Here is a 144,179-nt window from a genome sequence, read left to right on the forward strand (position 1 = left end):
CGTTGATGTCGCGGTAATGACAGCGGGCGAGCTGCAGGACAACGACGTACCGTTTCTGGGATAATATTAGCTAGTCGTTGTCGAAATTGTGTTAACTCGCCCACCATACATCTTCTAAGGTATAGAATATGTAGCATTTGCGTTCGCTAACAGTGAAGCTAACGTTTGCACAGATGCCCGGCTACTAGTTGAGGTGGACCTTGTCTGTAATAACATAGTTGCTGCCAATCAGTCCCTAAATAGCCTCAGTGCTGCTTTGTTTTGTCGCGGGCACTACCTGCCATACCTGGACCAGTACTATTGCGTAATGGCGCCGATTCGTTAAAGCAATACGCGATTGCCTTTTGCAGACAACGCAAATTTCAATGAATTAACACTTTTTTTGGGGGTGGTGATGTTTCTGCCAAATATATATATATATGATTATTTTAGGTTTTTGTTTAGCGAACATTTATTTCAAAACAAAGAATAAGCTACCAACTAATAACAAAACGACAACCAAAAACAACTCACACTTACATTTCTAGCTCTCTACAACAACAAAGGGAAAACAGCCCTTCAGAGTGACTTCTCATTTCCTCTCTTCTTTAATACACCTTCCCCACACTTCCTTAATGAACTGATATAGATTTATACTGGCTTTAACATCCTCATCAAAACCATATTTACTCAAACCTACCTTTTACTGATTTCTTCCACTGTATTGATGTGAATTACGAATGGGCCAAAAGTAGGCTTTCACTTAGCAGATATGCATTTTGCAGGGTTGCCATATTCTATAGTACATTAATTAATTACCTATATATACTTGTTAGTATATTTTTTTTAGAATAATTTAATATCCTAAACCTAATGTCTTTTGTGTGTGTGTCTCTGTGTGTGTCTGTGTTCAAGTACTCCAGGTCAAGTCAATTCCGTGTTATGCAGCCGACTTTTACATGTCAATGTGGAACTCTGACCCTGCCCTCTTTCATACGTTATATAAATATTTTTACAAAGATATTTTATGTGACTACAAGGCGAAGTAGGTGTGTTCCAGCTGGACCTTAAACAACAGAGTTCTTCAAATTGATTACCGTATTTTCCGGCCTATAAGGCGGACCGGCCTATAAGGCGCACCTTCAATGAATGGCCCATTTTAAAACTTTATCCTTATATAAGGCGCACCGGACTATAAGGCGCACCATTAATGCATCATGTCAGATTTTTAATCCAAATCAAATCATTCTCCATTTTATCTTTTTTATTTCAACTTCAGACGGAAACAAATTACTTTATAATCATAAAATAATGATCCATAGTCTTTTTGAGTCATGATTCATAGTCTTCAGCGGGCCACTTATGATTGATTTCATGACACAATGCTTTGGGCCAGTTTAAATTTAGGAATTTGGTCCATATATAAGGCGCACCGGGCTATAAGGCGCACTGTTGGTTTTTGAGAAAAATTTAGGTTTTTAGGTGCGCCTTATAGGGCGGAAAATACGGTAGTTGTCCTCTGTTTCCGTCATCCTTTGATTATTTCAGTTCGGGGGAAAAAAATACATATGTGTGTATATGTATATATATGTTGTACTTGGCGCTGTATTTGATAACCCTAATGAATTAATTATACAGGTTTATGAATACTGCGCCAATCCAACCTGCTGTTTCTAAAGCCCCTAACCCACTGAGGGGCGAACATTTGCGAGTGTTTTTGAAGGTAGTGAATGTTGCGTTCTCAGCAGAGATCGTTCAAGGTCGGAGATGTTCGTCAGATGTTCGTCCATATGCCTTCGTTGTCACGAGGATTTTGAACTTATTTACTTGCAACAAGAAGAATCACTGAAATTGTTGGCAAACATTTTGTAAACATTTGCGACCTTGAACAAACCCAGACAGTGAAAGTGTGTGCTTATTTTAGACTGAAACGCACGGCAAGCCCCACGTTTTGAAATTGTTGTATCACGGACTTGGCTCCTCACCTAAGACGTCCAGTACGAAGCCTCGTAGAACCCGAAACAAGCTAAAGCATAAATGTCAGGGTACCTTACTAACATGACATTAGCCCTGTGAAGGGCCTCTGTCATATTTGTGCCTTATTTGTTGCAAACATGACAAGTACCTGTACAGTTTATGCCCACGAGTTACAACCATGATTACATCCTACAGCATGCTTATAAATTTTGCTCACCGTAGGCACTGTGCTCACCTGGCACTGTGACATACAATACTTCAAATGGCTTTATAGTTTAGGCTTTGGGTGAAATTCCTTTCCTCTCAAAGTGGTTTCATTTTAGATTGAACTCGCCTAAAACCTTGAGTAGTACAAATAATATTTGACTTACTGGTCCAAGTTCATAAACACACAGCCTTGAACCTACACTTATAATTGTGTCACATGCTATAAACACACTCGCTAGTCAAGTGAAGTTGCGCAAAGGATAGTAATGCTTTTTTTAATTTGATGTGCATATTTTTGATACAACAAACACCAAGTTTACAGTTTAAACATATAGGATTGTTTGAAATTGCCCCAATGAAAATGTTTCTAGATAAGTAAATGTGACCTGTCATGGCAAAATAATTCACTATGATGCAAATTGACCAAATTAGATTTTGGCATTGTAAAAAAGAAAAAAATAGGAAGATGCTAGCTTTCCTATGATATACATATTTCAACTCCAAGATATCACAATTAGTTTTGTCATGTAGTCATATGAGATTTGTAAAATTAGGATAAAATGGAGTTGGAAAAAGTCACCTTGAAACTGTGTAATTTATTTCAAACAACAGGAATTATGTAGTGTGGTTTAGAGTGTGAATGGTTGTTTGTTTATGTGTGCCCTGCGATTGGCTGGCAACCAGATCAGGGTGTACCCCGTCTACTGCTAACCCTCATGAGAATAAGCGGTACGGATGGATAGATATTACAACACCAGGAGTATGCAGGATCCATAAAGTCTGAAGACCCCCTGCCCCACTTTTTATGCGCGCTAACCCAGGATGACTTGCTTGCACGGTTGCGGCGGCATCCATATTACGGCACCGCGTCACGACCTGCCATATCCTTCCAGCAACGCGAGTATTAGCCAATAGTGTGGATTCAATCTCGAAGCTGCAGGTCCATTTGAATTCCTGATCGGAAGCTGTTGCAATAACTCTACCAAGTCTTTATTATTTTGAAAATATATAGACTTAACGTTTTATCCACATCTTACATTGCTCAAGATGTTTTAATAAGCCAGATATTCATTTATTTAAAAATGTAGACACATTGTTGCCGTTTTCTAACCACGGAATGTTTTTTTGTCTTCCCCAAATGGCTTACCTTAAGTAGAATCACATTATTACATAATCTCACATTACATTGTGGCCAGTGACAGAATCTAGGTTAGTTCTTGCACATGCTAGTGTTGCAAATAGCGGCATAAAACAGGATGGGTTAGCTTACGTGCCTATTCTTAGGCGCCAGTTGCCGGGACCGTAGATATGGAACAGATAATTTTTGTGTTTTGCTCTTTCCATTATCACTCATTGATTTATTTTGCCATTTTGAGGCGGATTGGGTTGTTAAAAACATCAAACCTTCAGCTATGGAGCTCTTCAACACTGCAGTTTAGGCTCTATGTATTGATGGCCACTTGCTTGAATCGTACATGTTAGTTTTAGGTTGAAATAAATCTAATCTCCATGATCCCTTGCCGTACACTGGCTAGCGGCAGATCCAAAGGTGGTTTTCCAATCGTCTATCGATTTTCTGAACTGGTTATTCTTTGGGTCCAATATTAAATCCATCCACTTTTGTCATCCTATTTGCAAGTTTGCACAAAGCTGAGCTTGTGTCCCCGCTCCTTCCGGCGGCATCCAACAAATGATCAAACTCCCTTTGATAGCTGTCGTAAGTGCGTGACAGGCTAGGAGTGAAATAATTAAAAAAAAAAGTCTAGCTGGGCTTTGTTGACTGCATCCAATCATTGCCACATCGTCTGAAGTGACAGAACATTCAGAAAGAATGTAAACATACAACATGTATGTTGTCACTGTCCACTTTTGTCATCCTGCCATCCATTAGTAGGAAGCGTGATTTCTTAGCAGGAAGCAGGTTTTCGCTTCAACTGCCATTTCCCCTTCAAGCTGGTCGGTCTGCAGAGGTGTCAAGTAGCAAAGTAAAAATACTTCATTACCTTAAGTGGAGTTGTTATTTTTCAGCCTAGTTTTTACTCCTACTCCTTACACTTTCATGCAAAAATCTTTCCTCTCTACATACCAAAAAGGTGCTCATTACATTTTTATTTTGGACTGTTCTTCAACTAGATTTCATCATTGATCAAAACGCCTTTCCCGGATAAATTGCGCAAGGATAGATCAAGTGACTTTGATTGTGGTCGGATGAGAATTATAAACAACATTCCAACATGCTATTTTGTCTGTATGGGATGGAGTTTTGGTGACGTCACACCATCTCATTGGAGTCCGTAAGTTATAAATTGATTATTAGTATGCCATGACCAATCAAATGAATGAACAAATTACGACTCATTTGTGCACGGATGGATGGATAGATTTTTTTTATCTATAGTATAGGTGTCTGGTAAAAAAATGATTTGAACTATACTGCTTTGTACTTGAATTCCAATGCAGATGATTTTACTTCTTGACGGACCATTCTGCTATTTTGTTTGTGTTAGGAATTGAATGACTTCGCACGTGATCCCCCAGCCCAGTGTTCTGCTGGTCCAGTAGGAGATGACAGTAAGTTTATCACCATACTACCAAAACTCATGTCCACAATAGTTGATTTTGATACATTCTATTATGAACGGGGTTTCCTTAAAAAGTATTGACTGAATAGTTTTTCCCAAGTTTTTAAATTATAACCGCGTCTATCAAATTTAAGACTCGCAGCATACTGTATTTGATTGTATTTCAACTATACAGTATGGTTGACTATGCACTATCGTTATGTGGGCTCTACCAGATTGGTCTGTTCATTTCCAAGCAGAATGACTGCATTATTCACAAGTTCAGTTCAAAACATGCCTAACTTGTCGCAGAATGACGTTAAGTGGTACAATAAAGTAAATTGATCCACATCACCTGCAACCAAAGACAAACCTTAAACCTGTACGTGCCAAATTCATTGCTATGAATATACACTGCGTATACATGTATAAACCCGCACAAGCCCAGAAACAAACGATGTCATCCATTTTTAAAATAAAGTAACTTTAAAGTAACAATAGTGCTGCATTGACGAGTGGATAATGTGTTGAAAAATGTAACAGAATGCTAAAATAGTGAAGTTAGCCTGAGATTTTTACTACAATGTTTGCAGTTAAGCGTTGGCAGAGAGTCCTTTGACAGGGTTTTTATTATTATTTTTTTTATTTATTATAAATTATACATTTTATGTACTTGAGCCACCAAAATCAGAACAGCTGCCTGTCAAGTCAAATTGCAGCAGAATGGGATTCAAACTTTATCCTTGGTATCGACATTGGCACAAGATTTGTATTGCCAGACTACAGATAATATTTTTTTTATATAATAATAATAATGTGCTAGCCTTTGGCAGTTTATTTATTTTTTATTATAAATACATTTATCAAAGACGCAATGACTGCCATCATCTCCCCAGTGCCTTTACCTGACATGCAGCTCCACATCATCATTGACTGGAAATTTGCATGTTTTCTTCGGGCAGTTGTCTTCCTAAATCTCATTGGAACAGGAACAAACTCAAGTTCCAGCATCATCCCCTTGCCCAATGCAGATTCACCATTCTTCACAGAATATGACTTTCTCACGATTGCTTTTCTTTAGGGCTTATTTCTTTTCTTCTTTTTTTTCTGTTTAGGTTTTAATGATGGCTTTTGTTTAACTTTTTTCTTTATGCAAATCTTACTTCCTTAAGGCGGTTTCTTACAGTTTAATCACAGACATTGACATTGATTCTTTTTTCTCGTCAGGCGTTGTATTAGAAATTTTTTTTTCGAGGTTGGGCTATTGCAGCCAAGCAGATTTGAGCTGAGCCCATTTGTTCATTGGGAAAAGGGGCAATAGTTCACAAACTGACAGCCTTTGGGAGAGGCTGAGCGGAAGCTAAGCGCTACGACAGCATACCAATGAGTCCATGCCTAATCAGTATAATTCAGCTGTTGACACACTGGGTTGAAATTGTGCTCCCTAAGAATGTTCAAAATATATATACTGTTTAAAATAAAAGTTCCGTAATATGTTTGTATAGTTATTTGTTGTTTATTGTTGTATAAGTTATTTGTTGTTTCTCTCAAGTCATTAATTAATTTATTGGGTTTTTTCCCATTTGGTGTAACTAAATAAAATTGTACTTACCCTCACCAACACTACAATCACATAAGATAGAATACGAAAACTAAAGTAAAATAAAAAAAATCATCAATTTTACTTTGACACGACCCGTAATATTTAGTGCTGTTTCCAAAATGTTGGTATTCTCTTGTGGCGTTACAAGTAGCTCACTGGTAGACTTCCATTGCCATGTTAAAATATTACATGTACAAATGTTAGAGGAACATGCAAATTCAAATATTCATAAATTAGCACCATAATAAATCAATACATTTCCCAAAGCAATACTTTTGATGTACGTTTGTGTCAAAATTAAATACATAAATAGCAAAATAATTCCCCAACTACTGTGCCCTCCTAATCAATTCCTGTGTTTCAGGTTTTCATTGGCAAGCCACAATAATGGGGCCTGTAAGTATTCACCTCAGAGCTTTCTTCCAACTTGACAACTCCATTCGCTTCTTGTCATCATTATAGCTTGTTTGAGTTTGTTTCACGCCAAACCTTTGTGTCCTGCATTAGAATGACAGTCCTTATCAAGGCGGGGTTTTCTTCTTGACCATACACTTCCCCACAGACTACCCCTTCAAACCACCAAAGGTACGCAAGAGAGAAACGCACAGCAGCAAATTATCGACCTGTTCATTGCATAACATAAGTCAAGAATTTCTTTAGCTTGTCTGTGTCGCTATTAACCCGCTTAGGTGTGTCTTCTTTAGGTTGCATTTACCACAAGAATCTACCATCCAAATATCAACAGCAACGGCAGCATTTGTCTTGACATCCTGCGATCACAGTGGTCTCCGGCTCTCACCATCTCCAAAGGTAGGCGGTTTCATGTTGACCTTCAGACTCTTAAAGAAACACGTCCAAGATTTTTATGAACCAAGCAAAGCAGTCTTACTTAGGAATCAGCGTTATGAGGATGTTGGGTGTCAGTCATCGCCTTTCATATCAATTTCTATGATTTATCAGCTAATTTCTACCCAAATCATTTTGGCCTGTGTCAAGTAATAATTTCTTAGCTAAATGTCTTAGCTAAGTGTTTCGGATTTTCAAAATGACAAAAGAGGAGTGATATCAAACACATCATGCAAATGGACGGGCACTAGATGTCTCGTGATAAGTTTGTGCTGTATTTCCCAGCATTGAGATAACACGTACTACATAAACTGCAATTCTGTTTTGACAGTTTGAATCTCAGAATGCCTCATGGCTGTCGTAAAATCAGCCGAGCCACAAAACATGGATTTAAAAGCAACCTTAAAAGCTCGTGTATTCGATGAATTTACAAAGACTAAAAGGGCATTCTCAATATAGTTATAGTTGTAACACAGTGTCTTTTCATCTTTTTTATTTATTATTGTTTTTTTTAAACACTTGTTAATGTATTTATTTTTTTCAACTTTTGTTTTTTTCCCTTAGCTTTCATCAACTATAATAACAGTGTATAGACTTTTCATCAAAGGGAGGATATTTGTTGGGCAACATTTGGGTAATCTGCGGCCAATGATGCCAGTTATGATTAATGCAAGGCTTTCTGTCATCAGTATCGGAGTATTATGCATGGGTGTGATTATGAAACAAAATTGTTACACTTTGTTTTGACGTTTATCAGTCCCTAGGCAGTACAGAGGGGTTATAATTTATTTGCTTAAAAGGCATACTTTCATTACAATGTTATTTAGTGTCTCATGTAACTTAGTTACATAAGACAATCCTCGCTGCTCACCATGGATCGATGGGCATCTCGGGCGCAAGCGTATAGATACTTGTAGTGAAAGGAGTACAGAGAGAAGTCACTGAACTTTGTTTATTGTAGGGGTGAAATGAGTCATAAACAAATAAAACCCTCGAGGCGTGTTTTTCTGCCTCTTCCCCCTCCCTCCCTACATTTGTGTATATATACCGTCAAGAAGAAGTGAAGTCGGCAGCAGCAACGAAATTGCTCATGTTATCCATGACGAGACATGCGTTCAACTTGGCCAATCTCAAAATAAACTCTTTCCAGCCACAGTAGTGCCCTTCGACGCTTTTATTTTGAAGCCGTTTGCAGAAGCAATTTGCAGCATAACGACTAGCTTGACTTGTTTTTACAGGCACTGTAGTTGCAACGTTTCACACACTGTTGCCACCAATGTCAACAAGACAATGTCGTCCTGAAATAACGCTAAATTGCTAATCAAAAGCCCTAAAAAGACTTCATTAGCCTGACACTGTATTGTACGTCGCCTTTTGCCGGCCTCTAGCAGCTAGTAGCAATCAGCCCATATCCACTTTTTTCCCGGAGCTCTATCATGGGGGAACGAATGTGCGAGGAACTTCCGGTAAACTGCTCCCCTTGGTTGCAATGAGTTTCACTTTCGCTTCATTTTCTTTTAATGACAACTTATTCAAATCAAGCATATTTCTTATCACATTCTACCGTTTTTGTTATTCGTTTCAAGTTATCCCCTGAGCAAATTAAATTTGTATTATCAACAAAAATTACAAATTTTAAGATATTTGAGGGAGTACAAATATCATTTCGATCAATTTTAAATAACTTCAACACCCCACGTTACGCTTCTCAGATGTGATTCAGTATTATTTATTTTTGACAGATTGAAACCTATTATTTGAATAACTTTTTATCAATTTAAATCCAGCATCTCTTATACCACATTGTTGACATTTCTGCAGGAGTGATGAGTAATCAATGATCAAATGCTTTGCGTAACTCAATCAATACGTCCACACCATACTGCTTTTTATCTGCTGGCATAGCTGCATTTTCAAGAAATTCCATTTCTGCTAGAGATGATGGCTCGTTTCTAAAGCCATACTGGTGGTCATTTCGGAGACTATATTTTTCATCAAAAGCATTAAGTTCTTCTACAAAGGTTTTTCAAGTATTATAGAAAATTTAGACTAAAAAGAAAAAGATACCTGGTGTTTATAGGATCATTAAAACCATAACATGACATGATGATAATGTGGGTACACAGGTACAGAAAATATGACCTTTTAAGTTGGATTTTTTGTCCCTGTCTGTGGTGACGTCCCATCTAATTGCCTCACAAATATGATTTTAAAGAATCAAAGTTGCCTTTACAATATGTGAAGTGACATGATTTCATTTGACTTCTAATTCAAGTGCTGTTTTATGAACTTTTAACATGTCCTTCACAGTTCTCCTGTCCATCTGCTCTCTTCTGTGTGACCCAAACCCGGATGACCCCTTAGTACCAGAGATTGCCCGTATCTACAAGACGGACAGGGAAAAGTAGGTTTTCTCAGCATTTTGGTTTCGTTGAGTGTGAAGTATGCAAGGAAATCATATGCACGGCATAACTTCAAAATAAAAAGCATTGATGTCCATGTGTTATTTAGTAAACTAGCGAAGGTTTATTTTGCAGTTAGCCTCCTCAACTTTTTGTCGTCGTGCATAGCCTAATTGAATGACAACAAATTCTAATGATTTGTCAATGTGTCTGTTTCAGGTACAACAAAATAGCCCGGGAATGGACACAAAAGTATGCAATGTAGTGTTGGTGGAGCAAAATCATTGCCAACCAGTTCTATGACAAAAGTTTGGGAAGCTTGAGATTTAAAGAGAAAACAAACAAAAAAAAAACACATACAAACAAAAGAAATGTTTAAAATAAGATCTCGCTGGTTTCCGTTGGAGTGCTTTCATTGAGCCACGCCTCCCCATCACCAGAGTACCTCTGCCCCTCCCATATGTGTTGTCCCCCCCCCCCCCCCCCATGTCTTCATCTCTTTCTGTCTTGCCTCCCCAACCACTTGACATGCCCTCCTGACCATGAACTAACATCAACCTTGCAATGGTAATAAGCGCCTCTTTTTCAGTGACCCACGCTTTTATTGCTCACATCTGTACTGCCTTTTTAGTTTCCTTGCAGGTTTGGTTCCTCTTTTTCTGCCCATCCCAGATAGTCAGTTACTTGAGGCATTCCTTTGAGCATCTAAACATTTGAAGGGACCTGTTTATTTTTCACATCTTTGGGGGGTGGAGGGACACTCAAAATTGGGGGAATTTTCACACTCGCCATCCTTTGTTTCCTTTTTTTTCCTTTTTTGATTCTCATCTGTCAAGAAAGCAGACTGACTGAGTCCAAGGACACTCTTTATTAAATACATGACACAACACCCATGTTGATATTATATACACGGACAACTGTACCGGGTATTTAATATTTTTCTTTTTTCTAGTTCAACCTGTGTTTGTACCCCCGCCCGATAACTCTTTAGGTTGCTTATTTTCTTTTTGTTGTTTGGTTTTTGTTAAATTTAGAGGCTAACATCCTAAATGGCTCTGGGACTGGCTTGGGCTCTGAGTGCAAGGAGAACCCACTCTTCTTGCACAAAACCTCTGTATATTGAATTACCTGAGAGGCTCGTTGAGCTTTGTGTGTTGATTAAACTGTGTAATAAAAACCTGTGACTTCTGTGTTGACTCATTTTAACATTATTTTTATGAGGACATGGCAGATTGTTCTGTCGCCCCCAAACGTTGCCTCGTGGAATTACAGGGTCGGGAATTGTTTCATGAAGATGGATTATATATAAGAATATCCACTAAAATACCGGAAGAGCTTGCCTGGGCCTACCATTATTTCTGACGGGGCTATAGCCCCAAATCCAAGCCATGCCTGATTATGGAATTTTATTAACATCTTGCGCTTCACTCATTAGTAGCAGAAGTGCATAGCTCAAATAAATGACGATTCGACAAGTATCTTGATACATGGGGTGTGATAGGGGTACATTTTAGTACATGTTAACTATTCAGTATAGTGGGATTGCGATTTGATAAGTGTGGCTGTGGCTCAGTTCGAGAGTGTATGATGCAATGAGTTTGGTGGTGTAAGATGGCAATGATGACAATGTGTAAAATGTTTCATAACTGTCAAAGTAGCGTTTATTCCAAAGAGATTTGGCAGATATGGACAAGTGTATTTGTGGCTCTTGTCAGGTTTATTAAAATGGTATAACTTATTTTTCAATCAAAACCCAATTTACGTTTCAAATCGCTTTCGTTCCGTCCATAACTCACACACCAATGAGTAAAAGATTACACGGTAGAGAAAAAAACGTTACAAAACACATTAGATGTAAATTTGAAGGAATGTTTTGTTCTATATCTTCATAATTCAAACGTTGATTTTCATCAAAGATCTGATTCGTCAAGCCAGTTACCCTCCTTGCTTGTAAACGTTCATAAAAGAGGCATATGCTCGTGCACAATACTGCACAATATTTAACATAGTTAGGATATAGGATATCTGGACTAAGCAAGGAGATGCTGAGAATAGCCAGGTGCAAATCGCTCCATCAAAGTAACTTTATATCTGATGATCGGGGTACTGATGCGCTTTGAAAAAGAGACAAAGCGAAAGCGGAAGTGGTGTCGAGGTATGATTTTGAAGCCTTTCATACACTCTCTGTGACGTCATCTGTGTTGTGGGGTGACGTAGACAAGACGAGACCAACGCTAGCAGAAAGAGGACAGAGTCCACTAATCGCTCAGCCGCGATTCAATTGACCTTGCCGCTGACGCCAAATAACGCAGCGTCAAGAAAACATGGCCACCGCACACTTGTCAGCCAGCTCGGGAATGAGGTTGTCCAAAGGTAAAGTGATCGACTATAATGCGTATCATGCTACGACTGGCTTCGTTGTAACTTGAAAATAATAATAATAAACAATCCATCATGTCGGCCACCTGACGCTTGGTCATTTTAAGTGTCTATTTGGTTTATTTGCAGAACACAACCGGAAGTAAAATCGGCCCATAAAATGATTGACAACTGCTTCGTGAAAAGCACTGCAAACACAAATGTTTTTATACTTGGCTAACAGCTATTTCGCCTCGGTTAAATGGCCAAAGAGCCATATATCCAAGCAGTGGGTATTTTGAAGGTGATCCAACTTTCTCTCCATGTCTTGGCCTTTGTGCCTCTCGAGTGAAAATGCTGATCACGGGACCTGTTAAGCCTGTCAGGCGGCGCGGTCCCGTTACCCTGCAGGCGTTTTACCACTCACTGACTCGTAAAAAAGCCTCTCCGCAAATTCCTCTTAAAATGTCTACAGACACGATACCTTTGTGGCAATGTCGACATTCCCATTTGTCAGTGTGAAAAGTTTTGCGTATTTGTCTCAAAATGATGCCTTTGTCATAGGAGAAATTAGCCCATTTAGGATCCATGGCCTGAAGTTTAACAAGTGTTTCTACCTGTGTTACACAGATGCAATAATGATAGGGGTGCACAAAAAGTGTCTCCAACCTCTGGTTGTCTTTTTTACATTCCATGTACTTTAAAAGGTAAATCAGCCCCCTAATTTTCTGCAAATTATGTTCTGTGAAGCAACACTATTCGAAACACAGTTTTCTGACTCATGTTTTGTTGGTGTAATATGAATTAAACAAGCAAAATCCACCTGTTATTATCCGTCTCAGGGGGCAGCTGTTTTGCCACTTTATGCTGACTTTAAATGAGATCACCGTTGCCAGGTCTCAGGCCACAAGAAATCACGGCTCATCGGTGTTCTAAAGCTGAACAGTGATTGGCTCTGATGTCATTTTCAGCCGACTGCAAGTTACAAAATGGCCGCCCCGGAGATGGATAAAACCGGGTGAATTTCGCTGCTTACCTCATATCTCACAAACACAATATTAATCAGAATGCCATATTTAGACTAGGGGGCATACAGAACGTATTTCTGTAAAGAAGAGTTTCAGGTTGACTTCCACTATAACCATGACCTTCCGATTTCAACGGTTCCAAATCCTTACAGCTGTACTATGGTTTTGTTTGCGTCCCTGTAAGACATCTGCATTCACAAAGCCCCAAATTGTATTGCATCATTTGTGTCGAGTGTGAATCCAGCACTAGCGCACACGTTAAAGCCTAAAACCAACTAATCAGCATGTTTGCCTGTTACTTTGTGTCCCTGCAGAGCATTTCCTGGTCGCGGTGCCTGTGGCAGTTGTCGCAGCCGTAGGAGGCTTCCTGGTGAGCCGTTACCTGAGTGGGCGGAGTTGCAAGAAGGGCCCGGTGAACATATGTATCAACAAAGACAGTCCCAAAGTGGTGCACAGCTTTGACATGGAGGACATTGGCACCAAAGCTGTGTACTGCCGCTGTTGGAGGTCAAAGAAGGTCAGCTTGCAAGCTATTCTTTTAGTCAACGCCAAAGAGTCTCTCTTGGCGACAAATGTGTGTTGAGCACCACTGTTCTACTCGTGTTGTTGCTGTCTGTTTGGAGATAGACTCTCTTTGGATTTAAGAACAAGGTTCCTACATGCTTTAAACACATTTAAATTGATCAAAACATGCTTTTTTAAGGATAACTCGGCACTTGCTCTCTCCCTGTTTTCCAAATGAGAGGAAAGATGTGTTTGCATGAGGCAGTTTATCCGTCCGTCACTCACAAGCAAAATTTTCTGTTTAGTGGACTCCCCTGTAACTACCACACAAGTGTTAAAATGAGTTAACCACTTAATATTGTGAACTGAAAGCAAAATTGCATCGATTCAGGCTATGGAGCCGACGTATGAGCTGGTTTTCCTCTTCTCTTGCAGTTCCCTTACTGTGACGGCGCCCACAGCAAGCATAACGAGGAAACCGGTGACAATGTGGGCCCTCTCATCATCAAGAAGAGGGACGTTTGAGTCAAGCAAGCCCAACTGTGGCGCTTTCTCCTTCATGTCTCCCTGTTTGTCTATGTGGCGTAATGGCGTCGCAAGGACAACTCACTTGTATTATGTCGTCGCAACAAATCACGCAGGCCTCATTAGACTCTACTACCGCAATAACTAAAGTGAAAGTATTACGATGAAATGAAACATTTACAGAGAGATGATGAATGGTCAGAGCTGATGTGCTAGAGTTAAAGCTTTGGAAGGGTTTGTGTCTAAACTCCCTTTGTCCTCATATAAGGGAACTCATGGCCTTAAATACTGTTCCAAGACACACTACAAAGATGAATGTTGCTCGTTTTAAGCCAAGAGCTCGATGTTGGTCTTGAAATCATCCTGTTTGTTTCTAATAAACGTCAATCAGTGCTGCTTCTGTATCATGAATAAAGTTTTTTTGTTTTTGCGGGACCTGGATACGCACACCTCATTCTTTTTTTTTTTTAACTTAGGAAGCCCGTACTATCAAAGTACCGAAGGTATATTTATTCATGAAACCACTGCATCAAACACTGACCCAAGCCACCCTGGTGTGTGTGTGCGCGCGCGCTAGATGAAAAGGGTGGCGAGCTGCATTCTGCAGTGTCCACCCCCAGCACCAGTGGCCATTTTAAGACGCGTCAGTCAGTATGTGTGGTCACCACTAGAAGACGCTGTGTTTACACGAGCAGTCGTGTCCAGAGCGTGTTCACGAGTGTTGGTGGGGGCCCCTGCTGCTATAGTGACACGCGCGCACGCACACACGCACGGGCGCGTGACCAGGCTTATGTGGCTGCGTGCCAGATGCAAGCAGGACTCTCGCAAGAGGTGGAGTGGACTCTGCGTCTCGTGAGGAGTCACCTGCGAAAGCGGTTCTCGTCTGACCATGTTTCTCTGTCATAGGGCAATCTGACCGGCAGCATACATTGCCTCAATATTAAGTTTTGAACTGTTTGTAATTTGGTTGGGTTGGCATTGCACGAGGGAAAGCATGCATCAGGAGTAAGAGTTCAAATAAAACAGCAAATAAGTCACCTTATTCAACTTGATATAACACAAAACTCTTGCGAGCATCTTTGCGGACACTATCACTCGGTTTAATCTATCTCTGAATACATGTCAGTAATTACAATAATACAATGATCCTAAATACACGGATAATTTTTAAAGCAGTTTAATCTATCTCTGAATACATATCAATAATTACAATAATATAATGATCCAAAATAGTCATTTGGTATACAGCAGTCACATAAAGTTTTACTAAAAGACCACAATTTTAAGAAATAAGAAATTAAAAATGGAACCATACTAATGAGTGTGCGCGTGTGTTTGCGTGTGTATATCTCGTCTTTATATGTTTCAATCTTAACAACAACAATGACAGTATATATAGATAGGCAGCATAGCAATGTCATTTGTTTTTGTCATCCAGTGTTTTCCAACCATTAATCATCCAAAGCACACGTTTTACACTAGCAAAATATCACCGCACACGGGCAAACAAAAAATTCACTTATGTTTTGTCAATTGTACCTTCTGCCATGTAACACAAGAGCAATTAACTTCTTCCAGTCGCTATACATGGCTGACATTGACGGATACAATAAAGATAACAATGCATACATTATATTAACTAAAGGTTATAGCTGGAATTGATAGAACATTTTCACAGGTCAACATGATACTTGTAAAATGCAAGTGATGCATAAGTTACATGAACACGTTTTTTTCCAAAACAACATAACACTTATCTAAGTATTTGATTTTTTAAATAGAGGTCATATGGATAATAGAAGTTTAATGACACCTTGCGGGCTTGTGGATGTTTCATGTTAGCTTTTTTTCCCACGTGTGTGAGTTTTCAATTGCTGACGTCCGTCCGCTAGTGTTGTAACATTTCTGTGCATTTCCGTGGCACGTCGTGACCACGACGACCACCACGCTTCGGTGGTGTCGGTCGGGCTGCCGCCACCGAGAGTCCACTTCGCATTTTGAGCGACGCCCCCAAATTCCGTGCCGAGTGTTTGCAGACCCTCCGGGACGGAGAGGTGGAGGAGGAATCGGCAGCTCGGCCGTCTATGTACGCTACAACCAGCACAAACGCCATTAGTTCATGACTTCATCGAAGCCTTTTTTGACAGCGGTGTTCGAACGAGCGTTTTAGGAGGTAAGACGAGATGTTTCCACGCCACTTCCTGGTTGCTTGGTGCTGCTTTGTGCTGTCGCCTTCCGTGCGTGTCGCAGCGACCACTCGGACTGTGGTCAGCGCGCCGTGGCGTCGGCCGAGCGTCGTCTTCTTAGGTAACCTCAACTCGGTCGAAAACAGCGACAAGCCTCGCCAATCTACGCGTAAAACAGCCCACCGTGCTCTCGGATGACCGCTACATGTATCCATCGCTGGATTAAAGCGTATTTGCCCATAAACGTGTCCACGGAATATAGTCTGCTTGTTTTTTTTTTCCTCCTCTATCCGCTGCCACCGCATCGTTGCGCACCTCGCCGCTGCTCGCCGTCGATAGTAGACAAAAGACAGCCTTGTCTTTGGACGCTTCTGTGTTTCGTGTTGCCCCGGAAAGCCACATAAGCATGGCTGGCACTTATAAGAGCAGTCGTCAAAATGTATTTGAAAAGCGCGCTCCACATTTGACCTGCGCATATGCGCATATCTTTGCATATTGTTGTCGCTCTGTTATTGATTGCATTGATATACCGTGAAATTCTTAAAGGGATACTAACCCCCTGTATGCGGAAATCAGCAGCAACACATGCGCTCATGCTCATAGGGGCCGGTTAGCTTCCCTTTGGGAGCTTTATTTTCAAACAATCGACATTATGATGATGATGTTGTTGTTGTTGTTGTTATGCATTTGTCACATTCTAAGAGAGGCTTGAGCTATGTTAGCCTGCTGTGTTTACTCTGCGTTTTTCTCCCCCCAACATTTCTATTCTTAACCCTCCTCCCTTCGCTCTGTTCATGTGTTGCTCCCCAGGACTCCACGGCTGCTGCAGAGAATGGGAATAGGGACACAGGCCAAGGCTTGCCATTTTGGCTGAAGGAACAGGACAGTTGTCAAGCCCGCGCGCCGGCGTCAGTCCCTCTCTCCCTCACCTCAGCTCTCCTCTCCTCCCCCCCTCCGGCGCACACACAAGGACACAAACCGCCGCCCACATTCACGGCTATGTCCACAGCAGTAGACATTGCTGGCCCTTCCTCGCCAGATCAAGCCAACAGCAGCGCTAAAATCCCCAACGAGCCTCTGAGACCCAGCCTCAAGCGCTCCAGCCACCCCTACGGCCTGTCCCATTACATCGCCAGCCCTTCCCAAGGCATGGACGTCAAAGGCCTGATGCAAGCCTCGCCGGCCCAGCAGCAGGCGGCCCCGCCCGGCCCCACCAAACCTCGCCGGGCCCCCTCCTGGCCCGATATGTGGGAGTCGCCCAGCGGGCTTCACCTGGCCCACGCCGCAGAGTTGCTGATGCGCGCGGGGCTGCTGGCGTTGACCCCTACCGCCGCCGAACAGGCCGGCTCGGGCGGGCAGAGCAGCCAGCCCGCTAAAAGGGAGGCGACGGAGGTGAAGGGAGGCAAGGGGGACGGCGAGGGAGGAGCATCCGGGCCCGATGAGGAGGAAGAGGACTCGCCCGGGTGCAGGACAGACATCCAGCCCTACCTGGGTGCCTGGTTCCCTTTCAGCCCCACTCTCTTGCCTCTCGCTGGCTTCCAGATGGGGGGCGGCCACTGGAGGAGCACGGCGATGGGGGCCGAGGGCATAGAGGGCCTAGTGGCCGAGGGCCACTCTCCCGGTTCTCTGGGCGGAGGCAGCGGCAGCAGGAGGAAGAGGAAGCGCTGCGGAGAGTGCGTTCCGTGTCGGCGTCAGACGAACTGCGAACAGTGCAGCAGCTGCCGCAATCGTAAGAGGGGACACCAGATCTGTAAATACAGGAAGTGCGAGGAGCTGAAGAGGAAGCCGGGAGGTCCCGGGTTTGAGGGCAGAGTGTCCGCGTTTGACCTCAGAGGCTCCGACTTTTCTTTGGGCCTGGCGCAGGAGAGAAGCGCCGGCGCCTTGGACGGATAGTAATGTTTGCTGCGTTGGCCCAGGATCCTGCTTGGATGATTGTTGAAGAGCTGAAGTGTAAAAGACACACGCACGCGTGCACACAGGCACGCACACAGACACACACACACACGCACACAGACACACACGCACACACACACACACACATAGACACACACTGGACACCATGTTGGTTCAAAGACGTGGACATGATGTTAAGTGCAGGGCTGCACCTCTGTTCAAGAATGTTCTCACTCGTTCCCATCCTTTCTTTTGACAATCAGTGAATTGGAGAGGAGGGGGAGAGAAGGTGTCACTGTATCGACGATGACAAAAAAGCTGTAAATAGACTGTAAATATTGGGGGAAACAACATTATGTCTTTTTTACATCCCTTTCCAGTTTGGATGTATTGTGTTGCAGCCGTTTAAAAGAAAGAAGAAGAGAAAAAAAAAAAAAGAGCCAAATGTTTTGTTTCTAACGGGGGACTCTCGATTCTGTTGTCACCGCATCATCAGTAAGCGAGTCGTCTAAATTATTTCATGTGCAACTTGTACTGTATAGATCTGTTTGCCCTTTTGAAATAAAAGAAATTGGCCATGCGCGCTTGTCTACACGCTTGTACTCATATTTAATTGGGTGGATGTGTTTGTTGGCCACCGTGCTTCCGCTGATACATGTGCACGCATGTGTACTTGCGTGTGTGTGTAGATTATGAGTCACCTAATGGCGTGGCAGAGAGCCTTATCACCAGCCTACAGACACACACACACTCGCACAAGCACACCTACACGCTGCTTGGCCGGCACACCTAAGCTGACACACATCACAAACAATCTCCATTCACGTCTACGCACACATTGTGACGCAATGTGCTTTTTATTCACAACTCCACATAAGAAAGAGATCTTAGAGCAAGCTGGGCCGTGTGGGTTTTTCGCTTGTTGCCGTAACGATGGCTGATGTGATAAGACCTTCTTCCTCAGCGCCACACTCCAGGGGACCTCAGGGAAGACGTAACCATGGCAACGGTCGGCCTGAGGTGTCACGCTATAATTGGGCCACGGCTGCACTTCCTGTGCGCCTTCAGTCAGGGGGGATCGCAGAGGGACTGTGTGTGCGTGTGTGCGTGCATCTGTGGGGGTGGGGGGTTGTGTGTGTTTGTCAGGCAGGCGAGAGAGAGAGCGAGAGCGCGAGCGAGAGAGGCGCAGCACGCCAGCCAACGCAGGACACTGCCAACTCATGGAGAACAGCAGCGAGCTCCAACATCATGCAATTACAACACTCGCTCTGAATGACAAACACACAATCTTCCACTGAAGTCCTCACACTCATCATTCTGCGGCTCTCGCACAAGAGCAACATTCTTGGAGCCGCAGCTTTTTCTTCCTCTTCCCCCTCGTTGGTGCCTTTCTAGTGATTTGGAGCCTAATCCCCCCCCCCTCCCTTTTTTCGTCACGCACGCACACATGCGCACACATGCACATACACACACCGGAAATCTGTGTCACCCGCTGCCCAGCAGGTCCAGTGACTCCCTGAACGCCTGCAGTCTGGCTCCACTGGCCTGCAAGATGGCAGGAAAGAAAGGGGGAGGAAAAGGGATTGAACAGGGGACAGGGAGGAGGACGAGGGGTGGGGGTCGAAAGCGGATCCAGGCAGAGGGAGAGAAGGTGGAGGGTGAACGGGGGTGCGTAGGGGGGCTTGAAAGAGACTTGGTGAAGGGCAGAGAGGGAGGAGGAGGTGGGGGTGAGTGGGACGAGGGGGGGTGGAACTGGGAGGGATGAAAAGCAGGCCACAGGAGGGGAAAAAAGAGAAAGAGTGACACGCAGGGAGGAGGACGGGGAGACGGACAGCAGGGGATGGAGATAACGTGGGTCAAACAAAGAAAGAGAAGAGATGAGTGTGAGTTCCTGAGAGTAGCGTGATGAAGGTGATAGAAATGCATTGAGACAGCCAGGCAGGCGCGGGAGTGCGCGCCGGCCGGAATGAATGACGCTCGCATCAGTTGCCGCCGCTCCGTGCGTGCAATCAAGCAACCCCGTGGCGCCTACATATGTTGGCAGCAACTCCTCTCGCACTGCAGTGGAACACTGCCAGCCTGCTCCTTGCAACCTGCAACGGAGGCTGGGCGGACCCTCGTTTGCGAGCCAGACCTCTGCGATTCTGGCCACTGCAATTCATTGTGTGTCTTTTTAAACAACGGCACGCCATCAATTTTCTCTTACGCTTGTCTCCATTCTTGCCAACTGACTTTGAGTGAGTGGCCGGTGCAGCCGGGATTAGTCGCTAGTCAATCGCAGGACACATAAACACACCTATGGGTGATTTTGAGTCTTCAATTAAAGTAAGATGCATTGTTTTTTTCCACGCAAGCACTGCTGGATTAAGGCCGCAGTAGAGATTCGAACCTCAGAACTGTGAGGCCTAACCACTAGGCCTCTCGTGGGGCCAGCCCACTGCAGTACCCCCTCCCCACCCATGTCTCTACTTCCTTGAAAAGTTCAGCCTCATCTGCCCTCTGGTTGTATTTTGGTGACACTGGGTCAAAGGGGATTCTTGACCTTTGACCTTTTAAGCTATTAAAGATGGATTTAGATGAGGCCATCTTCCAAAAACAGCTTCACCCTAACCCACTCAAAGAAAGTCACACGCATCAATAAAAACAATGGATCGATTTTCTCCTTGTCCAATTGTAGACTGAGCAGCCTCAATATTAGGCACACACAGCAACATAACGATTACAAATGCTCTTAAAATGTTGTCATCTTCAGTGAACATTTATTTACAGGGGACTTTTGGAAAACTGTCCTTATAATTGGTTGTCCACTATACCAGTGTTGGGGTCTTTGGAGGTGGCACAGTTCTGAAAATGTGTGTTTGAATCCAAACTATCTGAAAAATGCTTCAGTGAAGTTTGCATTTCCACTCCACTGTTATGTAACAGTGAAGACACTGGTATAGAATACCTCCCACTCATGACATGATTGGCCATGCTGGGATACTATCTGAATTACTATCATGCAGAGGTGCGACCACTATTGGGCGGAGCGCTGTTGCAATTAGTGGCATGACTAGTTGAACCACATTTCTCAGCTGCATGGACATCGGGTCCTTGTCATCAACATCAAATAGCTTTTGAGCAATTAAGCTACTTTGGTGATCACACCGCCGTATGTCCACAGAAGCTTCATTTCCCCAGACACTTCTTAACCCTAAGTGCATCTCTTCTGTTTGACGTCACCTATGTTGACAGTGTCGAAAGATTCTGCAAAGGGGGACGGAAGGACAATGTTATTTATTGAGTTCTCACAAAACAGCAGTTCTTCATTCCAGTCAACGCCCAAAAAGGCCAACAACAAATTTACGAACAGACATCCTGCAATGTCTCCAAGTAAACACAACAATCACTAAACTAAGCTCGTCATCACGACTCAATCATCAAACATCAACAGTTAGCAACATGTATTCAGAAGCAAATCTATATATTTATAGCGTATTTATAGCCTCTCTTTATAGCATCTTTAACAGCTTATTTTCTGATCAGGGGCAAATATTGATTGCTTTCAAAAGTTATTGACGCAGTTTATGTGTCTTTGTGTGTTGAGTCGTAGAGCACCACACACACAGCGTATTGTATGTATGACGTGCTGCCTCCACAATTTGCATTATTTTACGTCTGGCCCGGAAGTATATGGGGCATTGTTGGAGGTCATATACTTGCATGAGGCAGGACCACCCACCCAATCAAAACAAAGAAGATACAGCAGATGTCAGGTGCACCGTTATTCTTGATCCATGCGTCATTTTGACACGAATATTTCACGTTCATGTTTTTGGCTGTTTTAAACTGTGAAAAAAAAAGAGATGTGAGAATCGGTCTCCTTTAACCATTAAGAACCATTTCACACATTTGGCTGCCATTTTAGGCAAGGTCAGATGGCGTTCTCTCTCGGAGATAATGTGTGCACAAAATTCTGTTAATCTTTAGCCTGCTGCGGGTTGCAGAGAGGGGGAAAAAAGCCACCGTGGCTCCAGGAAGTTAAGCAAAGCACGCTGATAAAGTCTGCCTGCCTGCAGGGATAGTTCATCACGGCCTCTTGTCACGCCATCTCATGATGCGGAATCGATTGTTACCACCGAGGATTCAGCTCCAAGCGGCCTTCGCTCCTCCATTTGCATCACCCTCAAGAGTGTTTCCTTTTTACCCGAGTGATAAATCATGAAGTGATATAGAATTTTACTGGTTTTATAATGAATATATATTACTAATGGGTGATAAAATACCACTTTCATTACAGTTTTATTAAATGGTCTGTAACATGTGGAAAATACATTAAATCAACAATACATAAATATTCATCTGTACTTCACCATTATGTTGAGACTATGTGCTCAAATCTTCTCATAACAGTTCTTATTAAATTATAATGACCTTTTTCATATCAAACTTCAGATGATTTCAGTGTACTTCAAATGTTGGTAGAAAAATGGTATTCATTGTGAAAATTGAGAGAGTTTCATTTAAACTGCTTAACCCTAAACGTTTTTTAGTTTCATTTCCACAGAAGAAAGGACAAAGCTGCTGCTTTGATACACACAACAGACCAGCTAACTCATCATGGGTTTTCAATCGTGCGAGTCATCATCTCTTTTGATATTTATAGTTCAAACAGAAATGTTTACTGAGCAGACATGGCGGTGTTTTTGTCTTGTCTTGTATTGTTATGTTTGGCTGGGAAAAAAACTGTGAATGGCTTGAGACCAGTTAGGTGCCCAAAGTCTGTTGGGATCCCCCATGCCCCCCTCAATTCATTTTAAATGATGAAAAGTCATATATGTCAATGAACATGAATATAATAACAACATTCAATGAACATCAGACATTGCTTTTGAATTGTGGTTTAACATATATACATTAAAACAACAAAAACAAAAAACCAAATGAAATAGGCTGTACTCAATGATGGTACTCAGAGGACATTCTCCAAGATTCTTTTAAATTGATTCTTCAACATTGAGATAACTGGAGCAGAAGAGTGGATCAAAATACCTGCTGGGCCATGCATAATTCTCACCAAAAGTTAAAAATACTTTTTTTAGTGGCAATGATTTCTTCAAAAGATTAAGGGTACCATAATTTTTGTCCAGGCCTCTTTCATTGGTTTGTTAAAAAAAAAAAAAAGAATGTTCAACCGCAATTCAAAACCAAAGAGTTTATTTATATTGGTTAATTTTCATTACATTTTTAAAAATATATTTTCTCTCAATGTAGTCATATTTATGATCAACGTCGGGCTTCTTCCATTTTCTTTCATTGTTGTCTACCGTAGTTATGTTAAAGTTTTGATTCTCTCGTTTCAGAAGTTCATGATCATCATCATCATCATCATCATTAAAAAAACATTGTTCCTCAGTGATCAAGAATTATATCACGCAATACAATTTCTCTCTATCAAATTCTTCATATTTAATGAGGGAGTCAGGTGTCAAGCAAGTGAAACACCGCCCACACCACTCCAGACACTGAAACAACGGTGAATGTGGATTTCGTCACATAAGAATCAATTAAAACACTGCAATAGTATACTCTATATGCCCCCACGAGTCTGAACATGTAACCTGTTTCTAGTTTTGCTATCCTGTAATAACATTTGAATAGATTGGATTAGACATTTTGTGAGATTTTCAAATACCAAAAATGAGCAAATTCATGTCACGATTATCATAGTTTGGCAGTAGACAGGTCAATAAAGTTTGTAATTACCAAAAAAGCCACACGTTTTATTTATTATTTATGTATTAATATTGAAGTGTTATTTATTCAAGATGGATGGGTAGCAACTGCATGTTTGTGTGTGAAGATTAAGTTTCACCTATTACACTGCAGACAGTTGGCCAAGGCGGCTAGCAGCTAGCGGCCGCCGACCGATGGGACCGGCTGTTGTGAGTCAGCATGTCTGCCATTAGCTTGCTAGATAAGCCGAATCAGACAGCTCTATAGCTTATCAATGCTGAATGCTAACTCTGTCTGGTTTTGTCGTAAATTATGTGGAAAGAAAGGCCTGATTGACGTCACACAATGTTATTATGGCGGCCACCGTAGATGAGTAAGCGTAGTATTTTTCGAATAAATATATACATCGTAGAAACACAAGCGGTATCCAATAAAGATAGTATCCGCGTTACAACGGGAAGTTTTGATATCTTGGGTTGAGTTTGGCTATAACAAGTTCTGTCCTACTGTAGCTCTCCCATGGCATGCACACATTTTGCGTTTGACTGCTTGCACCCCTCATTAAACGGCTGAAAGTGCATCAGCAACTTTTCCCCCACTTTACTCGCATGGTGGCATAACTCAAAGCACTCCTGAGTCAAGGTGCTCTGTACAACAAAAATGTCCACTGTAGGATGTTCCACTATATGTATGAATTTACTATTTTAGTATTACCTGCATTGGCAGATTAGTGCATATTAAACATCTGTGAGAAAGAAGGTGCTCTCTATGTCCAAGTGAGCTGCAGCTTCCCAGTTTGATCTCCCGTTTCTCCACAATGACTTCAATGTGGAAGTAAACGGTCTCAGGTGTACAGCATGTGATCTTTGACAGGTGCTTTGTCACAACACAAGAAGTGTCCCGATTTCTCCCTCTGGGCCAGAGAGGCATAAAAGAAGCACCTGCACACTCTTGCCTCTCACACTTGATATGATGTGCACTTTCTTGTGCGGCAAAGTTGACCGCCCTCTCCACAATGCCTGCCTGGCTGGCTGGCTGGGAAACCCTACACTGCCCTGCTAAATATAGTGGGCCTTTTCACACTGCGTGCGTGTGTCTAGTCACATGATCCGAGATATGGGGCGGGTGCACAGGAACGCACACACACACACACACACACACACACACACACACACACACACACACACACACACACACACACACACACACACACACACACACACACACACACTAGGACGGCAAATCCTGAGGCTGAGGGTGTGGAGGTGGTGAGGGAATGCTGTGAGGAGCTTTAATGAGTCGGCCGTGACGTGTTGCTTCCCCGTGACCCAACTCGCATTTGCTCCGTCTCCCCGAGCGTCTCGCCCTCTGTCTCTGCGTCTTAACCACATGCTAATCAGCTTTATGTGCTCTCTGTTTGATCTCTGGTGGGCTGTTTTCTTGCTGAATAGATAATCATTGTGCGAGCCGGCCACTATCAACAACCTCCTTGTCTAACCCTATCAGAACGAAAATATGGGACTAGTGGATACAATTTCCAACACATGAGAATGCAACACTGAATACAACACAATATGTCTTTTTCCACGTAACTCAATGGCAATGCAACTTTTGTTTTGATGTGGGTTTTGCGTTTTCTGGATTCCCCCCTAAAGGGACACAGTAAAGTTTGGTCTGTAAATATTTGATATTATTAGACCACTGGCTATGTTCACCAGTATACTTGACAACAAATGAAACCGTTGTGAAGTTTCAACACACTTGTACTGTGACGGCATGTTGGTTGAGTATTAATGAAAGATCCAACTTGTGCACTGGATGTTTCATGTACATATTTGTCCTCATTAGATTTCCATACAGCAATACTGTCTCAGTGAAATTTACAATGCTCACGATAGACCCAATCAGACAAATGTTCATGTGTAATGTGGTCAGGTGTATACTGATGCATTCCTAAACTGGGTGTTTAGCTAAATAATGTTGCCAAAATGTTGGGGACATCCCTTGAATATGGTGCACCTAATGTTTTGTCCAGTTTGTGCACCGTATATTATGAAGTAATGCGAAAATGTTCTCTCATTTTTTCTTTTTGTGTCACGCAACATACATTTTCTGGAAGCAATGCAAAACATAAAGTGTCAATAAAGTGACAAAGTCCTGTTTCGCCTTCAGATGGCCTTGAGCCTGGACCACAAATGTCTTGTGTCTGGAGCGACTCCCTCATAGTACTCGTAACACGATTCAGTCCATCAGTCTCTTTGGGGTCACAGCATTGTCTCAAAGCCGGCATGTTAAGGGATCGACGACGTGCCTCTGGACAGTAGATGAGCAGGTTTGGCAGGTAAAGGGGGCTTGCTGAAGTTGTGAGAAGGATCAGAACCAAAGGCTTTCCTGAGCTGGGCCACTCTGCCTCCATATTCAGACTTACTGTCTTGAATGCTCACGCCATCTGAGAAGGAAAGTATAAACGGAATTAATTCAAAAAGGTCAGAATGACAGCTATTGATGACCAGAGTATTAAACTTGGAATCATCCAGGTGAGGTATGGGAACATAAAACAAGGAAATATTGTAATTGTACAATCGCAAGGAAGTTTGGATGTTGTGTAAAACAGGTGAAGAAATGATTTGCAAATGATATATTCAATAGAATACCTTAATATTAATGTTGCAAATATTCACTCCTGTTGAATTTGATTCTAACTCACTAGTGTCCTCATTGAGGAACAAAAACATGACGTAATGTACAAAAACAACTCATACTCCGAAAATATTTTAAAAATCGCTCCAATATTTGAGATTTTGTAGCTGTTAATTGCCTGAGGAGACGTTGGGAGTGGCTCCTATCCATAAAATTAAAAAAAAGACTTTTTTCTAGATATGCAAGGCCAGTTCAGAGCCAAGTAAAATGACGCATTTCACCAGATATTATTGATCTGCACAGTCGGCTTACTAAACTAGCAAGGCGTTTTTGTTGGATTTGTCCACTACTTTTAATCAATTCGTATTTTATGACAGTAACAGAAGTGAAAGTTGGTAATTTGCTTTCACCATCAAGCCTCTCTCGTTTCCTCACCTCTGGCCTGTGGGCTGACCCTCTCTGCGTCTAACAGCTGGGCTGGTTTGTTGCCATGGCTACTAAGATGGGGCCTGTTTGGAGGAGCCCAGTGGCTGAGGTTGTCCAAACTGCCGCCTGACTCACTGTCACTGCCTTCGCTGGGGTTCTCCAGGTCGTCATCTGTGCTGTTAGAATCCATTTCGTCCTCAGACAATTGGATGTTTGGCGAGTCCGGGTCATTCTGTTGCACAAATAGAGCATGAGGTTACAATCAGTGCGCGGTTATCATGTTATCCTAACTTAAACAGCCAACGCAAACACATTAACTCACAGCGGTGTCATCAGTTAGAATGAGCTGGCTTTCTTCTTTAAATCCAAGCTGCCGGGACATTTTTCCTGCCAGCATGTCTGCTGTCTGGATGCCGTTCATATTATCATGATGGAGCCTGCAGGACAAGCACCATCAGAAAACAGTCAGCGGACACTCACACCAGCCTTTGAATCACTCTCCCAATTTCTCAATCAGCAAAGAACTTGAATGATCCAAAAAGGAACGAGTGGACAGCGAGTTCCTGTTCTCATTTCATCAAAGACAATGCAATGTCATGAGGTCACGTGCCGGGTTGGAGGGGGGCAGAAATCTATGTGGCATGTTGTCATGTGCTGACCGAGGATCAAGAGTCAACATGACAGCAAGCAGAAGTTCTTTCAGTATCTCACAAAAGTGAAGTACTCAGTGATGTCGTCATGGAGGTCTCCTCATTTATGTTGTTAGCGACGTTCATGTCTGTGTCTTGAGTTATTTTTAGACGACAGTAAATTTGGGTACTGTTACACCAAATACCATTGTAGCAAAATGCCTTTTCTCTTTTTGGACTGATCGGTTGGCACTTTTTTAAATTTCGTTGTACATGTGTGACAATGACAATAAAGATCTATCTATCTATCTAAAGATATAATTAGATATTTCCAAAAATGTGAGGGATGAGTTTTTCAAATACTGTTTATATGTAATTTCTACTAATGTTTAAGATGACTGAGCTTTCTTGAGACATTGTCAGAAATATTCATTTATTACAATGTTTATTATTGTTACTGTTACCTGTTACTCAGAAGGTTCTGGAGAAGTTTGGAAGACCTGAACTCATCCACTTCTCCTATCACACGAACGCACACATCCCCATCACGACCGAGGAGCCAACTCACGTGCTTGCTGGTGGCTGCAAACGGCACAAAAAAAAGAAAAAAAATCAAGAGAAAATCAATTTCAGCATGTAGCCTCGCTGATTGTTATAAAGGCTTATCGCCAGAAGATGGTGCTGTGCTACAAGTTTATTACTCCGACGGTCTGTCCTTGCTTGCTGATTATTTCGGTGTTTAATAAAAGTTCATTTGATTATTCTATACAAACTGGAAATGGTTGTAATTCCAAATAACTGTGAGATATTGTGTTGAGAGCAATGGAATTTTGATAGCATTTGTTTTTTGCATTTGTTTGCTCAGGCATATCCAATGTTCTGACTTTTAAGTTGATAAAAAGGATTATTTTAGAAGTCATCGTGAGGTTTTAGAACAGTTTGCGTTTCTTCAAGATTATCAAGAATATGGTTCATTTTCAAAATGTTTATAATATGAATAAATATAACATCATTTATTTTTATTATATCATTTATGCTATCTACTGCGTGTGCCATTTTCAGCCAGAAGATAGCCATTTGACACAAATGTGACTTTAGTCTTAGCCTTTTCAATTTTTGAAATCTTTGAATTTCAATCCTTTTTCTGAACTCATTATTTAAAAAAAATAGAGGAAGAGTATTATTTTCCAGCATGAGAATACAAAGTATTACGTGTTTTTTTTAAAAGCAGGTTCGATTAATTAAAATGGTCACCTTCAGTATAAATGAGTGTGAAAAACAAAGGTCACACAGTTCTTTGTACATTAATCAAGGACACCTTTTATTTACTATCACGCAAGTCCATGTGAGAGTTGGTACAACCAGTCATGGTGTGTGAAGCCCAAATTTAGTTTTACATATAATTAATTGGACATGTGACAGTAGAGGTAATCTTGAATATTATTATTATTATTACTATTATTATTATTATTACTAAATACAACTTAAATATAAGGTATATCTAGCTTTAAATCTATCTTTTTCTTTCTCTACATACTATAGTTACATCTAAAAACTACAAAATTAATGTATTTATGTGTTTGGTATTTGCCATGCACAACACAAGCAACAAAAGATTCTTGTTGTGTGACACAAACCGACTTGGTTGCCTCTCAGGTGACATAGCAGAGATTGGGTAAACAAAGACTGTCATTCAATATGCGGCTGAAAAACCACAGGGGTTAGTCAATCTTATTCCGCTGCAAGCCAGTAAACCGATTGGACTCATGCTGATAGAGTCACACATGCACTCACATGCACACCTATTGCAGAGCTGGACCGGTGGAGTCAGGTGAGGCTCGAGCTCCCATAGGGCACAACTAAATAAAGGTTTATTAAAGATGGTGTCTGAGCCCAAAAGGCCTGACTTCATTTATTTGTGTCGACTTAATCAGATTGGTAAATCGAGACTGTGTTCCTCCACACCTGTGAGTGTGTTTTTCAATGCTCACGTGTATTCAAGTTGATTAATGAAATCATTGCTTCCTTGTGTGCATAAGTAGCCAATGAAACATTTAAGGAACTTCGTAAGTAACATAAAATAACCTGTTAGGTGTTACTTGTACCAAAGGCCATTTCTAAGTCAGACTCAAGCACTCAAGTTACCTTTCTTTGGTCTGCTGCCGCTGTTGCTACTTTCTTCCTCTCTGCCCTCCCTCTCCTTCCAACGGCGTACCTGTTCCTCTCTCATCTTGAGAAAGAGAATCCTCTTCTGCTCTTCGCTCAGGGCCTCCAACACCTCAGGCTCTACCCACATCTCCTCCAGGATTTTAGCCAGCATCCTGATGCTCTTCTTCAAGCACCGCAAGCAGCCGTCAGCGTGGACCTCTGGACGCTCTGTCCAGAGGTTCTTGTTTCAGTGGCGGCTTATGATGGCTCCCTTTTTTTGTGCGTAGGCTCAAGTTTCCTGCTCTGTGAATGAGTCAAGGATCAGGTAAAGCCCTGCTCGCCTTTGGCTAGTCTTCCTTCTGAGAACAGTGGGAAAATGTTGGACTCCCTTGAGATGACACTGCAGTATGTCTGGACCAACTGTATATTGAAGGCAGGTGCTGCGATTTGAAAAGAAATGCGAGAGAAAGATGATTTCAATAAATATGCTTTCAAATACTGTGAGGAAAACAATCTGAATTCTGACTCAGGCATATAGTCATGAATACAAACATTTTCAATTCTAATAGCTTACCAACCCACATGACTCACAGCCCAGTTAGTTATTAACGTGGGAAGTCCTCAACAAGCACGTTCGGGAAAACACAACCTTCTTCCTCCTCCTTCAAATTGTGTGTAAACACAAATTCAAAAAGAGTGACCAATAGTGTTTGCGCTCTCTGATAAGGCTCAGCCAATAGCACGCGGAAGGAGTTAAAAATGTTGAAAGAATTGAGCTTCAGCTGTGGCCACGTGTGAGCCAGATTTGGTTTGAAGCATTAAGCTTAAGCTTTCAGCGGGCATCCACTTTAACATCATGAAATAGGAAGTCTAAAGTTAATGCTAACATGTTCAGAGACAATATTGATAGTTTGATATCTTATAGTATAAAAGATGTAACACAAAAAACTTCGGGAAACGTTTAAATACACAGACTGGATGATGAAACCAAAAACCAGCGCCCCATGCAAAGTTGAAAGCCAAGGAATAAAAAGTCATTATTATTTATTGAAGGAGCGTGTCTGATGTCATGCATTGAAGATACTGTATCTACAAATGTATCATGTCTGCAAGATAGGTAGCAGTCTTCTACCTGCTGCTATAATAAATGATGCGCAGTCAACATAGTTGCAAGGAGCCCCAAATTAGAAGATCAACACGCACAGGCCTAACTTCGTTGTTCCCATGTAACGACAAAGCTTGCCCCTCTGGCAGCGTTCCAACATGCAAATAGGCTCAGACTTTGTGCCTTGGCTCACATGCAAAGAAAAGAAAGTGAGAGAGAGAGAGCGAAAGAGGAGCAAGGTGTGCAAAGCATACTGAAAGAAGAGTTTTAAAATTCCCCCCATGTGAGAACACAGCGGCTGTTTTCACAGTGGGAGATAAATGAACTGAGACGGGTTGTTGAATGCCAACAAAGACGGAAGGGCAGAGAGATAATGAGAGTGGACTTACTCAGTGGCTGCCAGCCGCCAGCATCCCCTTCTACTGGTCTGAGCTACGGCTAGAGTGGTATGATGACTGCGTGACGTGGGCGCATGGAGCACTCTGTGTGTGAGGTCAGTCGTCAGAGCGGTGGAATGCGGTCGCAGCTCTCCTCTGCTGCATTTGTACCCAACATGAGTGGGACGGACCGACAGTAAAACATTCATCCTTTCCCTCCTCTTTCCTAATCGCCTGCATCAAATGAATCATAGTCATACAAATAAAAATATTGTCCACTACAGCTTAGTATCATTACAAAGGTTTCTTAAATAATAATCTGCTGCACTCTATTATTAAAAAAAAATACAGAATAAGCTCTTTTATATGGTTACATAATGTGGACACCACAAACAGGAAGTCGTTCTTCCTCATGATTTTATCTGTTTACCAGCAATTCGGTTGTTGATCTTCCGTCTCCTTCCGTTGTTTTCTTCCTGCAGGAAGTCCCCGCTGGCTTTGTGTGAAAGCAGTAATCAAAACACCACATGTGCAGGAAGGAATGCGCACACTTAAGCTAAGCTGATGACGGGCTGCGGGCACATTTATTAAGCCAGCGCTCACCTCACAATGCCACAATACGTAAAAAAATCCTGTTGACTAGACGCTTTATACACACACTCTTGACTCATTTTGGTCAGTTCCACTCATCTGGCACTCTATTAGAAACACAAGTCCAGTTCAAGAATCCATAGATGTTTAGTTTGGTCTGTCTCCAAGGAGCAACAATTTTCGGCCACTTTACATACCCCATGTCTTATCTTTCCGAAATCCGTCCGATACTGCTGGGCCAATGGTGAGTATGGATTTTGTTACCATGACAACTAGGGGCAGAGCACAAGCCCCTGCAACAGGGGTGTCAAACGCATTTTTGTCACGGGCCACACTGTAGTTAGGTTCCCTCAGGGGGCCATTAAGACTGTGAAACCATCTAAATGTTTAATCACCTCATCATATTACATATACAGTAGACAACAAATTGACGTGTAACTCAGTTTGACAATTTGAAATTTTGGGACATAGTCTAGCAAGCATCATGAATGTTGACATGCTTTATTTGCTTTCGTGGGTTGCATCGGATGATATGGCGAGCTAGATCTAGCCCCCGGGCCTTGAGTTTGACACCTAGGCCTGACAAAGACAAAGACAGACAAAGACAAAGACGAAGACAAAGACAAAGAGCATCTGGACTGCATCTCACTGACATTTTGGTTACCTTATTTAGCTACATTAGAGTATAGACGTGTCAGAATCAATCAATTAATTGTCTAAATTCTTTTAACGAGTTGAACAATCGAGTGAAAAGGTTTCATTGTTTAACTTGAAAGAGTCCAAATTATCTGATATCAGCCCCTCAACAATAATTATTTTCTGATTTCTGTTCTTGATGATTGTCTTTCGTGTTTATTCAAAATAAGACATTCCCAATCTGCTAAGCTTTTACTTTGGAAAATAATAATAGAACCAGTAACTGAAACAGTTTAAAAAATGTTGGTCAGCGCATCATTCCCTCACGTGTAATATTGCTAAATTGTACAGAAGTTCTCGTTATTACATCACATCTATGATTGTTTGCTATATGTTTGTTTGCCAGCACTGCCTTTAATAAAGAATAAATAATAAATAAAATAATAATAATAATATATAATAAATAATAATGCTTTGTTGTTGTGTTTTACTTGTTGTTTTTAATAATTCCTAAATAAATAGCATAGTCCATCAAAACTGATAGTCATTACATTTACAAAGGCATACACCATATTTATTTTTTTACACCGTATTAGGTACACGTGCACTCAGTGATGTGGCCGATATATTATTGTCGTACTCTTAATGTTTCCTCTTTATTATATGACCCCATTAGGCCGGAATGTGTATGACTTACTCAGAACCTGCAGGTAAACACCACAACAAAAACAGTTACACAGCATTACGTCAAATGAAACCACATCGACCAGTGGTCAATACAGATGGCTTTCTGTCAAAAGTAGAGTCAGACTGATACCAGACACCTGTTTGTTTTTCCCCTCTAGGTTTTGGCACTGGTGAGACAGAGGTAAAGGTCAAGGTTGAGACATAGCAATAATAAAGCTTTTTCTTATTCTTTAATTTTCCCTTTGATTGTTTTGAGGCTGTTTCCTCCAACGGATATACAGGCAGAATATAATTTACCTTAAAGTTAAAGTGAATGTCTGACCCAGGAAGGAAAACAATACTAGAACCATTATAAATATCAAGAGACGGACGGGAAAGGAAAGATGAGTCAGGTGAAGATGTAAGACCACGCCTTTTTTTACAGTGCTGTACTGGAACTTTGATGAAATAATTTGACACTGACCAATATGTTCGTCATCAACCTACATTTACATTTTTTTCCTTACACCTTGAGAAAGTCCCTGCAGTTATAAACCAAGCGTCATTCGGATTTTAACACAGAGGACGTTTTAGTAGTATTTTCTGTATACACAGTGCCCTCTGCTGGACAGTGCGGACAATGTAACACGTATGCACCCAGGATCGTTCATATTGTTATACAAAGAGCTTTTCACATTCGCCTCTAAGAAATATGGAGAGTCTTCATTAACAAGTTCAGGGTGTCCCTTGCCTCTTGTGCAATGATAGCTGGAATAGGGGCCAGCATGCCCACCACCGTAATAAGGGTAAGTGGCCCTTTAGAGAATTAATGGACTGATCTCACCTATAGTATGCCTTTTTGGAAAAGGGGGGAAAAGCCAGACTGCTAAGGAAAACTCACTCACTGTAGTTTTTTTCAACAAAAAAAAAAATCAGGTCACAACTTTTACACGACCTAAAATTGATTATATATCAGCATTATATATTAAATGGGAAGGTTTTCAGTCATTGCCAGGTTAATATTTATATGTGTCGTGTTTCCAGTTTAGTAACGTCATGTTGCGAGCTAGAGAATTATACAATAACGTTCATGTTATTTATAGTCTCTCAATGCCCAACCTCATCAAATAACTTTATTGAAAGTCCTGATTTCAAGAAATATGATAACAAACAAACAAAAAACAAACAAACAAACAAACAAACAAACAAACAAACAAACAAACATTTAGCACTCATTTTAATAAACAGCATAGTCATTTTCGCTGTTGTTGTGACAATTTACACTAGGCATGTCTGGCATGTCCAGCTCCGGTCCACCAGCAAGCTCTGAAAAAAACTGATAACAATCCTGATTATTTGAATCAGATGTGTTGGACAAGAAAGACACATAAAACACGCAAGACAGAGGCCCTTGAGGACCGGGTTTGGAAATCCCTGTTTTACACCTTGGAGTTGTGATTGAATATATTGTTATTTTATTGCGCTAGTCAGGATTGTGGTTTGGCAAGCAGAATTGTGAACTGGGCCTCTCACGTGCTGCTTAATAACTTTATCCTTGCCTGCTCTCCAATTCCAGAGGCCGTCCCGAAGAATACTCAGCAACATTTTCCACACTCTTGAACCAAAATATGCGTAATAGGGTGAATAGAAACAGGAGATCAGTTGTGAACATTTTTTTCCTTCTCTTTACTCTGCGCTGATTCCTGCATGAAGAAAGCAAAATCAAAGCAAAAACTAAAGACAAGAATTTGAAAAAGTTCACTTAGGTTACATCTTTCGGAAGCATTTATTTTGTAAGATATAGACCCAGCTCTGGGTTGGCAGATTCACATTAAGGCAAGTAGTAAGTAGTTTTTTTTTTCATTTTCTTCTCTTCTTTTAACTGCCTGCAGCACATGGAACATGTAATACAAGCATGTGATTGTCTCCATTGTACTTCTTTCTTTCAACACTTGGTGTCCCTGCAATGAAAAACAATATAAGAAGTGAGACGGCTAAGTCATCAGGAAAATATCAAGATGAAGTCACCGTTAGAGTGATTTAAGATTGTAATGTTCAAGGACACTTGGAAAATAAACATAAGAGAACATGTTGACGGGACAGCAGAAAATTAAGCAGATGATCATGAACTCTAGCCTATGACTGTGACTACATTTTTCCACACCAACTATAATAAATGAAACAGTCATCTCATTGTTCACTATAGTGTCTCACTAAATTATTTCCTTTGTCTCCTATAGATCTGAATGATGAAGAGAGGCACAATTTTTCATGCAGCTCTTATGTAACGTAACAATCGAACGTGCAGATGTGACTGCTTGGCTCAATCTGCGCATAGTGAAGTGGTAGAAAATAAAATCCATGGATGGATGCTGATTTTACTAAGCTAAATGTAAAGAATCTACAACTGTATCCACATTTTTTGGTGGGAAATGATGGACATTGCTACATGATGTTTGTGGTTTGCCAGACCACAAAGTATCACAGTATTTTTCTCTCCAAGTCATTTTAAAGGGCAAGCTGGAGCACCATTCTCCAAAATCAACTAATGTTGGAATTTTTATTGTTCTTTCACAAGTTTATGTGGTAGAACAAATAAAGCATTTTTCAGTAATTGTATTTATGGACCTCTGTGGATAATAACGGAAAGTCATGTCCTGTTATGTTAAATAATGGTTACTTGATGGAGTGCAGACCAACAATAATTTCATCTAAAGCAGGATGCATGACTCAAGCTTCTGCTGAATTACTTGTTTTTTTTCCCTCAGAGGAGAATTGTTTGTAAAGTTGCCATCTATTCATGTTTTTGTCAGGTTCTTTTGTGCCGGGGTACGAGGCTTATCCAAGCTGTGGGCTAAAAATGGCCGCCTTTCATACAGCTGGATCAACAGTGGAAAAACAATTGTAGAAAGTGCTACATCTGAACACCAGCTGAGGTTCCCCCCGAAAGTGTTGAGTGCAGTCAAAACAGTAGTGAGTGTGTTGGCTTATTCTTTGGAAAGAAAACCAGCAGGGAGGTATGCATTCTATTTCCTGCTCTATTAAATGATGCACTGTCAGGAGTCTGGGATTTCTGCAAATCGGATACAATCCGCATCAGAAAAAAAAAAGTGGGCAGAAAATCACATTTCAAATGGCTCAAGTCAGCTCATGGAGGGAAAAAGCTGAAGGCGCCTGACACCATTGGTGTGTCAGCTCTGACTATTTTGTCCTTTTGAAAAGCAAGTGAATTAATTTCTTAATTTCATATTTACAGCTTGGCTTGTAAAGGGACTGAGTGCGTTGCTGTTGCTATAGCAACGTGGCAGTCTGTTGACCTGGCCGACGGGCAAACTCATAGTTGGCACGCCGACCACAATACACAGAATGAGTCTCAAACACACATGGCAGACACTGTCATAATGTTGGCAGCCTGTCACATGCTTGTCACAAATGCAGGCACATCTACACTCCGGAAAACAAACACGGGCATTTTTCATGAGCTGAAGGCTCCCACTTAGGCTCCATGTGGCGAACCAGTGGTCACAGGTGAAAGTGATGGAAACCTCTTCAAGACCCACTTTATCTGGGCCAGTGTGTCACATTTTGTCATGCCTGTGGACATCATGACACACGCACACGGTAGGCTGATGGGTGAGTCTGAATAATAATGTCAAAAAAACGAATGAAGCTGAGGAATCTTTCTTTTGAAAAGCCCTACAATGAGGTCATTGTAATGCTGATATGGCCGCACCACATGTGCATATGTGCACTGTACATGCCTCAAACAGCTCCCTGTCGTTTGCCCTGTTGCGGCAGCCGGCTTATAAGAGTTAAGCTCTTTGGATCGATGCTCGTTTGCAGGATTCTCCTCTCACTTGTTCCAATTTAATCAGTATCCTCCCTTTTTTGTTGTGTACCCGATTGACAACACCCATCATGTGCAGTATTTGGAATTCATTTTGATGAATGATCAATCAAGAGTTATTTGGTGCAGGTTTTCATCTGGGCTGGTACTATGCTACACTGAATTCATCAAACACCAAGCGGGCTGTCATATACATGTCACCAAAGAGTGACCCTGTTCTGACCACTGTACTGTACTGGCCTGTTTGGTGGTTTACTGCTCTGGAAGATTATTTTCTTTCCAAAGAGGATTCTTGGTCTGACTAAGGACCACCACCCCTGATCAAACACAGTGTGTGTCTTTGGGTGGTAGAATTGTAATCACAATTGGAACAAATTTAAAATGTAAATTACTAACATTTATGGGAATATTATTTAGCACAGCTTTGCTGAAAATGGGAAGGAAATGGTTATTATTAATATTTTTTTTAGCAAAACTCAAAACTGTTGTTAAATTACCCAACATTGTTTTATTGTATTGTATTCATTGTATTGTTTTATTTTTAATACAATGCAAAATCTAAAATGAAATAAAATTAAAAAAAACACGTCACATTATTATTGATTGTGGGGTTTCTGGTGTAGAACTCAGAGTAAGAAATATTTTGGGCCATAGCAAATATAAAATGTAGAAAAAGAGAAATGTCAATACAGACAGACTGAAAGACAAAAGAGAATTGATTGTAATTTGTGTTGACACTACCAGAGTTATTAATTTTTAATGGGGCTTTTTGCGTTGCAATAACTGAGCAGTATAATTTTCCCCTTCTCTTGCACACTATTTTTCAAAACACCTAATGTCGTGGCCACTGAGTGTATTTTCATAATGTTATTCCTTGAGCTCATCAACATTGGCCTATTGATTTGTCATTAGTCAGAGGACAGGCACACCCTTGCAAACCTTACCCACAACAACACACTTCTGTATGCATCATCACGGGGGACCACCTAACCCAACCAAGCTGTTATCTTTTCCATCGCCCAGCAATAAGTCCGCCCTGCCTCCTTCCATTCCGTTGTCACATCAGGGACTTCCAGTGTCCCCCAAATGTTTCCGCCGTCATGGTCCAGCAGATGTCACTTAGCAGCAGACGCACCTCTTTATTTCTCCATCCATCCCTGCGCCTCTCCAGGGACACAGATGCGGGAGCAGTGAGTGCGTCTGTGTACGTCTGCAGGAGGGGGAGGGGAGAGCAGCAGGTTAATGAATTAGTAATTAGGATTGACATTGCATCTGCAATAGGTTCCCCCGTAACTGTTTTTTGAATCTCACATTCTCTGGTCAGCTGTGCATCCTCTCTTTGTCATGTGTACCCCCCCACCGCTCCTATCATGTCTCCTCATCTCCGCCCACCCCCTACCTGCCTCACTGTGGGCCTTGCCTATCTAACCTTCTCCTCCCCTTGTCTTCAAACACATGACTCTTTTGTTCTGCCCACAACCCCCTCATGACTATAAACCTCCTTCTTCGTAATACTTCTGCTTCCCCCCCCCTTCTCCTTCTCATGTGCTATTGATCACAGAAGATCCCGCCATTGACCGAGCTGCTCGATCCATGCAGACTTTACAATAAAGCCCGAGTTCAATATTAGGTTACAAAATGATGGCATTTTGTAAAATAACAAACCTAAACATAGGTATCTTTTGTATCAGTATATGTATCAATATTTTTGAACTGGGGGTAACAAACACTCTTATTTAGAAAAGGTCTGAATGAGATTCCTCTAAGTTAAATAGCACGTCCCTTCTCATGATGACGAGATGGGGTTCACTGAATAAGTGACTCCGGGTTACATCTCATTGCTGAGGGTACTTGCTTCTACTCGCCGAGTCATAACCCAGACGGTGAGAAAACAGGAGAGACAATAAAATAATTTTAATGCAAAACTCCAGCCTCAACGAATTCTAGACTCGCCATTGGACCAGCAATAAACGGAACAGGATGTGGACTTGCATGAGACAGGGCCAGCCAAACTGATTTTAACATGACTAAAAATAGTCTTTGTAAATTGTACTACTATTCTTCATCCTTGGGGGCAATATTGACTAAAGCATACAAAAGGAAGACATCTGGAATGTGTTTTAAATTGTGGGAAATTTTTTTTTTTTTTTTATAATAATGATAATAATAATAATAAATATACCGTAATTTTCGGACTATAAGTCGCACCGGAGTATAAGTCGCACCAGCCATAAAATGCCCAAAATAGTGAAAAAAAAACCATATATATGTATATAAGTCGCTCCTGAGTACCAACCCAAACTATGAAAAAAAATGCGATTTATAGTCCGAAAATTACGGTAAATGTTATATAATAATAATATATTATTATAATAATATGTAAAAATGTTGCTGTACAAATCATTTGCCTCTTTTTTACATACCTAATTTAACTGTGGAGGTTTATAGAGAATAAATGGTATCAGGGTTGAGCCTGGTTGAGGACAGTGCAGACAGCTAACAGGGAATGCATAGGTAAATAACATTCTTCTATTTGACAGACACAAAGCAGCCACATCATCACAGTTCAGGGCAGACACCAATTGCCTGTTGACAACACAATTTCACTCTTTTCTCTAACATGTGGGGGAAAAAATCAATTGCGCATTCTTTGAGGAACGCTTTCACAAAGACACGGTGTCCACAAGACAGCAACACAACTTCTCATAAATCAGTATTTCTCAAGAGCTATAGGCCGCGTGATTGATTGTTTGCATTTCGGTGGTTTATTGTGTATTTATCATTCCGGTGGGCTTTAATAGAATTGATAGTGGAGTCAGAAAAAAAGCAAAGAAGATACATTTGAGCGTATTCCTCTGATAATCCAAAATACAGCATGTGCATGGCCATGGTTTAAATTGCTTGATTTATTTATCTTGCAGTTGGCCCAAAATATATAAGACCGGGTTATTTCATCTTGTTTTCTCAAGATGTCAATGTCTTATCTAAACTAAACCAAACTTGCATGATGAATGCTTACGCCTGGGTTTGACGTCTGTGATACTTTAGACCTTGGACAGGACTATTTAGCTGGTTGTAAATCATCTGCATGCGGTGCTTTTTTTCGGGTCACTGTTCCACCCCCCTCCCCACCCTTTCCAATCACAACTCATGTGATGTCAATACCCTGTGAAATAAATAGGCCAGCACGAGTTGAAGAGGAGGACATCCATTTGCGTCTTGCATCCTCTTCCAGCACTGTACATATAACACATTTAGAGTTTTTAAATGCTTTCCAGCTACGGTTACAGCCCCGGTGCTCATCTGCCTTGCAGACTACACTGGCCCCGGTGAAGCGCTGCTCCAGCACCGCGAGAGTGACGGTGCTCCGGAACATCCCAGCCGCCCACTTGGCGACTCTGTGCGGCATCGTGTGGAGGCGGAGGCGCGGACCGTCCGTCCTCAAGAACTGAGAGAGAGAGACAGAGAGAGAGCGAGAGAGAGAGCGAGCGAGAGAGAGAGAGCGACAGAGAGACCGAGACAGAGAGCGAGAGAGACACATTTTAGAGGTAGAAACAACGAACCCGTCTACTCGCTCTATTCCCCGGTTGTACGGAGACAGACGGCGGAAGAGGAGCATCTCCACTCGCGTTTTACCGGTGAGTGAAGGAATATTCATCTTGGATGACTAGGGTTATTTAGTAAGGGTGGCATAACGTATTTTTTGGGCTATTTGTGCATCACGATATACGGTCTGCTTTGACGTGCTGTTTTTATTGCTAATCTGGGATCGAAACATTTAAAGTCTAGACCTGCAGTGTGTTCATGCTAACGCACAACGATCAGGTCGATCAGGATTTTATGACAGGTGTGTGTGTTTTGCTCCTTTTCCGTATGGATTGGTTAACCCGACGACGCGTTGCTTTTCAAAACGTTACCGAGGTCTATTCTGGAGGAAAAGAAAGGGCACAAGCCTCAACTGAGCTTGAAACAAGTCTCCCAGCCATCTTGTTGTCATGGTTACTGGCTCGAGGAGGCTGGGAGGACATCTCTCTCTCTCTCTCTCTCTCTCTCTCTCTCTCTCTCTCTCTCTCTCTCTCTCTCTCTCTCTCTCTCTCTCTCTCTCTCTCTCTCTCTCTCTCTCTCTCTCTCTCTCTCTCTCTCTCTCTCTCTCTCTCTCTCTCTCTCTCTCTCTCTCTCTCTCTCTCTCTCAAGAAGACAATGAGCCCTGTCTATCTAGTTTGTTTATGTCATTTAAAGTAAACTGGGGGACTCTGGGAAAAACAAGCATGGGACAAATGCATGTTCACAATCAGTTGGTTGACACAATCGGATACTTCGAGATTTAAATAGTTAACTGCACAGTCATTTTGTGTGGATGTGTGTGTGTTGGGGGTGCAGGAATTTTTCTTCTATTGAAACAGGGCATTTTTGGAAGAGGCAGGCATTCAATGGCATCTTAATTATCATCCGCATTAGAAAAGATGCAATTATCTTAATTATACACATTTACATGTCTTGTTAAGATCCCTTGCAATTCACAGCTTTGAGACAACAGTGCAGTCAATGCTTCTCCAGCGTATTAATCTCAAAGTCAAGGTGTTAGACATGGAGACGCTCCAGCAGCTGCGTCAGGCCTCACTGTCTCACACTTCATTGGCACAAGTGAAGATCTAATACTACCACTGCAAAAGATGTAAAATGGACACACTTCAAAAATAGATCTTTTGAAGTGTTGCCCATGTATATTTATTAGGTTTTACACAGGAACACTAACATTGAAATTCATGGTGTGTTACAACTTCCTCAAAGATACATTCCTGTTTTAAGCGGACTAGAATAAACCCATATTACGATAAAACCATGCATTATGTATGTTTTATGGACAAGAAGGACCGACACACATAATTAATTAATCATTCAGGGTTTGGGCTCAACCCCTGAGCGACCCTGTCAATCTTAATGCCACATTTTAGATGAAATATATATTTCCATCTCTGTGAGATTCTCGAGAGGAAAGCTGTGACTGTGCCCCAGTTGTGCAAAGCAAGCACTGACTTTCCCTCATGGGATGAAACATCTATTTGTCTAAATCTATTCATGGTTAAATTTGGTGTATAAGCATCTCATAATATTGATTCCAACCCGCTGTTAAAAATTTGCTGATGAAGCAGTTCTCACAGCTATATGTGTTTAGATGTATGGTGAGAGTACTGCATGTGTAAATAGCAGCAAATGGTGGCCCTTGATGTGCTGGAAGTGACATGATTTGGGGAACTGTTCCGCTCCACTGGAGGCTTGATTCTGGCTGGACATAGTAGGCAGGCAAAAAACACACCCTGGATTGCTTCCAACTTTGTGTTTCCTGCCTTCCTGTCTTGGGCTGACAACCAGGAAATTATTTCTTCCCCCCCATCTGTATGCATGACACACAAATACATTTTTAAAAGGTGACACTAAAGCTTTGGACCGTGGCTGTAGCGGCAGTGCAGCATGCAGGTGAAAAGGGTCAGTGGGTCATTTATAACCGAGTGAGGGATTTATTTTAGTGTGTCGCTGATAGAGGGAGCCAGCAGGAAGGGGGCGGGGGGCCCTTGGGCATAGACTTCACATCTTATTGTCATTGTTCATTTCATCATTGTTTGCATTCATGCATATTATATTAGATGTGTTAAAATCGTTGACTTTGAAACATGAATAAATCATATGCTATACATGAAACTGAATGACTTGATTTTGCATATTGTCAAGAAAAACTGCAGCAAATCTAACTTTTGTAAGAAATACCACCATTTCTGAGGTATTCGTAGCCTGCCATTGTTACGCTTAGCTATGCATAACTGCTCATAACATTAATCATTTGGCTGGGATGACGAGTGACGCAATTATTCACAAATGTATATGCGTCAGACATGAAGGTCACTTTAGAGGTCGAAGTGTATAAACAAGAGATCTGAGTAGATGAAACTCCAGGGTCAAACACACATTCTAGGATGCTAGTCAACCTAAACATTTGGTGATTTAAAGTACCATTTGAAAAAATCTTCATGGTCATACTAGTAATAAAAGAAATAAAACTATGCTAAAATAAAAACTACTCAATCAGTGGTGACTATATGAAGATATGAAAGAGAGGCATAAAAATGGTTGCGCAATGTATATGAAAGAGAGGCCTAAAAATGGCTCACTTGCAAAAGCTGACCTTTAGGGGCAATTTAATACAAATATTTCATGGTGCAGTTCTAAGAGAGCAATGTTGAATTATAATGTATAAAGAGATAAGAAAAGCTACAGTTAAAGATTATATAAACTCAAGCATGGATGTCTCTCTTTACATACATTTTCATTGATGGAATATGAAATTAAAAGGTGTATATTCATATGGCTTGATGGTAGTCTTTAAGTGGATTGTGTTAAATGTGATTGGCAATAAGTAAGTCTGTTCAATTCCAGTCTGATTGCATTAGTAGCCTCTTTGGGATCTCTGACAGATCCCAATCATGGTTATCTGAGAGCTTCCCAGTGGACCACGACTGTGTCAGAATGAGATCAATACATCACACCACAGTATGTGCACAATATGTAGATGTGTGTGTGTGTGTCTAAAGGATAAAAGACTGAAAGGCGTAAGTAACATTTGATCAGCTGTCAAGCAGACTGTTTTTTTAATTGTGGGACTGCTCATGTGCATGTGCACAGATGATTGGTAGGTGGTCCAAGTGCAATTAAAGTACTTTGATAAGGTTTGAGAGCTTCAGTATACTGCTGTCAAAAGTGGAATTGCAATAAGAATCCCGAAGCTGTTATATAAACACACACGGACACACATAGATTCCCCATGCATCCTTTTGGTGTGTGTGAGAGCACATCTGCTTTTCTCAGTAGAGAAGATGACAATGCAGCATTATACCACTGCTCTATTTTTCTAAAAGCCATTTAGCTCAATTAGCTCCAAAATGAGAGCCTGACAGTGGATTTAGACAGCGATATTAGGAGACATAATGTGGAACAGATGAAGAGGAGAGAAAGGAGGAGAAATGGAACACTGGAGACAGACATGGCGAGAATTCCCACTTTCCATGTCTGGTTTCATAACCGTTCACTGTTTCCATTTATGGAGCGCTGTCACTGTTTTGCTTGGGTACGTGTTCGCATTTGACTGTGTGTTGTGCAAATGTGTGCTTATGGAGTTGCATAAATGGGTGCTAATAGTGCTTGTTTGCATATGCTTGGTAATTACTAATGCTCCACTGTGGACTACATTTTAGTTTAAGGCTATTTGGACTCAATTACAATCACTAATGAGGGCTAGGCTTGTTAGTTGTTTTGACAACATTCAAAAATGTGCATTTGCATGTCTGTGTGTGCGTGTGCGTGTGTGTTGCAGCTCACTGAAGTAATCAAATAAAAATGCAGGCATGTTGTGTGCTACCATGGGATTGGTGTCTGCAGATGGAATATATTGACAGCATTTGGTAAATAGATTATGTTTCCAATTACTACGGCCCAGTGAAGAAAATGTGTCAGCCAATCTCAGCTCATATTCAGAAAGAATCTGCTGAGGGATCATTCAGAACGTCCTTTGAGATCATCACATGACAGTGAGAGGGATTAGAGGACAGCAGCAGAGACACTGTCAAAGCCTGCCTGCGGAAATAACACAAAGCTCAAAAGAGTTGCGTTTTAGTGTGTATTTTAATAACATTTCCATTTCTACATTTATGGTCAAGCTCTTCATTCCAAGCCAAAGATTTCTATTTGATTGTAGCTTTGTCACGTCAACCAGAGGAAATCTAAAATGGGAGACATGCCTCGAGTGAATTTGCATCTGTTTTTGGCTTCTGCTTAATTTTCATCTTACTTTTCATATTCGGATGAAAAATTAAGTGGACCGGTGGCGTCCTCATGCTCCAACTAAAGCTTCTACAGTCCTGTCGAATCTACCAAGAGTGAATCATGATTTTTATACACATACTTTACCATGGGGGAGAACCTCTCTTTTTGCTTTTTTGCCATTTTCTCCAGGGCATCATAATTTCGTGACAGCAGCAGTATGCAATCATTTTATCTTGAAATTGTTTTGATTGGCATAGTATAACGCTCTACAGTGTTTGTCTTTTGCTGTAACACAATAATTTAAGAAACATTTAAACCTGTTCAATATTACACACACATTTGAACCTTGTGACAACAAAACATCTTTGCTGAGTTCTACTCTGCTGTTCTATTTAAGCTCTGCCTTTCTTTCAGATGGCAATGTCCCTGACTGTTTAACCAGTCTTTGTAAATGCATCATTGGATTGGACAATCTGTGGTCAACCGTATCGAACGCTGCAGTTAGATCCTAAAAGATCAGGCACACGGATTCTCCGTTGTCATTTGCCAGAATTAAAAACTCGTAACAGGGCTGACTCTTGAAACCTGATTGGAAAATCTCCATGACGTTATGTTCATCCAAGAGAAATTTTAACTGCTTGTGCACCACTTTTTTTACTGCCAAAACTGATTCACCAATACTTAGGATAGGTTTGGGTTATGAAGAAAGAAAGAAAATAAGGAGGAATAGGGTGAGGGGCGCAGGGTGGCTTAATCCGGAGCATTAAGTGCATTTTTTTCTCTTTACAAATAAACTGACTCGCATTTTTATTATTATCGAGGTGCTGTTTTTGTCCTGCATAACATTGGCCGAATCCGCCCGAAAATGATTAGGCCTTCTCATGTTGTCGTATAGGGGATCGTATAGGGGAGACCCGCTCAACTAAATCAGCTTTGCCATATAGTGGTGAATGGTAATATTACAATTTAAATATTGCAGTCGTGCATAGTATTTGCAGTTTGGCATCCAAAAACAAATATTAACGCCCATAGGTTGCCAGTTGGCTGTCCCTCCTCCAAATATTGAGAGCTTTGCATTTTATATACACTGGGACTTAGACTGGAGAATAAAAATGACAGAATAGTGGAAGAAGGCAGATTTTTCCAACGTGAGGTAGATGAATTGAAAAAAGGGTCACTTCCTGTGTGCTTTGCAAGTCCATTATTTATATAGCAAGCAGATTTTTTTTATCAACCCTTTACTGCATTCACTTTCCATTGCTACTAGGTTGTGAGTCTTGCTGCTTTTTTCTTCAGTAGTTTAAAAACATGGTCCATTGGCTTGGCTCCTCTAAGATCAGTCGACAGGCTTGGATTTTGAAGACTATTGTACTTCTTTATGTTCAAAATAAAAATCAAATCTGTTTTCGGCATTTGGCTGAATGTGCCCAGAAAGTGTCATTCTACACTATGAATAATACTTTTTTTTATCCACAATTTTCTCATCACTTCTTCATATAATGGGTTCAGTTTGCAAATGGGAAAAGGCAACACTACATTTTTGTAAACATTTTTGAAACCAACATTTGAAAGGTCCCTTTTATTTCAACTCCACTCTAGTAGTGTATTGAAGAGAAAAAAACGACATCAACAACAACGTATGTTGAGTATAGAGGCGGTTGACATGCCGAGTTCCACTGTATTTTGTTTCAGAACAATAACAAAACAAGCATAGTGAAAATATAAAATAATTAGTTGCCCAATATAATTATGCAAGAATGGATCAGTAATTTAGAGAGCCATACAAGGACGTCCACGTTCATCAAAAACCTGTTGTAATGTGTGAACATTTCTAAAATAGTATATTCAACAAATGATATCATATTTGAGCAAATTGTATTTAATGCGTGTTGTCAGAAGTTGTAATCTCAAACCAAGTTTATTTTCATTTGATTTGGCATTTTATCATCCAAGTCTAACGGTAGATGAGAAGATGTTCACGCATTGATTTTGATATTATTTATTTAAAGTTAATTCATTCACCGCCATTGACGGATATAGATGTCTAAGATCAGTTTTAAATGGGCTGGCAGTGAATGAGTTCATAGATCATCGAATCTGCTTAGCATTAATATTTGTAACATTAATTGGCTTCACGTGATTGACCAAATCCATCTGTGTTGTATCTTGTACTTGTTCATTCAAAAAGAAAGAGGAACGCATTTGTAATTCACACAAATTAGCTCATTAAAATTGCCCTTGAGTAATCGAAGAGGAGTCCTAGAGGTTTTTTGCTGCCAAGTGAAAGCAACACCGACTTCACCAATAGCAAAGAAACCATTCACAAAGCACACTTAAAACAGGGAATATAGGGGTAGATTGGGGTCAAACGTTTTGTACTTGAAATAACAAAACTCATACTTGGAAAAAATAAAACTTGAAACTGGAAATTAACATGTTGAGCTTGAAGCTTGAAAAATTAAAAAAAAATATTCAAAATAAAAAAATAATTGTATGAAAAGTTTTTTCGAGTTGAAAATAGTTTTGCTTCGCTTTGGTACATTTTTTAAATAAACTATTAATTTTCCATTTATTTTTTTGAGGTCTTTTTTTTTCAGTTGCATGTTTTATAGTTTCAGATTCACATCTCTCTTATCAGGTTCAAATCTTGTTTTTTTGAGTTTCACACTTTTGACCCGAATCTGCTGTGGGTGGCGTGGCACTAGCTGAGCGGGGCGTGGAATCACGAGTGACAGCCGAACAGGAATGCTTGGAACCACCCCCTCCGTGTGGCTTTTAACTGACAGTGAAAAGAAAATCAATGACCAAGTCCCAACCATTTCTCAGGTGTGCCGTCGGCTTTTTTAACAGATTCCTCTCACTGTGCTTTCAGAGCATCCTGCCCAGTTTCCAATCTGACGCTCTGGTCCTCCTCCCTGACCAGAGTGGACAACTCCACTCTGACGTAAAGAGCAACATGACCCAGGAGGGGCAGGCTTTGCCGTGGCCCACCCCATCAGAGAACCCAGCTGAGCACTACCCAAGTATCAACAATCTGCTTACAGAGACTCTGAACCAGACAGGGCTAGACAAGGCTGGCGTAGAGGTGAAGCGCCACACTGAGTGGGTAAGAGAAGAAGAGATCAGTGAAGGTGGAGAGGGAACACAGAGGGAGGCACACGGTAACGCTGAAGGGAGGGCAGAAATAAAGAGAGAGGAAGGAGAAGATTTGAAAGAGAGTGCTAAGGTCCGTAATCAACCCACAGACGGAGGGGAGGAGGAAGAGAGGGATGCGGCAAACGGGGATGAATGCAGAAATGATGAGACGAGCTCAACAAGGGAGGAGGTAGCACATGCTGGAGATGAGATGAGAGGAGACGAGGAGGGGGGAAATCATGACGGGATGCAACCACACACTGAGGACCAAACAACTCAGCCCCAGCAAGCTGGACGGTTAGTTACACAGTTCACCTTGTCCCCAAATAACTATTTCAATGTGAAGAACTTTAAGATGGATGACATAGGAGAAAAATATGACTCAGTTCCTTCAACTTCCACTGATTGGGTCAGGGGAGGCTTAGTGCGCTGAAATCGCCACAACCGAATCTGTTTTTGGCGGAGCATTCACTCGCACAGCGCATCACATAAGCTGTTTATCGACCCTTTTATCAGCTTTAATATCATCAAATGGGATGACAAACACACACACACACACACACACACACACACACACACACACACACACACACACACACACACACACACACACACACACACACACACACACACACACACACACAGAGACAAAGTTCGCCATTAAACATGCCCTCTCGTCATTGCCGCTTCGTTATCACGTTACTCCTCGGCGATGATCCCGATTTTCCAGAAAGCTTGAATCGTGCCTCATAAGCATGTCTCTTTGTCGATGCCATTTTAGAGTGTCCTAATTCAGTTTTTTTTTTTGCACAAATCGGTAGTATTTCTTTATCAATAGTGGCGGAGGTACCTACTCTACGTATTACGTACAGCTCTCTGATTGGTTTACCGCCCCGGCCTACGTATTTTACGTACAATGTAATGTCCTCTGATTGGTTCATCGGGTCTACATATTACGTCCCTGTGGCGGCAGCCACACAACAACAGATTTTGGAATTTGGTCCACTCAAAAGGCGCACCTTATTAAAAGACGCACCTTTGTTTTTGGAGACAATTAAACGCTTTAAGTACGCCTTATAGTGCGGAAAATACGGTAAATAGGCAGCAATGCATTTCTACCCAACTGAAAACTACTTTATGGAAATATAATTAAATTGGATAAATAACAAAGTCAATAAAAACCTAGCACTGTTAGCAGATTTGAAAAAAATGTTTTGGACCTCGTAAAACTGTACTGGCATTCTTAATTTTTTATCGGCTGACTGGTTCATGCTGAACATTTTTAGTCGTAAAATTGTACCTAGTATATAGTTCTATTAAAAAAAGCAAACAACAAAAAAGGAATTAGAACCGTTTGCGCTTTTCAAGCTGAAATATTACATGTGCGTGTCCTGACGATGAAATTAATAATCTGATTTGCCTTATGTTGAAATCACGTTTTTGTTTTTGCAGATTAGTGAATGGCATAAATGGAAATCAAGAGGATGAAGGTGGTGAAGGGGAGTATGAAGGATGCGAGGGTGGGCCTCATCTACACTTAGACACTTTTAGCTCTGACTTTGAAACCACTGTGGAACAGGCTGACACAGAAGTGGAGGAGGAGGAGGAGGATGTGCCAAAAGAAGGAGGTGGGAGAAGAAACCAGGACAGTTTCAGCTCAGTGTTTGAGCAGATTGTTGAGCAGGTGCAAGAGGGAGAGGAGAACGAACAGGAGACAGGCTTGGAAGAAGAGCGACAGAAAGGTCAGGTGGACAACAGAGATGGCTTCAGCTCCACATTTGAGCGCATCGTGGAGTCTGCCTTGCTGAGAGGCGGGACCTGTTACAGCAGTTTGGACTCTCTAGACGTGCTGTCGCTCACCGACGAGACTGACAGCTGCGTCAGCTTTGAAGCGCCGCTGACACCACTCATCCAACAGAGGGCTCTCCTACAGGGCCCTGAGCCTCTTGAGCTGGAGCTGGCAACTGTTCAAGAGCAGGAAGGGGCTGAGGCTGGACCAGATGCTCCAACCGAAAAACACAGGGAAGGGGATGGTACTAGAGGTGGAGCTGGAGCTGCGGCAGAAGTAAGAGGAAGCCCGCTGAGGACCACCATACCAGGAAGCAGGTCAGAGTTTGTTCTGAGTCAGCCTGGACGCTGGGCCGTCCCGAATGGATACCATACTGACTCCCAGGATGCCATGGAAACTTGTGGAGCCATGCACAACTCTGTCAGGTAAGAAGACAGTCTGGTTTGTGTCGTATGTACTGTTATGTGGAGGTAGAACTGCGGTGCAACCCACATTTCGCTTCAGGCTAATGAAACATGACATTTGACGGACAGTGATAGATGTGTTTTTTATTTAATAATCAGCCTCTTTCATGTTTCTAAATATGAGACTCTCACTCTCACTCTCTCTCTCTCTCTCTCTCTCTTTCTCTCTCTCTCTGAAAAATGCAAGATGTAAGGGTGAACATAAATAAAAAATATTAATCACGATCATTTTGGTAATAAGTAAAATCAAGATTATTCTAACGATCATTCATTTTTGGTGCCAAACTAGAAAATGTTGAAATACTAAAAATATTGAGACAAACAATTTCTTTGAAACACTAATTATTCATTTTCTTTCCTTGTTTAGCTTCCTTTTAGTAAGTTCCTTTTGGACCAAACTAAATTGATAAAATGTGTTATTTTAAAATACAAATATTTAGGATACACTTGCCAGACTTTCACCATGTGTCCAGTTGCAAACAGAAACGTCTTTGAGATCCTGACCATTGCTATGACATTTACTAAACCAGTAGATGGCGTGAGGCTGCATGGGCAGCAGAGAGGTGATTCAGCTGAAGGAACTGGTGTCTGTTATTTGTTGTTACTCCAATTTAAATTTAAACAATAATTCGTGCCAACACAATATTTTTTATGTTTCAACAAAATATAGAATATTTGGTATAGAACAAACGGGTACCATGTTAAGGTTATAAATCTTAATGTTCTTTATCTATTTGAATTCTTCTTGGTACAGAACAAATGTGTACCATGTTAACGTTATAAATCTTAATATTGTTTATCTATTTGAATTCTTCTTTGTCACAGTATCCCATCAGTGGTGACCTATTTTCAGAACAGACTTGTGGTCTACACGTGTTGTCCTTGGGCGTAATTAGTAGTAGCTGTGGGCATCTTTTTTTTTTTTTTTGGAAAGGCAATGCATAGATTAAAAAGGCATGTTTGCATCTTGTAAATCCACAATGGGAAAATTTGCAAACGGTGAAATGTGCTAATTTTAAGTGTTTAATGAGCTTTTAATGCTTCTGACTGCATTTAACACTGGCAAATGTCTAAGAGCATAATATTGATCACTTCACACTCATGTTCCTCTAATATTGTCTGTGACATGTGATTCAATGGATGCATGTATCAAATCTTTTTACCCACCCCAAGGATTACTTTAGTAGTAACCATGGCCAACTAACACAGATGAGCGCTACTGAATGGGGGCGGTGGTAACAGGAACCATATGAGGACAGCCATGTAACCTGAACTATGGTAGCACGGCAGTTTGGTTTGCCTAGACACATTCGTCCCTCGCACTGCCCCCACTCGCGTTTCTACAGTTACAAATCAACTGGAATGCCAAATAGATGTGCAGACCTCTGACATGATCTCCTCTGCTAACTGCTGGGATTTGTTTTCCAGGCTTTCCCGGTGTTTCCGCAGCTCAGTAAGCTTTGATAAAATGGTGTGGGTCCAATCCCACCATCTACAGATGTTGTGCTTTAGGCACAGGCTTGCTTCCTGACCACCAGTGCCAAACTGAAAGAGCTATTGTTTATACCAATGACATCATCGTCTTCAGCTTTCCTCTAGCGAGCAGCAGGCTCTTACTGTGTGTGTGTGTGTGTGTGTGTGTGTGTGTGAGCGAGAGAGCGAGAGAGAGAGAGAGAGAGAGAGAGAGAGAGAGAGAGAGAGAGAGAGAGAGAGAGAGAGAGAGAGAGAGAGAGAGAGAGAGAGAGAGAGAGAGAGAGAGAGAGAGAGAGAGATTACAGCCCCTCTGTGCAGGCAGCCTCGCTACACATTTTATCAATTAAAGTTAGAGCGGTGACATCTGGTGGGCTAGCTTTCTTTTAAAGACGGTATGTATTTTGTAATGAACCAGTCACTGATGTCTATTCAACAAATGTTTTTGGCAAATCAAAGAGGGTGTCAGCTAATATAGTACAAGTTAGTGGGGTTTTTTTCTGTTATTGACGGTGGACAATTAAGACCCTTTTTAACATGTTTCTTGAAGTCAGTCTTCTTTTGTGGAATTTAAAAACCCTAATGAAAATTTTGGCATCCTTCTTTTGTGTGACTCACATCATCTGTAGAGCAGATGTGAGAAAAAGCAAATATTTCCCCTACAAAGTATCCGCTTGTGTCCTCTTTTTTGGTACCGACCTCCCCCTCCCCTTTGGATAGTCTGGCACCCACCGAAGGTCACTAAGATAAGTTGTCTTTACTAAGGTGAAGTCCATCTATAGAATGTTATAGTAGAACTGTCAAAACTGATTGTCTCAGTGATTCAGAATTAAAAAAAACATGCAATTAATCTTACAGCATTTCATGCAAGAGATTTACTGACTTAATTGGCATGCACCTCAATGATCACACACTGAATTATAACATATAATTTAAATGCAAGCATGTGATATTTATTGTACATTAAGATCATTCATAAAAGACTTAATAACACGCATGTTTGGAAATAACACAATTTCATGTAGATCAGTGCTTACAACCGCTATTGGTACAAAGTATGCACGAGTATGCAACACCATTGAGCACAAGGAAGGATTTTTTTTTTTGCAAAAGCAGTACTGGCAGGCACCGCAATTCCGTTCTTGCCTTTATGAATTGCTATTACCAGGCTCCTTGCAGTAAAGTAGACAACAGGGCCCCCGAGCATATATAAAACACCGGCAAGAATTGCACATGACTTGGAGTGAGCTTTTGAACACATGGGAATACAAAGTGTACATTTCAAATTTGATCCAGTAAACTAACTGTTCAGACTGAGATGAGAATGAGACATGTAGCCAACAGATGTGTAATTTAAAAACAACACAACTCATTGAAATGCTTAACATGAGGCACTGGGACAAAAGTAAGACACGACAATAAGCCACTACGCTCAGAAATCCATTGCACAAACAGCGACTATGCACCTGTAGATGTTAATGTGGTTTACTCATTTGCACGTGTACAGCATCTGTGGTTGCACATTTACATGCAAGCACTCCTTTCACAGTGCGTCTGTGCGGGAAACATGCTGCGAGTGTGTGTACCCCCCCCCCCCCTGCGTTCAGTCGGACCAGATCTAAGCTCATGCACAGCAGATAACACATTTGATTCCATATCAGAGAGGCGGCCCTGCCTTGAGAACTAATCTCCTACATGTATGCTATGCCAATCACGTGAAGGCACATATTTGCAGCGCATGTGCAAACAAAACTGTGAATCGTGACACAATTATGGAACCTCAAACTTCTCTATGTGCTGAGTCTTTGTGTTTTCAAGCATACACTCACCCACTCACATATGCATATTTACGCCTGACACCGCTGGAATAAAACCTTGAATGTGATTCTATAGCGTGGCAAAACCATCCTGCAGATTATCCCCTCTTGGTTCTCTGGTACTGACATAGACACACAAACGCGTGTACACGCACTCACACACATGCACATGAATTTTACTGCATTCTCCCCACAGACTCACACACACTGTCGCTGAATCATTTGAGCATCAACAGATTTATTCCTGTCTATTTTTAGCTGCAGTCTGTGTTTCACACACAGACTGCAACGTCTCACTGTAACAATAACAGGTTTGCGTGACTTTTGTGCTTCTTCCACACATGCTTCTCTCTTTGTGTCTGACTTCTGATGAGTCAAAATTTATAAGAGAATCATGTCTTCCTTTTAGCATTCGGTTTTTGTCTTTCTAACAAAATTTATTGCAACCAAAGAGGTTTTTATTCTTGATGTATTTATTAGTGAACAGGATGGATTATAGCAATGTGTCAAAATCAAGGCCCGGGGGCCAGATACGGCCATCATCATTTTATGCGGCCCGCGAAGACAATTTTTCCTCAACTTTGTGTCATTACTAAAATTACAAATAGTCTTCACTTTAAGAATATAGACATTGCTTGCAATTTTTATTACCATTCGTCTTTGTAAAAAATGTAAACAATTTTTACGAGTCTCTGATTTCAAAAGCAGTTATTCATCAGTTTGTTGGGTAGCCTATACTGTATGTAGTATATTGAAGACGTTGACAGTCATAACGGCCTTCTGAGGGAAACTATGACTATGATGCGGCCTGCCACAAAAATGAGTTTGACACCCCTGGATTATAAAATTCCATTCAGTTACTGTGTGAATCAAAGAGAGGGCGGTCTGCCTCTTGAGTTTTTATGCCAATTTGTAGTGCACAATTTTCTAAATCAGATGAGAATGTCTGCATCTCCTTGCAACCCTGGGCAGGAAAATTAGGTTACAAATAAATGGACGGTGTAAAGTAATTTGGAATCTCTATTCTTTTGTCCGTAAAAGGCCACTGTAGTTTGTTGTTGAGGCAGTTTTTCTCCTCTAGCTAAAATAATAAACTTTAGCAAACTAGCCAGGGTCATAATAGTTTTTAGATTTCACATTATAGTTAGATTTTATTTAATTTTTCCTCTTTTCTTTTACATTTAGTTATAATTAGTTTGTAGAGCAAGCTTGTTAAAAAAAAAAATTATGATAAAGCTCAATTTTAGTTTAGGTTTGATTATTTTTACTATTTGTTTTAGATTTTTTAAGTAGGCTTTGTTGAATGCAAGATAAAAATAATGAAACAAAAGGTCACCAAGTATTCTGTGAGCTACACTTTTCAAATGACTATTTGACATTCCATCATCTGTGAAGCAATACTGAAATAAACACACTTAAAATGAACCCTGAAGCCTCATATATGATATTAATTGACAAAGACAAGTACGAAAGCTGTTTTCATAGTTAGTTTTTGTTTGTTGTTTTCTAAACGAAAAATGAATTAGTTTTCATTTTTAAGTTCATTTTCCTTGTATTCCATTAGCAGAAAGCTTTTTCTTTAATTCAAATTTTTTTATTGAGTTAGTTTTTGGTAATTATGATAACCTTGGAAATAAGAGGGACTTTTTGACCGACGCTATTTTTATCTGAAATAAATATGATACTTTTTCAAATGTGTTGCTGTGAATGCTAATGAGTGACTATACTGCTAAACAGGAGGGGCGGGAGACCAATTGCAATGAATTCTGGGACTAGTATCAATGCGTGCAGTGGATTAAAATGGGGTTATTGCTGTTTTTGTTATGCTCTGTGCTCTTTTCCTGGTTGAAAGCAGTTTCGAATAAATTCACTGGAAAGAGCGAGTGCTTTGACTAATGGAGCCTTTCCGTGGGTGCATGCATTAGCAAGCCGCTAAATGATCCCCTATGTTAGCTGCCATGAGAAAATCACATCTGTGCTGTCTGTACTTGCTGTTTGTGAAAGACTTGAGCAAATGACAAAGGTTATCCATGAGTCATGGAACTTTGTTTACAAACTGATCAAAGGTTGTGCTTCAAAAAAATCATTCTGGTGTTGATGTGTGCGCCCACAGCATTCATCTGCAAACCACCGCATGAAACAGATTGCTACTCTGTATGAATCCCATTAAACAATCCATCATTGTTGAATCTCTATTCTTATCTTCTGCTATATTCCTGACCTTCCAGCTGCTTTTCTGTCATCAGCCTCTATTTCTCCTTCATTCCACATAACCCGAAAGAGGAAGAAAGGCATGCAATAGTGTGTCATGATGTTTTCCTATTTTGTGGCTGCTGTGGTTTGACATTTACATTTCATCATGTACGAATATGTTTGTTCTAGAGATCAGCATTTACAACATTTCATTTGTTGATTGTGGAAAAATAACCAATCATTTCAAATGTTATATTCATATAGTATAATATAAGTTCCCATATCCTGTTGCAAAGAATGTGTTTCCCACATGGTTAATTAACAGTCAGTTACACAAAAGCACAGAATTCGTAACGATCAATTTGTTTACATTTTATTATGCCCATCGCATTGTCAATTTACACGTGCAATCAATACAATTAATAATGCAAACAATATATAATCAACTAATATAAATTCATTCTGGCAAAATATTCAGTTATCTCAGAGTACTGCATCCATGTGAAAATGGCAGGAAAGTCACAAAATGAAGATCACAATTTACTCGTGGGCCGCATCTTTCAGAGGACCATTATGACTGTCAACCCAAATAAATGTATGAGCACCTCATATTATATACAGTAAAAGCTACAAAACAAACTGACAAATAACTCGTTTTCAAATCAGACAAGTAGAAACTGGTCAAATATTTAAAAAATATATATATTAATAAGAGTGAAGACAATTTGCAATTCTAGTAATGACACGAATTTGATGCACAATTTGTCTTCACGGGCCACATAAAATGATGTGGCGGGCCGTATCTGGCCCCCGGGCCTTGTGTTTGACACCTGTGCACTAGACAGTAGACAGGACTTCATCCTAGGCATGAAAACAGCGAACAGGTGAGTTGTCAGTGACAGAAAATGGGGTAATAAAAAATGTCATGAATCGGTAAAATTACTAATCTAATATTCTGCGCACTGCACTGTGACATTGCCCACTTGCCCCACCGTTTTTAAGGGCTTCACAATTTAAACCCATTAAAAGCGCAAACAGACGGACATATCAAACCATAACATTGCGTTGATGGACTATTCATAAACGACATGGTCCTAAATCCAGGATGTGCACGTCTCTTGAACTGATGTGCGGCTTCAGAGGAAGTTGGGCAGGAGCAACACAAAACCAGAAGGATCAGACCTTGCCTCAGGAAAAGTCTCCGCGGTGCTCTGCTCCGCCCCTACATCCTCTCTGGCGTGGAGTTTTCAGACAGGCAAGAAAACTTCTAGGAAAAAAATCCAACTCTATTCCGCGCGTTGGTAGCATGGCGGAATAATACACCGACGTATCATTCGTAGGCTGGATTTATATGAGAGCGGACTTCCGCTTCACTACACTAACATTCGGACTTAACTCGGAGTAAAATAACCAACCGGACCTATGCAGATTAGAGCGAGAGACGGATGATGTGTCGGTCCGACATCGCGCCTTTAACCAGTACTTTCCCAGATCTGAAACGATGTGGAAGGAGGAATATGATGCTCACTTCGATTTTTTGCTGGAAATCCTGTAAGTTGAATCTTTTTATTTCGAGAGCAATGGAAGCTCTTACTGTTGATTTTGCAGCGTGGCAAAGTGGAAAGAGTGAACCGGCGTTGCAAGGGAAATCACTGTAATATTTAATAAACATAACTGATTGTGCATATTTTAATCATTTTAGCGTCTTAGCTAATAGTGAGCAGTCCGGTAATCGAACAGGAAAAAGAAATCTTGAAATGTCACTATTTATGCCGTGATATTATAATTACTGTGTCCTGCACCGATCTGAAGTTCCTTAAATAGTCTCTTCAGCCTATTAAAATATGTTCTTTTTCTCCCTTTGGTTATCTTCATGAACGTTCTCTGACCCGTGCTGTGGCCAACAATTCGAGAAATCAATCTGAGCAAACATTGCAGTGCTTAAAAAGCCGCCCCAACAGTAGACAGTACACATTGCAAAAGTTTTTTTTAATGTTTTTTTTTTTAAGAAATCATATTTGCAATCCTCCATCAGCTGTTTTCTCTGTTATGCACTGTGAACCACACTTAAACAATGAAATACCAGAATTTCAACATTTTTTATTACCCCTCACTGCGATCACTTACTGTCCCACTCTTGCTCACACACACACACACACACACACACACACACACAAATAAACAAACATACCTCGGAGGCAGACAACTAAGGTGTTCGTGCACCACCAAAGAGATTAGGTGAGTCACTGGCATGCACCATCATGCTCACTGTATCTCAGTGCTTCTCAAATAGTGGGGCGCGCCCCCCTTGGGGGGCGCGGTGCTATTCCTGGGGGGGCGCGTGTGACCCTGGGGAACAGGCTTTTTTTTTGGCAGTACTAGAATAAAGTGTAATTGCGCGTTTACTACAGCAGGGGGCAGTGGCGCTCTCATTGTTACTTCTGTCACGCTTGCGACAGTGCAACATTTTACGACTTACAAGACAAGTTAGGATAGTCACGGTGGGGAGGGGGGGCGCGAATAGTTTTCTTCTTGCTAGGGGGGGCGTAACAGAAAATAATTGAGAAGCACTGCTGTATCTCTATCACTGACGCAAACATTTTAAGACAAACTGGTGCTTTCCAGTGAATAGGTATACAGTGATCCCTCGCTACTTCGCGTTTCGTTTATCGCGGCTTCACTACATCGCGGATTTTGCTTTCCAAATAATAAAAAAAACATTTAAAAGTAAAAATAAAACTTCTAAATTGGGGAAACATGTGACTAAACTTTAGGACCATGTAGTATCGCTCCAAATGTCCGTTTACATTCCTTTAGAAGTCCGTTGTCGCGTGTTAGCACGATCGCGAATTAGCATCTTTCCGCTAACTCGTGAGCCTGCCCAGTACTTCTTGTTGGCGACCGTACTTCGTGGATTTCACTTATCGCGGGTGGTTCTTGGAACAAATTACCCGCGATAAACGAGGGATTACTGTATAGCAACTAAGTACAGCATATGCAACAAAATACTGTCTTGTTATAGTCTACATTGCTTCCATTTTGTGTAGCATTATTTGCAGACATATGTAATGCGTAATCTGACTAAATGATAACATTTTCCGAGTCTACAGTCATCACCCCTGCTCTACAGGAAGCATCTTAATCAGATCACCCCACACCTCCCTAACCAACTCCATTGGTTGCCTTTGCACACATATCGGTTCTAATGGTTTCACACTACCGGATATAACAGCTGCCCACCCTGTCCCTAAGGATGAGCTTAGAACCCTCCACTTGAAAGGAATTTTGGCAGATAACAAACTGGGTAGTGAACATCAATGTCTTGCTTACTTATGCTCGCTGGATTGATGTGAACCTGGGAGTTGTTTTTGTTGAGATTCAAGATTCAAGAGTTTTTATTCGCCATGTTTGAGCGTGCCAAACAAGGAATTTGACTTCGGTAAAAGGACAGTGGCTCCAAGCATGCTTTTGAATAGGTCAAGGTCATGGGCATCATGGAAATAATTAAGGTCTTATTTAATCAGCCAAGAAAAAAATATATAACCTTGGGTGTAGCAAATTGTTAGGGCGTTTGGATAGGGTCACGGCAAAGGCTTAGTCAACTCCTGTAGCCTGCAGCATGTAAAATGGAAATGTTTGTTGTTGTATTACGAATTTGTGGCTTTTTCTTTAATGTTAGTCTCTAGTCACATGACAGTTTGGGATGTTTTGAATCACTGCACAATTGAGGCTGGCAGCCCTTACAAATTCATGTAGCACACAGTCCTTGGATTTTGCTGTACCCATGGTATCTGGCAAATCCTAAACGCTAATGGCTAGTAATGTATTGAATTTGTGACGGTAATTCAATCGGGTTGATCTGATTATGCAAAAACAAACGATCTGGCGGAATTGCTGACATGCCACACTGCTGCTCACCCTGAGGAGATGAACAAATGCCATTTGGAGTGATGGAGGAAAATAGGAATGAGAGGTTATGTTATGAAATGCCTCCTACATTTTAAAATGCTGTGTTTACTCAACCCAAATTGACACTATTTTGTATAATTCATGTAGGTAGTTTTCTTCATGCCCCTCAAAGAATGCAACCGTTTGTGAAGACTTGTCATGCGATATCTGTTAAAGCGTGTCATAGGATTATCATTGTGCGAAGTACCAACATTTGCTTCGAGACAAGGTGGTACAGGATGAGGTGATGACTGTGTCACGTGAGAAGATACAGTGTTAACTGTTTTTCACTGTTTCAATTTTCATGATTTTTTTTCGGCTAATACAGTGGCTAGTGACACCATTTGTAGTCTGGCATGAGTCTTTGCTGAAATATCTCATGAATTGTGTTGCAGGCTGAAACATGCACAATTTAATAAATGGTGGACTTTCCCTAAAGTGTCTGCGCTATGTGGACCTACACCACGCTGACACAACACCAAGCGAATGAATAAGTGACGCTGTGAAGCCTAGTGACTACTGTAGTTAGTTAGCCGCACGGCCACTTTGTAGTTTTCACTTCACAGAAACCTCTACTGTTTTGTCGACTTGCATAACTGCTCCTAATAGGGGTGGCTAATACATCCAAACTCTGCCTCAATGTCACATAGTGTCACACACAACTTAGCTGAGGCTATTTAACTCGGGGGCAACTTGAAGGGCTAGAGAGAACACTTTGTGCTTCTTGTGTCAGAGCCACGTTTACCTCAGAGCCGACTGAAAACTCCAAATTGTCCCTAGGTATCTTTGTGTGCCCTGCGATTGGCTGGCAACCAGTTCAGGGTGTCCCCCGCCTACTGCCCGATGACGGTTGGGATAGGCTCCCGCGACCCCCGTGGGGACTAAGCGGTTCAGAAAATGGATGGATGGATGGATAGATAGTGAAGTATTGTAAACTAAAGTTTTCGACGAGCCATGGAGGCAGATGAGAGCTGCCTCAACCTGATAAACTGTCAAAGATGGGCATAAATCTATTGTGTAAAATGTGCAAAAAAATGGCTTGTGAGTTTTATTAACCTGGACACATGGGCTGTGTGTTTCTTTTTGTTCATCAATGTGTTTGTGCTCCTCCCAACAGCGACGCCAACCTCACAGACGTGCTGTCTGACTCAGACGAGTGTGAGTTGGGCAGTCTGGAGCATTTGGAGCACGGTAGCACCGACAACCTCGCCAATGGCTGCCGAGCGGACTACGAAGCTGCCAAAAGGCTCGCCAAGCGCCTTTATCACCTTGAGGGCTTCAAGCGCTGCGATGTGGCCAGACACCTGGGCAAAAAGTGAGCACATGCAAGCATGAATACGACTCACAAAAACCTCAAATGTACTTTATCTTTTCAGGACAACCTAATTTGACCTTCTCTAAATGTTTTCATGCACATGTCCAGCAATCTGCTGATGACATTGTGACACGCTAAGCTTCTTGTGTTGAACTCACAATGGTGAGGTACTGTTGATCACTTGTTACGTGTTGTCTTGCTCTCACGATGTCAAAGCATGAAGAGCAGGATGAATTCTAATGGAACCTGGAGATGCACAAGGAGCGTGTTGTAAATTTGGTCTTTCATCTCCTTGAGAGCAGCAAGCTGTGCAAAACACACTAAAAGACTGTTTGACAAGTGCATTAAAAAGTTTAGAGAAGGTCAGATTAAGTTCACCAGCCTGAAAGCCGACTATTGCTACGTTTTTGTGCTCTGCCTGTGTGATATTTCGATATATTTGCCATTGATTCATTGTTGCCTTCTGCTTTCCTGCAGTAATGACTTTAGTCAGTTGGTGGCGTCAGAATACCTGAGTTTCTTTGACTTCTCTGGCTTGTCACTGGATCGGGCCTTAAGGTAATCCACACAGCACCTATACACGGCATGTGTGTCAGAGTAAGAAAGAGCTTGTCCACAAGCGTGTGGATGTGACGTTCACTGTTCACAAGGCATTAGCGTGGTGCTTGTTAAGCTTTTTTGTTCACTCAAGTTTGCCGATAGACCTGACAGCCAGCAAGCGCATCACTTTTTTGGAGCTGACCTGTTGGTGTTCCAACATGCTGTCGTCAGGCCGGCACCATGAAGCTTGCCTGAATATTTGAATACTGTTGCTAACGGTGACTTTTTTTTTAACTGTAAAACCGATGCTTTTATTTGAAATGGCTCAAACAATATATATATATATTTATTTATTTATATATTCATCTCCATTTGGTTTACAGTTTTTCAATTGGTACAGGGCCCAAAAAAGGGAAAGGCTCCAGTTTACCCGCAATGCTGTTGCAGATAGTTTATATAGAAAATGGATGAATGGATGGGATTGACATTCATTTTGAGCTAATGAAATATGTTTCACATGAATGCCCGAGTAATTTTGTATGCATTTTTTTCTGTAGGCAGCTTTTAGCCACTGTACCAGCTTTTCATCAGATATACACACATATGTTTTAAGATAATTTGTGCTGATGTCTGGAATGATGTGCTGTAATGTATTAACCGGTACTGTAGTCTTCTATTTTCTACTACTGTTGTTGGCATTTTGGCTCAGTAGTCTACATGCAATCTTGACGGAAAATGCAATTTCAAATTTCTGACAGTATCATGCGTGACCTCTTTGCCCTGTTTCCAAACACATGCTTGTCTGTATCTGTAACCTCAGACTTCTGACCTCAAGTTACCCTTTTATGTGTCACAGGAACTTTTTAAAAGCCTTTCCGTTGATGGGGGAAACGCAGGAAAGAGAGAGAATCCTTGTGCATTTCTCCAAACGTTTCTGCCACTGCAATTTGCAAACACTCACTTCTGAAGGTCAGAGCAATGTCGTTGCTTTTTAGAATTTGCGGAATTTAAGCAGAAGAATATATTCCATACCATAGTCTCTTAGAATAACTTGGTTATGTACTGTGTATTTATACAGAGTAACTGTATACATACGGTGGGTGCAATATTAGGATGCAAATCTAATTTTAGAGGGTCGCTGGTTTAATACAGTCTCGGCACACAACATTTTAAGGCTACGAACTGCCTGGCATATAAATAAATTTTCACGTGGCACAAGGCACGATCGATGACTTAATGTTCTGTCTTCTTTTGATTGTTTATATAGTATAGCATGTTTTAGTGACTATAGCGACTTAAGTGCAGTTTTGGGGTCACGTCGGCGTTGCAGCAAAAGAACTCCATCGGATCTGAGGATCCCTGAAAGCGCAGTCCAAGAGCTTTATGACAAACACTATTTAACAGAATGAGGTACTAATATATAAATTAGCACTGTTCAGTATGCAGTGGAACTTGACCTCATTGCAATAATATACATGGATACTATACAAACAATTCAGATGTGCCTAATGTTGTGGCCGGTGAATGTACAGTTTAATGCAGTGCTTTAACATTAGGATTTGCATTAGGGAATGCGCAGCATTGCAACCCATTTGTGTGTGACATGAAGTTGACCTCAGCCTTGTGTGTCATCCCTCTGCAGATGGAGCCCACACATTAACCTGCGCTCTCATGCTGCTTAACACAGATCTACATGGACATGTATGTGTTTACGTTGTCATGGATTCCGTCGTATCTAATCACCCCGCATATTTGAAAAAAGTTTGCCATCAATGGCATATCTTATTTTTCATCTCCATTTTTCGTTCCTTCTAAAGTCTCCTTCCTCCCCCACCCCTTTCTGACTCTCCTCACACTTTGCCTCCAAGCCTACTTTTTGACCTGTTTCTGTCTCTCTTGTCCTTAGATAGTCTCAAGTGTTCATTTTTAACTGGAGCATGGTGATGTGAACTACATAGCACAATCAGTAATCATCAAATGTCCATGTTCCCTCAACTGCTCACATCAACCCTGCCCCTGCTAAACACTCGCGTAGTGAATAGCCTTCCTTTAACTAACATCCTTTCTCTCTTTTTGGTTCCTTTTCTTCCCTTTCAAACCCCGCCACCCCCCTGCTCACCACATCCGGTTTCCTGGCCTCTCTCTGTCCCTGCAGGTGGTAAGTATCCCTCTGGTGCCCACACTCGAATTGGTCCTTGTAACGTGCTTCTTTTGGTTTCTCAACCAGTGTCCCAAATTTGGTGCTGATGCTCCTTGAGGTTCCCAATCAGCAAATGTAGCAGTCATCAAAATGACTACAATATAAAATATCCATGGTTCTCTAATGGATACTGCATATGTTAAAAGGACAAAATATGGCAAAGGTTATCGCTACACTAGTCATTGGCATATTAATCTGTTAATCGATTCTTTGCCCCTTACAAATAGTGGCGATTGTGTGAAATCAATAATTGATTAATAAGTTCTTAAAGTGACCAAGCCAAATGTAGGACGTGACTCTGAGGTACCATCAGAAAGTTTCTTCGAGTTTGCATTCTGAAAAACAGCATTACATCAGTTCTGGGAAGCTGTGCTACGTTCTCACAGAACAAAAGCACAACAGATAGATTCTCCCATTATAGTCGGGTAAAATAATCCTCAATGTCTTGCACTTCACCTAAACACTGTGCAGAAAAAACAAGTATTGGTAATCAATATGGCATGAAAAACAAAAAGTATGAGGGTTGGGGAGAGAAACAATGCCATCAAGTGGACAAAGGTAAAACTGCACTCAGCGCGGCCCCTTTCAAAGCCATTTTAGTAGATTTGTCTCCTTCTACGTCGTTTACATAAAATTACTAAATTAACCGTCACAGTTATGGATTGTTCTTTTCTCAGAATATTGGAAAGAAGATGTCTTGCCAGCAGTTTATCAGTAATCTTGATGGCCTCAACAATGGCAATGACTTTCCTAAAGACTTATTGAAGGTACAGCACTCACCTTCTCCTCAAAATGCTTGCAGGAAGATTTAGTCACACCCTTGTTCTGCTTTCCCTACACAGATCTTATATAACTCAATCAAGAACGAGAAGCTTGAGTGGGCTGTGTGAGTATGCTCTTAGTTCTGCTCAAAAAGGAAAAGACATCACAATGTGCCATCAATGTGAACATCTCCTGTTCATCTTTTTTTTTGCCGTGTGCAGTGAAGAAGAAGAGCTAAGGAAAAGTTTGTCAGAGCTGGTAGAGGAGCAGTGTGAGGGCGGCAGTAAACGTGTTGCCAGGGTAACGGACAGCAATAACCCTTTCATCGCCATTCCCATCCTCGTCAATGCTGTAACCTACAAACACGGAGTGCTGACTCGCAAAAGCCATGCTGACATGGATGGCAAGCGGAGTGAGTACACAAATGTGAACTGACTTTACAATCATTTTTTTAATCTCCTATCTTTATTTTGTAAAAATATACTCTTGTATTGTGAATCACTGAGACAATCTATGACTAATCTCGCTCCCATTTCTGCAATCCAGCCCCTCGGGGTCGGCGTGGTTGGAAGAAGTTTTATGCGGTTCTGAAGGGAATGATATTGTATCTCCAAAAGGTACTGTATCCCGTCCATTTTCTTTGTTGCCATAGAAACACACTCGCTACATGGCGTCACTGATGTGGAAGACTGTACAGCAGTTCGACTGCACTGTGGTTTTGCGTGCTTGAGAGAGGGAGGCAGAAGGACATTTTGGCCTGGCAACTGTAGTGTGTGTTTGTCTCCCTCTCCTGGTGATAAGGCCTTATTGCAACATAGAAGAAATTAGTGGAAATAGTGACTCCAAGTAAAGCTTTGGACATCTGCCTCGTAGTTCTAATGATCTGAGTTTGAATTTCAGCTTCGGCCTTCCTTTAGTTATGCATGTCGTATGTGCCTGGATGGGTCACCTTACCAAAAACATCCATGTTAGGTCAATTCCGTAACTGTGACTGTTGATTGGTCTTATCCCTGCCACTGGCTGGCAATGTATGCATTAAATTTAAAGAACTGCGAGTGTTAGCCTTACTTTAAACATCACAGTTGTTTTTGAAATGTTTACTTCTTTAGTATGACCTCAAAACGTGCAACGTGGCCTACAATTTCTCTCTTTCAGGATGAATATAAGCCAGATGCTGACATTTCAGAGGTGGACCTGAAGAATGCGGTGCGGATCCACCACGCTTTAGCTACTCACGCCACCGATTACAGCAAAAAAGCCAACGTACTGAAGCTCAAAACATCCGACTGGAGAGTTTTTCTGCTTCAGGCCCCGTGTGTAAACTGAGGACACTAATTTGCCTCTCCCTAAGCCCTAGTCAGCTATTTATGATGCTTGTTCTCTTTAGGGGCGAGGAAGAGATGATGTCGTGGATCTTTCGGATTAACCTGGTGGCAGCGCTTTTCTCTGCTCCAGCCTTCCCTGCTGCCATTGGCTCCATGAAAAAATTTTGCCGACCCATCCTTCCATCCTCATCTACGAGACTCAATCAGGTTCATGCATTATATATTGCACGTGTATACAGCGTATACAGAGCGTTTCTCTCTCATACATACACACACGAGTCATATAAACTTTATTTTAGATACCCAGTACAATGTAAGCACATTATAGCACATCCCTAATTAAAAGATTCCACACATACCCTTTATTGCACACCATACATTTACATATTCTATTTGTGCGCAAAGCCATCTAATTGGCTGTTTTGTGGGTCTTGTGTTGTTTGCTTGGCATGTCATTGGTGCAGGAGGAGCAGCTGCTGAGTCATGAAAGCAAGCTGAAGCAAATGAGCTTGGAGCTGGAAGAGCACCGAAAAAACCCGCCCTCATCTGACCCCAAAAGCCGCGAGTGGGAAGAGTATCGGCTCAAAGAGCACTACCTCACGTATGAGGTATACTCGTCATTTCTAACGTGTTATGCTGTTGATTATTTGACAGACGTCAATGAGGTCTGTGATTTTTACTCACTGACCACATCGGGTACACTTTTTTTCTTTTTAATGAGATCCAATAGAAAAGCTGTATAATTTTTTTAGTAACACTTGCTTTTGATTGACCCCATTACAACTATACAGGATATCATTTGATTTCATAACAAATAACTTGACTTACTAATGACCCAACCTAAGAATTTTGGAATACAAACTTTTGCTTGGTCAATTTTTATGCTTTGGCTGGTGAGCAACCATTTGATGTACGAGTGCTCGATTGTGACGGAGAACTTAACTGACTTCACAAATAAGTTGTTTGGAAAATGCGTGATGGATGGTTGGATTAAAAAAAAAAAAAAGAGAGACAAATTACCTTTGCCTAAGGAATGTCTGCTATAAAGGTGCTGTGTTAATGGATATACTCAAACACAAAGGATTTAGCAACGGATATGGAGAGAGAATATAACAATACTTCTAGAAAGAGGTGGGTGACATAGGCAAATATATTGTGATTTTTTTTCCACCTGATAAATTTATCCTTCAACCAAAAGCTAGCCCTTATGTCCTTGGCACCCAATGTCACAAGATGGCGCCAAAGCAACGTTTTCATATTAGTCATGGCTTTGCCCTGACAACAAAAGCAATAGTGTAGTTTTCGAGGAGGAGGTCAGTATTTATTTCTCATTAGAGTTTGGTGACAACAGTTTTAGAATAGGCCATTCTGCTTTTTCCTCCATATTCTTTGCATTGTTGACGTCCATCCCTGTATCAACCACCTCTCTCCATTCTTCTCACATTCTGAGCAGAAGACTCGCTACGAGACGTACATCAGCCTCCTTGGGGCCAAAATCCGTACTGAGACAGACGATCTGGAGAAGATTGAGGCCAGCGTGTTGGGTGGCCTGATGATGGAGGGTGTCCTGGGCGGCCGCGATTACCACCTCCGGAAAACACAGTCCTCGCCGTCAATCAACCAGGCTCACAGTGGCTTGAACGGGAGGGGCGCTGGAGGCACTGCTGTGGGACAGATGAGTTGAGGAGGGAAGTGGACCACAAAGACCACTGCCCTAAAAATGACCTCCCTCAAAGCCAAAACCAGCGTCATGTAACATGTAATTGGGTTGCCAGATTATCGTCTTTATGAAATCAAAATCCTTCCGAGAATTTATCAACCCCCGGTGATCAAGTTTCCTTGAGCAATAGAAGAGCCTCCGTCGACCTCAGTACTGTTGCACATTGAAAATGATCACAACAGTGATCTCTATTTATTACATCGTCAGTATTATTTTTTAAGGCAGGCGTGCGGTTTGTCTTTTGTTGAAATATGGGTTTACTTTAGAGCAGAGAGAATGAGGCCAGACAACGACACAAATGACGTTCAAGCACGTCTGGTTCCCTCTGTCTGGTGTCCCTGCAGGCAGCGGCTGACATAGAGAAAGTGGAAATGGTACTACTGTAGCATTTTGGCCTTTGCATTTCACACTCACCTTTGGACCTACATTTTGGGGTGGAGTGTGATTTGCAAAGGTGACACTACAAATCTGTTACAGAAAAAAAAATACTCAGAAGGATCCTCCCAAGTCAAACATATTTATTTATTTATTTAAGTTTTTCAGAAATTCTTTATTGCAGCGAGTCAACACGCTCTTTTTACAACCGTCTCCTTGCACACCCGTAGAGAGCAATGCCCTCATGGAACTGTTTGCCGGAGGAGCTCGGAGTTGAGTGCCTTACTCACGGCACCTTGACACCAGCTAGTGAGCACACCATCAACGAGAACTTGAATCAAAAAGGACTTGAAACAGACCTGACTCTTGCTAAATGTCTCGCTCTGTGATTTCTAAGCCGCCGTTACCCCTAAGTAGTGATACACATTTAAATATTATTTTTCTTCGGAGCCTTTCAGACTGAATTAAAGCACTATGTGATGTTCATCGCTTTCTTGTCTTGAAAGACTGCACTGATAATAGTTGGGAGGGAAGTGTCAAAAGAATTAGAAATGAACCCTAAAATATCAGTGGCAACACTTCCGAGGTCAATTCAGTCCAGTTGTATTTTGACAGGATTTTTTTTTTTTTACATACCACTGAAATTAATTTGAAATTATTGTGATTGAAGTGTAAACTTTTAGATTTAATTTAAGGGGTTTCTCAAAAGAATATTTATCATTCAAGAATTATGGTCAGAATAATTCAATTGTCAATGGCTCAACATTACTAGTAAAGTAGTATTTTCATTTCAGGACAATATTTATTGATTTTAGATTTTTATTATCTTCTCCAGAGTATTCGTGACTATTGCTGTTCTGCTTTTCCCCCTCACCTCTTCTTAAATTAAAGCTGAAAATATACACTTAATTCATACCAGTGTACAAAGGTATATATTCTCCTCCTTAACATAATCTTTTTTAAAGGCTGAGTCAAGCCCCCAAATTTCTTTGTCATAATATGTTCTGTGCAGCCCAACTAATTGAAACACAATGTTCTGACGAATGTTTTGCTTGTGGAATATAAATTAATTACCTATTCTATCCATCTCAGTGGGCGACCATTTTGCCACTTGCTGTTAACTTCTAATGACATCACAGATGCTCAGGTCTCAGGCTGCAACTGATCACTGCTCAGCTTCAGAAAACTGATGAGCTATGATAAGGTGGCACCTGAGAACTGGCCACTGTGATGTCATTTTAAGTCGAGGTAAGTGGCAAAATGGCCACGGATAAAAAGGGGTGAATTTTGATACATATCTCACATACCACCGATGCAATATTGATGAAATATCTGTTTAGACCAGTGGGGGCACATACGGCATATTATTGTCAAAACAATGGGTTGACTTTGCCTATAAAATGCTTACAAGACATTAATGTAGCAGAGTCATTCACTCTATGAAGTATTTGTGCTTTCGGGCATTTTAGGTAGGAAAACAAAATCAAGCAGTTATTTTGCAAATGAGACATAGTAATCAGCACAAATCATCCTTGTGAGATGGCACTTGTTTAGAAAAGATCCAAATCTCTCAGTCTTGTGATTTTTTTTTTTTTTTTTTTAATGAAATCTTGTTTTTGATGCCCTTGACCTATGTGTACAAGTGTAGCAGCGGGACTGTTCCAATTTGGCGCACAAACACCAAAGTGTCCGAAGAGCGGCTGGAAAACAAATCCACCAGCGGAATATCCATCAAAACATCTTCTACATGGGTCACTTGGAGCGTTTGAAAATTTGTTTTCAAAGAAGCGAACGGTTAGGTTTTCTCAGTAAGGCAAAGCAAACGTGCACCAGAATATCACGTTAAGGTTACTTCTCTCGGAGCTTGCATAATATGAGGAGGACATTGGTGGCTAGAGTGAGTGGTGACGGTACCAATGTTTGTGAGCACCTTATTGATCCCACACAAATGCACAAACATGTTTGAAGTAATTTGCTTATGACACAACTGTAGAGCTTAGAGCACCTCAATGAGGCACTTGTTGACTTTTTGCCAGAGCTTTTCCATGTCCTCATGAGCTTTCACATCTTTGCTATGGTGTCCCACTCTCCTCTTGCTAAATGGACAGATTGGAAATTCATTTAGGGACTTCACTGGAAAGTTGGAATCCCAGCTTAAAGTGGAAGGGTGTATTGTATCGGGATAAACAACTTTTCTGTTTTTTAACGCAGACATGCCCTTGTAGTCAGTTTGGCTGTCGTGCTAATCGATGTTCCCAATGTTAGGGTAGGCCTGTGCTGTAAAATAGGACTGTGACAAAGTCTTTGTTGATTGTTGTTACATTGTTATGTTAATTTAAAAAATGGCAACTTCAGCACTTTGATGTCAGCGTTAGACCTGTCATTTTGCTTAGTTTGTATATTTGAACTGCTCCCCTGATGTTCATAAAGTGTAAAAGACATTTACTGAATATTTAGTCTGTGCTTCATAAAATAAGGTTTTATAGAGAAGATAGTAGTCGTGATTTACTAATATTGGCACCAAAACAGTGTTCTGCAGTTTGGGTGCCAATGACATCACTGATGTACTGTACATATTTCTTTGTACTCTATATTAAAGGCATTTTAGAAGAATACAATTATTTATCATTTCATAATCCTAACACTGGAAAGAGACCTCCCCCCCTTAAGAAGAATTTAGCAAACATGTCCTCACATGTGTACAAAGTGCATCGCAATATGGACCTGAAGTGGTTAGAATGCTAATTTCACAATACAACCAAACAATTATAGAGTTATTGGGAGAAGATAATTTTGAAAGAAATAAGAAGCCCGTATTATAAGCGTTGCTCATTCAGTAGCTTTTTTTAGCATACTGTTATAATAGCTTAAATTTGCATTGGGAAGAAATCTTTACTTATTACAGAGGACAAACAATTAGAAAAACTGATAATAGAAAATGTATGGATTACTATCGTTCACACTAAAGTCAGATTTTTTAAGGATTAAAATTACGTTACATTGAGTAAACCTGGGTAATCTGAATTAATTTCAAACATCCTACACATTTTCCCTCTAGAGTCCTTCCATGTACTATTAGGCCGTCCATTTTCTAAACTGCTGAGGGTGGCTGGTAAATTGGAGCCTATCCAAGCTGAGTTTGGGCGGGCGACATCTTGGACTGGTCAGTCAACCGCATCCATAATATCCTTGTAAAGAAAATTAAAAAAAAGTGTTTATATATATATATATTTATAGAAGGGGCCTAGTCATTTGTCTCTTTGTAGTCATACATACATGTATTACCTGATATGTCCCAATATTAACTCATAAACAGTTATGTAGTACAAGTGACATAGTTTAAAAATGTTATGCTTATATCTTGGATAAAAGTGGGAATAGTACGTATGTATCATCTCTTTCGGTATGTTACTTTCTAATATATAGAGTATCACATTGTTTGAATGGGAAAAAAATACTAGTGCTGTAACTGTATAAAAATCAATAAATGTAGTGTTGATACAGGTGAGCAGGGACACATGGAATGAGCTTTTATTGCATGATTAATCATTTTCAGACAACAAGACTCCCCCAAACATTAAAAATAAACAGCACTGTACAAAACAGCACACCTTTTCTTTTCTTTTTTTTAATCATTTTTGCTATCAACAGAAATTTAATAAGGTGGTGAATGGAGTGTAAGGACACGAGTCGTGATGATGTTGAGATGTACAGGATGAGCTTGATGTCAAAGTATAAGCACCATCTTCATGGAGTCAGGAAAGGCCTTTTTTTTTTTTTTTTGACAGGAAATACTCGAGAAGGGACAATGAGAGCTTTAACATACAAGAGGGTCGTTATCACAGTTTTCAGACATGTTTACCAACTTAAAAAAAGAACAATATTGGTGTATAGCACTACTTTATCATGCAAATTACTTCAGTAAACTTTCTGACACAGACAAAATATACTTCAATAAGTAGAACTCAATACATCTCTGTCCAGCAAGTCACAAAGCCTATAGTTTATAATCTTTTAATTAGATCCCTATCAAAAATAATATGCAGATTTGTATTCTTCTTAATATATCTAAAGTGCAAGTAGGTATCCATTTTTATTCAATGCTTTCTGTAAGTATAAATATACAAAGCAAAAGAAAAACGCAACATGTTTTTCCTGTTTACTTTTTCCGAAAGGAGGCGCATCATATATAACAGACATATATATATTTTTGGTATGTATATATATATATGTATACGTATATATACACGTATATATATACACATTTATATATATATATATACGTGTATACGTATATATACACGTATATATATATATATACGTGTGTATATATATATACGTGTGTATATATATATACGTGTGTATATATATATACACACGTATATATACACACGTATATATACACGTGTATTATATATATATATATGATATATTATATATATTATATATATATATTATATATATATATATATTATATATATATATACACACACACACACACACACACACATACATACACACACACACACACACACACATACACACGGCACAGATAAAATATTTTTGAAAAGTACAACATATCTCATACGGGATGGTAAAGGGCTTCATACTAAACAGTGACATGGGATATGTTCATTGTGCACTGAAAAAACCCCTCTCACACACACATACCGCAAAACCTGGGCTCCACTCCCCTTCAGAACCTCTATAACACAACAGTAGCCTGTACAGTCTGTCAATAATATACCTGACAGTTGGTGTGAGTGCAACCAGAAGATGAGCTCCGTGGGTGGTTAGCATCGAGTCATGTGACCGGAGTCGGCCATTGTTTGTGTGGTTAACCAAGAACTGACCAATAAGTGACCCCAAAATTTGGATGGTAACACCAAATAGAAGATCTGTTTGCTGTCCAGTTTGGTAAAACAATTATCACACAAATTTCATGGACAGTTGCCATCTGATGTCACGCATGTGTGGTCACCTCAATACACTAACAGTGATAGCCAGTTGACTTTAAGGCAGGGACTTTCAACTGGCTTTGTCCAAAGGACCACATTATAACCAAGAAGCAACTCGGGGATCACTGCTTTGGCGGAGTATTACTTTATTTTGCACCGAAGGAGGATAGACCTATACAGGCTATTTATCTGTATGCCTATTTTGGGATTGTGAGCTACATTTGACATAATTTGGATGGGAACGTGATTCACAAAATTAGCTGAAAAATAAATCAAATCTAAATAAGAAATCAGTTTTATTTTTAAAAATGTTACAATTATTTTCCATTTCTAATTTTGCGGACCACCTGCAATACCGTCACGGATTGCTAGAGGGCCGCGGACCACCGATTGACAATCCCTGCTTTAAGGGGTTCTTAAAAGACTGGCTTTGATACATGATCATGTAAAATTCCTATGAGCATTCATTGTGTTTTTAATTGACAAACCGTTTACATGACATTCGGAAACTTTTTTGTCATTGGACACAATTAATGGGGCGTCTATGACGACTACTGCTGCATGAAAAAAAACAAAGCATAATGCTAACTGCAGGAGCCAATAACTAAGACCATACTGTCAATCCAAACTCGCTAGGATGCTGTAAGCCGACGTTCGTCCTTGGTAAAAACACGGAACGTGTGAGTTTCATTGACACGTGACCTTGGACTCCTCATATTTGGCCATACAAACATTCACAGAGATTGTTCTATTTCCAGTTTTGGAACACAACTTGACTAGACACCATAAATGTTTGTTTGGTGAATATTAGTTCATCCACATCATGGGCAAATGTGAGGAATACATTTCTGTTCAAGACACAATTCTGTCATTCCGTTGGTGGTGCTAAGCCTTTTAAAGTGCAGTGCCTGATTTTAGGCTTTTCACCAAGTGTCCAAGAGACAATATCTCTACTTTACCTACAGAATGATTAAGGTATTTTTCCAAGCACTCGACTTTTAGCTTGTTAGTGACCTAAAAGCTCAACTCAAGTGAAACCGTGGGACAAATCTGAATTTGTATGTCTTCCGTGGTCTCAGGTGAGAAAGAGGTCATGCTCAGCCTCCAAGCACACTCCTGGATGTGAGGAGGCCTTGTTGGAAATACAGTAGAGACCTCCAAAACACTCCAAAAGCAATATGAGGCCTCAGCCGGGGGTGGGGTATGTGTGTGTGGAGGGGGGGGGGGGGGCAAAGTGAGTGCAAGCCATGGCAGAGGGGCTGTCCACGTTGTGTGTGTATGGGGCAGAATAAAGGAAAGGAGAGTTGTTTGTAGTGGGCTAGCAAACCCAACACACTGATCCCAGTTTTAAAGAACTACGAACTACGTAGCTGAGGAGGGGGGAAAAAAACATCACGTTGTTAAGTCAGCACATTGCCATGCTTTCAAATGATCATATACCTATTTATTATTGTCATCTTGTAAAAGTCCATACACGTGACACTACGCCATGATCGCCATGCATGTAATATTGCACACTAACAAGAAATGTCCCTCTCTCGTAAATTGCTCTGCCTCCGTCCGGGAGGGAGAAACATGAGACGATTTTGGACAAGACAAAGCGATAGGAAGGATGAAATGAAGAGCAATCAGAGGAACAATGACATATACATAAAGTGAGCTAAGGAGCAATGGAGGGGCTATAGCACCATAGTGAGATATACTGCCTCGGCCCTGCACTGATAAAAGGTGCAAGGACGCCTCGCCTGGTTCTTTAACAGTTTTTGTCACCACTCCACTCTGACAAATCATCTCGTCGAGCCTTTGTAGACTTCGGTTTCCTTCACTGCCATCCTGCTTTGCGCAAGGCTGCCGACAACATCTCAAGAACACTGAAGCATTCCGAGGAGTGAGAAGCCGCACGGCCAGTTGGCAACCAGGGCGCTCATCACCCCGCAAGGCCTCCCCAGACTTTCTGCAGCAGAACACCTTCCCGTCGGTGTCAGAGCCCCTGATCCATGCACCCGTGGATCCGGTAGCCCTGGTCAGTATGGAGAATATATCTGCCTACGTAACAACGCTCCTAAATGAAAGTTGATAGAATTGACGGACCATCCACGCGAGGACAAGTAAACGAGTGGAGTGTATAAGGCACGGGTTGTAATGATGTCAGAGAGGATGCCTGCACTGCGCAGGCGTGTCTTTTCCCCTCCCTTAATATTAACCTTTTGCACACACCCAAATTTAGCCCCCCCCACCACCCAACCCCTCGGGAGGATAAAAGCAACAACAAGAAAATCCCACAGAAAACGTGGGTATCTCAATAAGGACTTTTCTTTTTACAGCTGATTCACAAAATCATAATTATTACATCTAAGTTAGCACTTTTGTCACTGAAGTTTCTATGGACATGGTGCAGGAAGGTCGGATCCTTATGACAGCACGGAGATAGATTTATCTCATTCCTTGAAGTGCATAAGGGCTGCAATTTTGTATTTTCTCCGCATAATAGTAATGCTTTACTTGTGCATTTGTAGGTCAAATTAAAGAGGAGCTTAGTTCACCAAACCTCTGCTCTTACCATGAGCCTAGAAGCATGCAGACAGGTTTTTGCTATTCTGCAGGTCTCACACCTGTAGAGCGCTTCCATATTCAGTCTGCGTACCTTTATATTAAACTATACATTAGGGATATAGTCGATAAATACTCTTTTTGTGCTGATGTCAAATACGCATTTGTGACAAGACTGTTATTTTTACGTAATAGAGCTGTGTTGTCGTTTCTGGTGAAATCTTTAGTATTTCTTTTTTAAATAGCTTTTGATGTGTGCAAAATCTTTCGACAGATATATATATATATATAAACACTGTTCATCGTCACTGAAATCAAGTAAGAAACAGTTGAAATGTTACAGTTAAAAGTCCTTGATAGCAGCGCTTACTGTGACATGGTGATAAAGTGGGTGACATCCAGTCAAATGAGCGAGGAGACAGCCGAGGTGCTGCCTTGTCTCTGGAGCTCGTGTGTGTGTGTGTGCGTGGAGGGGGAGGGGGTGGGGGTGATTCCCTTGGAGATCTCTCTTTCCAGTCACTTGACACTGTTAAGTCTCATTCCCTCGATGAGTTCTCAGTTTTTGTTTCGCGTCGTAAGTCAGTCAGTACGTCAGTCAGTGAGTCAGTCAGTCAGTCAGTCAGTCAGTCGTCGCCGCCGTCATCTGCACCGTGCGGGCCCTCAGGTAGCAGTTCCGAGGCCCGTTTCTCTCGACTCCTCTCCTGGATCTTCCGCATCTCCTCCGCGTATTTGCAGAAGGTGTTGCCAAATTTAGACCACACTTTGCACGGAACCGTGATGGAGTTTCGGTAGGTGGGCTTCACCTCGCTGACCCGCATAAACACGCCGTACTTGTTGGACCCCACGTCGAAGAAGAAGCGCTTGTTGTCCACCGTGAGCGAGGTGCCCTCCGGGAGCTCGGCCGGCTCCTCGTCTACGCCGTAGTCGTCGATGAGTTTGGCCAAAGCGTCGCGGAACTCGATGAGCCCCTGTGCCGGCAGGGCGATGGTCTGGCCTTGCGAGCTTCCCAGTCCGGGCCCCCGATTAACGGTCTGCCGGATCCTCAGGAACCGCCCCCTCTGGTTCTCCTTCAGATCCATGTAATATTTCCGATTCTCCCGCACCAAGAATTCGCTCTTGAGCGCCCGCCGGGGCTCATCCTGCACCAAGTCGGGGTTGCTCGGGCCCAGCTGGGCGTAATGTTCGATAAAGTCACCGAGATAATCACGGAACTCCACGGCCACCGACATGGAGAGCGTGAGGCGGCTCTTGTTTCCTCCAGCGCCGACCTCGGCTATCTTGAGGAAGCGTCCTTTAACATTCTGCTTGACGTCAAGGTAGAATCGCTTGTTCTGGATGTCGACCCGCTTGGAGGCGAGCTCCTCGGTGTCGTGCTGTAGTCGGGACATGGCTCCCATCGCACCCGGCGGCAGCGAGCCAGGGCCTGCGCTAGGCCCTCCATGGTCACTGCCGCTGTCTCTGTCCGCCATGATGCTGCCTTCCCTGCTTTACCTTCCTTCTACCGTCTCCCTCTGCCTGCTGCAACCTCGACTGCCTGTCAAAACGGCTCCGGCGCGCTATCGCGAGAAGAGCGCTCCGCAAGGAGGGGGCTGGTGGGGGGAGTGAGGGAGGGTGTGCGTGTGTGTGAAAGTTTTTTTTTTTGCTAGTTCAACCTTTTATTCTAACACAAACACATTAGATATAATAACACCATCAACTACAAGCTGACAAAAACAAAACAAGACATCCCCAGTACCAAAAAACACGAAACAAACAAACCAAAGCACACACACACACACACACACACAAAAACTAAAATGAAAAAAGTAAACAAATAAAAACACATTTCAGGGCAACTCCATCTTATATACAAAGAATATACAGCCAGAGCAAATATCTTACAGAGACAGCCTTTCAATAAATGAGGTCAGTTTTACAGCATTCTTGGTGCTAATAAACTTTAACGAATTGTTATAGGAGTTCAGATCATTCTTCCAATGCAGAATGTTTTGTTTTGTTGTAAAGAAGCGACATTTGTGTATGTATTGTTTGGCCAACAAAATGATATTGTTAATGAAATAACTTAATTTACCATTATGAAAAAAGCCATATTTAACATCAGATATAGTAAGAGAACAAAGAGCAACTCTTTTGAACAATCCCATTGTTGAAAGTCAAGCCAAAACCTTTGTACAAACTCACACAAAGGAAAAGATGGTCTAAATCTTTATTTTCACCTTCACAAAAAACGCAGTTCCCTACATCCATTTTAAATGTCGTCTTCAAAAGTTTCTTGGTTGGGTAAATATTATTGAACATTTGAAATTGAAGTTCCTTTGCTTTTGGTGGGACCGGAAATTCCAAATACTTGCATCTAATCACTTTTATATCTCCTGAGCTGAAGTCTTTCAAAATATAACCACGTTTCAAAGTACCAGAAAAACAGTTTTCCCCAAAATAGCCTCTAATAAACTGTTAAACTTATCATCACAAAACTCAATCCCATTAACATGTAGCAGCCTTAAACATGGAGTTATCTTTGAATACATTTTATCTTGTTTAACCATGTTAATCAGGGATAATGGGAATGTTTTCACCATTTGTTTGTACTTTTTTTGAGTACAAGAAATCTTAAATCTATCCCAAAAATCAGCATGATGCAAGATTCTTCCCTCCTCATCCATGAAGTATAGCCCAGTGTGTGTGAAAGTAAGTGTAGTTTCTGTACGTCAGCGAGAGCGGGCTGTGTTCAAGATGATGCGCTTTTGTGACTTATGCGTTTGTAGCCTTGTTTGTCATGTTGTTACTCACGATGAACCCTTTATTGATAGGTGTGTATTATTGTTTTTTGCTCTGCTGTCTCTCTCACCTCTCACCCCCATCTGTAGGCTTTTCTAAAAAATATATCCATCGTTCTACAAAACATAAACACTCCTCTTGTATTTGTACATAATACTGCTGCATTGTTAAAAAAAGGAGAAAAAGCCATTAGCCATATATATGTAGTATAGATAGATAGATAGATAGATAGATAGATAGATAGATAGATAGATAGATAGATAGATAGATAGATAGATAGATAGATAGATAGATAGATAGATAGATAGATAGATAGATAGATAGATAAGGTAATCCTGGCAAATTGCCCAATCCGATGAGCAGCCAAGGTTCAGCACCGAGGACAGCGACCATGGCAAACTACGTGGAGCGTGTGTGCGCGTGGTTATGAGCGTGAGTGAGGCGGTGGTGTCTGAGATAGTATTTCTGAATGAAGAGCTGATTGGGAGTCTTCAAGAGTAGGTGGTGAAACTCCATGAATCATAGCACTGTAATTGGACTTGTGTGTGACTATTTCTATTTCTCAATGAGAATAATTGTCAATTTCTGTCTATGTGAAGCCCTTTGAGACTGCTTGTGATTTAGGGCTATACAAATAAACTTGACTTGACTTGACTTGAAGTGTAAAAATAACTTAATGTTACAGTCGACCTGTAGTGGGAGATCTCTCCAGGATGTTTCCCTCCACCGTTTTCTTGCCCATTGTCACAAACAGCACATCCAGATGACAAAAAGTAACGACTCAGCAAAGATGCTTGCAACATCACTGTCTGACAGCATTTTATAGAAGCAGAGTGGGACGACACCGTCAAACGACAATGAAATGACATGTTACAACTACGCTTAACAACGCATCGTAAGACGACGCTTAGCAACAGTTCTTTGTCAAGTGACACAACACGATGACAGGTTCAAATGTCATGTTGCATGCGCAGACGACACGTCACATACGCAGTAGACATGGGCAGACATATCTTTGGCGCAAACCTGGAAGGCCATAAAAAACGCTAAAGGCTTTCATTTTGTTCATGAGCGTGCAACATGGACTACTGATCGATCGGTGGATAAAGAAGAATGATTAGTGAGCACAGTTGGGTGGAAAGTAGAGGAAGGGGGTGGGTCCCTGAACTGATTGCTGGATTTGGAACAGCAATCCTAGTAATGTGGCTCTCATTTAATTAATCTAGATTTGGTATTAGGGGGAATAATAACACCCAGTATTGAAAGAGCTTTATTAATTGGATCTTAAGGAGAGCACACAGACCTTCAACCTGATGTTGTTCGTAAGGCCTTCTATGTGATTGGTGTGTTGGTGCAGTGTATTAAACCTGTCAAGCCCTTTCAGTACCCTGGACAGTCACCCTGCATATCCTGATATGATCCTCTAGTCAGATGGAGGAGACTTTTATATTTGTCGACACTATACATGACCTTTCTTGCAATTTCCTTGTCATGTCCCCTCTATAGTACAGCGGACAGTATAATTTGTCTCTCTCAGGATGGACATGAGGAGGCTTTCTGACCTCTAGTGAAGGGCGCTTGGCTCTGGACAGTTGGCTATGTCATGATTGATGGATGCAGAAAGGATACTATAGTGGTCATTGTATTCATCCTGAACATAAAATGCAGTTTATTTTGAATAAATGCGATTGTATTTCGCTTGTGCTCGATTTGTAACTTAATCCTAAAACTTGCTGCATGCTGCGCCTCTCCCTGTACATCACATCCTGAAGCTGAGGACCCCATTGAATGCATTTCGCAGCGTTACTCATCGCAACCGCAGTGTGTAGCAGGGAGCATCGCGAGCCACCTATACGAGAGGCTTGGCAACACGACATTGCGTGATTCTTATTGCAACCACTGACTCGAAGAGGGAGTGATCGACCACGGTGGTTCCACATGAATCCGCAGCGCTTTGCAGCTGTTTGTCCGGGATTTTAAGGTGTTTGCGGACGAAGCGGGGATCCGACGTCAGCGACCGAGCAAGTGATGCTTCCTCGCATAAGGCGCACGCGTGTGATGAGGGGATCAGCGGACGCGGCTGGAGGGTGCGCGCTACTGTTGCACCGCCTCAACGGATAACCGCTATCTCATCCTCTCTGGTCTTTCCCGGGGTTCTCTCCACTGACTAACGGAATTACCGGACAGAGATTATTATTTTTTTTTTTATCGTCCTCAACCCCCCCCTATTTTTGTTTTCTTTTTTAGGGGGGGTGCGGGATTCCAAAAATGGATGAAAGCCGTGAGCATGCGTGGAGCGTTTATCATTTATTGTGAATACTCCCTGTAAGCGCACAGCTTTTTTTTCACAGCAAGAGAGGCAATGCGCCCACCCATGCGATGCTAGCCTATTAGCTGGGGCGAGAGAGAGAGAGAGAGAGAGAGAGAGAGAGAGAGAGAGAGAGAGAGAGAGAGAGAGAGAGAGAGAGAGAGAGAGAGAGAGAGAGAGAGAGAGAGAGAGAGAGAGAGAGAGAGAGAGAGAGACGGGAGGGGGGTTCAGTCGTGGATTCAAGAGAAGACTAATTTGCGAGTCTTGCTTTGCCTTTCAGGAAAGCGAAGAGGCGGAGGGAGGTTGGTAAAGGAGAATACAGCAGTCACATTTTTTAAGAATGCAGGAGAAGCGGGCCATTTCTGGTTCCTAGCCTGGTGTGCGAGAGTGTGTGCGCGTGTGTGTGTGCGTGCGCGTGTGTGTGTGTGTGTGTGTGAGAGCGCGTGTTAGTGTGTTATTGAGTTTGTGCCCCCCATCCGAGGCCAGCGGCCGTATGGGGAAAGCGGCGGCGCACACAGATGGCATGGACACTTCCACAAGGTCTGCCGCGCTGCCTCTGCCCTGCCTCCCCAGCCGGAGCTCGTTCGCCGCCGCCTCTCTCTTGCAGCTCCCTCCGCCGCCCAGAAGCACTGCACCACAGCACAGGCTGACGGTATGAGGCTTGATCCAGTGCATTTCTCCATGCTAGTCATCGGGGTCTCGTTCGCCTGTTACGCCCCGAGTCTCAACTCCCTCCAGGACCAAGCGTACCGATCAGCTGTGGTCATTGAGGGCGAGGTGCGCTCCTCCCCGGAGAACGTCTCCTCCCGGGAGCCCTACAGTGTGAATGTCAAAGTGCTGGACGTGTGGCCCGTCAACAGCGGCGGCCTCGAGAGAGAGCAGCTCGTCACCGTCGGGGACTTTAGTTCCGAGGCCCCATGCACCACGGTGGAGAAGGACCACAGATATATCTTTTTCATGGACCCGACCGGGGAGCCCGACGTGTTCAAGGCGTCGTACGCCCCCGTGGACGCCAGTGAGCCGGAGCTCAAGAAGGATGTGGAGCGAGTGTTGTGCGAGGACTGCGGTAAGTTCCAGGTGCACATGCAATGTGAAGTGATGTAAAAGAGACGTGCTCGCGCGTGCACGTGTGGCGTCTGTACAGTGTCAGCGCGTGCGCATGCGCGAGCCGATTGACACTTCAATCCACCATAACCCGGTCACCCATAATCAAATGAGAAGTATGCTAGAAAATGTGCGTGTGTGGGTGTCCTATATGGATCTGTGCGTGCTTGTAGAAACTAGACCCCCCTCCAATGCCTCCCTCTCTCTCTTCCATCCGCTGCAGACTCCTGCTGAGCGGTGATCAGTGCATTCTGACTCTTTGAGCATAGCCAGCAAGATCCGCACCATCACAGATTAGAGTGTGTGTGTGTGTGTGTGTGTATGCGCATGTTTAGATAGCAAGCTTGTGTTGAGGTGACCTTTGTGTCTGTTGCTGAGGATTGTTGCCAGGGGCCAGCATATCAGATGTCAAATCATGACATGTCTCACACTTGTGACTGCAGTGACCTGTGAATGGAGGGTTCAGATAGGCCATCCCGTTCCCCGGGTATCTGAAATACTATTGACGGTCATAAAGGGTACCGTGCACACGCATCTGTTGCACTTTTAGTTTTTATCATTTTGAATCACACTGCAACGACATGCTCGAGTGCTGTTGAGGAAGAAAATACACACCACGGACTGTGGTAATAAAAAAGGAGTTGGGTTCTACACTTTTGAACAGCATCTTTTTTATGACAATACCTATATTTAACTGTTATGTACTTCTGTTATCATGGTTAACAAATCGACAGAGTGCCCGTGCACACAAAACTGTCGCGTAAAAATCTGTTCTAAATGGCAACTGCCTTGAGATTCCTTTTTTTGTGTTGAATACACACTGTATGAATCAAACAAAATTGAATGAAATCATTAGAGGAAGTAGGAACAGGAAGGAAGTGAAACGTCTGCACAAAGAGCTCATCTAACAGCCCAGCTAACAATGTGATGTTCTATTTTTAGCCCTGTGACATGCTAAAATGATCAAGTCATTTATTTATGACGCGGCTATTGTAATCAGGCTTCAGAGGAGAACATTTTCAGGCAGGGATAGGCGCACACACACATGCACGCACGCACGCACACGTACACACAGGAAACACATGTGGAAACAATCTCAACTCGGAGACATTCTAAAGCCCCCGTTAGTATTATAGAACAGACAACAAATATTTCAAATATTACAGACAACGACATAAATATAATATATCTCATTAGGAGCAGCACATCCGTGCTCTGCTGACACACACCCTTAGTCTAACCAATGCCTGGGCCTAATACCAGCCAGCCAATCACAGCCACCCTCCTGGAACACACACTACAGACAACACCCACCAGTTTTAATCCATCTCCTTGACATGACGGTTGTGCCTTTGGCTTTGGGAATTGATTGGTGCTTGATTTGCAATAACAAGAAACATTTATTCATTAGTCATGAGACTTATGGAAAAGTGCATGTTGTAGTCCAGCAAATTAACAAAACAAAACAAAATATATCCTCATCATTTATCCTTGAACGTCTTGAATCAAATCATATTTACACTATGAGCAAAGCAGGTAATTTGCCTGCAAATTGTAATAATCTGCTGCTGTAAATCCTTTCAGAGCGCTTGTCCGTCCGTTCGTCCATCCGTCCATCCATCCATCCATCCATCCATCCATCCATCCATCCATCCATCCATCCATCCATCCATCCATCCATCCATCCATCCATCCATCCATCCATCCATCCATCCATCCATCCATCCATACATCCATCCATACATCCATCCATCCATCCATCCATCTAGCCAAGGCGTTAAATGGAGTTTATGTCAGGGTCATCAAGTTTTCCCACACCAAACCCTTTCAACCATGTGATTATTGATCTTGCTTTGTACAATGAGGCACAGTCATGCTGGAACAAAAAAAAAAAAACTGCAGCTGCAATTTGAGAAGCATAAGAATCAAAATATCAACATGGTTGAAATGCTGTATGCACAATTGCTCCATTCCAACCATATTGCTCTTATTTATTTATTTATTTATTTATTTATTTATTTATTTATTTATTTATTTATTTATCCATCCATCCATTTTCTGTACCGCTTAGTCCCCACTGGGGTCGCGGGCGTGCTGGAGCCTATCCCAGCCATCATCGGGCAGTAGGCGGGGGACACCCTGAACCGGTTGCCAGCCAATCGCAGGGCACACAGAGACAAACAACCACTTGCACTCGCACTCACACCTAGGGACAATTTGGAGTGTTCAATCGGCCTACCAAGCATGTTTTTGGGATGTGGGAGGAAACCGGAGTGCCCGGAGAAAACCCACACGGGCCCGGGGAGAACATGCAAACTCCACACAGGGAGGGCCGGAGGTGGAATCGAACCCGCACCCTCCTAACTGTGAGGCGGACGTGCTACCCAAGTGCGCCACCGAGCCGCCTTATTTATTTATTTATTTATTTATTTATTTATTTATTTATTTATTTATTTATTTATTTATTTATTTATTTATTTATTTATTTATTTATTTATTTATTTATTGTTCTTATTTATTCATTGTATGTGCCTTCTTGTTTTTACTTTTTGTATTGTTTACTTGAATGTTTTGTTTGTCCGTGGACCAATATAATACAATAAATATATACCGTTTTTTCCATGTATAATGCGCAAAATTTAACTAATTTATTGTCCTAAAATCTGGGGTGCGCATTATACATGGGTACAAAAAAAAAATATATATATATTTTATTTTTTATTTTTTTTATTTTTAATCCGGATATGATACGGAGGCCGCCATTACAGATGCGCTTTCTTCCCTGCTGTTCACTTCAAACACGCTCCATACAAACACAATGCTCTTGTATCAGACGCTTGCTCGATCAGCTGCTCGTTTGCGGTCACAATGTGCCCTACACAAATCCGAAACATTTCTTGGCTATCGAGTTTGCTAGCGCATGCGCAGTGATACTGACCGGCAGAATAACATCCGGTTGTTCCCAAAGATGATCTATTTTCTGAAATAATTTTACGTTTACAGACTTAAGTAGGACTCAAAATTTGGGTGCGTATTATACATGGGTACAGGCTTTTTTCCAGCATCAACATGCCATTTTTAGGGTGCGTATTATACATGGGGGCCCATTATACATGGAAAAAAACGGTATATATATATATATGTATATATATATATGTATATATATATATATATATATATATATATATATATATATATATATATATATATATATATATATATATATATATATATATATATATATATATATATATACGTATATATAATATGTATTATGTCTTGTCACCGTGGGATAGAAGGAAACACAATTTCGATCTCTTTGACAAGAAATTGACAATAAAGCAGACTTTGACTTTGACTTTAGAGTCAGCATATCTGGTAACAGGTGTAATCCAGTGACAAATGAATTGGTCAAAAGGTGTGTCTGAATTCTTTAGTTCATATTGTAGTCAAAGGTGCAAAATGCCCACCCATGAACCAGGCAGAGACCTGACAGAGATTTTCTCTGATCATTGTTGTCATTCATTTTGTGGTACATTGACATTGACATACACTTCCTAAAATAGCTGATCTGATTGCCAAATGCTCCTGTCACTGATTTTGTATCAAGTGATTCGTACTCCACTCAAGCTCTCTCTAGCCTCTCTCGCCTTGTTGTAGCAGGAATGTGTTTCGACTGTGTAAGTCAGAAAAATGAGGCGTAGAATAACAGGTTAGGGTTAGATTTCTTCTTAACGCTTGGCCAAAAGTTTGGCACTCTCTTCAGTTTCAGTGGTCTTCGGTTTGAAGGGTGGTTTCTCCAGATGGCATATTTTGGCTCCTTCCATCTATATCCAATAGGATTGAGATCAGGATTCCAAGAAAGCCACTTCCGAATAGTCTGATGCTTTATCTTTCGCCATTCTTTGGTGTTTTTAACTGTTTTGGGTCATTATCCTGTTGCAAGGCCCATGACTTGTATCACAAGCGTTCCGACACATTTGTCTCTAGAATACTATGACGGCCTCGAGATTTCATTTTGTGTTCAATGTTGCCCACTCTTCATCCATTGAAGCCTGGTCGTCCTGGGACGGGGATCCTCCCATCTGATGTCCCTTCTCAAGGTTTCACATATTTCCCCAATTTTTATTTTACCTTGCCCTCCTGGAGGTGATGATTTCGAGAATGATCGTCAACTGTGGCCATGTGAAGGCCTTTGAGATGTTTTTGTGATTAAGGGCTAAACGTATATGTAAATAAATTTGACTTGACAGCCTCGTGATTTCATTGTGTCCGGATTCAAGATAACCAGTGCTAGTTCTAGGCCCTAATTTTAGCCATAAAAAAATGACACAATATTATAATTTCCAAATACCGATACAAACAAACAAAAAATAACAACTCCGAGTTAGGCGGGGTTGGCGTGCAGAGTACCGTACTCGTCCAAGATGCATAATTACAAAGGGGCAGAAGTGTTGCGACTGGAATCCATAATGGAAAAGCGGCATATGAGACATTGCTTGCTAAGAAAAACAAATAGAGCAGGATGGTTTTGTAGTGTTTTTTTGCTGATCTTGTTGGTGTCACTAGCAAGAGCAGCAGCCAAAGTATAACAAGCCAAGACCTGTTTTTGTTTTAAACTGTTGTTGCTGGTCTTGCTGGTAATACCAGTAAACCATGTTGTTTGGTACATGCTGATTTTTTTAGCAGGGGTGTTGGGCCACATAGTTACAGATGCTTCTCGGACCGGGCCAATACAAATGTAACGACTTAAATATATCAAGCCATTTTGCACATCAAGTTAAATCTTTCCCGTAAAGAAGATAAATACATACCCCGGTCTGAATGTATACTTTGCCACATTCATGGACATCTAACTTAACCAGAAACTCACTTTTCAGATAAGGCGGTGTGTACATTTTGTGCGTGCATCCTTGATCTACCCCGTTCATTGACATAGTGCATTTTGCCGACAAAATAGGTCATAAGAAATTTAGGTAATTAATGCAAAGAAAATAAATTTGAAGTTGTTTAGTTGTTTGCTACGAACGTTTTTTACTGATGTTTTAAGTTTTTACTGTGGTACAATTTCAGTACCAGTATATTTTATGCAGAGATAGTACCAAAGTTAAAATTTTCGTTTCATGACAGCACAACCTGGGGACAGATATAGCAAAGCAGCCCCAGAACGTAACAGAAACTCCTTTCAAGCGAGCCTAGTTTTCCAGTGGACATTCTCCCAGAAGCTTTGTTGCTTGTCAACATGCAGTCTAGCACTTTTATGATTTATTTTAAATAGTGGTGTCCTCCTTGGTCGTCTCCCATGAATGCCACTTTGGCTCAAATAGGCTTACGGATGGAGCGGTTTCACAATAATGTATCTTGTGACCTTGGAGTTCACCTTTCTTTTTTTTGGAGCTTGTTCTGGGATCTTTTGTTATCATTTGTATTATCAATCTCTTCAATTTCTCATCAATATTTGACCTGCAGCCATGTCTAGCTTACATTTTTGAAAAATGTGTGCAACTGTTGTCACAGGAACATTAAGCTGCTTGGAGATGGTCTTATACCCTTTAATTTTGATGTATTGATTTAGAATTTTCTTTTCAATCTTTTAATCCCCTGAGAAAACTATTTCATTCACTTCCTCCCGCCCATGTTATAGTATGTGCTACACACCTGATCGGATCTTGGTTGAACATGTTCATGTTTTTACTTTTTACAAAGTTTGCTAAGGATGCTAGCATTGTTTTGTCTATCCTTGTTTCAAACGTTAGTTTTTAAAATAATTCTGTTGTAACACATTTAAAAAGCAATGTTTGATTTTCATTTGTTAATTTCCATCTCATTCTTCTTCCTTCCTTCTTCTTTCCTTAAATGAAATAACATTAATTCTTCTTTTTCCGTGATTAACAGAGGGCGACCAGCGATTTTGTCCATGCACATATTGAGAACAGTTCTTTATGTTAACAGGTAGCACTGTCTTGGCTCAATCTTGCATCAGTGTGCCTATCATCTGCAGGGCAGAATCTGTCTGGCATTGATCTCAGAATTAGAAGAACTCTGCACTGTTGCAGCAGCATGTCAAGACAATTCTCTCAATAGGAGTTGTAGCCGAGGCCACACCCTTGACCCACTTTTGTTAGTATTTTCTCTTTGCACAGACACATTTTTGGGAACTGTCTGCTTCAGGCGGCAAGGAGAGAGCAGTAGTTGTGACAATCTTATATTAATAATTAACAAGTTACAATAATAACTTCTTAAATACGTTGTAAAGGTGGCACTCAGTCTGACGGACATACTGAACATCAACGAGAATAAATATCCCAGAGGTGGTTGACTTGGCTGTAAGTGTGTGAATGTATGTATGTGTGTGAGTGTGTGTATCTTCTGAGAGGTCTGTCACATCTGCCTCATTGTTGTGTTATCTGTGCCTATTTCAGGCACTGTTTTTGTTTCTCTTCCTTCTCTATCTCCTTCTGTCTCTCATACGGCCCTTCCTCAATACCCTCACCCCCCCCGACCGACAAACACACGGCCATGCCAGTCAGCTGTTGATGCTGTGCTGCAGATGCCCTAGTGTTCTGTCATTAGCAGAGAGATCTGGGGCTGCCATAAATTATGCACACGGAATAACGGCATGCTGAATATTTCTTCTATCTGTTGTGTGTGTTTGTGTGCACATCTGTAAGACGCTCTAACCACGATACAAAGTGGGTCTCTTCCCTAAGACAATCTGCCTATCATTTATATCAGCACACATTGTTGCTCTTTTCACCGATGACTGCCTAACTCGTGTTCTTGTCTTTGGTTATCTTATGTGTAAGGCTGTGTGTGTGTGTGTTTGTCCTTGCTGGTGAATAATGTATCGGCACTCATCTTTTTTCCAACAGTCAGCCTCGGTAGAAAGCTCATGCCTCTTAAAGGGGCCGACTCAGTGCCACATGGCTTAGTTTGTGAATGAGGGAGGACTTTTTGAAACCATGAGCGCATGCACACACACTGACACACACTCACACTAGTGCTGGTGCACTGCACACACCACCCACACACTGATATGACAGATGCCTTACTATATCAGTAAAGTGCATCTTTTCAGCCAAGATAGACTTGGTCCTACCGCCTCATTTAAGAGGAGTTGCTTTCCATAGTGGAAGTGCACACTACATTTAAAATTTAATAAACAGACAGTTAAGTTACTATTTTTGGCAGATCATATGCACAAACCTTTCTCATGAATGTAATGCACCTTCTTTATCGGAAAGTGACATCTTCATTTTAAAATTCAACCACAAAGTGCAAAAGTTCTAAAACAAAAAGTGCAGGGTGTTCCAAGGGTCAGCAGCACTTCTTATAAAGTTCAGTGTAAATTTTGACAAATAAATAATTTAATCAATTTGAGGATCAGCACCTCCAAATCTGAGTCCATGGTCCTCAGTCGGAAAAGGGTGGAATGTCCTCTCCGGATCGGGGATGAGATCCAGCCCCAAGTGGAGAAGTTCAAGTATCTTGGGGTCTTGTTCACGAGCGAGGGCAGGATGGAGCATGAGATTGCAACGTCGGCTGTAATGCGGACTCTGTACCGGTCCGTCGTGGTGAAGAGAGAGCTGAGCCAAAAGGCAAAGCTCTCAATTTCCTGGTCGATTTATCCTCCTACCCTCACTTATGGTCAAGAGCTATGGGTCATGACCGAAAGAACAAGATCCCAGATACAAGCGGCCGAAATGAGTTTCCTCTGCAGGGTGTACGGGCTTGGATTAATAAAAAAATGCAGATGTCGATAATTGGCAAAATCCACTTTAATGCTACTATACTGTTTTTATTTGAAAGTTAAAATTGGCTTATAGGCAAATCGAAAAGCACATTTGCGAGCAGGCATATAAGTAAGAATAACTGGTTGACGGCAAAGAAAGAGGGTCAAAGTCTGTGAGCTTTTCAGCTTTATAGCAGCATGTTTCCACTAAACTTGCCAAAACAACACATTTGCAGTGAAAGTAAATCTTTCCACCAAACTTTCCACTTCGGCGTAGTGTGTGATTTGACTCGTCTTCAATACAATTCAGTGTAAAATGCAGAAAAAGTTTGCAAGTCTACAAGTTCTCTGCTACTGCCCATTACATACCAAAAAATGCAGGTTGTGTTTCTCCTGTTTATTTGCTCCTCTAAAATATATTTATAAATTATTTCTGAGCCCCACTATGTATTGGTCAAGCCCCTGCATCTCAGGTAGGGAATGAAATCCTGGCACGGTGCCTGGTACAACATGTTGATAGGTTTGTCAGTTCACACTTTTCCGGCACCGTTTTATTCTAATCTGATACTACGTATATCTAACCCAGGGATGGGATATTCATCTTGCAAAGAGGCCACATGAGAAGCTGAAACGTCTGCTGAGGGGCAAGCCAGCATGCTAACCTCTGCTCTGAATTTGTATTTAGGAAAATCATGTGCATCTGTGCATATAGTATGCATTGTTATAAATTAAATAATAAACTATTTAACAAAATCATTACATCAACTGATAGCCAGATGTCATCAAGACTTCCAAATATATAGTATTTAAGTGGGAAGCATTATATTGACTGTGAACAATGATACATTTATGACTTATTATAAACCTAATATTACAGTGTATTTCAAAATGTACCGTATTTTCCGGACTATAAGGCACACTGGACTATAAGGCGCACCTTCAATGAATGGCCCATTTTAAAACTCTGTCCTTATATAAGGCACACCGGACTATAAAGCGCACCATTAATGGATCATGTCAGATTTTTAATCCAAATCAAATCACTCTCCATTTTATCTTTTTTATTTCAACTTCAGACGCAACAAATTACTTTATAATCACAAAATCAGGATCCATAGTCTTTTTTATTCATGATACATAATCTTCAGCGGGCCACTTATGATTGATTTCATGACACAATGCTTCGGGCCACTTTAAATTTAGGAATTTGGCCCATATATAAAGCGCACCGGACTATAAGGCTCATTGTCGGCTTTTGAGAAAATGTTAGGATTTTAGGTGCGCCTTATTGTCTGGAAAATACGGTAGCTTTGCCTACATAATATCTTCTTGGCCCTCAAACCTCCACTGTGCAGGAAATAAGACCGTTGCTCACATAAAGCACTCTTGTTGTTTTTGCTCATCTCTTTTTTGCATGATATTGCACCTTTGTAAACCGCAACAGCTTTTTGGAATATCGGACATGCAGCTGTTTATCTGATTTGTAAAAAAAAGATCTCATTGTCCACTCTTTATTAAACACTCAACACTCACTGGCCACTTTCCATTTCATTGGTCTGCTCGCAAATTAAAGAGCATCTTTTTTATGCAAGGGAAAGTGGACGTGAATGAGGCAAGGGTCATGCGGAGAAGTGGCGGCGAACGGCTACTTTGACACTCATGGAGATGTCAATGAGTGGAAGTTCGATGAACGAAAGCTGTCCAAAATCTTTTATTCTTCAACATACAGTAGTTCTAGCCGTAGCGGTAGCCACAAGCCGCGCATACCCTATTGGTCAAGGGCAGGCTGACAAAACCCATTTCTTCAGGATACAAAGACAGTGGATGTGGCTTCATATACCACAACAAAGGTCCACCGATGGTCACTGTGCTCTCTAACGTTGTATGGACAAGATTAAATACAATAATGATTGATTTTTTTTTTTGTCCAATGGGACAAAGCCATAATTTCCCCAGGTCTGATCCAACCCATCGTGAGCCGGTTGCGATAAAAAACAACAAAAACAAACAAACACTACAATATATTATCTTTACTGTTATATGCGCTCTTATATTTGAAGACATTTACAACACGAAAGAAGGTAACACCGGGGAGGACCCTTCGGCACACCACAAGATTTATATAGCTTGTTAATGGCACCTCATAGCCGCAACAGGATAATCCACTCGCAATAGCATACTTTTTGTTCCTGCAAAGGAGCAATGGGCCGTTTTTGTGTGTAATTCAACTATTCACTCCTGATGGAGGACAGATGTGCTCAATTAGGAATGTAAGCCTGCTTTGTGTGTGTTTTTGTGTGTATGTGTGCAAATGTCAGGTTGGGGGCTGGAGGGGCTGTATTCACGATGAAAACTAGAACTGAGGAATGGCTGGGTGAGAGGTGGATCAGCGGTGCAGACGGATCTGGAGTCAAGAGAGTAAGATGAATGAAAAGAGGAAATAAGACAAACAGTAAGTGAGAAAGAGAGAAGGATGAGAAGGGGAAGACAGGTGAGTGAGGAGAGGAAGAGATACACGTGTGGGGCTGTCAAGAAGGAGGAGTGCAGGATGTGAGAAAGACAGGACTAAGATAAATTGAAGACAGGTTCATGGGAACCAGAATGACTTGCACACAACTCAAAACAGATTCAATTTTATCAATTGATCGAATGATTGGTCTGTCTGTCTGTCTATTTAAGTTATTCAAGTGTTTTGTGTGTCAGAATGAGGACTCCAAATATCACGTGGGAGATAAAGGACAAAAAGATATCACCCATTAAAAATTAAGCAAAATAATTGTGAGGACTGACAAACCTTATGTGCAATAGAAGTTGTGACACGGATGTGTTACCGGGGGTCATGAAAACAAATAGAATGCACACGTTTATTGCCAATACTGCGAGCCTTTACCCTGTTTTGCACAAATGGACATTTTGATGAACTGTGGTTGTGATTACAAAATACTATCACTGAACAACACATATCTTCTTCTGCTTGTGTTGCTGCTGTGCAGAGGTTAGCCGGGCGATACTGCATGCAGGTCTTCTGTGGCCGTTATCCGACAACTGACACACACGCACGCCCGCACGCACGCACACACGCACACACACACACAACCCTCCTCTCTTTCTCTCTCTGTCGTTCATTCTCAATCTCATTTTCCCTTTTCTTTCTGCCTTACATCCTCTATCTCCGGCTCCTTCCCTGGTTTCCATGGTGACAGCTGTGCGCTGCAGAAATCACACTGATGGGAGAATGAGATAGAAAAAGGCTACTCTCTTTTATACAAGAGGAGGGACCCATGCATTGCTCACACACTTAGACACATACTAGAGAGGTGTAGGTCAAAACATAAATCAGGCTCTCCAGTGTGTGAGATGACATCACCATACAGGCACCGTGACGCCAAGACTGAGTCAAACACAAACTGGCATATGCCAGAAAAAATGCTTTGGCTTCCTGTCATCAGATGATACTTTGCACTAAAACGTCGTTTTTTTTAATGTCCACTCTGTTGGATGGAGAAAGGGGTGGGGGTACAAACATCAGCTGACCTTGAGAAAAAGACCTCCTGATGGATGGCCGATGGGACCGCTGGTCATGTGTGATTGGCTCGCGTAGAAGGCCACTCACAGACTATTGGCCACACTCAGCTGTCCGTTTCAGCGTCCCCACAACCTCCTGGTGCTCTTGCCGAGGAATCCTCCCATTACTCAGTGATATAGAAAGCTTGGATCAGCACTTTAGAGTGCTTGACTGCACACACACACACACATACCTGGTTACAGACAATAAAATGCATTCCTGGGCATGTTAAATGAACACGCATCTCAAATATTCTTCTTACGGATTGAGCAGTGTCTGTATGTCAAAATGAATCTGGCCTTGGCTCATCTGCTAAACGCCACACTCGCTTTTTCAAAATTAAGCCCCAGCAAAATGTTTTCACTCTAATCCGCCTAATATCTCTCAGTACACCTTATGCCAGAAATAGATTGTTTCTTAGGGGAGCTTTTGACAGGGCTCACAAGATGGATATTCTTTTTTTAAGCACTTGGTGGTCTGAGACTGAAAGTAGGGTTACTCGATATGCGGGAAATTAATATTCACAGGTGAGCATCATTCGGCAAAATAATATATTCAGAGTCACAAATGTTTTGTAATGATTGCGTTGAGGTTTATTCTCTTTGATGTTTAACCAAACAATATATTTTCTTTAGTTGAACATGGAAAACAAATAGGGAGACGGTAGTCAGTCCATAACATTCAGTCAACCAACCGTAGTTACTTGTTATTTTTGTATTATTATTTTAAGAAGTTATTGTGATTGAAATGCACATTTAAGGTTGCATAATATTTTGCATTGCATGCATCATTATCACAAAGATAATATTTTTTCAATATAATATGCAGCCCTAATTTAAAGCATGTCACATCTGTATGGTAGCGAAAAAACCCCAAAATAAAATAAAATATAATTCTACTTGATAAATAAACATGACAATTGAAATATTACCCTTTCTGTAGAAAACCCAGCTTTAACAAAATATATCTTTTCAGTGTAATATAAACAGTCTCACAGGGATATTGATTTCTCCAAGTCAGTTCAGTCTTTAGTTTTCTTCTTTATTATTTTCTTTTCCACCCCATGTTCCCGGGTCTAACAAATAAGGAACGGCGCCATTTTGTCAGATGAATTGTCTTCTCATACAGCTTTTGCGATGCTATATGCATGAGGTTTGATGTCTTCGAACGGCGCCTTTATTCAACACACAAACGTGTACGTTGTTAACTTTTTTGTGTTTTGTCATTTTTCTCAGCTCCAAACCGAACGAACTACAAGAGAGAAACAACATTTTTAAACACTTCCACAAAAAAACGCACATTCATTTAAATCCTATGTGCCAAATTTGGAACACAAAACAGTAGATGGTGGTGCATACGTTGTATGGAGTACTACCGTTTAATAATGTGCTATTTTTAGGGATGTAAAAATGGGTTTAAATACATAGTTTTGCAAAACATTTGGGAAATACAATAAAAAAGATGACATAATATGCAAAAAATAGCTACCACTAATGATGTTAAAAGTGAGTTGTACAGAATTACTCCACATCCATTAAATGTGGATATTAAATCCATGAGGGGTAATTTCCTCCTGATTTTCAGCCAACATTTGCAAGCTGACACAACGCTGCCTGAGGAGATGTACCCCAGTAAAGGATGAGCTCATTCGTAACTAGGTTCACCTCATTTCCCAGCTGCTTTAGTCCTGATATTCATTTTCACGCTCATAAAGACATAAAAGTCTCCTCTTAATGCTTGCTTAAGGTAGCTTCAGCATTACAGGGCAAGATATAAAAGAATATATTGCAGGCACACTACCTTTAAAATTTATTCTGCAATTTATTTTCCAGAATGATGTACCGTTTTGAATAATGTCTAATTGTGGCATTTATAACCATTCAGACTGTCACGCTTTGTCATCAGTACACAGTAAAGACATTGCTATCATATCAAATCAAGTCACTGTTGTGAGAAACATGTTTCATTTTACAGTCTTGACCAAAGAGATTTTGTCAGGGAGAATTAAACATTGAAATTGAAAACATGATAGACATATCGGATATTGCGTAAGATTTCAGCATACCTTCCTAGGAAAAATAATTTGGAGGTCTGTCTTTTAACTGTTAGTTTGATTTGCAACATTCATCACATCATAAATCTTGTTTATATATATCCTCCATTTTATCTGTTGACATTTTCCTCCACTTGCAATGCATTATTATAATTTCTAATATATTTAGTGACTTTCTAATTCACATTTGAAAAGTGTGCTACTAAAAAAGGATGATTATCTGAGGTATCTTTCACTGTACTGTCTAAATGTCACATCCATACGCACAATGAAACGTCATCTCATCTCTCATTATGGTACATTGTTATTAGGTTTCAGTCTCCATGCTGCCCTTATTGTGTTCTGCCAAAATGCAAAAAAAAAGCAAACCATGAGATGAAAGTATCAGACACACAGCTCAATGTCAGAACAATTTGTCATGAGAAGATACTTTCAAGCAACGATTTAACACAGAATTGAATATCAATTGTTCATTGTGTAACTAGATTGTGGTGACTGGTCTAGTTGTCATAATTTTTGGAATAGTGGTCATCTTTACCCCCTTATCTATAGATAAAACCTATATAATTAAATGAAAACATTTTGTGTATCTGTTAATGTTAGTTCGGTTATATATACTATAAATGAACAAACATGAACAAATACACACAATTATTTTATTTTTTTTGCAGATTAGAAGAATATTGTTCTAACATTTGATAGAACTAAATAGACTAAAATAACCATGTGGGTTTTGGCACATTATCATATAATTTGAACAAATATTGAATGATATTACCCGGTGATTAATATATTGGAATCAACAGTGAGAGACTACTGGTCTGGTGGCTGCTTGTATCAGACTTAGGTTTGGGTTTGAGTGGGAATTTTGAAATTCATTTGACAATTTTTGCAATTCAAGTTTTATAATCCACTTTTCCCCCCTACCAACTTTGTTCTTTACAGATTATTGCTATTGTGTTGTATAGAGTTGTATGTACCTACAAATAACCCTTAATTGAAATAGAGGACGAATAAATAGAGTAAGTCCAAAGAGAAAGGAAGTGATCCTAGCCTCACAATGAGATTTAACAATACCATAATTGCACTTGAGCATCTGGACTTACCTTCAAGTGAATATTAAAACACCAAACAAATCACTCACTACCCTAGCCTCCCACTAGTATGACAGCAACGATGTTCTCTTCTATAATGCAGTTCATTTCAAGGCAAAAGCCATAAAGAGAGGCAGCATCTGGTCATACTGAAATGATCTACTTGGGCTTTTGACTAGGAATAATATACATCAAATATACATCACAAGAAAATAGAATTTTTCCTGGAAGTAACAACGTTTGAGAAATATTCTGAAGCCCTACAATTAATGTTGGCAGCTGCTTTTTCACATAGTTACATGTGATGATATCTTCTTTATAAGCAACAACAATATGACAGGACAAAATGATCATGACAATCTCTATTATGACACACACACTTATGCACACACGCACGTACACGCACCAACATGAAAAGAATGTTTCTAAAATGGAATATTTCATTTCTTTTTTAAAGCAAGGAATATTCAATACTTTCTCCCTGCAGCCATCGGCAAACTTCAAAAACTGAGGCAGTATGGGGATTTACTGGAAATACTATTGTTCTACAAAGCAGCCTATTTTTGTTTAGCTGTGGTGTTAATCTGTCAGACAAAATATACTTTTAGCAAACTGCCTTACTTACTTTGTGTGTTCTTTTTCCAGATTTACATTTACATTCTGAAACCATATGGGTTAAGAGGAGCACTATAAAATGACGAGAATAGCCTGGAATAAATTATTACGATTGAATTAAGAGGTTAAGAGGAGCACTATAGAATGACGAGAATAGACTGGAATAAATTATGACAATTGAATGTCAGCAAATGTTTGAATTCAGTTTGTCAAGGTGGTTCAGTGCTCCTGATTGTATTTGGCCCTGACCACTGTGAAACACACATAGACACACAGACACATACACATGAGTATACACTCATGCAACTAATTGAAAACGTTTAGTGTGTTGTTAATCCAGTGAAAGCAAGTTTGTCTCTTTTTGTCCAGCCTCTGTTCCTAAACTACGACTGATGCCAGGCCAGTCTCTGATGGAAGGGGATAAACTGTACTTGAAGTGTGAAGCGTCAGGGAATCCAAGCCCTTCTTTCCGCTGGTACAAAGATGGACATGAGCTTCAGCGAGCCAGAGACCTCAGAATAAAAAACAACAAGTAAGTCCATCAAACTTACTGAGTGATGTATAAATACAGTATGTTTTACATGTCCACTTCACTTTTCTTAGGAAATACTAGATGAAAAATAAACGCAGTACATTTCAGGACAAATTTTAACAGATTTTCTGCTTCTCTTTTCTGATATGTGAAATAAAAGAAATCACTTAACAACATATTTTCCGTTTAAACACAAGAAAGTAAAGTTCTACCTGATTTAAATTGACAACAGTGAAAAGATGTAATTAATACCATTGATGATGATGACAAAAACATGCATCAAACTGTAATGTTATAGTAATTTAAAAATCGAGAATAGAAACTTTTTGTGCTTTGTAATCATCTTTTCTGACCAACCATCAGGAGCAATAATATGTGATGAATGTCAATTTGGATTTTGGTCTAACCAAATATGTATCATTTATTTGTATCTATCTTTACCATCATTTTTCTGCCTTTCTTTTTTCTTTCTTTGTCAGAAAAAACTCCAAGGTGCTGATTAGTCGAGTGCGTGTGGAAGACTCTGGAAACTACACCTGTGTGGCTGAAAACTCAGTTGGACAAGAAAACGTCACAAGTATTATCAGCGTGCACATCTGTGAGCATTTAACAACTTGAACTTTTTTCTTGAACCGTGCTACAACTCAGCTGTAATATATGTAAGACTGACTATGTAAGACACTTTTTTATACAATCGAACTTCTTTAATGCTACTTTACTAACTACTTTACTAGATACAAAAGCCTCCCAAGTCTAGTGCAAGGGGTTGGAAGTCTTTTCCCAGCCAATTTGTGCGTTGTCCCTCAAAATCTGGGCACTCAAAGTGCAAAACAAGGGACTCTCCCTACCCACCTGTCGTCTTTTACGTCACACGCAAACTACTTTCTGTCACCAGATTATCAGGTGCATCAAGGGCAAGGCTGCTCTGTATGCCCACACGCTAGACTAGGCTAGCACTGGCACAAAATTAAAGTTAAGCCTGTTTTCACGCCGTGGGCAAGGGCGCCAGTCTACCAAATTAGGGCCCTAGATATTTTTACCCGAGTGATGCGCATGCAGGGTAGAAATGACAATTACACACAGAAAGGCTTCAAAGCTCAAGCTAGAAGTGTACCAGCATGCTTCTTGTGAAAATACTAACCCCTCTTTCACCATGCTCCTTTCCAAATTGCCTCGTAGTACGTTTTTGTCAAGCCTTTTTACAGTAGTTACACGTCTGGTAGGATATCCAACAAGAAACCTTTTTTCCCAAAGACAAGCATGTCCTTGAGGGGAAAAAAAAGTCACATTTCTTGTGTTTACCTCGTAGTAACCACCACCACCTTGTCCCTGGGTGTGAGTCATGTGAGGCATTGCAACGACACGGAAAAGGCTTACTGCATCAACGGTGGAGACTGTTACTTCATACATGGTATTAACCAGCTTTCTTGCAAGTAAGTTGAGTTGTCTTCCATTCTCTCCATGATCACAGTGCAGTTAATTCTACTCTTGTTTCTTGTTGTCCTGTTGAACAAAAATGGTGGAGCAATACATGCAGATGACTAATATAACAATATTCATTGGCATAAGAATATCTTGTTTAACTTCATGCAAAACGACTTTCAGTAGTAGAAATACCAATTTCCGTTGTGTTTGCATGACTGTACAGTATTATGCTGCCTCCCGGGGGACTTTATATTGTCCGTAGGTGTGAATGGTTGTTTGTCTGTATCAGGGATGAGCTCTTAAATGCTGAAGGGGGATGCAATTTTTCAGCAGTGCTACTGGGGGGCACCAAATGACAAAAATGCCATTTTATATATGGACAAAACATGTTTATAAGTACACTTTTCGAAATGCATGGACTGTATAAAGGCTAGTCCAACAACAAACAACAAAATAACCACAGTGTATTTTCTTTTAAGCGGAAAGGACTCTCTTGCATTACAAATACCATTCGAGCAGGGCACAAACACTCTCCAAAACAACAACATTAAGTGCATCTTAGAAATCCTTATGATTGAAAATCATTGCCAAATATGAGCAGTAGTATTGAGTCAGTCAACTGAATATTTGACAGCTTACCTTAGTTTATGTTCGTTTTACTCATTAGGATTTGCCAATGTACCTAATGAAGTCCCAGGTAAATCTCTGTACGTTTCATGTTTCTGTGTGTGTGTGTGTGTGTATGGAAATGTAGGGGTTGGGTGTTTGCCACCCTTACCAGAGTACCATCACATGATTTTCATGACTGTGATGATGCCCTTACTGTATCACTGGTATCATGGATTGATGGCGGTGATGTAACAGTATGCAGGACATCTTTTTTTTCCTGTACTTGGTGGATTGTGGTGTTTCTAATTCAACATTCTCTGTGCTTTCTTGTGTCTCCTCCCCTCCCTCTTTTTCCTCCTCTATTTCCTGACTCTGTGTGTGTTAAATAAATCCCCGGCTCTCCCACTCCTGTATAACCTTTAACCCCACACCCTTCTCTTTCCCCTCTGTGTCTTGTTTTCCCTCCATCAGGTGTCCCAATGACTATACGGGGGACCGTTGTGAAAACTCCGTCATGGCCGGTTTCTACAGTATGTTCATTAACTCTCGTCTGTCTCCTTCCACTAAGAATGCATGCTAAATTAGAGGGGTTGTACATACTGTATATACAATATATGTGTGTCTGCATGCTATGTGCTCACTCGTTTTTCCACTACTCCTCTGGTCAAAACTGTCATTCGTTACATTTTAGATATATTATATACCCTCTCAAATTGTACAATCAAAGGAAACTTTCCTCATATACTGTAGCAGACAGGGGCTTTTTAATTCTTCAGCTACAGAGGATATCAAAGTCTACTAAACTTGAGAAGACATTATGAACCTTCACAAACAGATATCAAAGTCTATTAGGGTTAGGGCACTTCTCATTTGTATAGATTGATTTTTTTTTTCTTTTTTACAACTTTAAAGAGTATTACCGCCATTGAGACATACATGTCAATGTTGCACAATTTGAACAGAGGTTTGGGTTGAACCAGCAAAAAAAGCAACAATTTAAGTATCTCAACAGTACTAATATTAAAAACAGTAACTTCTTATTGACAAATAAAACAAGGGTCATTATCCTCATTTTGAGTGTAATAATTGTTACTGTAACTGTATATTTATTGTGTTCATAAATTTGTGCAACATTTCATCGTAATATTAATTTGGAAATTATAAAGATTAGAACATAATATGTATTACCACCCACTGGGCACCCTGTGGATGATATTCGTTTGTTTCCGGGACCTTGTTCTGTTGGTCACGAACTACAGATCGTGACCATAAGTGAGGAGGGAAGGAATGTAGATGGACTGGTAAATGGGAGAGCTTTGCCTTTCGGTTTAGCTCCTTCTCCACTATGACAGACCAGTACAGAGTCCATGACACAGCAGATGCTGTCACACTTAATTTAACTTTTAAAATGTAAAATGAAGAATAAATAGCGAGCTGCAGTGTGTAAGAGGAGTGGATGGCTGCAACTGAGCAAACTGACAAAAAAAATACTTGTACTGCGGTCGGAGGCGTCCCCCTAATCCTGAACACAACCCGTTACTATTTGACTTTTACGGCTGGACTGATTGACTCAACGGCACATTCGAATAACGTTCTAAATAAGTACAAAATAAGTGCGCTTCATTTGTTGTTTACGATTCCTACGCTGTAAAAAACAAATAAATAAAGAAATAAAAGCTGGCATCACCCCAAAATAATCAGCGAAACAGTGAGGCCGCAAAACGTGAACAGGGATATAGCGAGGGAGCACTGTATTTGCTTCCATCCTCAAGACTGGTCCATCTGCTTTGGTCTTGTGTTTCACAATTTTGCATTGCATTGATCTTTCAATTTGTTTGAAAGAACACTTTGTGCCGTTTCAAGTTCATTTCGATGCCCTGCTCTCTGCTATACATAGTTTGGAATGCAAAGCCCTGTCCAAATGTAGATCAACTTTAGGTGGGCAAGCTCATCTTCTTTCTTTAGTGCTAAGGCATGCAAACCTCATGTAAGGCTCCAACAGGGATGGGACACATGAGTCCAGTAGGAATGCTTAAATAGAGTTGTCATTATTCAAATGGTATACAGTATCAACTTCATTGTCTTTACATCTTCATCTGTACTCAGCATTTATGTTAGATGCCATATCACTGCTTTTATTCCTCTGTTATTTTTTCTTTGGTGTTTTGTTTTTCTCCAATGTTCTAAAAATAGGCAGTATTCAATATGGCAGTAAGTGATGTGGCTTCTTGTCTTGCTGTCTTTGTCTGTATGTCTCTGCATGTACTTTCCTGCCTGCTGATTTCTCCTTTGGTCTTGATTTGTTGCATTTTCTTTGCATTTGCTTTTGAGTTTTGTGTGCTTCTGGTTTTTTTTCCTGACATTTTTGGGGTTTACAGAGCTGAGGCTGTGTGGCTTGTCTGTCTGTTACTGGATGGGCAATAGGCAATGTCAGTCAGCCCGACTGACAGATTCCAAAGTACTAATGAACTTCCCGGTTCAACGTATACAGGGAAGCAACGTAGTAGACCGCAGATCATCTCCAAAGTGGACATTACAGCTGACCGTTGTCTGTCTCTTTCCTTTTTTACCACAACAACTTTCTGTGCTGGCAGAGCTTCTCAGAATTGAATTTATGGGTATGGAACATTACTATTTATTTTGCTGTGCTTTTAGCGTTTGCCAAGATTGTGTCACAGTCACACATTATTGTGTCACCTTCTTTTTAAAACCAACAAACCTGCCCCTCCTTTTCTTCCGCCCACTAACCTAATTTTAAGACTTGCTATCCCTCTTCCCCTTTTTTGCATGCACTCTTTTTTATAGACTAATGTGGTTAAGGAGAAAGAAAAAGGATAATTGAGACAAATACCTCAAAGCTAGAAAGGGCAGAGGCAATTCAAAGGGAATTGAATGGGCCTAGAATGGACTGGATCATTCGGAATATCACGACTGTTCAACGAGAGGGAATATGAAGAAATGGTGGTGGTCAATAGTTTTGCAAGGTGTTTCAAAGAGCAACAAAACCATGACCAAATTGTTTGTCCTAATTATTCTGCCCTTCATTGAGTCAGTGTCAGAGATAAGACACAGAGTGTCACAAATGCTGTTGGTGCCGCTGTGCAGACGAGCTTGCCTTCCCTATTCCCTTGACTTTCTGTATCAGTGCACATTGATACAAGCACCAATTCCCACTCAGGCCCTTTATTTAGGAACCATAACAATCTTCCTGAAGGTGAAATAACAAGTTAGGTCAAGATGAGTTTTTTTTTTTTCTACTTCTCTTGAAAACTAGCCTCACTTATTTGCACTGACCAGCCACAACATTTCCAGTGCTTTTGGTGGGAAACAAGTGCCCATACTCCCCTCATTCAACTATAAATTATAATTAATTATTAAATGAATATGAAATTGACAACAAATACAAGTAACTTATTAATAAATTACTTACTAATTATAATAATTTTTTTGTCCGAGTTTGAAAATGTCCGACTGCAATTAAATGCACCTCATGTCTTGTGCGGATCCAGAGACGTTAATGTTTACACTCACGCTGACGCTGGAGACTTGCCGTACTTGCCAACTTTACGCGGCGAAAATTAGGGAGATTTTTTCGTTTCAGACCGTATTGACCCAAAGTTTCTTAGCCAGGTGTCCAAGTGTTTTTTATTTTTATTATTATATTCACCACATGAAAGAAAATTATGTTGTACAAAGCGGTTTGTCTGTGTACAAATGAGCAACGTTATGTTATGAAATGAGTACCAGGAAAGGCTGAATAATAAATTTGCACTGCAAATGCATTTACTTTGCAGTATTTAATGCACAGCAGTGTGCGTGCAGTGCAAACGAGTAAATAACAGCATACAATGTTTGAACAAAGTGCAAAAGAGGTGCCCGGTGACTCAAGGTGGGCAGTTTAACACATTTTGCCTTTGTCTTTCATGTGGGACCTGGGCACATTTTCGTCATTGTCGGTCCCTCCTTATTTATATAATAATTGTCCGTCTGTCCTCACATTCATGTTGCAACTTTAAAAGGCCCAAAAGTTATAACTTTACAATAACTTACTTTAACCGGGATCTCACTCTGCATAGTAGCCAAGTGTAGAATCAAATTCAAGTTGGTTATTGCGGTGTCGTACATAATTTTATTTAGCGGCCATGAGTGGGGATCCTAAAGCTGAGGCTCTCTGGGGCAAAGGTTATTTTTTCCCGTGTGTGTCGGCGTGAAAGACAGGCTAACCGCAGAATTTTCATAATTCAGAATATCAAACATTTAATGCTCATTAGCTGTCTGATTTACTTTTCCCATTCACTTAACTTACGAGCACCCACTGGTTCCGTTACCAACAGAAACAGAAACCTCTGTGTCGAAACACTCCATCGGACGGACTCAAAGGTTAATCAGCACTTGACCCGTATTGGGATGATTACACGGACCAAGGAAAAAACACTTTTGTCCGTCCTTAGTACGCCTTTTTTTGTACTTTCTTGTCCCTCGTCCTTCGTCTGCAAAGTGGTCGTGCGTCGGGGATGTACGGACCGTTCTGTCACTGGGAAATTTGGTTGACATTCGGGAGTCTCCCGCATTAATCAGGAAAGTTGGCAAGTACGCAACTTGTGCTGTATAATACATAATGATTTTTGCTCTTGTGCGGTTAATTGAAGTAACCAAAAATATTAGCCACAGAGTGCTCTTGTTTGGGATGACATGCAAGATCATGGTCATGATGTTGTGGCTGGTTGGTCTATTTGACAACAGTGTGCTAATTTGAACTATTTGATTGAAATCGCTGTTTGCATATGACATTGAACTCTTACAATGATGTAAACTGGGGCATGACCAACAAGCTTTTAAAATCCACTTGAAGTTAATGAAAGCACAGTCCTATGTTATAGCTTCTGGGGACGACTTTCCTCCTCCTGGACATGCCTGTTTCCCTATCAGCCCTGTCTCGCTTCATGTTTCCTCCCAATGGTCCTTCTGACTTTTTTTCCCTTTTCCCCTCTTGTGCCCTAGTTTGCTCCCCTCATTATTGTGTTGTTGCTCTTGCATCCCTCATTGCATTCCTTTTCAGTGTTACGCCACAGTAAGGTAATAAATTACAAGAACGCATACTGGTGTGTGACCCACTTACTAAAGTTCAGCTAATAGGTAAGATCAAATTTAAAACTCACTATTGTCAATATTATTTGAAACGTCTACAAATTGAACCAAATGTAAGCAAAATGTATTCAACATATTAATTTGAGAACAGTGGGAATGTCTCAACTAACTCAATATATTAGAAGTTATGATTCTTTCCAGAGCCCAGAATTAATTTAGCTTTGACACAACATTTAATGCCTTTATTGTGGTGTAAACACTTTATATATATTTAATTTATTTTTCCCGATTTGCCTTCATGCAAGCATGTGTTCAAATGTCTGTTTCCGCTCATAATGGTCTGTACAATGTTGTCTTAAGTGCGATATTTGTATGACTGAAGTGCATCGAAAACTAACAGCCATTTAACAATTTTGCACACACCGCATATAGTAGAATTAAGACTTTTCAGTTGTTTATTTCAATTTATTCAGTGAGGCAAATTAAATAATTAACACACAGAGTGCAAGCAGAAATACTAAGAAAGCAGAACGAAAGTTTGTCAGGTAAAAAGTATTAATGAGTACTGCAATGAGTTTTAATTAACAATAAACTATCAGATGTTGTGGCGCATAATAGGATAACATGCAGTACTGTATGCGTGTGTTCCTGTGTGGATGTGTGTTGTGCATGATGTGTACGCCTGTGCTGTGTGCAATGCATAAATGTGTGCTTTGTGTGCATATGAACGTGCATATTTGCACGTGTGCGTTTTCTGTCACAGAGGCCGAGGAGCTGTACCAAAGGCGGGTGCTGACGATCACAGGAATCTGTGTGGCCTTGTTGGTGGTTGGCATTGTTTGTGTGGTGGCCTACTGCAAAACCAAGTATGTCCTATTGAAATATACTCTACAAGTAATACCTGCTTTTGAAAAACGTCAAACTAATGCAGTGTGAAATGAAAAGAAAAACAACTTTCTCATCTGTCACACAAAAAAAAAATAGGGTTACTTGAGAAACTGTATATTTGTATCGAAACCTTTCCTCATTTCAAACTAATTTAAAACAACCATACAATATATGATTATGTAAATGTGCATGTAATATTATTTTTATGAATGCTTAATGCAGGGGTGGGAATTTTTTTTATCAATCCCACTGGACATGACAGCCCACTTCAAAAATGACCAAAATGCTATTTTCAATATGAACAAAAATACATGAATACAATAATAATTAATGTTTCATTTTTGATCATACATTTTTCAGTGCGTGTATAAAAGATCCACTATCCTAATCCAACAGTAACGTGTTTGAAGCAAACAACAAAATAACCACATACTATATTTTTCCCTCTTTTCCCATGCATTAAAATTACCATTCAAGGACGGCATTAAACTGCTGAATAAGAAACAAACATTAAGTCCAAGAACTAATTTTCCAAATTTTAATATTGTAGAGTTACTACAGTAAAACTGTCCAACATTCCCAACCCGCTTTAAATGATTAGGTTTATTCCCTGTGTGATTTTAGGCAGTATGAGACCCAGTGTAGAGCAATAACATTTTTAAAAGTAGAGCTGTAACTGAACTCTTTCGAGCTGTGTGACGACATAGCGCAATGTGCGCCACTTAGAAGTAGTAATGCATGATGACACTAACAAATGTCATGGTACATAAACACACCTATTTACTTATGCCTTCCAAACAGGGGACAGAATTACACTAGAGAGATTAAAAAAAAAGAATTCGACACAGACTGCTAAGGGTCTATGAGTGCGAAAACACATCCCAAGGACTTGCAACCTATGCCATAGGTTCAAGTTAAGAAGAGATGCAATAATTATATTTTCAAGTAGTGTTGTGTTTCAGCATTCACAGCTTCTTTTTCACTCATTTCTCAATGAGCTGCACAGGAATATTTACTCGACAAACAAGTTCTTGTTTCCCCATTATGTAACTTACAGGAAGCACAGGAACAGGATGCAGCATCACCTCCATCAAAACCAGAATCAATGTGTGGAACAACCCAACCGCATGCTGGCCAACGGGCCCAACCACCCCGGGCCTGGTCCCGAGGAAATTCCCATGGTTGATGTGAGTCCAAACAGTAGAAACATACAGCAGAGGCAGGTACAGGTAATTCTGAAGTCAGAATGAACTAATAGACATGTTCCATTGTAGACAAATGGACACACATAACACAAATTATACAGCTCAGTATTTAATTCCAGGTCCATGATGAGTGTTTTTGTTCACTTTGATGAGTTACACACCAATACTGCTAACGATGCATGCTCATTAACTGCTGATTTTGATGGGGGCTGTCTGTATGATGATTCTGTATGATGAGGTCACACAACCTTGTCAGAGAAGTTTTCTAAAGTGTGCTGGGATTAGTATGAGGATACATTTTTTACTTTGCATGAATCATTGAAAAGCCCATTCCCCAAATTGTTTTGAATGTTGTGTTGAACTGTATCGTCCAGGTTGTCCCCCTAAAATGAACCAGAAGTGAAGCATTTTATTCATCTCATCTATTTGTGCTTTTTATTTATCCCATTGCCCTGATAGAAACAAATGAACGGCTTGCTTGGACAACCTCAAAATCCCCCAAATATTTGCGATCCATTTTGCTCAGTAAAATGTTTGTGTGCGTGATTTGCAGTACATCTCCAAGAGTGTCCCTACCACAGAATGTGTCATCAGCCACGGAGCTGAATGTGCTGGCAACTATGCAGGCAGCAGAATGTCTACCCGCTCACATCACTCGACCACTGCCTCACATGCATCCAGGTAACTCTTACGTTTTAAAGCCAAGGAAAATAAAACTGTATAAAGAAATTGAAAAGACAATTCACTACATATCCCAATATTCACGGGGTGCGATACAATTCAACGACAGTTTGATTTTAAAGCGCAACGATTCCATTTGATTCGATTCGGTGGGATTACGATTTGATTCAATATAGCGCGACATCGTTTGAGAGAGTATGATGCTGTTACTTGTTATTTACATATCCTTGTACCTATGCATGAATTTGTCACAATTAAAGATATATCTTTCCGAGAAAAAAAAATCCAATATGTTTCTTGATACATTTTAGAAAAACACAATTTGGTTTGAATCATTTGCATGCACTCACATCTTTGAAATTAAGACTTGAAATTAAATGAAATTAATAATGAAAACAAATTAAAATTTTGCGATTAAATCTGTTTTTTGTCACACCACTAATAAATAGTAAACTTTTTAATAGTTGTCTGTATAATGTGTTCCTTCACCCTCCTCACTCTCCTTTTGACTCGCCAGTCCTATCGTAACCTTTTAAAGTAGTTCTGTACTTACGTCTGCAGACATGAGGAGCAGACATGGAGCATGGAGCGAACAGACAGCATGAATTCAGACTGCCAGTCAGGTGGCCTGTCCAGCTCTGTTGGAACCAGTAAATGCAGTAGTCCAGCTTGTATGGCAAGGAGAGCCCACTGGGGCTGTACTGATGTTTCCAGTCCGGGAATGCAGTATGGAGATTCCTATGACTCACTAAGAGATTCACCTCACAGTGACAGGTAAGAAAGTCTCTTGTACTACATGTGGTAATTAATTATTATATACTGTCACAAGTCCCTGTCTTTGTCTTTATTCTTGTTGAGATCATATATGTTTATTTTATTTGGAGACATAATAATACAACCCAACAATTTCTTTTGATCAAGTCGCTTCAGTGGCTATGCTTCTTTGAATTTCCACCAGTTTAAAGTTGTTTTATATGTCTTTACAAAGTTCAGAGAATTATTTTAGCAAATAGAAGCAATGTGGCAAAATGGTCTGCATGTTTACCTCCCAGTCAAGAGGTTCTAAATCTAAATTGTAATCTTGGCTCTGGCCCTCCTCTGTGGACCGCCTCAGTCAACCTGTTAGAATATTCTCATTTGTGGGCTATAAAGTAATACACACTCCAAAACTATAGGGGGAGCCATTAAGTTTGAAAGTCCACTCATTCTGTAGGCTTCTATCCTGTGTCTTTAAAGCTTATGCCTCATTGAGCCAGTGGTGGCACAAAATCTATTTAGTTTTTAACGACATCTAGTGGCAGAAAATATGTACAGACGCCATTCTGCATTAAAAGGACCTTGCAAGTTGATTATTTCATTCAACATTTTCAATTTTTAGTACCAGCACCACAAACACAACACAGTGATAAAATGACAATGTAAAATGGTCGATGAATAAATACAAATAAAGCGAGTAAGTACAAAAAGATTCATACAATTTTCAGGTATTTGCTCTTCTATTTTTATAAAGGCTTTCTATTTTTATTCCCTACATTTGAAAACGGATCTATGTAATTTCTTCCTTTTTGTCATAATTAGTTTGTTGCAGTTTTCAACCTCTTCATGATGGAAGTGGAGAAACCATAGAGCAGGAATCAGAAAAGTGTTCCCTGAGTAATACAAACAATGTGAACAAAATCACATTCGCTCAGGCATCAACAAGGCCTACATTGCACGATCGTTTGTGAAGAACAACCCAACGATTTTTAGCCGAGCTTGGGACCAGTGCATGATTTTGGATCACTGACTGATAATCGAATCCACACCTTCTGCATGTACCACTTAAATCCCCGGGGCAAAAAAACACATATAGTTTTGGTGTATTTTTTGTTGTGTGGAGTTACTGCAGCCTTTTTCTGTTTGTACTTTTTTTCCGTTTTACATACGTACAAGAGTTTTACCAAAGCAAATTTCTACGAAGGAACCGAGTATACTTTTGCCACCCCTGAAGTCTTTACAACATGTCAACCAGAAAAATAAAATATAATATGAGTGAACACTGACAGTGTTGACTTTCTCCCCGTGTACAGGTATGTGTCCGCGCTGACCACGCCAGCTCGCTTGTCTCCGGTGGAGTTCCACTACCCGCTGCTGCCGCCCCAGGTTCCTATCTTCCACATCACATCACCCAACGCAAGCCACGCCCTCTCCCTACCACCTGCCACTGCAGCCTACCACAGAGATGATGACCAGCCGCTGCTAAGATGCCCTGATGTAAGTACAGAAGCTTTGTACGTCATTTCCCAAGATGCTGGTTGACTCGTCATTTGTTTGGATTTGGATTTTGTTTCCCCATTGGAAATGCAGAAGAGAGAAAAGTCACTTCCAGTATTCCAATGCCACCTTATACGACCTTGATAAAGTGTACAAGTGTTATACTTGTGTCGAGTCTAGTGTTTTGTCAAGTCCATTTTAGTGGTTAGACAGGGATGTCCAACCAAATTTGCTCAGATTATCCTGAGACCCAGAGAAATCTTTTTTGAATTTAATTTCTCTTACACCGCATCATTTTTAGGGGTGAAAAAAAACATTTGTTCAGTAACAAAAATGTCAAAACCGGTTTTTATTTATTTTTTACAATATGTCCCTTTGAGAGGACATCGGGACTCGGTTATGGCAAATGTGAAAAGCTTGTAAGCTTAAATACTGTTTGCTGGCAGAGCAAATATCTGGCAAGTGGTCTTCTTTGTTTCAGGATCACAGTTTGTACAGGCAGCCTCGACGACCGCGTCGACCCTACCTGACGGAGAGCACAGGAAGTCTCCCATCTAGTCCCTACCGTCTGCCTGATGAAGAGGCATATGAAACCACGCAGGAGTACGCCTCCTCAAGGGAGCCTATCAGGAGTCGACGGCGCCCGCGACGCAACCGACTCAATGGACACTTATCTCAGAGGTCAGCGGGCCTACGGGACTACAGGTCACAGAGCTTCAGCCAATCAGAGGAGGAAGAGGAAGAGGAAGAAGACGAAGGTCAAGGGGAGCACACGCCTTTCCTCAGTATGCAGAACATGAACATGGACCTGCCTTTAACCGTGCCAGGTTTCCACTCATCGTCAGGGGCCGACGCACGGACTCACAGCAGGCTGAGTCGGCCGGGGAATCGGAGCAACGGGCAGAGTCGCAGCGCACAGTCGCAGCGCTTCAAGTCAGACAACATGCCCCTTTAAGACTGCACCCGCAACCCCCACCCCCACCCATGCAGACCTGCCCTCCCATTCCACACACACACCACTCCACCTCGCACACACCTCTTCCTTCTTCTGGACTAGAGACATGCACCAAGGAGAAATATTTTTATTTTGTATAACAGACAGATATTGTAAACAAATGAAATATTTATTTTGATTTCAGCAAAAATTGTCTACTAGCTAACAGCAAAGACTTTTTTTATAATGGGGGGAAATATTTATATGTAAAGGTTTTTTGATTTACAGCAGTATGAGAGACGAAAAAGTGAGAATTACGTGCCAATTTTTTCACAAGTTAGATAAATAGAATAATATTGTGGTGCCTTTTGCTGTATGCTCAAGTCGGAGGTCCCATTGAGTTTTGTAGCCTTTCTTATAAACACTTCTCATTTTTATAGAGACCGATCCTCTTCCTTACTTTAGCTTTTTTTTTTTTTTTTTTTCTCTGATTTGGGATCCTCCTCTTTTTGAACTGTGATCTGATTATGTCATCATGCAATATTGAGTCTTTCTGTGTAAAAGTTGTCTGTTTACATAGTTTTGATTCACGCAACGCACTCGTCTCACAGACGCATTTGGGTAGTTTTGTCACTCGGATGAATATGCATCATTCATTTACATCTCTGCTCACTGCCCGATTTTTTTGTCCTGTGAGGAGTGGAATTGTGACTGGCGATGCGACATCACATTCTGATGTACGTGATCAGGGTTTTGAGAGTGTCCACAGTATGTGTGAGAGCCTCATGAAGCCTCATGTGGGTGGTGTCTTGTTTTACTAGCACGTTCCTTTCAACAATCTTCGCGCTGCCAGAAGCTCCATTGCACTGACCCTTCCCACGTGAGCAGTCTTTGGCCTCCCGAAACCCACCTGTTGAAATCCAGCCTGACTCTGGCCTCCTGTGGACTGCCAAGGCCACATATTTCCTATGCCAGCAGCTTAGAGCCGCACTGTGTCTCAGGACTTCCCCATCACATCACAGCCAAAAGACTTGAGCGGTGAGCGCTCGTCATCTCGACAACCTCTGTTCGCAGGCCAGAATCACCCCCCCAGCCCCACCCACCCTCACTCCCCTTGACCAAGCCTGATGCGTTCAGGTGAGGGGTGCGATTAAGAACGTGTGCGAAGGAAATGGAAGAGAGATTCGCTTTTCTTTTTGAACATCAAGAGGTTAGTGCTGTGTGAAAGTGGTCACGCATGTTGCAAATGAGTCTACATCTGTTCACATCTGACGCCGGGGCGTAGCACAGAATTTCGTGCACCCCATGCTCACTTTGGGTTCATTTCTTTTAGTGCTACTGTAATGTTTGTGACACTCTGAGAAAAGTCATCACGTTTCACTGCTCTCATGGGAAAGAAAATTATTCAAATGAAGGCAGGGCTGGCTCAAGGCCAATCGCTGGTGTAACACTTATTACTGCATCCTGCCTTGATATGTATCTCAATACTTTTATTGTTAAACTTATGTTGTTTGGTCACCTTGACTGAATGCTCTGTTCTACGTTTGTCTCCGCCTACCCCTTTTGTGTCTTTCTTTAGCCCTTTGAGACCTTCTGAAACATTGGTGAATCAAGGCCCCATCACACTACAGTATTATACGTAGTAGCGATGACACCAGAAACCCGTAGATTTCAGATATGTACAGTGCATTGGGTCTAGAGAGCCTTCCAGGTTCAATGTATCAAATACGATAATCTTCACACTTTATTGTTTTCACACAGGAGATGCATGGCTCAAGGTAAAAAATGAAAAGAAAAAAAAAGTATATTTAAAAAGAGAAAACCCTTCAAACCAGGGGTACAGTTAGAATGATATCAACAAAACACATTATTTGGCTTCTTGGCTCTGAGATCTGCCTAGTTTTGTCTTATTATCACTCGAATCAATCTGGGACTTGCAATGCGGAAATACTGTGAGGGTAGTGTGCTTTTAGAGTTAGTTGAATTGTAAACACTCCCACCCTCTTTCTCCTCACCCTTTAGCCCTCCAACCCGGACATACATGCAACACACATTTCATACACAACTAAGCACATACACTTACATATATAAGTACATACATGATCACACCTGCAACGCCCTTCCATATCTGTGTATGCGGCGCCGTTTGGCTCTATCATGTATTTTTTTTTTTAAACAAATTCCCTTTCTTCTCCTCCCCCCTGCATGTCCTAGTGGTACTGGTAGTTGGGTGCATGGATTAAGCAGTCAGCAAACTGTTTCTTTTTTTCCACTTGGTGAAAAAAATTAATGTGTATTCATTTTAACATTCAGCAATAAATCCCCTTATCTTCAAGTCCATTGTTCATGGAATATGCTAGATTTTTTGCAAGTTTTATCAAGAAAGAAAAACATAAACAAGTTCAAGACCACTCTATTCATATGAAAATAAAACTTTATTCCTACCATTTAAAAAGGCCTGTCATCTTTATGAAAAAATAAAGATTGTTTCTTTTGCTCACTGTAGTTCCAACACTCTCATCCAGTAAAGTCATGTCCACTATATTTGCAGAGGGGGTTTTCATCAAAGTATCTGGTCCAAGATGAGGTCAACAGTATATTCTGGCAGGAGTCCAATTTGAAATTAACAGCATACAATGGTGATAGGCATTATTATCCAGAATTTGGTCAGTTCGGTGCAATTGATATTTTTACACAATTGAAACAAAAATAGTGGCCGACTTGGCAGCAACCAGCACCAGTCTCCTCAAGTTTGCCGTCTTAATGAACAACATGACGTCAGCTACGGGAAGTTGAGCTACATCTATACAGACCTCGGTTTAGGTACAACTCTTCCAGGGTCCAATATCTTGCTTGATACTGCACCGACACATAAGCGTTTGTTGGGAACATTCAGAGAGATGATTTGATGAATTTATTTTCCCCGTAGTTTTTAAGGGTATTCAGCTGCGGCTGTGGGAGGTGGGCATTATTGTAAGTCCCAACCGTGACACAAATTATCTAAGCACACAGCCTGAATCACAGATAACATACTCCAGAGGTCTGTAATGTCATCAGCAACAGAATATTTCTCCGCTTTGATTTTGGAAGAGATTGCACACTTAACACTAGTGGTGGCAAAATGAAGCTTCAATGCTTCATGAACCAGTTGTATCTTTTGACTCCTCTAGATGGCAGTTGATTTTAAATGAAGGGGTTCAAGAAATGGCGAGTCAGTCAGGCCAATGTTGAACTGAGAGGGGGGAAAAAAATCAAGTGGTTCATGAAGCAAATTTAAAGCTTTCACTTTCCCATCACTACTTAACACATTTGCCACAAAAGCTAGGGTAGAAAAAAAGAAAGAAACAACACTGAGTGTCAACATCAACAACTTAGGCATATTTTTGCAATCGTAGGCATGTTTTGATTGCACATAGGAGAAGGAATGTCCGGACTTTGTGACCTACTTGATCTTAGCTGCACCTGCACCTTCAAGCAGTAACAATAAAATATTTTTCTTCATCCAGTAGAATAAACGTTTGATACAGTGCATACCCCTAGTCTTTGAAGGGTGTTTGTTCCTCATATGTGGAGAAGCAGTGACACATCTGCAGCCCAGTTTGCTGCAGGTCTTAGTAGTCTGTTTGGTGACTACTTGGACGGCCCGATGAAATCCCTGAGAAAGGTTGAGATGGCAGCCATTGTACATGTAGCTTCTAGTGATGAACGGATGTTTGAGAATTTTGCCGGGTGTAATTCTCTCTCTCTGATCCCACTTGAACATTCCTTTTAACAGCTCAAAAAAACTGTCAACTTCATTGCCTCTCTCTGGAAACATCTGAATAGTTTACAAACATATTTAAACAGTCAGATTCATAGAACTAAGTAAGAACTAACTACCGTAATCTCCGGACTATAAGTCGCACCGGAGTATAAGCCGCACCAGCCATAAAATGCCCCAAAAAGTGAAAAAAAACCCCATATATATGTATATAAGTTGCTCCTGAGTATAAGTCGCCCCCCCCCCCCAAACTATGAAAAAAAACACGACTTATAGTCCCAAAATTACGGTAATTAAAAATAGCACTCAATTCGCGTGAGATCTTGCTCTCAGCGACCAACCTTGAGCATGTCTTCCAGAGAGCGCATCTTTGAACTCACTGTGTCGTTTGACTCGCCTGAATATTCTTTGTGTGTCTAAAAGTGGGAGACAAATATTTAATGATCACAAGTTAATGATACTTGAGTAGCACATTTTTTGAACAGCAACGAATGGCGACAAGTATCATTATTTGCAAAAACTTTTCAACCTATTCTCAATTGAATAGATTGCAAAGACAAGGTACCAAATGTTCAACATGATCAATGTTATTGGTTTCTTTTTTCTGCAAATAGTATTAGGTTGTCTTGACTTTAATGTCCATTTGTAGTTGGAACACACCCAGTTACATTTAGCAATTTCAACATTTAGTACCTTGTCTATGTTGTGACCCTTCCTTGATCAGTCACAGTACCATGGTACTATATGGGTTTGTGTGTCCTTATGTTAGAAGCTAAATTGCCAACAAGTACGGTCAACTAGGGCAGGACAAGGACAAACAGTTGCGGCTCGTCAGTAGAGGGCACCAGAAACTCAAATAAAGTAATGAAAATCAAATAAATATAAACATACCTACTAGAGATGCACCGATCCGACTTTTTCAGTTCCGATACCGATACCGATGCCGTGGCTTTGCGTATCGGTCGATACCCGATACCGATCCGATATTATGGTTGACTTGATTGATTGATTGATTGTATATTTATTGATCCCCAGGGGTGGGGAAATTCAGGCCCCAGCCGTATTCATACCACAGAGTGGGTATACAAAAGACACACAGATGGCATGAGCGCAACTCAATAGGCTCTCATAAGGCTGCCACACAACGGTGCCACAAAGAAAGGCAGAAAGTGCCCAAGATAAAAGCCATCAAAGCAAAACAAAGCTAAAAGACAAAGGAAAAAAAGTAACAGCGGCCAACCAGCACCCCTCAATACAAGAGAACACCCCAAAACACACAAAATAGCCTCCACGGGGTCCATAGACAGGTGTAGGGGCAGTCCAGTTCAAACTTAACAAGCTACATAACTCTACATGTGGAACAGAAAAGACCAAAGGCAATGGCATCAGGCAGACTACACAGTTCTTTGCTCTAAATTTGGGGTGTCCAAACTAACGGTCCAGTTTTTATTGGCCCGCAGCAAATTCTGAAAACATAATTGAATATGGCCCGCACAAGAAGCTTGAGCTCAGCTTCTCAGTTTCCACACTAGATAGAGCCCGCCACACAAAGCGTTTGACGTCCCATTAACACCCCCCCGGAAGAGAAGCGAACACGCAGCGTTTCACATCCGATTAGCCCCCCCCATTCGGGAGAGAAGCGAACGCGCAGCCTTTGACGTCCCATTAGCAACCCGAAGAGAAGCGAACGCGCATGGTTTGACGTCCGCTTAGCAACCCGGGGAAGAGAAGCGAACGTTCGCTCCATGTTTGCGTTTGTTTAGAAAACTCTCGTGGCATGCGGCACACGTGCTGCTGACGTATGACGTAGCCCGCGTCCCAATAGATTAAGGAAAGTATCGGCTCACAGATCGGTTGTATTTTCCGACACCCGATCCATCTATTTTGTTGATATCGGGACCGATATCCGATCCAGATATCGGATCGGTGCATCTCTAATACCTACCATACCGGCAACATGATAACAATATCAGACTCAAAAGTAATTTGAAATAAAGTAATTTCATTCAAAATGGCATGTTTTTTAATCATTCTTACAAGTTCAATACTTATCTTCTTTTTTTTTTTTTATTAAAGTTTTTACTTTACCTTGAAAATCCACTGATCCAAACCAGTCTTGTTGAAAAATTGCTAACAAAGCAGACTCAAAAGTAATTTGAAATAAAGTAATTTCATTCAAAATGGCATGTTTTTCAATCATTCTTACAAGTTCAATACTTATCTTCTTTTATTTTTTTTATTAAAGTTTTTACTTTACCTTGAAAATCCACTGATCCAAATCAGTCTTGTTGAAAAATTGCTTTGTTGCCCTTCCAGCTTTCAGAACATTGTCTGGTGGCAGCCCGAGGACACCAATCATGCATTCCAGCTAAACAGGTAACAATATATCAATATTATTAGGATTTTAAAGTAACCTAAAACGCAAGTGGATCCCATGGTTGTAAAATGACAACATATAAAAGAAAAAGTGTGTAGAACTCATATAAATCTGAACATGCAAAGGCATTAGTTTGATACAATTAAATAGTTGGAGAGCACTTTCATGATTGCTTCATTGGTCAAGTTCTACGTTTCCCCCCCCAAAAATAATGGAAATGGACTAACTTAATTTTGCATTATGCTGGTATTGTGTAAATGCACCTCAATAAAAATAACCTAACCTCCTTCCTTACTGTGTTACTATATATTACTACCATATTTCTTCTCAAATAAATGCTCATGTTTTCCAGGTGGTGCCACAGGATGAAAGTAATTTGTTATGACACCTGAGACGACCTATTTTCGTGCAAGTCCGGTGAGATTTGCAGTGTAAATCTGTGCAGGGCTACACTTAAATTTAGGTGACTCATGCAAGCTAATGTGGCACATTTTAAAAGGGGCTTTTTGCGCAAACACAGACAATAATAATAATAATTCAGAGCATTCAATTGACGCTGTTGTCATATTTATGAATGAAATGCATTGACATCCACTACACATGTCTGCGGAGCTCAGAAAATGCCCGCACCTCCAGCAAATTCATCGAGATTGCATTACACTTCCTGCAACAATTCTTAGACAGGCTTCTAGTAGGTGTGTAAATCCTAGTTTATTTTCAGGTCTAAGCAGGTCTAAATTACGTTATATAATTCTGTGAGGTGAGAAAGAGTAGCATACTTACTAATTCATAGTCTGTGGTTCCCAAGAAAGGGAAAATGCCAAGTACCATCTTTAATAATACAACACCCAGTGACCAGATGTCTATGGCCTCTGTGTAAGGGAGTCCAAGGATAATTTCTGGGGCTCTTTTTGAAGAAGAAAAAACAAAGAAATATGTTTAAGCAAAAAAATGAAACAAAACACAGAGAATATAAAATGGCAACAATCTTTACAGGATAACCAACCTGAAATAAGCAACCTGTCTCATTACAACCTTCTTGGCTTCATGTCTGGTAAGAGCCACACTGAAGTCAATCAGCTTCACAGTGAATGGCTGCTTTACCTGATCCACCAGCATGATGTTGTCTGGTTTAACATCACCATGGATTACTCCCACAGCTTTTAGTGCATCAAACGCCGTGGCAAGCTGGATGGCATCACGTACAGTACACGTTTAAGTAGAAAAGCCAAAAAACAACACATACTGTATCAGTGCCTGTGATAAGATTTATTGTTCATCCTCACTTGCTGAATGATGGGTCTGATGTCCTTAAGATCAATACAGCCATTTGCCTGAAAATATTGCGACAGGCTGATATCCAATATTTCGAAGACCAGATAATTGTCGCTGGAGAAGCCACCATAGTACTTAACAACGTTGTCCCGATCCAGTCTAATGTCCATCAACAACTGTAGGATGGATGCCTGGAAACACAAATTTGATTATGGACATCAATCTGTGTTGTGAAGAAGGACGAATACGAAAGCTGTTGAGGAGCAGCCAATTTTCTGAGCAATGATTTACAGCAGGTGTTTCCCCATGAGAAACTTAAATGTGAACGAGCAGCAGCACTAACAGTGTCATCCATTCTAACATTGCCTTTCTAATTTCCTAATGTACAGCACTTTCTGAAATACATTTGACTAAAACCATCTATCTGTTTTCTATGGCAGCCAATCGCAACGCTCATACATATTATTCGCACATCCTTAAAAATGGGACAATTAAGCGGAAGTGGGAGGAAGCCAAGGTGAAAGCCCACTCAAGCATGGGAAGCACATGTAAACTCCACACAGGAGGCCCGGGTTAGTCCGCATTCTTCATAGAATTGACGAGACTACATGTAGTAGGCAGGGCTTTGTCAGACATTTTAGGATCCCATCACAGCAAACTGTTTTCTTTTGAAATCACTGCTAATAAAAATGAAATCAGCAACACACCTCACGACGGATGGTCCTCCCTGGCCTGGGAATCTTCACAGCTATGTTTTCTTTTGACTCCCGGTCCAAACACTTGAGTACAACTCCATAGCTGCCTTTTCCCAAGACTTTGATTGTCTTATATTTTTGAGGAAGGATTTCTGAAATGAGGACGAAAACAGACCGATGTTAACAAAATTCCTGTTGCAACATTCCTAAACTCTTCTCCTGACTTCTATGATTATAGTGACATATGGATTATATAATCTAACGTTTAAAAGGTGGGTCAAACTGTATACCTTTTAGTTTTAAAGTAATCGGGTGTTTTTGGGTCATGTTGAATTTGTCATTTTAATTAAGGTACATTAGTTATATTGTTTGTATCTTTCTTCACTTTTTCCACACGTATGGAAGCATGCATGTTTGAAATGAAGTGATCTAACCTTTAATTGACTTTGGTTTCAAAGTTATGTGATGTCATCAAATGTGATGATCATGATGTCAGATGGACGACATCTAGTTTGGCGTGTGATTGACTTCAGAGTGAATACTGCGTATTGTTCAATTCTGATAATCCATCCATACATTTTCTATACCGCTTGCCCCCACAGGGGTCGCGGGCGTGCTGGAGCCTATCCCAGCAGTCATTGGGCAGGGGATACCCTGAACCGGTTGCCGGTCGATCGCAGGGCACACAGAGTCGAACAACCATCCGCGCTCGCACTTCACACCTCGGGGGAATTTGGAGTGCTCAATTGGCCTACCAAGCATGTTTTGGGGATGTGGGAGGAAACCGGAGTGCCCAGAGAAAACCCACGCGGGCACGGGGAGAACATGCAAACTCCACACAGGGAGGGAACCGGCACCCTCCTAACTGTGAGGCAGACTGTCACGAAGTGATTGGAGCAGGGCGACCATATTCAGCTTGGACCAGGGTTTATTGAAGGGAAAAGGTAGTTGGAAGCGAGGATAAGGGGAACGAACTAAAAGAATCGGGAAACTGACACAACTTAATAAAACAATAACTGACTGACCGGGACGTGAGACAAGAAGACAACAGACGTGAAGACATCAAATGTGACGACGTCAATGACGGGGGGTGAGGGACAGACAGGACTTAAATGCACGACAGGTAACAAGAGGCAGGTGAGAATGATCATACAGGAGGGGAGGGGCGAGCACACAGGCACATGGACAGAAACTATTACAATATGCACATAATAAAACAACCGGGGACGAGACATGACACAGACGTGCTAACCAGTGCGTCACGAGCCGTAATTCTGATAATAACAATAATAATAATAATTCAACTTAAATATGTTAGGTTTTATGTACTTTGAATCTGGAAAACATTCACTATTCCCATATCCTTATAGCCTCATTGCAAAACACACACACATACACATGCACCCCCCCCCACACACACACACACATAAGGTCTGTTTGGTAGTGTGTCCATAAAACTTATTGGGCTACAATTTCATTAGCTTGATCATCCATGCAAGTTATTTTTCAACATATTTTAAATTTTGGACACACCAGTAATCCCTAAAAGAGAGCTATTTGAAATCAAGATTCATTGAAAAGTTAAATCAAATGTAAAATAGTAGAATCAAAGTCAAAGTCAAAGTCTGCTTTATTGTCAACGTCTTCACATGCCGAGACACACAAAGAGATCGAACTTACGTTTTCTCTATCCCACGGTGACAAGACATATTACACGATAGACATACAAGTAAACGACGCAATATAAAAAACAAGAAGGCACAAACAATAAATAATAAAAGTAATAATAAATAATAAATAAATAATCTGTCCATATACAAAACATTTCCAGTGACAAAATATTCATGTTCACACTAAACAGTATTTTTAAATGACCGTGTTCCTTTTTAAGCAACCCAATGAAAATGATGGTGTACTATGATTATTTCACCACTGGATGACAGCAGAGCATCACAGAGATGAACCAATGTATTGAGGTAGAGCAAGTAGTACTGTAGTGTAGAATGGATTCATTGCACACACGAGTGGGTTTGAGGAAGATAATGATTGGCACGGCCCCAAGCTTGACACATTTCCAATTTGAATTTGAAGTGGTGGCTCCCAACGTTTTTTTATTTTTTTATATATTGAACCTCAATTTGTGGTGGTGACACCACTGTCTCCACCCATGCATATATACGTAAGTGGCACATTCTGGGCCTCATTGGAAGACAAGGTTGAGTTCACATGAGGCAAAATTTGATATTTTCACCTGATCACTGCATGTTCCATTACAATGTGGGAAGAATTAATGAATTTTAAAAAGTGATGTTCTATCTTTTCTGCCTGCCTCCACTCAGAGCTCCCCTGGCCATTTTCTTAATGAACATGTCATTCAACACAGCACCTTCATGTAGGGATTATACTATTTAGCAAGCACAACTCTCATTCAGAGTGACTGTTCCATAAATTCAATTATTTTTCAATAATTTCCCTTGTGGTAAATTAAGTTCACCCATCCATGTGGCTGCAGTGAAACTTTATGACAATAGTCCTTTGAAGTACCTCTGAGGTCACAAAAAAAAAAGACAAGATGTGGTGACAAGGGGCTGGGAAAATAAAAAGATGAAGTGGAAGAGACTTATAGGTGCTGCACTACTAAATTAGCAATTGATGAGAGAAAGCTAATCTTGAATAATCTTACAAAGTAAAAAATCGCAGTATGAGCCAAATATGGATCAAATCATGGGATTATCTTTGTTGTGCACTGTGTGGCACTAAGTGTATTTAAGAAGGGAGAATGAAAGAGTAGACTGTTGTTGACCCCGAAGTGCACATAGGTTTTTGACCGTTTTGGCAACCAGACGCTTTGTGTTTTATGGAAGTTTTTAGCCTTGAAAAGTGATACAATAAACACTATTTTTAGAGGAAGGCCCATGGAGTCCCTGTTGATGGACACATCGGAGCAACAGGTAAACAAAGCCATCAGTGTGTCAGACGAAGCTAAATCGAGCAACATTTTACTAGGCCAGTAGAGCTCAGCTAAACAAAATTCATGGAACTATTTCATGGGCTTTATTAACTGTGCAAAACTATTGGGACACTTTATTATGAGGATTTCTGTCAGTCAAGCAGTCACTCGGACACTCAAAAACAACGGAATAGTAGGACATACAGTTAGTTTCATTTACAACAGGTATGTATGTACACACAATTTCTAATAACTAAGGTGACTATATATATAATCATACATTTGATTTTGAAGATCTTCAAGACAATGCATTATAGTGACATTGTTTTTTATTTCCCCTCCTGAAGGATAATCAAAGACTTAGGCGAACATTAAAGTTTAAAGGAGCAGCGATGAGGTAGAAACAGATGCTTTAATTAGCAGTGGAAGAATTGCTCAGCGGTGTGTGTGTGTGTGTGTGTGTGTGTGTGTGTGTGTGTGTGCGTGTATTTAATTACTTTAATTAGCAGAGGAGTCAGATGAAATGGAAAAATCCACATAGTGGCATTTCTATTAAGGTTCCCTCATTTTCGTATTGTTTCTCTTCAGTATTGGTTGTTAAAATATAATGACATTGGACTTGGATGTAATGATATCCATATCCTTAAGACGGCCATCTATCGAAATAATACACAGTAGAGGCAGATTGTCTTGCGTTGGAATCAAAATGATCAGTATAAATATCACATCTTGTAGATTTTGCCTCAGGAACTGGTGAAGTGGAACCTGCTTAAAGTCCCAAAAGACATATAATTTGGAATTCAAGCTGTATTTTACATGCTTCTAGGCTTTATAATTCAAACCACAACAATGCATTGTCTGACATGTCAAGAATTCATGTGAGATTTCAGCTCACTTGGTACCTGAAAGATGAACTGGTGTTTTGCTTCTTGGGGTGGGGGGGGGGGACTTCCGTCCTTTTGTCATGCTACAACAAAAAGTGATGTTAAGATGAAAAGCTTCAAGATAATCTGCAAACTAGAAATGGAGCCTGACATTATAGTATGATAGTTGCAATACAACTACAGTGGTCAACATCAATGTGTATTCCAAAAGATGTGTTTGAAATGCTTGAATTAGGCTACTCGTGCATATAGAGACCACTGATTAAAAATTAAATGTCTTAATAGGCATACGCACAATTGAATGTTTTAATAAATTAATTTGAAGATGAAATAAAAAGTGAGAACCCACCAATATTCAAATATTATTACTCAGAAATGGATTAAAAAAAAAAAAGTTTACTATACAAACCGGGTGAATAGTCATTTATGGTGAGCTTTTAATTCTCACTGATGTCTACATATGAATTGTAATTAATGTTAATTAGATACCAGGCTGAGCATAGTTTTCTTTTTGAAATGTTAGAGTGACTTGGCTATTTTAGGGAAAATGAAATAAATGAGTAACTGACACATAGTAAAGGTTTCCAAAAAATCTGAATATATGAATGTGTTAGTTAGAAATATGCAGAGAGGAACTGTACATTTATTAATTCCAGCCATGCATCCCACTATGTGACAGCACCTCTTTTACATCTTCCCTCCCCTTCACCACTGTCTGCCTGTCAGGATTCTCTGAAAGGAACTTCCTTTGGAAAATCACATTTTTAATTGTCGCTATATATGCCCCGCGACTAACTGGTTCGTGTGATTCGCCTGAGGTCAGCTGGAATCTATTCCAACTCTCTCATGAGCCCAAACAGGATAAAATGGAGGGATGGATGGAGGACACAATTGGTTGAATCTCTGGAGTGCCTGCTCACCCATCAAGTGTGAAATTGCACAACCAAATAATCGTTTGCAACCTGAATATTTCCAAAAGTAATTCTGAGCAAGACCTTGAGCATTTTGCTGAATTGTGCTGCCAGATTTCCTTGAGTGGGACAAATAAAGGAACATCTCATCTTAAATTGGGTTAATTTACATGACATCAATACCAACCACCCTAAGTATCTTCACCTATGATTTAGCAGATCTTACACATTTACTGGTGTCAAGTATAATTCATCTAGCTCATAAAGTGCTGACGTTGTGAGCGAGAATATGATCAATGCTTAATATTTTTGTGTGGGCTGGCATATGCTGCACACTTCAAACTCACTTTTTAGATCCAGGGCTCAACTAGTGAGTAGCTCTGTTCCTCGTCTTCATGGTGCACTTGCCGTTAGTACTGCAGTCGAGGATTTTCTGCAGGATTCAGGATTTCAGCAAGACAGAAAAGTGGTGTGAAGTGCCCTTTTATTCTTAATCCTTGGGGTATTATGACAAAAGCATGTAATACACACTTTGAAACACCCATTTTAAATTGCGAAATCAAATGTGCAGCAGAATGAAAAACGCTCATTACCTGCAAAATGAAAAAAATGAATGAATGTTTTATTTGAACATTCTTTAGTTTGCTAGTTCTGTGAAGCTGGCTTTGTGTTTATATTGGTGAAAATCTGGTCCAATGTTTATTTCCTTGAGTGTAAGGTGTTAATGTAATTCCTTTGTTTTTACTGTTTATGCAATCTCAAAAAGTTGGCCAAAGAGACTCAAGGGGCAATTTTGAAACAAGATTCCATTTGAACCTTTTATGTGCACCAAATGACTAGACACTTACCGGCACTGGAATATTAGAATGTCTCAAATGTTTTGCTGTAATCTTCTTTTTTTAACATCTGGACAAATTGGCGCCGTCAACTGATATTGCGATCATCATCCTTAGTTTAGGTCACCGCTGTCAAACTCAAGGCCCGGGGCCCAGATACGGCCCGCCACATCATTTGATGTGGCCCGCAAAGACAAATTGTGCATAATATTCATGTGTCATTACTAGAATTGCAAATTGTCTACACTTTTAAAAATATCTTTTTTTTTTAAATATTTGACCAGTTTTTACTAGTCTGATTTGAAAAAGAGTTATTTGTCAGTTTATTTTGTAGCTTATACTGAATATAATATGAGGCGCTCATACATTTATTTGGGTTGACAGTCATAATGGCCCTCCGAAAGAAACTATGACTACAATGCGGCCCACGAAAAAAGTTAGTTTGACAACCCTGGTTTACGTAATGCTCATATTTGGTTTAATCTGCCTTTGTGTGTGGGTGAATACTGTATGGACTTGGTGTAAATGGTGACGGTTGTAAAGATCGGACATTGTTGTCTATATTTCTATTGTAACGCCTCCAGCACACCGGTACAGTAAAATATTGTCATGTTACTTAAACAGAAGAGATCAAGTCATCCATTGCACATAGTGATTAGTTTTTCAAAAGCAAAACATACGGCAAAACATACTGTTGGCAAATACTGTAGGAGTGAAAGGGCAGAGGAAGGCCACCAACAGCATTGGATCTTTTCTCTGTCGGCCGATGTCTGCTCAATGCTTTAAAATTATAAATCATATATTGTACGTTCTATACAAGCGACATATGTTCAGCCAACCCGAATCCAACTACATGAGTGTCTTCCATTGGTTGAACAAGATTAGAAATTTAATGGCAGTCTGGGATAATAAATAAGACTGCATGACATGGGACATTGGGATGAAACCAATGCTGCACTTATTTTACTGGAAAGCTGGAGGAAAGATACATGGACGTAAGAAAGGCAATGTGCTGTAGAAGCAAAACCACCAAGACAAGGCAGAAGTTAAGTTGTGAACCCTTTGTGTGGGTGTGTGTTTGTGTGTGTGTGTGTGTGATGAGGTGAAAGGTTGACAGGATTATGATGTCATCAGGGGACATTTAGTTGACAGGGGCCATGCAACAGATGGCCCACCAAGATGAGTATGAAAGTTGCTATGACTTTATCTCATTGAAGTGTGCTTGTGCGTGTGTCTCTGCATGTGTCAGTATTCAGGGACACCTTTTGTTTCAGAAGTGAGATGACGATAATTGGTCCAAAAGGTCCGAGGTTCAAAGTTAACTAACGCACAGTCATGCGGTGAAGAACCACATATTTCAGTCTTTGTGTGCTTTGTTCTTTTTTCTAAGACTGTCCTTGAGTGTTTCCACTCTGAATAAGAATGAGAGAAATTCATTTGACGAACGTGGCAACAGAAAACAAGTTTTGCATCAAAAGGAAAAGTGGCAGTAACGACTTATGTCCTTTTATCCACCCATATGACAAAATAACAAATTGGATGTATAAATCAACTATGAGAGTCATTTTATGGTTTCATCTGTAGTGTGCAGGACATTGCAGTATTTACTGTACTGTATAATGTCAAACTTACCAAAATACATAAGAAGAAATGAGAAATGCAGGAAGACCAATGCGATATCGAGGTCTTTTACTATCCAACTGCGAGAGTTTTGTAAGAACCCCAACGGTCTGTGTACCCCCAAGATTAGATGTCTGGATTGTAAATGATTTCAAAAAGGTGGGGGATGGAAATGTTGGGTGAGGGTATGTTTAGCGACTACGATTAATTGTGGCGCACAAAGTTGCAGCTTTCGATTGTCATTTAAATTTGATGTCCTTCCCGTCGGGACTAAGGGAAATTTCTGGTTCCCGTGATTCTCTTTGCAAGTGCATTATTTGACCAAACTCATTCCATTTCCATTTACTAGAGGTTATACGTATGTGTGGTCTTGTCCCACCGCTAACGTTTCAAAAATTGGACTGATCCTTTCAGCGAAGACTCAAATCCATGCTTTTGTCTACATTAGACTATTGCAATGCTTCTTATGGGAATGATTACTATGATCAATAGTTCCAGTTCTACCTCTTTTTGCCATTGCTGTCTGCATTAAACTTCAGAGAGCCACTTTCAATTTCCAATTGTTTGAAAACCGGCTGTGTTGCTATATATTTACATAATGGAACAGACAAGCTGAAAAGCTGAAAAGCTAAAAAGCCACGTGTTTCTTGTTCTGACTGAAGGAACATTTCATTTTAAGTCTGGTTTCCCTGGAGAGTTGATTCTGTCCATTTGTATAGTTAATAGCTTTTACTTTTCCATGGCCTTACAGCATTTTCAGGAGGGACATTGTGCTAGGCACGGGAACATTTAAGATTATTCAAGGCAGACTAATATTGTGACCCTTAGGATGTGCAGAAGAACATTAATTATCTTTAACCTCCCTGAACTTGTGAGGATGAGAACAGCTTGACAGCAGTACGACAATTACAGAAACTTGATTGCTTAAACTAGTATGTTTTTAAATGGTTATGCTCTGTTTATGCTATGTTTCTGGGTCTTGTTTGCCAGAAATGTGCATCACAGGATTTTGACAATGTTTTCCCCCTACCCATTTAAGTCTTGTTGATTTTTCTTATGGTCTATCAATCACCTCTTTCACAGTGAAAGGCTACTGCTGTGCCCCGGGGGCTCAATGACACATGAGATTTCAGCCACTAGGTTCCCTCCCTGCATTTGGTGGGGTCACTCACTTTTGTCACGTTCTGTCATGGCTTTATAACACGAATGTCAAACTATGGCTCGTGGGCAAAATGTGGGCCAAAGTGCAATTATATTTGGCCTGCGAAGAAAAATTGTGCATCGACTTTGTGTCGATAGTACAATTGCAAATTGTCTTCACTTTTAAAAAATAGAGATGTTCCTTTTTTTTAATTACCATTCATCTTTTTAAAAATCTGAACAGTGTTTACTGGTCTCTGATTTCAAAACTAGTTATTCATCAGTTTGTTGTGTAGCCTAAGATGTAGTATGTATATAGAAGATGTTGACATAATGGCCCTCAGAAGAAAACAATGACTGATGCAGCCCGTGACAAAAATGAGTTTGACACCCCAGCTTTATACACATTGAAGACCACCCCCCCCAATCCTGGGCACTCACAGTCCAACCAGCTGAAGTCACGCAGTATACTGAATGCATTGATCAACCTTTAAAATTTCAGAAACCTTGAGACATTGCATTCCTGTGTTTCATTTTTTGTGATTCATATCTGATCATGTTCTGCATTTGACTTTCCTAGATTAATCTATTGGAACATGAGTTATATCTTATAATTACAAAGTGCAATGTTTTAATTGATTTTTCTCACCGGGGATTGCTAGAACGTTGATTAGATTCGTTGTACGCAAGCATTGTTAAAAATGACAAAAAAAGAGATTTTGTGAATCTTAACTCCATTCTGTTCAATTTACACGTATTAGCATACGGGCTGTCATTTTGTCATAAAGTCGGTTTAGCCTATCAATGAGCAGGAGGCGGATTTGTTTCTTGAGTTATAAGCCAAACCACTTCCTTCTCTGGCTTCTTCCTGGAACTTTATTCTTGAAGCTCTCTTCTGCTCTGCATTGCTTCGGGCCCTTTTTATGACCTTCCCAATGGGGTGCGGGCCAAAGCCTTGCCCCTTTGTTCATACAGAGAGTACGGCTGATCTCAATATGAGACTCAGCTGCCCTTTTCTTTTTGACTTTGTGCCAGCTCTTGTCCAGCGAGTGTGAGCTCACGCCTTTTTAAAGCATTGAGAAAAAAACAATGTGTTGCGGTTGATTATATTGCTGGCAGTAGATTTGCGCCATCATTAACAAAATAATTAATCCTTTAATGAACTAATTGATAATTATTTATTTAATCTAATCCTTAATTACCCCATATTTGCTCCATTTTTGTGACATTTTTGTTAACTGCAGTTAGATTTTTCCAAGATAAAAAGGGTCTCATGGTTTAATAAAGGTTGGGAAACACTGCACTCATCCATCATGTGTACAAAAATATGCAAAAGAACCACCTACAGGCTGGCTCATGAAAGTGGCTCACGCTTTTCCACTTCAGGTAAATATTTTAACACTCCTATTTACTAATTATAAAATAATTTCTATATTTTTAATTCATTTATTTACATGCAAGGCTTTTATTTTGTCTTTATTTACACAGTGTGTACATCTAGTCGTTGTATGATTAAGATATGCAAAGCAATTTTCCAATTGTGTACTTCAGGGGGCCTGACTACTTTTCATTAAGCAAACACAACTTCCCTGCTGTTTGCAACTTGCCTCCAAGACTTATCTGTATAACAAAAAATATGCTCATGTTTGAATATATGGCAGTTGCATCCCAGGAATTCTAAACATAAAGGATGGAAAACATAGACCACTAATCTTTTTTAGGGTTTGAAATTAATCACTGCACAAATTACTGTCTGACTGATGTTTCACACAGGACATGCAGGGCAAAACAATCACGTAATTAACAAAGTCATTATTCTCTGCACACTTTCGATTTGCTATCATTATGTTTCCCATCACTTTCTTCAGTGTTATTATTTGCTCTCCCTTTGTTCTTATCTATATGTATGTTTTCTAAATAGTGTTAATCTCTTCACTTCCACATCAACAAGTTTACACATTTCTATGGAGAGTTCGATGTACATATTTTGGCTTCCACCCACAGTACCGAAACATGCATGGTATTTTTTTTTGCACGAAATATTGTCTCATCTAAACTGCACATGCACTCCGCCCCTTAAATATCTAGGTTCAATTACAGCTTAAACATCAGCCCGAGGTGCAAAAACACACGCTGTCATCGTGGATGAAGACATAAGATGACAACATTCGCACACATAGACATCAATGCGCTGCGGCATGTAGATCAACTGGGACTCTTTGACCATTTTGGCACCTGTCACTTGTTGGCACCTGTTTTATTTTTCTCCTTCTTTCTCTCATTCATTATTTCAAAGCATGACCGACCATCCTTGAGTTTTTTCTCATTCTATTACACTTTTTTCTAGCGGTGGTAAACTCATTTATTCACTCACTCAACTCTCTAGAGTGGACTGTTTGTCCCTCTGTGTCAGACTTGTTGTTATTCGGGAATCATGTGGAAGTCAATAACTTCAGAGGGCCTGCAGCCTTTAGTCTCTTTTAATGTGTAGTCATGTCTGTCAAAAGATTAAAGGTGGATATTCAAATCATTTGCAACAGGGCAGGAGTGATCAGCTGATCATCAAGATTAATGGAAGTATGACAACGATTCTGTTTATTTAAATGAGGTGTTTCAACGAGGGAAACATCTAAAACAGGCAGCTCTCGAATACCAGGGTTGTCTACTGCCAAAAAGGGTTGCCTGCCGGCAGTCTGGCATGCCTCCAGAAAGCACGACTATGGGCACAGATGGAACAGCGACCTCTTGCTCCTATATTGTGTGTTGATACCCATTGGTGACCATAAACAGTGACATGCCCATGGACAAGGAGGTGAAGGAATTGTGGGAATATTCAACCCATGGAAGATGTAGGCTCCAGGCAGCCCAACAGCACCTGAAAATTCTATTTCTACTTGTCTGAACAAAATAATTTGAAATATATGTATGAAAGGATGTGGTTGACAAGGATATACACAGTCTCAAGGGCAGAGAGAAAGTTTGGGCAGTGTAATGGGACTAACCATCCTGGAGAATCAACATGACTGACTGTGTTTCCATCGCAGAAAGGCAGATCCCGCAAGTGGAACCAGGAACGCCTTGGGATGGGGAAAGGTATCAGGAGACCCATGGGGCAATATGAGAGACTTCCCTCAGAAGCAGATGAGGTAGGCTGCGACAAACTACCTCGGCTATCCGATGCCAACACAAGCGTTGTTGCCTGAAGTGGAGAGTTCAATTCACCCCATTATGGCAACCCAACATGGAAGAGTGTCCCTGTTGGTCCCTCTTCAGAGCAGACAAAATGTGGGATGAAGAGGCGATTCTAGGATCAGAGCCAGGATCTGGTTGTTGTTGTGCCTCCAGAATCGCCCTCTCAATGTCCTCCACAGCCACTGTGATGAAGCGTGAAGAGGTAGGGATGTTCTCATTGTCTTGATTCTCTGGCGAGCTATCACGTACGTGAGAGAGCGCATAGGGCTTAACATTATGGGAGCCCGGTTGACAAAACAGGGATAAATTAAAGCACCTCAAGACCAAGACTTTAGATGCTTGTCAGATTTGCGTGTATGTGAGGTATTGTAATCTGTTAATACCAGGAAGGGGATCTCTCTCCATCCAATGTCCACACTCCTGGAGGGTGGCCACCAAAGGCTAAAATCCTAAACTTGATGGTATGGTCTGCAGTGACTGAGAACTCTTACATTAACCGTTTGCTGGAGGATTGATTACTAACTTTAATAAAATGAAGTAATACTACTCATAGACACCAAGTAAAGGACCAAAGCACAGTCACGAAGACCCCCCCCCCCCCCCCCGTGCTCTTGTTGGACAGTCTCTTTTAGCTATTGGTTTGCTTTTTGTGTCATATTTTAAACTGGATGGATGGTTTCCTCCTACTCCAAAATCAGCAAAATCAGGAATGGTATTTTCCAGTCCGTACATTCAGCATGTCTTTCTTCATCCTTTTTGAATCAGATAGTGGCCTGCTATCTTCTGGCATTTGTGATATTTAGAAAGGATCTCTTATGCTTAAGGCCAATCAACATTTTGATGTGATTGCCTTGTCTCTAGTCCTTAACTATATTTTCATTTAACACAACTTGCAAAGTCTTTTTGACGGCATAGAATGATAAGGAATGACAAATGTCAATCAAGGGTCTACTGTACAATCATGGTTTATATCTAATATGTTACTGTAGCGGATTTTTTCAATTTGTATTTTTATGACAAACGGCTCGATTCTTAGTTTTACAACTCCAACACAGCAGCGGAAGGAAAATGAGGTTTTTGATTTAATATTTGGGGGGAAATACACATATGTATTTAAGGCATTTTATTCATTCTGCAGTTATAAAGAAGGGAAAATGAATTAAAAAGAACAAACATCTTAGGTGGTAGTTATCTTGCCACTTGCTGTCACTGAAAATGATCTTAGTGCCGAAGGGCTCAGGTAACAAACAAGCACGCCTCACCTCACAAGCTCAGCCCAAAGAAATTATGAGGTCATTTTCAGCCGACAACATATGGCAAAATGGCTGTCCACTGAAATGGATAAAAATGATGGAATTCTTATTCTGTAAACGCAATAATAGTCAGAATACTGTGTTAAGACTAGTGGGGGCACATAGAACATATTGCAAGGACAACTTTTGACTTGACTTCCACTTTTAAAGTTTTATTTAAGATTTCACACAAACGTAAGTCACCATTTGGTAATGACAATGTTTTAGAATTTAAGAAAAATAATTTGGCAATGACCATTTCATTAGCCTAATCTAAACCCAACAGTAAATGCTTTTCACTTTCACAGTAATCTACAGACGGGCAGAAACTAATTAATCTAAAATTTACAATCTAAAATGTTTCACAACAATGTGGAAATCTGATTTGAGTAAGCAATTAAAATCCTGAGTGAATTTTCCCCTGCCCTGTTCATTAGCCTACAAAATGATAAATATGCTAATAATGTTAATATTGTATTTGTTATGGGTTTACAGCCTTGGAATTTGATTAAATTCTAAAAAACATCTCTAGGCAAGTACACTACCGTTCAAAAGTTTGGAGTCACTCAGAAATGTCCTTATTTTTAATGTAAACTTGCTATTTTTCAACGAGGATAATATTCAACTAATCAGGAATACACTCTATACATTGTTAATGAGTTAAATGACTATTCTAGCGGCAAATCTCTGGTTTTCAATTCAATATTTTCATAGGTATATGAAGAGCCATTTCAAGCAACTATCCCTCCAGTGTTCTAATGGTCCATTACCTTTGCTAACAGTGCTAGCTTGATTAGAAAACCCTTGAAAACCTTGCATACGGCTGATATTAACCTAGGTAGTGGTTTATGTCTTGGTTGGACTGCGACTTCTCACTTGCATATATTGTAGGCGACAAGGTCTGTGTTGCCCGGATGTGTGTGTCAGTGATCGATGGACTACAGATGGTCTGGGCTCCCTCTAATTATGCTGCGATGCTGGAGGAAGTCCTGCACAGAGGTCATGCAGGACATGCATGCATGCATGCACATAGACATGCACACGTATACTCTCGTTTTAAGATCCAAAGAAATGCATCGATAAAGCACTATTTTCCCCACCGCAAAAAAAAAAGTTATCAAACGAGAGGCATCATCGCCCTATCTTAATGTTTAATGAATAATATGCAGACAAAGTGCTAATGACAACTTTCGAATAACAAATGCTCATTGCACTGTGCAAGGTGGACTGATTGTTTGAATGCCACTGCTGAGTATTTTTTCTTGCATTAGAGAGAACTTGTTTTCTGGTTTACAATGAAATCAACTGTGAAATGATGGTACCATATATCATACCCTCTCAACTCAGCCGTATTAAATCAAATCATAATCCCACCGAATCCAACCCAATTGTTCTACTTATCACCTTCAGTGTATTGAGGTACGTATGAAATCATCTTTTATTGGAGAAATGCACACCCTTAATATAGTGCAGTATATAAGTATAGAGACTCTCCTGGTGAAACCTACATCAGCAGCTGCTGTCTGTTGTGATGGAGACACCACTTAAATATTTTCTCACAGAATTAAACAATGTGCTTTGATATTTCATTGCATTGTTTTATGTATATCAGTTTGATTAATTTGGGAAAAACCTCAAAGAGGACAAAAGTTATGGTGGATTCTACAAGTTCTCCCTCAGAGGCTCTGGACTGAGTGGATTTGATTTATTTTGCCTAAAATTTAATAATTGTTGATTTTGTCTGTCTTTTGTTGTTGATCTCCCTCATGTGCATTTGTGTCTCAATAGGTCATTTAATTACTCCCCTCAGTCTGATTTAAAACCTCAACAGAAGACACATCCTCCACACTCTTTATGAGCTGATATGCTTTAATCTTCTCGATTAAAGGCTGTGTGGTCTCACGGTGAAAACATTTCCCCTGTCATGTTCGGGCTGCCCAGACACACGATCCCTCTAGTGACAGATGCAATCCTGAGCCCACACTTTTTTTTCGTTACATGTAGTTATCGACAGTAGTTTCCTCAGTACTAAAATACACTGGTGATTTAAATGAATGTGATTCAATTGTTTTAAATTCTGGTGAGAAACAGCTTTATCTTTACGTTCCTCTGGTATACTAGAATCTAGATGTGAGATTTAGTGGAGAATATAATAGCCACTCTACATGCATGCTCCAGGCTAATTACCTTGTTTGCATTATTTGTTTACTGTTGGCTTCAAAACAGGATTGCTTGTCAGAGGCGTCCTGTTGTGCAAAGCACAGATTACATGATTATTTCATGTAACAATAAAATTGTGCATTGAGATAAAAGACGCTTGAAGTGACAAATGGGTCGATAGAAACGTGTGCAAAAGTATATATATGGGCCTTTCCATCCTTAACAGTTCATTTTTAGGTGTTTGTGAATAAAAAGGTTTACTCAAAGTATTCACATTACACATGGAAGCAAAATAAAAACAAATAGTTTATTGGTTCCTCTTGAGTAATATGAGCATTATGTACAGAAGTGTTAACCCAAACACAGGCTGGTAACAGTTCATTCAGCTCCTGAAAAATCCCATTCTAATGTATGACTCGCATGGTGACGCCAGTGTGCTCCCAAAAGAGTAAAAATATAGCATTTTTGTGTAAAATTGGGAATTCAAGAAGGATTTCACATAATCCTGAAAACATTGGTCATGCTCTCAGTGTTTTTTCATCATTCTATTCAGTTATGTCCCTCTTCCTGTTTCTTCATCAATGGTGAAATAATTGTATCACCAGTCGGCTTAACACAAGATCATAATATGCTTGTGCGATACTATATGTTGGAGGTACTCCATGTGCCCAAATGATATTCTGTTCTCAAATAGGGCCCTGATGACAGCTATAATGTTTTATTATGCTCAGCTACAGACATAGGGCCCTTTTTCTGGTACTGTAGACGACTAAGCGCCCAGTATAAAAATTAGTGCAAATTCATTTTCATTCAGAGGCAGGTCGAGCTTGTGAGTTTGGAGGACCACGTTGCGCCAATGGGAGCACTCTGGCGCACAAAGCTGCCGCTCCGCTGACGCACCTGACAATTTGGTGTCAGAGAGTGGACTGCTCTGCATAAAAAAAGGTGCGTTGTAATTTTTGTGGTGTAGCAGTTCCAGTTTAGCGCGTTTGTGATTTTGGCTGACCATGATACAGTCGATATTGTTGATATTATTGTATTGCATGCCCACGGAATAACTGGCATTTGCGTGGCCAATAGTAGATTAAATGGTATACAGTGATCCCTCGCTACTTCGCGGTTCGTTTATCATGGCTTCACTGCATCGGAGATTTTTTCAAGCCAAAAACAAAAAAAAGTTGTTATAATAAGACTTCTAAAAACATATTTGCAGTGTTGTACTTTGTTATAAAAGAAGTCGAAGACTTCTGAAAACATATTTACAATATTGTACCTTATTATAAAAAGTTGTTATAATAATAAAAGAGTCCTAAAATTATATTTACAGTATGTATACTTTAGCTGCATCTACATCTACAAAATGCGCATAGCGCTGCTTATGGTAACTTGTGATCACTAGAGGTCCCTGTTTAACAAAGGTTAACAACAGAATGTCACATCTACATTTGTTACGCACGCACGCACGCACGCACGCACACGTCTAATATTTAGATTTTCAATATTTATACAATAATTTCTGTAAGAACCAATTATCAGCGATAAACGAGGGTCTATTTTATGGCGCAGGCGGGCTTGCGTGATTTGATTTATTTAGGGCGACAGATTACGCACTCCAACAATGTGTGTGATGTTATTCAGAAATATTATACCAGTATGAGACAGTCCCTCTGAATGATTACATAAACTAAATTCATTGACCGTATTGTAATAATTATAATCGGAATAATGTTCAGCATGTACGCACTGGGGGCTGTTTTTCCTCAGGCTTTAGGGATGCTGCCATGAAGAAGGTCCTATTTCTGTGGATGGGGTTCCTCTCCGTCTGCTTGGGTCGGGATTGCCCCTGTGGCGAGGTCCCTACGGCTGGAGGCAGTACTTGGCTCCTGGTGCGGACGCCCTCCTCTTGAGAATGTTTGTCCTCATTTTGGTCCTCTGTGCTCAGTCATATATCTCAGCTTGGGTGTGGGAAAACTAACAGTATAAATTTCGGGGAGGAGTCAGGCTGACATTGTGGCCAAGATGTAGCTCCACCCCTGGTTTAGTCCTTTGTCCACATGTGAAAAGGTTATTTCATGAAGTAGACAAAAATTGTGAGGGAAAGATATCACAAAATGACGGTTTTGACACTTTTGGCAGCATTTACACCGATGGAGGAAAGCTTATTGTACATGTACATGATCTTATCTTGGCAAGCTGTTACAAGAATTCTTTAACCCCTACTCATAATGATAAAACCGCTTGGGATATCAATCCCTGCCATTAAATAACAGCAGACCATCTGCGATACTTTCCAATGTATTCTCAACCATCTTATCTATGAATTTATTTTTCAGCGCTCCCCCTCATCTTCTTGTGTGGCTTTTGTTCAACAACCCAGCAGGCATTCAATCAAAGATACGTATATCTGATTATATGTACAGATTTATTCAACTATAGAGGCTACTTAATGTCAATGGCACAAGAACACACACTCAATTACAAATCAAAACTTTTCAAAGAGTATCCAACTGTCTGTCCCTCAAAAATGATAACCTCTTGTTCAAGTGTCTTTCACAGGAATAATGTTCATGTTATACTGCAGTTCTCTCCTGAGCAATGCATGCAGTATCCAAGTATAAGAATATGAATCATCTTTATTGGCTAAATATGAAAGGACACCGGTAATCTGTCTCCAATAGTTGGAGCTGCTCCAGTCCTGCTATAAACAGGGAAACCGGGGACAGTCGTAACACGGGTCAGTTGTAATTCTTGCAATTGGTTAAATTAGGAACAAGTTCGAAACACCGTTTTTGTTCTCACTCTCAAAAGGAACAAATCTCCCAGGTTGTTCTTTAAAAAATATGTCGCATGTTATTTAAAAATATAGTGTGGCTACTAGCACTGTCTCCTGTTTTAATTCTCCACGAAAACCTTCACCTTACCCACAACAATTGAGCTCTGTTAGGTCCTGTGCCAGATTAAATCCAGTGGGAGAGAAATTGAGAGAACACAGCCAAACAACCCTGTCAGTAGTTTTCATTCAACAAGGGGAAAATGCACTAACAAGTGCAAGGGACTGGATACATTTTTATTTACTCTGTTATTTATGGGGCTACCTTCTAAAATAAGAGTGAAGAGAAGTAAAGTCTTAATATTGTTATTGTTTGTTAAAACTCATAAACTATCTACTATCTGCTTATATTGGCTGTTATTTTCTCTGCTTCTGCTTTGAGATCTATATTCTCATAAAGGCCAACGTTAGAAATAGCAATAAACAACAAAAAATAGCTTTTCATCAGTTCACATAGTTTTTTCTCAAGTCTGTTCACGTATGGAGGAAAGCTTATTGTTTTAGTGCAATTTCCCCACAGGAATCATTTAAGTTTCTTTTCAGCGAACAACAAATACCTGCGGTTACCAATGGTAAACTCATTGTGACCCGCTGTTCTTCCCTGACAGTTTTAGGCTGACAGCAGGGATGTCAAAGGTCTGTTAATGGCTTGACTTCCAGCTGCTGAAGTTCATCCCACATGTCATCTCCTTCTCACAGAAGTGAAATAGTAGAGTCATTAAAGGGCATGACTCACTTTTATGGCAAAGACATGCGCCATTACAATATATTTAGTGCTTATGTTGAGCATAATATTGATTTATACCAATTTCCACCATGTTTAAAAAGTAAAAATATACGCAGTGAAATATTAAATGGGTACATAAATGAGATGCATACTTCCAGAATTTCTTCCAAGCAAAATGAAGTTCATCCATCCCTCTACTGTATTTTCCATCCAGTACATCTTTCAGCTGGAGTCTATTTGAGCGTGATATACAATTAGGAAGGTAAACTTGGTTTAATCACTTAAAAAAAAAACTAACCGGAGGTTTTCTTTCAAACACACCAACAGATGAAGTGAATTTGCTATTCACAAAAACTGTGACATAATAATGACTAAACAAATCCACACCATGCTTCTTTGCTTGTTTGCACAAATGAAATCAAAGTTGGCAAAATGCCTCTGCAAGGTATTCAAATATATATTTAATAACATATTTATCGTTTGAATGAGCTCCTGCCATTTGAGACTTGTGACAGTCACACACTGTTAACTATCGATCGAGCCAATCCATTAGTGGGCCATTGTCTGTCGCAGCAATTCACACTACAATAGCTGCAAAAAATGTCAGCAGTGTTAAAGGTGCTTGAGTCCTCACGCACCAATGGACAAAACAGTCTGCAATGCCAGCCACTTTTACTCCCCTCGTTTCCTGTGATCTGACCTTGTGATTTTTTTTTAGTTCTGGCCCTACCTTGACTGAAAAGGTTCTAATACAGTACAGTGTGTTGTCTTAACCTGTACTACACTTTTTAAGTTTCCCCCCCAAATGAGAGGTTGTATACTCCCCAAAATGCTAATGACACGTATATGCATATACATGTATATAATTTCACTTATATACAGTAGCTTATTTTCACATTTGAGCTTAAGTTGACTTTTAAACAAAAAAGACCAAGGCTGCTATACCGTGTTCCTTTGTTTATCACTTGGTTTATGTTCCCAAAAACAGCCGCATTAAGTGATATTCATGAAGAGCAGTTTGACATATTCTTATTATCCTTCTTCTTTTTTTTTGGGGGGGGGGGGGGGTACTCTATTACGCTGTTACGACCACCACCAAACACCCTTGCACGTCTGCAAAAATATCAAATATCAAGGCTATCCCTCTAATGTACTTGCGAGCTAAATTTGCGCAGACAAATTGCAGAGGGACAAATTGTGATGAGTGTAGGCCAGGGGATCACCTCCCCAGTGACCACATGAATAGTTAGAATGGTTTTCTTCTCTTGTTTGCAAAGTTTACTGGGTTTATGTCTTAAATTTCCATTGAGATATGTTCCACACATAAAGCTACAGGCTCACTTGCTTTTACGTATATGTGAGAGTCATAGTGATAGATAGATGAAAACATAGATAATAGATAAATATAGTTCATATCGTATGGGTCAACAGGAGAGTTCTTCTATTGTCTGGTTTAAAGGCAAGAGTAGCTAAATCCATAGCATATGATACAAAAACGTTTTCAAGATTCCAAAAGAGGTTAACGACAGATGCTGGAGGCATAAAATAGCACAGTCTGGTTACACAAGTGCACTGTTGCTAAGTGGTTGTGCAGGCGAGATGGAAAAAAAAAATCAGAGAGTTGGATCAAAAGACAAATTGTAATTTTTCCTCTCTTTCAGATCTCTGTTTATGTGTATGGGGCCTTATCCACACATAGGAAACCAGTGTGGGCTGTAAACACTCTGGGCTATTCCGGCTTTCCTCTTGTGTCGGTCCTGTAAGCGTGTGTGTGAGGATGTGGGTGTGCGCAATGATTTGTATGAGAGAGTATGTGTTGTGGTGTGGGCGTTTGCCGGAGTGGGGGTGTGAATAGGTCTTTTCTAAAGGAGGGGGAAAATACAAGATCAGGAGAGTGTTAGTCACAGGAAAAGACACATTGGCTTCACTAACCAGAATTTTATACATTTTACGATCCAGTGTGGATATTTGTTGTCTTATTCCTTGTCACCGGCTACGTTTACATAGACATCTTTAGTCCGATCCGAGTATGGATTAAAATTAGGATCAAATGCACACTAAAAATATTGATCCCATTAGCACTTGTGTCTTCATGCATCACACTTTCAATCGGAACAGACCATTTTGACGTGGGCAGATTGACCACATATGCTGGAAATAGTAGTAGAAGAAGCAGAAACACTAGCGACTTCTGGACTTGGTCGAGTCTGAATATTCCGATTGGGTTTTTAAATAAAGCATTTTTATTCGGATGAAATTTCTAATCCAAATAAACGCATCCGTGTAGATTTAGCCATTGTCGCAATCCCTCACCGCTGAATGATTGACCTTGGTGAATAGAATATGGAACCTAATTTTTTCACACTTAAGAAAAACCTTCAAAATTAAATGCTAAATTTTGACTACAGGGGTTGGTAAACATAGTGTAAATACTGACATCCAACTCCTTGGCCTGTTTTAATAAACCACTGAGACAATGATGCAAAATATTCATCTTCGTTAGAGGAAACTGCAGACCTTTGTAATTTCAAGGCAAGAGATGAAGAGAGGAAGTTAGTTTAATAATCGAGTAGAAAAACAATAGAAAGGTAGAAAATGAAGTGTTGACCAACACGTCACATTTCAGGAAAGAAAACATGATTATTGGTGATGAGTTGTTGTGTTGGCAATTGGATAACAGATGTAAGAGGAAAAGGATGTTACATCAGAGAAGAACGCTCTGGAAAAGTAGATTGGAATTGCAGCGATGTATGGAAATACTGAAGGAAAAGCAAAAGGTTTTGAGAGTCCCCAGGGATTCTCCAGATAGATAGATCCCTCCTTACCAAAGTAGGATGAACGAGTGGGAGAACAGCACTTCAAAGTATCAACTCATCTGAGAGCTTTGTGTGCGTCTGAACGTACAGCACACTGGCAGCCTGCTTCATTAGGTGCTGTAGCAATATGATGTAATCACAACCAATACAGATAGAAATCATTTTTCAGTGATCTTAGCGAAAACAGAAGTCAATCAGAACAAGCGAGAACGAGCCTGTGCTGAGGGTGATGACATCTGAGGTGTTCTGTCCGACCCGGACTGACTGAGGTCTGTTGGTGAGGAAGTCTAGCAGCCAGTTCCGAAGGGGGGTGCTGAAGCCCAGGTGTTCCAGTTTTCCCACCAGATGCTGTGGAATGATGGTGTTAAACGCTGAACTGAAGTCCAGGAACAGCATCCGCACATGGGTCTTCTTCTCCTCCAGGTGAGCCAGGCTCAGGTGAAGAACGGAGGAGATGGCATCCTCAGTAGAGCGGTTCTGCCGGTAGGCAAACTGGAATGGGTCGAATGTTGGGGGGAGTCTGGAGACGATGTATTCTTTAAGCAGCCTTTCGAAGCACTTCATCATGATGGGAGTGGGGAAAATAAAATAAAATAAAATAAAATAAAATAAAATAAAATAAAATAAAATAAAATAAAATAAAATAAAATAAAATAAAATAAAATAAAATAAAATAAAATAAAATAAAATAAAATAAAATAAAATAAATAACTGGAAGCCAGACGGCCAAGACACATGCTGTGAAATGAAGACAGAAAACCATTGGAAATAAATGTATCACTTTATGTTTGTTGGAAATGTAGATCTTTGCATTTGATATTATTTGGGCCTGTAGAGAAGTCTTTGAAGGCCCTGCCGGCACATCACTGAAGAAATCCGTTTCTTCCCATCTACAGTCGCTCCCTACAGAAGCTAGGTATTGATTTATTGTTGCGCTTTTACAACTTCATCTCTACTGACACTCATACGCCCTACTTGTCACTTAGATTGACCGCAGGTACTGTTATATATACTGTATGTGTTAAACAAATTATTAACTAATTACTGTTCGCCGTACTTCCATGTTGTCAGATTTGCATTTAAATTTTTGTTCTGATATGTCTCTTTACGCTGCAATCTGATTGGTAGGTATTGGAATAGTTTTGGATTTGGACATTTGGAAGATGCTTGATTCTGAGCAACACAGGTATATTTTTTCTGCTTTAAATCATGCAAATATTTTTTTCATTGGGCCTTCAAGTCCAATAAAAAAAATAAAAAAAAGTCATTATTTCGGTGACACGCCAAGAATATACTTTGCTGGATAACACATGCACACAGTCTCATATTAGCACTGTGAAATGAAATTGATTTTTTTTTCAGGCAACAGCATTTCATTACAATATTCTGGGAGACAAACACAGCCCTGCTGGCTGAAGCCCACAGACTCACAAGGTGATATTTCACGTACAACAGGAAGCTGAGACTTTATTAAACCGCTCCTCCTAGCTTGCACAGATAAAATGCAGCTTTATTAAATGCCCTTCTATTAAAGCCACCATTGATATATTTCAAAAAAATCAATTTCTTCACTCCACATTTTGTTTACCTTCAACAGCTTGGAGTGCTGTATACCAGCCAATTCTTTTGCACATTCTTTATATTCTGAAACAAAATCCCTCAAAAATAACCTTTTTTAAATTAAATAAGTAACCAAGTAACTAAGATAACATTCATAATCTAAATATGCTGGCTAAATAGTCATACAACCAAAGTTTAAACTGGCAGCATACCATTACGAATACGTGACCTATCACTTATATAGATATATTTAACTGAAATTGCTGATCCAAACAACCAATGATTTATAAAGGAAAATCATGAAAATGATCAGGGGTGCCCAAACACTTGCATACGACTGTATACTATATGCATGTATATGACCTGAATATACTACATACTATGTCTACCTATATATGCATATAAATTATGTTTTGGTAAAGAGGTGAGAGCTAAAAAGCTATGCTCCTTCTCACTTGTTTCCAAATGTCTTTTTTTTTCTTTTTCTCTCCGTGTGTTTATTTTGCTTCCTCAATTTCATTTTAATTTTATGCAAGGACTTGATCTGAGAACAAACAGGAAGCTCTGTATTATTTGTATATTTGAATATTCAGAATAAAATTGTCGATAATAAAATAAAATATAAAAGAGAATATGCACAAATGATACAATATCATAAAATTCATGAAAAATCAATAAGACGCACTAGACTATGAGCTGCACGGTTCAAAGCTTGTGCAAAAAGTAGCGGCTTTTAGTCTGGAAAATACCGTACTTAAGTAACTACAGTGCCCTGGGTCAAGCTGCCAGTGCATCACTACTAACCCTAACCCTTCCTACCACCACCAAACATTTATACACCAGTGTGAATGACATTGGAGGCAAGGTGGGTGAGGTGTCTTGCTTAAGCACCCAAGGACCCATGACTTGGGCTGAGCGGGAATCAAACAGCTGATCTCCGGTCTCTGGATGGCTGCTCTACCACTGAGCTACTGCCACCTTCAGAAACACTCAATAAAGCAGCCCAAATTAGTTTCCTAATAATCCAGGGGGTCCAGGCTCTCCCTTAGTGATAGGGTGACAAGTTTGGTCATCCGGGAATGGTTAAGAGTAGAGCCTATTGATTTTCACATTTTTCATCACTTCTTCATGTGGGCAACCTGGGCATCATGAAAAAACTCAGTCTGACAGAAATTTGGCTTTGAAAATCATGCACATTTGCTTGTGCCCCAATAAACATGTCTAGTCGCTCCTCTGATTTAGGTAATGTTGTTTGATTTTCACAGTAGGTAAAACGTTAGCCCTCAATCTAGCAAAAGAAATAGTCAATATTAAAATAATCAGAAATAGATGAAAAGCCTTGAGCTTCAAAGGAAAATAAAGCTGCATTAGCTGCATTTAAGAGACAATATCAGTAGTCCTGCTTAAAATACAGGTTTATCAAAACAGATGATTTTCACCCACAAGGTTTGCTCTCTGTAACATGTGGCGACGGATTTGTTAATGAAGCAATGAAGCCTTCAAAACAACAACAACAAAGAAGAAGAAAAAGCAATAGAATGCCTTTCTTGCATTTCCAACATCTAATCTTTGTGAAGCAGGATTTTCTGCAGTGACAGTAACCCAAACAAATTCACGTAATACACTGGACACACTTTGGCGATCTTGTCTCCCACTCATATTAGTTTTACTTATTGGTCAAATTTTGAGTAGTACAATCTCCAGGGCACTTGACTTGTGAGGAAATTAAAATGCTTATCAAAGCTTTATCTAAGAGGGAAATAAAAATTGTTCCATAAAGGTATCCACATATTATTACAAACAAAAACACATACCTCTGTGAATAAAGACAAATAACTTTTGTAAAATATCAAATTTGATTCTATGGCAGAAGGGTAGATTTATCCATGTGAAACTAAACGAGACACAAGACATCAGTTGATTGATAGTTGTAATCAGCTATGATGAAGTCAGGGCAGGCAAGCAGGAAGACACACAAACAAATGCTTCTTAAATACAATTTTCATCCTTCAGTAATGTGTCCTCTGAAAAGAGCCTTCTCCCTAAGTGAATCAAAATAACTTAGGACTTGCTGAGATGGAGGGAGGGAAGTGGAGAGAGGGAGAGGGAGAGAGAGAGGGGGAGAGAGAGTGTCTGGGAGCCTGGGAGCCTGGGATCCTTCAGCTTTGAGCTCTGTTACATTGAGTGAGATCAAAATCTGACCATGCTGACATCTTGGGAACTCTCATAGAACCCTCTATTAGCGCTGCACTTAGCATTGTGTACGTGCTGTTGTGGTGAAATGGAACGGTGCACAAGGTGGGCATCTGCCAGAGTGGCTGATCTATCATCAACTCTGCAGCACGCTTTGACAACATCTTGGCGCATCTAATAGGAGACATAGTGGCAGAGCGATTTCAGAGTGACAGCAGCAGGGGATGAAAACACTTGAAACAGCATGGAGAAAATGGAGGAAAATGATCTCAATGCATCTTCACGGTGTCCTGAGCTTTGGGACACAAGACAAATGTTGACCTCCTCAGCCTGAAGTACACCGAGAAGCGATCTATATTAAGCGGTAGTCTATGAACGAGCCTAAACACCTTCAGATTCTGCTAGTTCCCTTAAAATCGCATGGACTCATTCCTTTTTTTATCCTTTATTTCTTCTTCTTTTCCCAATAAGAAGTAACCCCAAAGCTTTTCATTTTAACAATGCAGCCTCAGGATTAGGGTTCACAATTTCAAATAATTCTAATGTGTCCTCACAAAAGGTGTCTGACCTTTGTCCATTAACATATAAAAAAGATAAAGAATTACAGGACAGAACATTCATTTGTCACTTGGGTTGGGGGGCAGATGCAAGGCCGGAGTTATGGCATCACAATCTTATTGACTGTTGTTGCTACACAATTGACTTTGTCATTCTAGTTATCGAATGGTTTTCATCCCTATTTTGGTTATTGTCTTGGAACACATCTAGGAACATTTTATGGTGTGATTGCAGACTAAGACTCCCTCCAGACAAGAAGTTCACTCCTCTGCATCCAGACTGCAAAAAGATTGCACTTGCATGCCTTTACTGCC

At 40.5% G+C, this 144,179-nt stretch overlaps 7 protein-coding genes across 9 annotated transcripts in view; 5 read left to right on the forward strand and 2 right to left on the reverse strand.

Annotated features, from left to right (window-relative positions):
• Positions 1 to 10,765, forward strand: part of ube2d2 (ubiquitin-conjugating enzyme E2D 2 (UBC4/5 homolog, yeast)) — a 12,010-nt gene extending 1,245 nt beyond the window's left edge. The window contains exons 2-7 of the mRNA XM_061282185.1: positions 4,671 to 4,734; positions 6,692 to 6,723; positions 6,835 to 6,912; positions 7,032 to 7,137; positions 9,484 to 9,577; positions 9,795 to 10,765. Of these exons, the coding sequence (XP_061138169.1) occupies positions 4,671 to 4,734; positions 6,692 to 6,723; positions 6,835 to 6,912; positions 7,032 to 7,137; positions 9,484 to 9,577; positions 9,795 to 9,840 (420 nt within the window). The 3' untranslated portion in view covers positions 9,841 to 10,765. The remainder of the gene's footprint in view (positions 1 to 4,670; positions 4,735 to 6,691; positions 6,724 to 6,834; positions 6,913 to 7,031; positions 7,138 to 9,483; positions 9,578 to 9,794) is intronic.
• Positions 10,766 to 11,765: 1,000 nt separating this feature from the next.
• Positions 11,766 to 14,425, forward strand: zgc:110843 (uncharacterized protein LOC541492 homolog). Its single transcript, XM_061288251.1, has 3 exons — positions 11,766 to 11,948; positions 13,276 to 13,478; positions 13,901 to 14,425. The coding sequence occupies exons 1-3, from the start codon at positions 11,900 to 11,902 to the stop codon at positions 13,988 to 13,990; spliced, it is 342 nt and encodes a 113-aa protein (XP_061144235.1). The 5' UTR covers positions 11,766 to 11,899; the 3' UTR covers positions 13,991 to 14,425.
• A 1,438-nt stretch (positions 14,426 to 15,863) lies between these two features.
• On the forward strand, positions 15,864 to 18,661 carry LOC133160399 (CXXC-type zinc finger protein 5-like). Its single transcript, XM_061288005.1, has 2 exons — positions 15,864 to 16,163; positions 16,987 to 18,661. Exon 2 carries the CDS (start codon positions 17,176 to 17,178, stop codon positions 18,067 to 18,069), a length of 894 nt encoding a protein of 297 aa, XP_061143989.1. The 5' UTR covers positions 15,864 to 16,163; positions 16,987 to 17,175; the 3' UTR covers positions 18,070 to 18,661.
• A 4,587-nt stretch (positions 18,662 to 23,248) lies between these two features.
• Positions 23,249 to 31,290, reverse strand: LOC133157379 (SH2 domain-containing protein 4A-like). 2 transcript variants are annotated; one of them, XM_061283883.1, is made up of 7 exons: positions 31,122 to 31,290; positions 30,202 to 30,289; positions 29,625 to 30,067; positions 27,944 to 28,061; positions 27,173 to 27,287; positions 26,860 to 27,082; positions 23,249 to 26,233 (listed from the first exon to the last, which is right to left on the reverse strand). In XM_061283883.1, exons 3-7 carry the CDS (start codon positions 29,797 to 29,799, stop codon positions 26,076 to 26,078), a joined length of 789 nt encoding a protein of 262 aa, XP_061139867.1. In that variant the 5' UTR covers positions 29,800 to 30,067; positions 30,202 to 30,289; positions 31,122 to 31,290; the 3' UTR covers positions 23,249 to 26,075. The 2 variants fall into 2 exon arrangements, with proteins under 2 accessions (XP_061139867.1, XP_061139859.1); XM_061283875.1 differs by lacking the exon at positions 30,202 to 30,289.
• A 9,019-nt stretch (positions 31,291 to 40,309) lies between these two features.
• Positions 40,310 to 70,335, forward strand: psd2 (pleckstrin and Sec7 domain containing 2). 2 transcript variants are annotated; one of them, XM_061282336.1, is made up of 15 exons: positions 40,310 to 40,487; positions 47,537 to 48,096; positions 49,252 to 50,013; positions 60,598 to 60,795; positions 61,273 to 61,353; positions 62,192 to 62,304; positions 62,978 to 63,038; positions 64,212 to 64,302; positions 64,378 to 64,421; positions 64,519 to 64,709; positions 64,844 to 64,914; positions 65,453 to 65,610; positions 65,685 to 65,829; positions 66,087 to 66,230; positions 67,076 to 70,335. In XM_061282336.1, the coding sequence occupies exons 2-15, from the start codon at positions 47,621 to 47,623 to the stop codon at positions 67,304 to 67,306; spliced, it is 2,766 nt and encodes a 921-aa protein (XP_061138320.1). In that variant the 5' UTR covers positions 40,310 to 40,487; positions 47,537 to 47,620; the 3' UTR covers positions 67,307 to 70,335. The 2 variants fall into 2 exon arrangements, with proteins under 2 accessions (XP_061138320.1, XP_061138329.1); XM_061282345.1 differs by lacking the exons at positions 40,310 to 40,487; positions 47,537 to 48,096; positions 49,252 to 50,013 and adding an exon at positions 56,706 to 57,083.
• A 1,966-nt stretch (positions 70,336 to 72,301) lies between these two features.
• purab (purine-rich element binding protein Ab) lies at positions 72,302 to 76,770 on the reverse strand. The gene has a single exon (XM_061284644.1). The coding sequence runs from the start codon at positions 76,692 to 76,694 to the stop codon at positions 75,849 to 75,851; it is 846 nt and encodes a 281-aa protein (XP_061140628.1). The 5' UTR covers positions 76,695 to 76,770; the 3' UTR covers positions 72,302 to 75,848.
• A 4,195-nt stretch (positions 76,771 to 80,965) lies between these two features.
• On the forward strand, positions 80,966 to 112,299 carry nrg2b (neuregulin 2b). The gene is made up of 12 exons (XM_061283146.1): positions 80,966 to 81,377; positions 96,844 to 97,006; positions 97,486 to 97,604; positions 98,316 to 98,439; positions 99,512 to 99,570; positions 101,635 to 101,658; positions 104,892 to 104,994; positions 106,074 to 106,203; positions 106,775 to 106,902; positions 107,464 to 107,676; positions 108,972 to 109,155; positions 109,637 to 112,299. The coding sequence occupies exons 1-12, from the start codon at positions 80,966 to 80,968 to the stop codon at positions 110,108 to 110,110; spliced, it is 2,133 nt and encodes a 710-aa protein (XP_061139130.1). The 3' UTR covers positions 110,111 to 112,299.
• Positions 112,300 to 144,179: the final 31,880 nt, after the last annotated feature.

The sequence above is a fragment of the Syngnathus typhle genome, linkage group LG1, assembly GCF_033458585.1.
Source record: "Syngnathus typhle isolate RoL2023-S1 ecotype Sweden linkage group LG1, RoL_Styp_1.0, whole genome shotgun sequence".
Taxonomy (NCBI): Eukaryota; Metazoa; Chordata; class Actinopteri; order Syngnathiformes; family Syngnathidae; genus Syngnathus; species Syngnathus typhle.

Bases quoted from the DNA above. Each gene is read 5' to 3' on its own strand.
- zgc:110843 (XM_061288251.1), top strand. From the start codon at position 11,900: ATGGCCACCGCACACTTGTCAGCCAGCTCGGGAATGAGGTTGTCCAAA. The intron at 11,949-13,275 runs GTAAAGTGATCG...GTGTCCCTGCAG, and splicing joins GGGAATGAGGTTGTCCAAAG to AGCATTTCCTGGTCGCGGTG. The intron at 13,479-13,900 runs GTCAGCTTGCAA...CTTCTCTTGCAG, and splicing joins GCTGTTGGAGGTCAAAGAAG to TTCCCTTACTGTGACGGCGC.
- LOC133160399 (XM_061288005.1), top strand. From the start codon at position 17,176: ATGTCCACAGCAGTAGACATTGCTGGCCCTTCCTCGCCAGATCAAGCC.
- LOC133157379 (XM_061283875.1), bottom strand. From the start codon at position 29,799: ATGCTGGCTAAAATCCTGGAGGAGATGTGGGTAGAGCCTGAGGTGTTG. The intron at 28,062-29,624 runs GTAACTTGAGTG...TGCCGTTTGCAG, and splicing joins CGGCAGCAGACCAAAGAAAG to CCACCAGCAAGCACGTGAGT. The intron at 27,083-27,172 runs GTGAGTTAATGT...TTTGTGCAACAG, and splicing joins TTCTAACTGATGACACCGCT to AATGACCCGGACTCGCCAAA.
- psd2 (XM_061282336.1), top strand. From the start codon at position 47,621: ATGACCCAGGAGGGGCAGGCTTTGCCGTGGCCCACCCCATCAGAGAAC. The intron at 60,796-61,272 runs GTGAGCACATGC...GCTTTCCTGCAG, and splicing joins GCCAGACACCTGGGCAAAAA to TAATGACTTTAGTCAGTTGG. The intron at 66,231-67,075 runs GTATACTCGTCA...CATTCTGAGCAG, and splicing joins AGCACTACCTCACGTATGAG to AAGACTCGCTACGAGACGTA.
- purab (XM_061284644.1), bottom strand. From the start codon at position 76,694: ATGGCGGACAGAGACAGCGGCAGTGACCATGGAGGGCCTAGCGCAGGC.
- nrg2b (XM_061283146.1), top strand. From the start codon at position 80,966: ATGAGGCTTGATCCAGTGCATTTCTCCATGCTAGTCATCGGGGTCTCG. The intron at 97,605-98,315 runs GTGAGCATTTAA...TTTACCTCGTAG, and splicing joins TATTATCAGCGTGCACATCT to TAACCACCACCACCTTGTCC. The intron at 101,659-104,891 runs GTATGGAACATT...TTTCTGTCACAG, and splicing joins TCTCAGAATTGAATTTATGG to AGGCCGAGGAGCTGTACCAA.